Source organism: Carassius auratus, chromosome 24 (assembly GCF_003368295.1).
Source record: "Carassius auratus strain Wakin chromosome 24, ASM336829v1, whole genome shotgun sequence".
Taxonomy (NCBI): domain Eukaryota; kingdom Metazoa; phylum Chordata; class Actinopteri; order Cypriniformes; family Cyprinidae; genus Carassius; species Carassius auratus.
Window position 1 is genome coordinate 18,934,235 of NC_039266.1, and position 144,179 is coordinate 19,078,413.

The window sequence follows — 144,179 nt, forward strand, 5'->3', positions numbered from 1 at the left end:
AAAAAAAGGAATGCATTTGCAGGAAGAAAGTGTTGGACAGAAAAAAGAAAGATCTGGAATGCAGGTTTAGAACAACAAAACGGAGAGTAAATGAAGACAGTATTTTCATTTTTGGGTGAATTATTCCTCTATGTTTCTATTCTTAAAACTGAACAAGTGTGACGTTAGTACACACACATAACAACAACCAGCAAAGGTCACGTCTTTTATCCAGCCATGAGATAATGAAGCGAGTGATTACGGGAGCGTTGTACCTCGTTAAAAAACATCAAGTGCGACTCGGCTTAGTGGAAGCACATCAGAAAGTTTACAGAAGATTTTCTCTCCGATTATAAAAAAAAACAGATGAAAAGCGTGGCTGAATCAACTAAAAGAAGCCCACTGGCTTTGCGGAGGGGGCCGGTGGGTAGAATGTAGTCGTGCGGTGACAATTCTATTTTCTTATTACTACGTTTCCATAAATTGTCTCAGTTCACGTCAATGCACAATCGAGCACTCGGTTCTGATTATGTACGCCTACAGGAGTCTTAAACTTAATATAGCTTATAAACAGCTTTAATGAGTTGAAGATGATGGCGGCCGTATTAGGCGAGCTTCTTCACTGGAGAGTGTAAACAGATGTGAATAATTACTGCACTTTACCGTACTTTATCCTAATGTGGTGGGCGATGTGAAGAACAATGTGTGAATCAGACTTATAGGTGAAGTGTGTCATTTTTTTCTTAGTTAAAACAGTTTCATTTTCACTTTAATACACAACTATAAGTGAGGCCTGAATAGTGCAAACGTTGTGGCTCTGTGTCACTTTGCTCCAGCTCAACCAATGGCGTGAGTCTGTGGGCGGGACTACTTGTCCGGAAAGCTTTTTTCTTTTTAGTTCTTAAATTATCAAAAACTATAGTTGCATACTGGCATTGCATTTAGTACTTTTGTGCACTTACAAAATAATGCTACTAATAAAAAGCAACTTTCTGGGCCAGTACTGACCTAGCTATGTCTCAAAAACATAATGGTGAAAAAAAAAAATAAGTTCCCTCAGTACATCTGACGCACATATTTCAGAGCTTTGTCTAAATGGAGCTGATCATGACACGTTTAGCCGGCTGGCATCATTACCAGAGTGAAAGCGGGTATATAGCTCACCAGAGAGCCCTGTGTGTGAGTAGGACAATTGACAGTAATCTCCCCCTGAAAGCAAGGCAAGTCTGCAATAAATGAGAGTGGAAAGGCTTAGGAGCAGTGTCAGTGGTCTAGAGACAGAGGACACTCTCACAGAGCTCTTCATAAATCTCTGCTTCACTCTTGTCTCACAACCAAATATTAATAAGCTTCACTCTGCTGCTTGATGTTGACTCTCTTTCCCTCACTTCCTGACTCCCCTCGACTTTCTGCCTTCTTGGTCTTCTCTTACTTGTAATCTTTTATCTCTAGTCCTAGAAGAAAAAAAAATGAATTAAAAACAAACTTTAAATTTAAAGGCTCACCTTAGAACTCCACAAAAGACTTTGCTATTAAAAAAAAAAAAAAAAAAAGTTTTATAGTTTCTATGCAAGTTAAACGAAAACTAAATTCTAAGCATTCTTTAAAAAGTGATACTTCAGCCCACTTCACTTCCACATCAATTGAAATGGACTATTGTCTTTAAGTCTAGGGTCCTAGAGACTCGCATGCAAGCAATAATAATTTTGAAATTAACCCTCTTTAACTTTGTAAAATCGAATATGTGATATATAATATTTGTAAACACATAATGCATTTCTAATAATAAAACAGTGGTTCCAAAAATATCTGGATTTTTCAGTTAATATATACATTTTATTGCAAAGATCAGGTTTTCTAATGGTGACAAAAAGTCAGTGAAAAAGTTAAAAGTAGAAACTGATCGGAAACAAAACTAAATGTAAAGAAACAAAACAAAACAAAACAAAACAACAATTTTCAAACTTTGGTTACACAGTCAGTCTGTGGAAAGGTTTAAAGAAAAACTGATCAAAAACAAAAACTAAACAAAACACAAAAACCCAAAACAAAACAAAACAAGAAAGCAGATTTAGTTTTTCAAAACTGTGAGAGAGTTTTAAAAGCCTTTGGGAAAGATAAAAGTAAAAACTGATCAAAAACAACAACTAAAAAAAGAACACGAAACAAAACAAAAACAACTTTCTCACTTTGGTCAGACAGTCAGTCAGTGGAAAAGTTAAAATAAAAATAGGAAAAAAAAAAAATTAACAAAATCCAAACAAAACAAAACAAACAAACAAAACTGTAAAACTTTGGGAAAGTTAAAAGAAAAACTGGTCAAAAACAAACAAAAAAGAACACGAAACAAAACAAAAACAACTTTCTCACTTTGGTCACACAGTCGGTCAGTGGAAAAGTTAAAAGAAAAATAGGAAAAAATAAATAAATTAACAAAATCCAAACAAAACAAAACAAACAAACAAAACTGTAAAGCTTTGGGAAAGTTAAAAGAAAAACTGGTCAAAAACAAACAAAAAAGAACACGAAACAAAACAAAAACAACTTTCTCACTTTGGTCACACAGTAAGTCAGTGGAAAAGTTAAAAGAAAAATAGGAAAAAATAAATAAATTAACAAAATCCAAACAAAACAAAACAAACAAACAAAACTGTAAAGCTTTGGGAAAGTTAAAAGAAAAACTGGTCAAAAACAAAAGTAAACAAAATTAAATAAAAAAGCTCACTTATTTATTATGGAAATACACAGTAAATTAATAAGGATTTATTTAATTATTTTTTATGAAGGGACATCATTATATTTAGAAGTCCATGGAATTAAAACGTTTGATTTCTGGCATTGATGACAAAATATCAAACCAAATGTATCACCAAATGATGCTAAAAGCATATATTTAGATCTTCTTTCTGATACCATCTTACTTTCCTTCTATTTCTGAGTCTTTACCTCCTCAGGAACTGCTCATATGTTGATGAATCCCTTCTTGAAGACTACAAACAAACGATGGGTGCCGCTGCGCAAGGCAGAAGTAGTGCAGTCAAAGGCCGTGTCTCCAGCGCCCAGAACAATCACAGTACCACTGAGCTCTGGCAGCGCTCAGCGACAGCCACACATCCCTGAAACCCAAGAAAGAGGAGGACAAGAAAGAGTGAGAAAGAGAAAAAAACACAGAATTCTGCCTTTAGAAGAATTCTCACTCAACGGCTCAGCAGATGCTTGTTCTAAAGCGCTGTAAAATTGCATCTCGGAGCCTCACAGCACGTCACTATCAAATTATTCTGCTTCCATGAGAGCCTGATTCACCTCGTCTTTCTGTCTTTGTTTTTTATGATTTCATATTTTTCCGGAAATGTCCTTGTATCAGTAATTTCATACTTCACACCTGTCGCGGTACTGCAATAAGGGTGGCTGAACCTATATTAAACGCAATGATTTCAGCATTTCTTGACACTACTTACTTTTTTTTTACATAAAAATAGCAAATATAGTAACAATAATCGTGCAGTCAAAAAAAAAAAAAAAACTTAATATGTATGTATGTATGTATGTACAGTATGTATGTGTATGTATACAGTATAAAATGTGTTATTAAATGCTACTTTGTACATATATAAAATTAATTACAGTACCATATTACAAGTATTACAAAAGCATTTTAATATATGAACAAAATATTATATTTAAATTTTAGATATAAATTCATTTATATTATTTCTCATTTTATTATTATTATTATTATTATTTTCATAATATTTCTTGTGAGTAAATGCAATGCCATTTTTAACCTTTTACCATTTAGACTGTATTTGGCTGCAATGTCAATTTTAACACAAGCTTTCTTTTTGTCTGTAATACTTGCAAAGATTCAGATGTTCCTATTTCATTAAATCCTTGACCAACTGCCTTATTGCAGCAAGTTGCAGTAAGAGGCAGAACGGCACATTGGATTAAGATTTATTCATTACTGAGGTTTTATTCATTCAATCAAGTTCTTTCCCCAAAAATCCATTTTCATTTGATTCTGATGCCAATATTGTGAGTCAAAACCCCCATTAATCAGGGGAGCAGAACCAAAAACGTCTCATCTTTATTTTTGTTCTTTTTGATTATTCAGATACACCTTCAAAAATAGCAATTACATCTGGCATGGCAAACTATAACAATCACCATTTTTGGTCACCACCCCTTCTGCAAAGTACACAACGAATAAGTATATCATGGCTGAAGCCAAAACAAGAACAAACGATAAAGATTATCACCAGAAGATCTCATCATGGAAAAATAAAAAAGCGTGCCAATATCCAGAACAATATATATATATATATATATATATATATATATATATATATATATATATATATATATATATATATATATTAGGGGTGAAACGGTTCACAAAATTCACGGTTCGGTTCGATACGATACACTGGTGTCACGGATCGGTTCGGTACGTTTTAGATACAGCAAAAAGAAAAAAATGGCAGATAAATTTCCTTGATTTTTTAAAAAAAATAATATTTATTAAAACTAACAAAGTATGTTTTTTTTTTTTTTTTTACTTTGAACAATGATGGAGCTATTCTTTACCCATCTTCTATGGTGTTTTCTTAGCAGCATACTGTATAAAACAAAAACAGCTCCTTATAAAAAAAATGAGCAAAATTATGAACAAATACAAAGATGTAACTTTTTATATGGAACTCTATAACTCTTTATATTGAGTGTGTTTTACTCAATTGGTTCTCTATAGGGCTTCTTTTTTTTGGAACAAAGCAGGAATTACGGTCTGGCTGAAATGGGCTCGTGAAGGAATATTGTAACGGGGCTCAATTACATTGAGCATGTTCTTAAAACCTGCGTTTTCCACTACAAAGTAAGGCTCGCTCACTCAGTACCCGTTGGAAATGTATGCCTAAATGCTGCGGGGATAGTTTGTTGCTTGTAAGTTTCTCCTTTTTTTTGTCTTTTCCCAGATACTGACACACTAAGGTGATGTCTGCGTAAATGAGTTGACATGTTTCAAGTATACCCGCTGGTGTTTTTTTAATTGTTTTTTTTTTTTTTATTCCCGCTGCTGTACCCTATTTTCATGTAGCAGATGCAACATACCGTTGTTGTTTTTTTATCCACCACTCTCTTGCCATCAACATCATAGCTTACAGGGAATCCAAAGTGCACCAAAACTCCAGACCTGTTGGCTATTGGATGATCTTCTATTTCTGGTCTGCATTGGCCATTTTGCAACGAGCCTTCAGCGTGTACTGAGTGAGCGAGCGCCTGACTGAGTAGCCTAACATAAACATATAACTTGCCGTTTTTTTTCTTCTTCGGGGTGTCAGGGGCGTTGCCTGTTACGTCGTTTGGGTCATTGGGCTACCTTGTTGAACGCATAATATGATATTATCATTCACAATTTATTTTTATTTTCCAAATATAATTAATTAGTCCAACGAACCGTTCAGTACATAATGTGTACCGCGTACCGAACCGAAAGCCTCGTACCGAACGGTTCAATACGAAAACACGTATCGTTACACCTCTAATATATATATATATATATATATATATATATATATATATATATATATATATATATATATATTTTTTTTTTTTTTTTTTTTTTTTTTTTTTTTTATAATTGTATTTAATTTTGTTATATTAATATAAAGATTTTATTAATTTATAATTTCTTTTATTTATTAATTCATATTATATACTATATATAATTTGTAATTTTAATGTAATACACACGGACACATACACAGACACACACACACACAGAAATCCAATTCTATATATCATATGTATAATAAATCACAATAATAGGTATCTGAAGTAATGAGGTGAAATCTCACATCCACAGATACACATTCCAATTTCTATTTCCTCCCTGTGTTGACTTCTTCCTGCCTCTAATGTCTATTGTGCATCAGCTGCCCTTCCGAATGTTTGCCACTGTTTAGTGTCATTAACATCATTACACATAATCACACATAATGTAATTTTGGTGGTTTCAGTGGGAGCGATGTTTAGACATCAGCGTCAGGCCTCCGATGCCTCAAAACCCACAATTATCATCCATTCTAAAGAAGCCCGGACAAAGTGAGCTCTGAAAATCTTCTGTGCGTAATATCTAAATCGGGCCACGCAAGCGTGATTTTGTTGTTTTGTTGCGGTTTAAATGCATGAACGCTGCACCCCATCCAAGGCACGATGGCGTCTTAATAACATAAAACTCTTTGGCAGAGATCAGAGCATTTGTGAGAACTGTAACGTGAGAAGTTCGTGAGATCCACTGTGACTGAGATGGAAAGCAGAAGACAGTGGTAATGAGGCACTAAGTGATTGAGAAATGGAAGACTGGGGTGTTGCTGTCAGAACCAATCAGCTGCATACAGTCAAAATGATTGCAAGGAAATGCATTATAACATGCATCAACACCTTCGCTTGCTCAATTCAAACAAGCCTTTAGTAAACGCATGGATACTTTTTACACCCTTAGAAAATATCATGTGAAGATCGGAAAAGCAGAAAATAGAGTTGCTGAGATTTTAACAGCATTCTGTGGTGTATCATCCAGGTATCCGACAGGACCTCTCCACCCACCGTTCTCGGATCCATCCGCTGTCTGGCTTAAAAAGGCAAGGGCAGAGAGGTGAAAGCACACAGCATGATTTTAAAAGTTTAACTCGTTATTAATGAAACCGGTCATTAAATCATACAATAATTAGACGCCCACCTCTCATCAGACACATCTCCAGAAGTCGTCAATAATACTGCAATTACCATGTTTTTTAAGTTAACCTTCACCAAACAAGCCAGCATGTGGCCTGCGAATTAACGATAGCTCACCAATAACCAGTGTGTCAGTGTGTCCTTTCGAGCCGTGTTTGCATTGCTGATTCTGTTTGACAGAGCAGTCTTCCGGCTGTCTTCTATATTTCAGTCAGATTTAGTTTTACAAGAAGTTTATATGAAATACTTTATGTAATGGAAACTTGCTGCATGCAGGTCTTCTAAGTACCCTCCAGTGGTTGTATATCACAGAAAAAAACAACAAGATGCTGTGTGTTTCTGATTTTACCAAGTTAAAAGCACAGCGTGCAAACAGTCCCTTAACTCTTTCCCTGCCACTGACTTTTAGAAGACAACGCTTCACGCTAGGGGTGTCCATGGTTAACCGGTTAACCGATTAACCGTTAAAAATTGTGTAACCGAGTGAAACATTTTGCTCGGTTAAGTGACGTCAATGGCGTGCATTGAATTTAGTTGTAATACATTTTTGCACCACCAGAGACTGCCAGAGCGCTCCCAGACATTTGTAATGTCCACAAGAAGAAGTCATTTTTCTAATATGAAGCGGGCTAATACGAGTGACGGGGCAAAATGCAAGTATTGCAATACAGTGCTTAGATATACTTCAAGTACAACCTCGTTGTTGTAATCTCAACAGCCAACACCCGGGCATCATTAGGCCGGTCAGGACACACTGGATGCGTGGCGAAAGCATCTCAGCTGCGTGGCGTGCCTGTTTTTAATTCGGTTCCCATGTTAACAGGTTAGAGCTTGCTGACTGCCTGCGTGAGACGCGCGGCTCAGGCGCAGCTCGACGCGTGCATGCTAGAAATAGAACCGACGCCTTGTTGGAAGCGTTTCCAGGCAAAGTATAATAGGAAATATGTTTATATGTCATTTTGTACACAAATACATATTAATTCATGACATTTTGATATTTGAAAGTCTATAGGTTGACATAAATTCAGATATAAATGTAATTTAAATAAATAAATAAATAATTATCGATTTTCAAATATTGTACGTGTCAAACATAGTCATAGTCATAGCCTTAGCGAGGCGGCCGCGGACTCTGCTTGTTACCTTTTGCCTTCTACATTTTAGGCTTATACTCAAATTCAGATTGTGTTAATGGGCGGCATTATTAGGCAGTTTTAATAGGACAACTTGACCGGAGAGATTAAATTTTGTCGGACATTCCTTTTTTTTTTTTGGCCAATGTCCGGAAATTACTATGGTTATGGTTACTATGGCACACTATGGTTAACCGAGTATTAACCGCTAAAGGCCTCGGTTAACGGTTAATGAAAAACTTGAGAACGTGCAGCCCTACTTCACGCCAAAGATACGTTTCTGAGGATTTTTGTGTTTTCACTGTTATACACTCGGGGGCGCTATTACACATCTTCTGAACGAGTGCGAAACCTCCAAAACAAAGAACCCCCCCCCGCCCACCCACATGAACAGGATGGAGAAACGAGCGATCTCTTATGTAAACAGATATTAAAAACAATGCCAGCATATCAATGAAAATGTCATAATGTTACGGAGTAAAATGTTGATCCAGGAAGTGGTATAGGTGTTGATGGAAGTGATTTACTGGATTTATGCTTTGATAATCGTACTAAATATTATCCAGATAAAAATGTGATTTTCTTTTCTTTTTTTAAAAAACCTATATTCAAGTGTTGATAAAAAAGAATGTTTTAAGCTAAATTAAAACTGTCTTTTTTATTTAAGTAGTGGCTCTGATCTTTATTTTGGTGTATTGCATATTCAAATATTCATACAGCAAAATATACTGGAGGCTATAAAATTTGAGTGAAAATCTTCAAAATTGTTGGTGGTGGCTGACAACTTTTTTTAAAAATACTGGTGGGGAAAGAGTTAACTGTGGCATGATAAATGTATGTTCAATAAAATAAATAAATGTCTTATTAAAAATCTAATAATTAGTTAAGAAATACATACAAATCATTTAAAAATGTGAAAAAAAAAATATATACAATTTTATTTTATAAAAAAAATATAAATTATATTTAAAATAAATGGTAACACTTTAGTTTAGGGACTAATTCTCACTATGAACTAGTTGTTTATTAACATGATATTAATTTACTTGCATAACCATATTTAGATCCCTTATTTCTACCCCATACCTAAACTTAACAACTTCCTTAATAACTACTAAAAAGAAGCAAATTAGGAGTTTATTTAGTGAAAAGTCAATAGTTAATAGTTTGTCAATAGTGAGAATTGGTTCCCAAATGAAAGTGTGACCAAATAAATAGATATATCATACAGTATTTTATCTAACTACCCATGAACCATCCATCCATACATGGTCAAAATATTTCTAATAAATGAAGCCTTGGTGAGTTTTAGCGACTTCTAAATAAATAATTAAATACGTAAATAAATAAATATAGAATTCCAAACTGCCAGTGGATATACAGACATGACATGCAAATTTTGTTTGAATGGATTCACGTACTGGACCATTGGACTGAAAACTTTCTCATAGTTTCTCAATGTAAAATGATGTTATCGACTTTTGCGTTAATTGTGTTAAATTATTTTAACGCTTTAAGGATTTTTGAATTTATTGCATGCATTAGCACATTCATGCTGCCAGCCCTGTACATGTACTGTATATACACATACTTCACATCAAATAAATTGATGTAAAAAAAGTGTAGTATCGCACATTAGACTTGGTGCAAATCACCAGTGATTCTCATTAGGGGATGTCGAACACGTAATGTTGAAAGCAACTAAATGGCTTTAATGATATCCTGATGATATTCTGGCATTTCCACCAACTAAATCTGTCAAGGTGTCATGCTTAATGAATAACATAAAAAACACAGACTTTTAAAATTGCACATAGACTTCCAAAATTGCAGACATTCCTGAGCAAGAACTTGAGTCTCGTTAGTACGAATGTCAGTCAATAATTATAAAAAGCTGCTTTTATGTATTTGAGGGGTTTGAAAATGCTTTCATTAATCTATGCATTTGTGTACTCATGTGTAGCCTAATTAAAACAGGAATTTAGTGAGCCAAAAATGATCAAAACATAAAAATAACCAGTGGCGTAGTTGGTACAAACCAATATTTGCATATTTCTTAATAAACATTACCAGGGCTTTATAATACAGTTTAGGTGCAGTGTTAATTTATGAAAAATAATGTGTTTTGTGTCACATTGTACAAATAACCTTCCCCAAGACTGCTCAGGAAGCATATCCACTTAACAACTGTCACCTCAATCACCTGATCATCACCAAAAAATACAAAAGGAAGTTCAGGAAGAACAGGAAACTTTGCGGTATGGCGTGACAAAGTGGGTTTTAACAAAAGCGCCAGGGTCTGTGACAGCCCTCTTTGTAAGTAATGCATCTCCATTTGTCTCCTGCTGCATCACATTTTCTTCAGCAACGAGCTTCTGTACGGTACGCTCGCAGCTGAGACCCGTCTCACCATGCAAAATCAAAAATAATACATCACCCAGAGAGCAGAACACCTCTCGTTAATCAGGGATTATCTATGGGCATCTTTCGAGAAGTGGGGGGGGGGGGGCGACAGTGGCCGGAGGCCCTTTCTTGGCTGTCCTCGACCTGTCTGACCCTTATGAATTGCATAACGGTGAAGAAAAACAAGGGTGAAGAGTTAAACTAGATTTTTACATTTTATGAAGAAAGAATGCTTGCTGTTACTGTATTGTGGTCTGTAGATAAGGCTCAGGTACCTTCTTCATGAAAGACTTCTTCTGTGGGTTTAATTATTTAATCTGTTTAATCACCCACCACCCAAAAATTTAAGGTAATATACAGTACAGACCAAAAGTTTGGACACACCTTCTCATTCAAAGAGTTTTCTTTATTTTCATGACTATGAAAATTGCAGATTCACACTGAAGGCATCAAAACTATGAATTAACACATGTGGAATTATATATGGAATTATATACATAACAAAAAAGTGTGAAACAATTGAAAATGTGTCATATTCTAGGTTCTTCAAAGTAACCACCTTTTGCTTTGATTACTGCTTTGCACACTCTTGGCGTTCTCTTGATGAGCTTCAAGAGGTAGTCACCTGAAATGGTCTTCCAACAGTCTTGAAGGAGTTCCCCGAGAGATGCTTAGCACTTGTTGACCCTTTTGCCTTCTGTCTGCGGTCCAGCTCACCCCTAAACCATCTCGATTGGGTTCAGGTCTGGTGACTGTGGAGGCCAGGTCATCTGGCGCAGCACCCCATCACTCTCCTTCTTGCTCAAATAGCCCTTGATGCCTTCAGTGTGACCACAATTTTCATAGTCATGAAAATAAAGAAAACTCTTTGAATGAGACGGTGTGTCCAAACTTTTGGTCTGTAATGTATATATATATATATATATATATATATATAGCACAAGAAACTAACTCTTAAGTATGTGCTATAGTAATATTGAGGCTCGTCATACTAAAGTTCAGTACGTAGAGATGTTACATAACCTCACAGATGATAAATTCCCTCTATATTGGTGGTACTGTAGAAGCATAAACAAATGACGGCTCATTTTAACAGTGTAATAATATAACCTCATATTGACTAGCATCCACCGATCTCTGCCGCCAACTCGTAGCAACTATTGATTGCGGAGCTTTTAAAAACTTCAAGTATTCTCCAGAAACGTCTCATCTCAGTGCAGAGCGTACATCTTTTAATCATGTCCTTGCATTTATTGATTGCTACGCCTTTTAATAACATATTTGAGGAATACCAACTTTGAGTAATATTTTGTGGTTGTTACAAATACTCCACTGCTTTTATGGCCTTATGTGTACATTATTCCATTAATGGACCGTGTTATTTACTGTACAGTGTTTCATTCTTGTTATCATAAAAGTGAGAATGAAATCAAAAGGGACATCACAAACTCAAGATAGGGAGATCGCAGTTAAAAAGGCAGTTAAGGTGTTAATTAACTCTTTAAAACCATTGAACCCAAGGCACTGACTCCTGAGCCTATAGCCTAGAAACAATGCTCTTATCTGACTTCCTCAACCTGGCTTCCACTTTGCATATTTTTGCATATTGCCACGGAGAAATTAGCATGTCAATCATGTGCGTGGATGACATTTAAAAAGACCGTAAAGGACTCGTGTGGAATTACAGAAATTAATTGCAAACACTCATTGCTTTCATTTTCTCCCACAGTCGAAATTTCTTTACATCCCTTTGTAGAGAAATCCAAAAATGCTCTACGTAAAAGACTCATAATTAGGATGCCAGTATTAAGAGACTCAGCGTTTCAAAACAATGAATTAATTCCTTTTTCTCATTGTGTCGGTACAATAAGACAGTCACATGGACAGCTTTAGGCAATGTTTGAATTACTAAGATCAATACACGGGCCACGTAACCACAGTTTAATTTATTTCTATATAAAGTTGTATTATTCTAGTAATATGATTATTTTAGTTCAGCAGATATAAGTTTCTTAAGTTAGTAGTTATAATAGAAATGTTTTTTTTTTTTTCAATATAAAGAAGAGCCTCTTTGATTCATTTTAATAAGCAACAACATGCATATCCAGAAGATTTAATCTTCAAGAATACATTATTTGTTCCTTGGCTTTGGGTAAAAAAAAACAAAGAAGGAAAATAATAACAGTGATGAGACTGCACACAGCCACGCAGTTTGAAAATAAAAAGCAAAGCCCCTCACTGCCAGCGCCAATATGATAATCATTATTTGATTCTAATAGCAAAAGGTCACATCTTATATAATCCACTGATACTGTTTACAGTCAGTAAACACAATAAGATAGAGAAAGGAAAAAAAGATAGTAATTCGAAAAAAAGAGAAAAGAAAAGAAAGAGCTGTAACAAATGAAACAAGGGAAATAAAAAAGGAGAAGAGTCCTATTGTTGGAGCAGGATTGAGTCCAGGGAGTCAGATGATACTAAAAGATGCTCAGGAGCATTGGGGGTCAACATCTAGTGGTAGTGAATGGCTCAGCTGAAAGAGAACAGGGCAGAGGGATCCGATGAGAAACCAGGATGTCCTTCATTGAGAAGCAGTGGGCAGCCCGACCATGCACTGTTAGGTTAGCACGGCAAAAACAGTGGCAGCTCAAGGAGTCGGGCGGAAAATGAGATGTGAATGGGGTTACTGTTAGAGGGGGAGAAATCGTCAAGTGGATCATCCACAGCCATTAACACGGACAGGGAGCCAAGGAGTTGCCAGTGATTCAGAGAAAAAGAAGCTTTCTCCATCTTTTCTGTGTACATGCTTGTCTGTCCACATAACAGACAACAAGACAATGTGTGAAAATGCATATAAACTGACCGATTCCAATAAACACAGCTTTGTGTCCCTCCTCCTTCAGCGAGAGAAGCTTCATTCCATCTTGGCCGAGTCCTCGGTCACAGACAATCTGAAATAGAGTTCAAACAAGCCATATCAATAGAAGCAAGACCACAGAAATGCTCCATGAAAGACTAGAAGCTCATCTGAAGGCATGTAAAACGGGGTCTGTTTGAGATTGCAGGAGGGCATCTCTGAATTCATCGTGTGGCAGCGGAAAAGGCGGCTGGAAAAGTCTCTGACTGATGAGAAAAAGAAATAATAAAACAAGAAAGAAAGAAGCAACAAAACAAACAAGAAAGAAAGAATGAAAGAAAGAAGCTTATTTGAAGGTCTGTAAAATCATGTCTGTTAGAGGTCTCAGGAGGGCGTCTCTGAATCCTACTTATGTCAGTGGAAACACAGGAAAAGCCCGGCTAAAAGAAGGCAAGAAAAATAAAGGAAAGGAAGTAAAATAAAGGAGAGGAGAGAAAAGAAAAGAAAAGAAAAGAAAAGAAGAAAAAAAGATTAAAAAAAGAAAAGAGCAGAGGAAGGAAGGAAGTATTTATATGAGGTCTTATGAGGGCACCTCTAAATCCTTTTAGGGGAAAGAAAAACAACAAAAATGAAGAAAAGAAAGTAAAGGAAGAGAAGAGAAGGTCAGTAAAATAAAGGAAAATATTAAGAAAAACAAAAGGAAGGAAGGAATAACAGAAAAGAAGGAAAGAGATGGTGGGAAGTTAGGAAGGAAGAACGAAAGAATGGACAGACTGATGGATAGATGAAAGTAAGGAAGGAAGAAAGGACGGAAAAAAAGGAAGGAAGTAAGGAAAGAATTATGTCTGTTTAAGCCGTTATGTTGGCATCTTCAAACTTTCTTGTGTATACAAGAAAAAAAATCCTCAAAAAGTCAAGAGAAGCCAGTTACAAAGAAAAGACAAAAGAAAGGAAGAAAGGAAAGGACAGGAGAAAGGAAAGGACAAGTTAAGAAGGAAGCAAAGAAGGATGAAAAGAAAACAGAAACAAAGAAGCTCAGTTGAAGGCCTGGGAAACCGTGTCTGTTTCACAGGAGGGTGTATCTGAATACTTCTTGTGTCAGCGGAAAAGACGTCGGAAAAGTGTCTGTCCTCCTCCAGAGCCTTACATCCACTCCCGCTCTCCCGAGTCTGTTTATAGGTACTGAGGGAACATGCAAATCTGTCATCCCCCCCCCCACCCCTACTCCCCAATCATCCTCAGCTCTTCACGAACTGCGGAAAAAAGCATTTCCTGTGTAAAATGAATCCTGAGCAGGTGTGCCGGATGACGACTATTGATTGCCCTTTCCCGTAGCTGAAGTATTCAGGAAACAAACAGACAAGTGCGTGCAGCCCCGAGGTGCTTGGCTGCCGCGATCTGCCACCCCTAATGCAACTTTTAATTGTTCTTTATTAATGTGGCTGACATTTGGACTGCTGATCCTCTCTGAGATCTCTCACCCTTCCCGGCTTCAAAAGGGGCAGGTGGGAGTGCGTGGTGGCACGGAGGAGGGGTAGGATAGAGAGGTGTGATGGCTTTCATTATCTTCACTGCCAGGTCTTTCATCAAATCCACCTCGAACTAAACCACTTCGTACAGCAAGTGGAACTGTGGGATCTCGGAAGAGCTGAAAATCAAGAGAGAAAAATGAAATGAGAAGAAAAGGAAAGGATATGAGGAGCCCCTCAGAGAGTTAGGAAATGGAAACTGAAAAAATTCTGTTGTATGATAAGGACTGTTCCATCTATGGAATTCTTTCTCATGTTATAGGATCTTTAGTCTTCAATTGCGCAAGTCTAAATGCCAACACAACCCCAGAGTCTTGTTTCTACTACTGGAGACTGCTGGGATTTGAGTTGCATTGGATATTCAAGACCCCCCCCCCCCCATATGCAATCGACATGATGATTAAACTAAACAGCGCTGGAGATACAACAGCACGTAATTGATAACCTCATCCCAACTCGGCATTTGAAAGATGAATATTCCCAATTACAGAGACCATTCATTAATTATTCTGACCTTCTACAATGTGCCCCATATTGATTGTGGCTGGCCGGATCAACAATGCCCTTTAGTAGACCATCTTAGATACAGGAAGAGAATTCTGAGTATGAACCATGGGTCAGAGTAATTACAGACCTCAGTCCTCCAATGAACCTCTGCTTCTTGAAAATTGTGATGTCGCTGTACCCCAAGAGGGCAAGGAAAGAGGTGCAGCTGATGCTGGCAGGGCCAGAGCCAATCAGAACTATTTTAGAATGATAGCTCTCAGGAATCTGATGTGGAGGCGGGAGATCAGGACTCCATATCTGAGGAACTCCCATTTGTCAGAACACCTATTCGCACACCAGAAGAAAGGCAATGCATGTTCATAATTGTACCTTCATTGGGTATTGGATACAATTGTATGGTTCTAATTGACTGTAACAACCTTCAGAATAAATTCAAGATGACAAATTTGATTTAATGAATTGTTATGGCTGGTTCATGTTGGTCAGTTCAAGTTTGGTGCCAATATTGTTTGGAGGAAACCATAAAGCCTAACTGATGAAGTTGGACTTTCTGCATATACCTTCTTGTGAACCCTGATCTATCTATCCATCAATGCATCCATGCATCCATCCATCCATCCATCCATCCATCCATCCATCCATCCATCCAGCCTATCTACCTATCGATCCACATACCTATCCATCCATTAACCTATCCATCTACTTTCAATAAATTCAATAAATACTTTCAATCTATCTATCTATCTATCTATCTATCTATCTATCTATCTATCTATCTATCTATCTATCTATCTATCTATCTGTCTGCTGACCAGCTTTACTGGTACAGACACCACTCTCAGAGGACAAAGCCGATATTGTCTCTATCGAGAAATTGTCTTTGAAGCACAACAAGCTTTAATACCCTGCTGGGATGCAGAGTCTAACATGCTCTTAATTTGCCTGATGAGGAAAAAAAATATGACACACATGAATACATAAACCATGCAGAAATTTGATTAATCACTTCACTATTAAAAGCCAAAGCAAAAGCCCACTCAGAGGCGCCAAGACAAAAGCCACACAAAGAACTTAATTCAGCTCCTAAGAACAGGACCCAAATGAGAAGACAAAGAAAAAGAAATTACTGAAACTCATTCATTGCACCAGAGTTCTTAACGCAGATGAAGACATCAACATAAAGATAGTTAGCAGATACATAAAAACCACAGCAAGTTATCCAAACAGGCATTAATGAGGAGCCTGTGGCGGTATATCCATTACAAGTAGTAAAATAGGAGGCCTGATGCTTTGTCTTCCTAATAAGATTAGCCATATCCATATGTAAAAGCCTGCATTGTTAATACAATATTATGCCTGAACAGGCAACACTATAGGTGATATTAATATAGTTATTCATGAGTTTCATGGACTGTGAAGACCAAATTGCTACATGACAATATATTTTTAATAATCCCCGAGAGCAGTTTATAGACTCCTCTATTATTGCAGTTTCAATGAAACAAACAATGCGGCAGTTCAAAGCCCAATCTCATCTCTTGACAGATCAGTATGGCTACATGTGAACGATGGACCTGTAAAGCCATGTGGCAGCCGGCCAAAAATCATGGAGGTGAAAGGTACCTGGGGATACATTAGTCCCACAGACACGCAAACAACCTCTTCTGAACAAGACGTTGGCTGTATTTATTATTAATGACGTAATGCTCATTAGATCAGAAGAAATAACGGGAAACAAGTCATCTTAAAGCAAACTTTACATCCAAACATAATTCTGCTACACACGCTTTGTTTTACATTTTTACCTGATTAATCTTCTTTTGATTAAATAAGTGCTGTCTTGACGAGCATAATAAACTTCTTATAATATATATATTTTTCAAATTATGTAATTATTCCAAATTCTGACCCGTTATTTTGGGATTTGCTAGAGACCACATTTAATAGTAGTATTAAATTATGAGAACGTTTAATTTGAGGTATTTAAACTTTTCTAATACCACTGACAACAAATCTGGTACTAATACTGCGTAACCCAAGAATTAAGTGGTATAAATTGTATAATTGTTGTATAAATTACCTATAAATCACTTCTTAATCAAACCTGATGGCAAATAGATACTCAAACTGGCAGCGTTGGCATGTGAGTGGGAGTTAGTCAAATTCCTCTAAAGATGCTAATGTGCTCGGCCACCTCTGGACACCAACGCTGCATTTCCCCTGTAATTGAAAAGAGACACCAAGTTATCTGTGATTGCAGGCCGACTACAGGAGCAGCCACTGAATGACGGTGGGCCGTGATAGGCTCTTTTTCTCAGGTTATCTAATTATCGGCTCGATAACCAGACTGACCTCTCACATTTAAGGAGAGAGGAGCTGCCACCTAGACAGAGATGTCTAATAAGGCACAGCAGAGGTGGGCGGCACAAGAGAGAGAGGCTGCTTTTGTAATTGCTCTTCTTATCCTTCATGAAGTAATGAAACTTAACATGCCAAAGCTCTTCCTTTTTTTAGCCTGTGGTGACTGTGTGGAACAGGTAGGGTTGGGTTACAAAGGTGGGTGGAAATGAACTGTAGTGCTCGCCGTCTCCCCCTTCTAGCAGTCAGTTAAGAAACATGCCCGCCTGAAAACCCGTTAGAATTGCAAACAAATTGCTTAAGGTAAAAAAAAACAAAGCCTCCGGCAATACTGAAACCCAGCCAGCTAAACTTATTCATGTCGGCGGGCGTGTTTTTAAATTGCATTTGTAGTGTGCGCTTGCTTATATACATTCAGAAGAAACCCTGAAGCTTTAAAGAGGCACAAAGGTAAGAGCAGGAACATTTATGCTGCTTTTCTATCTAAATAATGAACCTTCAACTACTATTCACAATAAATGTGTTTACACTACCGGGATACAAAAACAGTTAAATAACTCAAATGCCTGGTCATACATTGCTATGCTGTTTTATACAATTTAAATTAGAAAAATAAAATCTAAAATTGGTCATTTTAATTGCTACAAGAGAATACTGTACAGTCCAAAAAAAAACTAAATGTTCATTTTGGAATTATTAGTGTTTTAAGTTTAACTTCAGTGAGCGGTAGATTAAAAAAAATAAAATTAAAAAAGGTAAATTAAAAAATAGGCAAATGGTCACCGAAAAAAATCCATATTCAAAATTGACTGAAAAAAAAAAAAAAAAAAAAAAAATTATATATATATATATATATATATATATATATATATATATATACTTACAACAACGTTTTTATAAACTTTATTTATCTTTTATAAACTCATAATTGCAAGTTACTAAAAAAAAGTTCTTAAGTCAGAACTCTCAGAAATTGTGAGATATACAGGTGCAATTGCTATTTACATTTTTTTATCTCATGGCAGAAACATAGATAACTGATTAAGTTGTGCGTCCATATTATAAAGGTATATGAACAAAAGGTGCATGAGCATTTGCAGTGATATGCACAGCATCTATGTGAACAGGTGTTTCATGTCCTGTTTATTTTCTGTAAAGCTGGAACACTGCATTGACCATCAACCTTCACCAGCTACAGGAAACTCCCACTTAGCCGTTCACACAACTCAGGGTCAAGTCGAGCAATCAAACCCACGCACTTTCATTTCTATTTAATTACAAGCTACCACACTGCTGCATACCGCCTGCAAAGAAAAACATAAATACATAAATTAAGTAATGAATAACACACCTGAAGTTTCCATCATTTTGAAACAAAAAAAACATGGTGACCAATCAAATTCTATGTATTTAAGTATACAATAACAGTGATTACATAAACCCTGCCCTGCTTGACTTCCTGTAAATTTCCTCACAGATCCGTTAACTGCAAACCAGTTTGCCAGCACTTGCACCTTTTTAGTCACATCCTCTGATCATGAAATGCAGACCATCATCTTGTGTTTTAGACAATGACTATCTGCTGCTCCCTTTGGTTTCTGCATCCTGTGTGATTGACATGAGGCAAGTTATTCCCTGGCGTCAGCTCACCAATGTCGTGTCTGAGGACCGGGCCGCTGAGACGAATCTCGGCTGTGGCAGCGGAGAGTGTCACACATTATGAGTTCATACTGCTGCCGACTAGAGCTGAGAGACTTCATTAACACTGGCACGCAACACAACCTCTTCATGACAGCATATGGGATCCAACCAAACACGAATACTCTAACAGGTTAACTCCACTAAAACACAAGGGAATAGTTCTTATGCAGCAATTTTTAGATATAGAAAACCTTAAGCATTCAAAATGTTGATAATTTTGTTTGCACATTTCTCTTCACGTGCAGTCTAATCCATCAGCCCTTGGGCATACATGGATTCTCACTCAGGTGAGCTGCTAGAAATGATAATAGAAACTCGGTTTGACTAAAACCTAATATGGAAATCAGAGAATGAAAAGGTAATATTTTGCTCCCTACGAACCTCAAATATACCTTTTCAAAGCAGTGGCCCAATGATCACTGGTTGTTGAATTGTGATGCTCATTTGGAGGATGCAGGTTTGAATCTGACATGCAACATGGTCCAATTAACAATTACTTGTTGTTACTATCTAATGTGCATGTCCAAAAAAAAAAAAAAAAATGAAAAGAAAGAAATAAAGTCTCTCCATATGTGCTCATCACATATTTTGTGCATATTAGGGAAATGCCATTTGCTTAAAGGGGGGGGGGGTGCTTTTTCATGCATACTGAGTTTTTTACACTGTTAAAGAGTTGGATTCCCATGCTAAACATGGACAAAGTTTCAAAAATTAAGTTGTATGTTTGAAGGAGTATTTCTGTTCCAAAAATACCTCTTCCGGTTTGTCACAAGTTTCGGAAAGTTTTTTCGAGTATGGCTCTGTGTGACGTTAGATGGAGCAGAATTTCCTTATATGGGTGCTAAGGGCACTTCTCCCGGAAGAGCACACGCTCCCGTATAGCACAGCACTGAGAGCACAACAGACATTCACTGATCAGAGCGAGAGCGTCGCGAAATGTCACAAAAGACGTGTGTTTTTGGTTGCCGGGGCAAGACAACCCTCCACAGATTACCAAAAAAAAAAAAAAAACAGCATTAAGGGACCAGTGGATAGAGTTTATTTTTACAGAGCATCGACGGAGTTGTGCAAGTGTTTTTGTTTGTTCCCTGCATTTCGAAGATGCTTGTTTTACAAACAACATTTGCGTATCGTTTATTTCTTAAGGATAATGCAGTCCCAGTGAAAAAGGGTCACGATCGTGTGTTGGAAACGCAGGCGGTGAGTAAAACTGCTTAAAATATCTCTGTGTTGTTTACTTAGCTATCGGCGCGTAAGCACATCAAGTAAACAACATGCGATGTTGTCATCAAACTGCACTTTCCACATGTACAGCTTAAAAAAAAAAAAAAGACGACATAAAGTGGAACTTAATCATTTTCCAAAACCGCTAAGCAAATATATACAGTTTCAGTACATACCACATAGAGACGTCGTTGCTGATGCTGCTTTTGTTAAATTTCAGCCTCGGGATCTAGTTCTGGATCATAAATATACGCTGAATCTGACTGTTAGTCATGGTTTGTTTTGGATGTTTTTTTTCCTCACGGTAATGTCACAGCTTCCAAATGTTCTCAACGCAAAAGCCTACAGGCGCTCGTGATTCTTTAGCTCCGCCCACACGTCACGCCTCCAGCCGGTCGTGTTTTTCCGGGGAAAATCGGTACAGACTAATCTTTCTCTTATGAATATAATAAAACTAAAGACTTTTTGGAGTTATGAAGGATGCAGTACTACTCTATAGGTAGTCAAGATTAACAGGATATTAAGTGAAAACGAGCATTTCACCCCCCCTTTAACAATGTGTTATTTTTTTTTTGTTTTTTTACATTTTCTTACGCTCACCCAAGCTGCATTTATTTGATCAAAAATACAGCTAAAAAATAAATATGTAATGTTATTACAATTTAAAATAATTTTTTCTATTTTCCATTTTAATATATTTTAAGAATTCCTCATCGCGGTTGCTGAATAAACAAACGATTTAACTGCTTTTATTGATTCTTCTTGACTAATAAATAGACGACTATGACAATATATGGTTTATCGTAGTTCGTCTTATTTTATTTTTTTATTATAATTAACTCCTTATATCATAAGTGTCACATGATGAAACTGTCTATTTTTTCATAAGATTTTAGCTATTTAGCCATGTTCTGTAGTATTATGTGAGATACACCGATCTGTTTTTTTCTTCCAGTTTTGTTGTAATGTTTTGTGGTAACCATGATATTTTATTTTTTCAGGATGATTTGAAGAATAAAAAGTTCAAAAGAACATAATTTATTTGAAAAAAAAATTATATATATATATATATATATATATATATATATATATATATATATATATATATATATATATATATATATTACATCATATACAGTATGTCTTTGCTGTCACTTAAAAAATGCATTTTGGTATAAAAATTAAATTTAATTAAATCTTACTATATAGCACACATGTACATACAATTTATTTAATTGTTCTATTTATTATTCTATTTTATTGTTTATTTATAATGTATATACATATAATATGTTCATTTTATTCACATCTTATTTTTATAATCTGTGTTGTTGTTGTTGTCGTCTCTGTGTACTGTAACCTTGTGACACCAATACAAATTCTTTGTATACTTGTAAATAAAGCTCTTTCTGACTGCTGAAAAAAGCAACATGCAGCATCTTGCAATAGCAGTTTTCTCTCATCAATGCCATTGTATCCAGCCATGATTCATTTTTTCAGAGAGCAAAAATCAAACAACTGGGAACATACTGTATATTGCATAGTATTTGGTTGGTCATGCAATCACAACAGTATCTTCCTCCTGACCCATTCCATCTGAAATAAAACAGCTTTTATTAGGCTACTGAAATGAGTGAAGTCACACTTTTCAAAAGCACTATTCATTTCTTTTAATGTATGCTATACATATAAAAAATGCACCTTTAACACATCTAGTCATATACAAGCATCCAATACTGATATTGAAAGAAAACTTCGAGCAAACTCTTTTCATTCTCTTCCATCTTTCTCTTGTCTAACAGGCCTATTCTGACAGTAATCACCCCCCTGACTGACACGTGTCTAGATTTTTAAAATCAGTCGACATCTCTCTTCTTCAGACAGCCTTGAATTAAGGCCAGAATGCTTCAATGGCACTCGCCAAACTCACAGAATGCACGGTATGACAGAAACCTTGACAGAACAACGGCGCGGAATAGAAAACAGTGTTCTCAGCGACACGCATTAAAGCTATTCTGCAAGGGCTTTATTCAAATGCTGATTGTACAAGTCAGTTTTCCTGCTTCAAATGAATGACTGATATTTAGATACACAGTTACAATGCATCCATAAACGCAGCTGTACTAAAGCTTTAAAAAGCTTCCTTAAAAGTCAAACAAATGAGCACAAAAACTCATTATTCCTTGCCAATAATTCACAGCATCCAACAGCAGATCTCTTATTAAAAGCATAACTCAAAGTTCACCGCCGTGGTTCAGCCTCATTCTGCATTGGCTATGGATGTCACAATTATGTCTGTTACAAAGGCAATGTTTGTCATCCTGACGAAGAGTGCAGGGCTGACATCTTGTGTGATGTTGGCTTGGGTTTTAGTAGAAGGAGACCAGCTGGGACTGTCAATTCAAACATTTTTGTGTTTCTTAAGCTGATTCAACATGAAACGCAAGCCATTTATTTCCATAAAGTGATGTATTTCTGAGATGTTATGTAATCGTTCAGGAACACAATGTAATCCAGCACAATGTAATCCATCTGAAAAGTAGGCATTTCATAATGTGTGAGTTTGTGGTGGATTGTGGAGAAATGCTGCCCTCTAAAACACTTTTTAGAAAGCCTTTTCTTGACAAATGCCAACTTATTTTTCCAACCAATCTTGTTACTGTAAAACCAATTACTGTTCATTATTGGCCAGCTTTTAGAGATGCTGCATTTACTACAACTCACTCCAATTCAAGACAGTGTTCAGATTTACAGGTTTGTGTGCTAAATCTAGATTCTGAAGCAAAATAATTGAGAAGCGCTGTTTTATGAAGCAAAGTATGAAAATACATCAATGTAAATGCAGAAAAAAATTGGATCAAGATTGAGTTTCTTAATGTAATTAAACTTATGATGAACTTTAGATAAAATGGCATACATATATAAAATGTGACTTATAGCGGCATTTGAAATCCCTGGACTTTGTTTGAAAAAAAAGAGCACACTACAGATGTAAAAAAAAACAAAAAACAGAGAGATCACAGCAAGAAAAATATGACATTTCATATTCATGCAATATGAAATGTAAACATTAATACCAAGATAAAAATGCCTTCCTCTACAGAAATATATTTGATACGAAAGTTACATATCTTATATTAGGAACCTGTTGTACAACGTAAGGGAAATATATGGTATGTGATGAGTTAGATAATAGCTCTTTCTGTTGGTTTTGCAGTTTGTTATTGGGCTGACGTGTCCCTGATCTTGTTGGCTTGCTATATCCGAGATGCTAAAAGAAAAAAAGAGATAGACACCCATGAAATGAAAATCTAAGTTTTGTGAATTTTAGTCCATGTCTGTTAGCTTTGAGGCCATATATATGTGAGTTTATTCTTAAACATTTTAGGTTTTAGTGAATATATGCATTTAAAATACTCTCTCTTCCTGGAAAATGGACCAAAAATATAGGTGACTCATCCTGCATGCGCAGGGGTATAACAGGACTTTCTGTCCAACAAAACGCTCTTGAAAATGGCAATGTCTCATCTTCCTGATCTGACTAGCAATTGGAAGTAGCTAAACATGTTCTTGGTTATGTTTAGTTATTATAGTAAGACATTTTAATTTTCAAACATTTTTCATTAATGTATTATTTAATTTCAGCTATTTGCCAAGTCAACATTTCTCATTTTCATTTAGTTCAACTTGATCTACTAAATACTTTATAACTAAAACTAAAATAACAATGAATAATAAAAAAAAAATATATATAAATATATAAATATATATATATAAAGACAAAAAAACACTTAAATGAATTAAATCTTTACTCTTTCATGAATATTAATTTTTAACATTTTGAATATTAACAGTATCCCAATAATATGCCTAAGTGGCAGCACTGTAAAGGAAAGTTGTTTCAAGACAGAGCAAGATCTCACATTGATGAAACATTACAAAGTCAAACATTTACTTCAATTGAGCACAATAAGGCCAGAAACATTTCTTAAGAAAGTCAATGCGCAAATATGCAACACACCTTGTTATCAATACTGCTAATGAAGGCCTTTATGTTCAGATTGGTTGGGCAGCTTTTCTGACATGGTGCATCTGCACATTTCAATCATCTGTAAGAAAACAGACTGTGCTTGAATTACCCCACATGCAATGCAAAGTAAAGTTATTTACAGTAATAACAGAGAACTTTGTGTCGTTGCCCCACTGGAACGCCATATTCCAGCCAATTACAAACACTCTACGGCACCCAGAGGAAATCAATCCCCAGCTTTTGTGCCGGAGGATTTTTCTCCCAGCAACTACATCTCAAAAGACGCCATATTGATGACACACCGGTTTTGAATGACAAATAGGATAATTTGAAGCCGCCCAATTAAATATTCATGCCCAATCAGGAGGGATGTGGTACGTTTGGCCCCTGGATGTGAATGGCGTGTGACAGGAGGCAGTCGACTGGGGCTGCTGGTAAGGAAGGAAGGGAGGGAGGGCTGCTACTGTAGCTTTGCATTTTACAAACACACAGCTGTTTAAAAATTCACCACGCTAATGACTTCAGATGATGTATCAGTAATACGGAAGAGTGCTTTTTCCTTTACAATGAGCACAGGGGTGCGGGAGGGGGTGGCGTACGACTGGAACAGAGCAAGGAAAAGGAGACAAGGAAACAAGGGAGGGGAAAAAAAGCCTCCCCGTTGCCTTCGATGTGAAATGCACAACTTTTGCCATGAACGCGGACACAAAAAGTACACAAAACACACCGATAAGAGCAGAGCAAACGCTCAAGTAACACCTGCACGTTTAGATTCACACGCAGCTGGGTGCCCATAATAATCCCGTCTCACAATTCTCAAAGCCCGCCGCGGACTAGAGTGCACAAGGCTGCCATTAATACCACTTACTGGGGTGACAGTGGGGTAATTACTGTAGTGCAGTGGCCAGGTACCAGCGCCACAAAGGACCACACAGCACCTACCGTCCTGCTTTTATATACCAGGGTGGCTGATTATAATGTGACATTAGTTTTGACCTGCTTTTCTTTATTTGATCATAAATTATCCTTAGCCTAAAGGATTAGGGATATTGCAGGAGTCTATGCCCGGGAGAGGGTCTGGAGTGGTCTTTGACGCTGAGATGAAGGCTAATCTCGGAGGATGCTGGGCCTATCGCACTTCTGATCTGCACTGAGATGATTAATACAGAGAGGGGACACCGAGCAGCTGCGGGAAGACATAAAGCCACGCTCGCATAAATATCTCTCTTGCTGGCGTTCCTCTCCGCTTATTGTGAAGGAAAAAGCACTCTTCCAAATCAGCGATATATCATCTGTTATGATCATCGGTGTGTGTATCTTACAAAATATGCATGTAGAACATGAAACGGTGCAGTGGTTCAAATTCAGCTTCCTGTATGATGAATACATTAGCAAAAATGTATTAAATAAAAATGCATTTATTAATACACATTTTTGGATTTGCATGACAAATGTTAAGAAAAATGTAAAATGTTTGTCTTAATAATCGTTCAACCAATTTTAATACATTTTTTTATTTTAATACTTTTTAGTATTTCTGAATTTTTAACCACTTTTTTTCTTTTGTTTTTCATAACTATAGCAACTGTTCTAAGTTTATATATGATAATATAATTTATTTTGCAACTGTTACTATTTAAATTCATATTTTAGAATGTTTCCTGTGATGGCACAGCTGAATTTTCAGCATCATTACCCCAGTCTTCAGTGTCACATGATCATTTAGAAATCAATGATGATTTGGTGCTCAAGAAATTTTTGCTATTAATATCAATACTGAAAACATTACATTTTTGTGGAAACCACATTTTTTTTTTTCGCTTCAGGATCATTTATTTATTTATTTTGTTGAATAGAAATAAAGATAATGGCTTTCATTTAAATTTAAATTTCAAATTAATGTATTAATTTCGTTGAAGACTTTGTAAAATGGCTTTTAGTCCATGTATGAGATGATCCACAATGTTTTCCATGAAAATAGACTAAAATCCTTGACGAAATTGCATACTACATAGATTTTTGTCCCATTTAATGCTCTGTAAAATGTTTCTAATGGCGTGTGCACACCAAAGGTGAATTTAATTATTTGCATGAGTAGATTATAAAGTCAATGCAAAGATGCGAATAGATGTGAATGTGCGCAAATTAAAAAAATTCAACTTGTGCAGAAAATTTGCATGACATGTTGTCGCACAAGCAAACGAGCAAATAACTTATTGACATGTCTGATTGTATCAGAAAATGCTTTTTGTTTTTATGTTTTTATTCATAGCGAAAAACATCTCATGAGTAACTTTTTAGCTTTTGGTGCATACACCAAGAGTCCAATTTCAATTTAATTTACATGTCATTGAAGCATATATATATATATATATATATATATATATATATATATATATATATATATATATATATATATATATATATATATATATATACACACACTCACACATATTTACAGGTGCTTCTCAATATATTAGAATGTTGTGAAAAAGTTTATTTCAGTTTATTTATTTAAAAGTTTATTTATTTCATTTATCAAAAACCCATCAATTAATTCTCTCAATAAATTAGAATATGGTGACATGTCAATGAGCTAATCAATTCAAAACTCTTGCAAAGGTTCCCTGAGTCTTCAAAGTGGTCTCTCAGTTTGGTTCACTAGGTTACACAATCACGGGGAAGACTGCTGATCTGACAGTCCACAAGACAATCTTTCACACCCTTCACAAGGAGAGTAAGCCACAAACATTCATTGCCAAAGAAGCTGGCTGTTCACAGAGTGCTGTATCCAAGCATCTTAACAGAAGGCTGAGTGGAAAGAAAAAGTGTGAAAGAAAAATATGCACAACCAACCGAGAGAACCGCAGCCTTATGAGGATTGTCAAGCAAAATCGATTCAAGAATTTGAGTGAACTTCACAAGGAATGGACTGAGGCTGGGGTCAAGGCATCAAGAGACACCACACACAGACGTGTCAAGGAATTTGCTGAACCACAGACAACGTCAGAGGTGTCTTACCTGGGATCAGGAGAAGAAGAACTGGACTGTTGCCAAGTGGTCCCAAGTAATTTTTTCAGATGAGAGCAAGTTTTGTATTTCATTTGGAAACCAATGTCCAAGGTCTGGAGGAAGGGTAGAGAAGCTCATAGCCCAAGTTGCTTAAAGTCCAGTGTTAAGTTTCCACAATCTGTGATGGTTTGGGGTGCAATGTCATCTGCTGGTGTTGGTCCATTGTGTTTTTTTGAAAACCAAAGTCACTGCACCCGTTTACCAAGAAATTTTGGAGCACTTCGTGCTTCCCTCTGCTGACCAGATTTTTTAACATGCTGATTTCATTTTCTAGCAGGATTTGGCACCTGCCCACACTGCCAAAAGCACCAAAACTGCCTGAAGAGCTCAGAGACAGAAGTGTGGCAAGGCACAGATCTCGCCATGGTTACAAAAAAAAATTCTGCTGCACTTAAGGTTCCTAAGAGCACAGTGGCCTCCATAATCCTTAAATGGAAGAGTTTGGGACGACCATAACCCTTCCTAGAGCTGGCATACCAAACTGAGCTATCGGGGGAGAAGAGCCTTGGTGAGAGAGGTAAAGAAGAACCCAAAGATCACTGTGGCTGAGCTCCAGAGATGCAGTTCGGGAGGAGGAGAAAGTTGTAGAAAGTCAACCATCACTGCAGCCCTCCACCAGTCGGGGCTTTATGGCAGAATGGCCCGACGGAAGCCTCTCCTCAGTGCAAGACACATGAAAGCCCCCATGGAGTTTGATAAAAAAACACCTGAAGGACTCTGATCTGATGAGACCAAGATAGAACTTTTTGGCCTTAGTTCTAAGCGGTATGTGTGGAGAAAACCAGGGCACTGCTCATCACCTGTCCAATAGTCCAACAGGGAAGCATGGTGGTGGCAGCATCATGCTGTGGGGTGTTGTTCAGCTGCATGGACAGAACGACTGGTTGCAATCGAGGGAAAGATGAATGCGGCCAAGTACAGGGATATCCTGGACGAAAACCTTCTCCAGAGTACTCAGGACCTCAGACTGGGCCGAAGGTTCACATTCCCAAAAAACAATGACCCTAAGCACACAGCTAAAATAACGAAGGAGTGGCTTCACAAGAACTCAGTTACTGTTCTTGAATGGCCCAGCCAGAGCCCTGACTTAAACCCAATTGAGCATCTCTGGAGAAACCTGAAAATGGCTGTCCACCAACGTTTACCATCCAACCTGACAAAACTGGAGAGGATCTGCAAGGAGGAATGGTAGAGGATCCCCAAATCCTGGTGCGAAAAACTTGTTGCTTCTTTCCAAAAGAGACTCATGGCTGTATTATATCAAAAGGGTGTTTCTACTAAATACTGAGCAAAGGGGCTGAATACTTCAGACCATGTGATATTTCAGTTTTTCTTTTTTTATAAATGTGCAAATATGTCAACAATTCTGTGTTTCCCAATTTCTGTCAATATGGGGGTGCTGTGTGTACATTAATGAGGAAAAATGATTTAACTTAAAAGGATTTTAGCAAATGGCTGCAATATAACAAAGAGTGAACAATTTAAGGGGGTCTGAATACTTTCCATACATATATATAATATTTCACTATTCTGCTCTCACAGAAAAACCCATCACATATCAACAAACGGTATGAACTACGCCTGTATTCACAACAGAGGTCAAATTCATATGGAAGCCTGCAACGTACAGCAACAAAATCCAGCTTGTTTATTAGGGTCAGAGAGAAGGTGAAAAATGTCCATGCAAAACTAAATGATTGTTTTGACTGTTTTAGACCATTCTGCTGCAAAAAACCTTGACTAATGTTCTAAGTGGACTTCTGGGGGAAAACAAAATGCTGCAAAATTCTAAGCTGACACACACGGCCCAAAAAACAGCTGTTCCATGGCAGGTCGAAATGTATAAACACATTCATAAAGATGAGACCCAACAGATCAAAATGAGAATCTGTGAGAGGGGCACCTTCAGTTGATTGCTGAGCGTTTTTTGTCTATCTTTTCAAAAACTGTAGCTCGGGGGAGAAAAAAGAGGGTGAAAACGAGAAAGAGTGAGAATAAAATAACCTATTTCCTCCTCTGACACGCCGGGGCTCCGCACTACGGCTGTGGACAGGAATACCATTGTCTTTTTTCTCCTCCCAAGGTAACATTAAAGACACAGCACATCCAGACACATTTTAGACCCTCATCCGTCTCCCCTGGCCAGCAGCCCAAGTGCTTAGCAAATGTCAACAGAAAATAATGCACATACGAAGGCAATCTTATTTGTTCAAGAATTGCTCTAGGTCACAGCAATTCAGCTGGGTTTTGAGAGCGGCGCTCAGGAAAAGACTGCTTTGCAGTGCAGTGCATTAGATACAGTGCCAGGGCTTTTCTGAGCTGTAATGCAATCAAATGCATACAATTTTCCTTTCTTTCCTTTATATTTTCTTTTATTAAAAAACAAAGAAAGAAATAAAATAATCCAGTGCATTCAAATGAAAGGAGCTGTTGATTAGCGGACCGCTGCAAGCTGATTTATTCTCCCCCTTTTCCCTCTGCTTCCTACCTTATCGTTTTACTTGAGTAATAATCTAGCATTTGAATGTTTTCCATGATGAGTGTATTATGGGGTTCTAGAATGTGCAGGAAGCTAATCTCCCAATTCATTGTTTTCATTATATCTCAGCCAAAATGAACCCGCGATGGGAAAAGTACAATTCAATAAAACCCAGGCCTCCCAGGATTTGCCATTTTAATGATTGCTTACCTTTATGAATTAGTTGTCTCCACAAATTCAGCTCTTCACTTTTTCTTGGAGAAACTAATAATTCTGTTCATAATCTTGGGGTTGCGGCAAATTGTATCTTCTTTTAATCACAGGGTGCTTTAGGAATACAACAAAGGAGTTAAAAAAGCCCAGATGAAAGCTGCGCCAAAAGCACCAAGAGTAGAAAAAAAAAAAAAGATTCACACAAAGAGCCAAAATCTATCTATAGAAATCTAATGATTAAGAAATGTCAAGAAAGATTAACAAAAAGGCCGTAGCTGTTGCATTATGGGTAATGCATGTGTTGATGACATTGGCTCGGCCTGTGTCACAACAACATATTGCAGCATAAAATAAAATAAAATGTAATAAAATTACGTTTCAATTACAATTCAATTAATAAATAAAATTAAATTTGACAGACACTGGGGATTAGCTGAAGTATTCATATTGTGCAACATGGGTTTTAATCCAATTTGCTATTAAATAAAAACAGCATAGATTCAAAATTTTTATTAAAAAAAATGCATTATTCAAAGTATATACTACAGAAAACCAATGTGGAATAAAAAATATATCAGATTTAATTTTGCAATACACTTTCTATTCTATTCTATTCTATTCTATTCTATTCTATTCTATTCTATTCTATTCTATTCATCATATGTTAACAGCCTAACAATCTAAATTGGATTTGAAATAGTTATCCTTCAATGTTGAAATCTCCCCCCAGTGTAAACCCAATCTTAGTTACTATTTGATCATCTGAAATAAAGTTAAAAAAAAAAAAAAACCTTTGTCACAGTAAGTAAAATGAGACAATTTTGAGATCATTGGCAGTCACAAACCTGTTCCGTTTTATTCTGAATTGTGTTTAAGGGCTTTGCTAACTCTCATCCATGGCACAGGTTGTGCTGAACACATGCGTATGATGTGTTGAATCTGTCTTGCCCGATAGACGCAGCTGTGTCAGTCTGCTCTGGCATCTGGATTGCAGGTTTAATGATGTCAGCGGTGCAGCTCGGCTGGGGACAGGTGGGAAGAGAGCGCCAGGTGAGGTGAGATTACTCTGTGCGCTGAGGGTTAGGACAGCGGCCGTCAGAACTGTCAAAACCACCCGGCCTGGGTCTGTCTGGGATCAGGGGGATAACCAACAGCTGCAAACACAGCAGACTGAAAAATGAAGATGCAGAGACCTGCATGGTCTGTGTGTGCGTGTGCGTTTGCAGATCTCCGGCTGAAGGATCATATGCATTTGATTGACACATCCCTTAAAGCTGTCAGGTGTAGATCACGTTCTAGATGTGACATTCCTAATCCAGCTGCAGCTGATCTAACTATAAAAATGTCCATTCACATGACAAGAACACAAACCGTAAACTGTAATTTTAAGGGTGCTAGCATCGGGCAGAAATCCACTTTTGAGGTATTTAAAGTTAAATGGAATCAAACGCGTGGCTACCATGGTAACATATATGGCGGGAGAATGTAGGATCTGTCAAAGTGGACAAGTAAGGTTAAATGTACATGCCTGCTGCACAGTTTCACCTGTCATCTTAATTGCTTCGACACTTGTGGTTTTTTAACCAATTAAAGCAGACTCTCGGATGGTCTGGTGAGAGCAGGCCTTTGTTACTTTGCTACGGCATGTTTGTATTATGAATATCGAGCTGCAAAATGCAAATCATATAAAGAATCAGCATATTGGCATGATTTCTGAAAGATCATGTGACACTCAAGACTGAAGTAATGGCTGATGAAAATTTTGGTTTGGGTCACAAGATTACACACACACACACACACACACACTGCAACACATTTGATTAACATTTCAGCAAATGCATGCTAGCAGTGGTACATAAGTGGTACACAGCTAAGCTTTCAAACACCTACTCTGAGGATATTTTTATTTCTATAGTTAATTAAACATTGATCTAGCTGATTAAAAAAGAAAGTAATACCTCTTCACAAAATTCAATGTTTTTTAATTTTACTACAGTGTTGTGAGCATATTGGGATGAGTTAGTTTTCTATTCAAATCAAATCACTTTCCCTATGTATAGCAATAAGTAATGGTTGATTAGCAAGCGCTGCTAGAAAGTCAATGTTATCGACACAATACTTGCTGAAGACCACAGAGATCAGCCCACAAGCTTTCTGTGAGTAATCCAACAGAATCTCACAATTAATGCAGCTGCTCTGACCTGAGATCAGGTGTGGAGATCAGAGGTTACCCACACACTTTTACACGCACACACACACACGCACGCACGCACACACACACACACACACACTTACTGGACTGAAAAAGAAAAAGGATAAGAATAGATGACAAAATGCTGTACTGAAACTAGCATCACTAGCACAAGCGCTATGGCTCAATATGCCACTAAACACCAAATCATTGTTTTATGAAATGCAATTATTATTTTTTTTAAGTACTGTATACCAGCAGTGCAGGCCCGTCGTCAAGGGGGGGCATCGGGGGGCAGTGCCCCCCCAAATGACTTTTTGTGCCCCCCTAAACGTAACGCACAGAACAATTAACCAAACTTGCATTACTGTGCATTCACACCGCCGGCGTCGAGAGCGTCAAAGTGGCCGGAAGTCATTCATTTTCAATGTAAACCAGCGTCGAGCAGCTGCGAGGAGCGGCGCGGCGCGACTTGGCCTTTGAGAGCGTCGAGCAGAGTTTAAATCAAGGCAACTTTATGGTAATGAGCTATGACGCGGTTGGGCAGCAACCAATTGGAACATATCAACCGCTTGAGAGGATTCCAGAGGACGCAGCTCCGATCACATTAGTTCCCAAGCAAAATAGAAGACAGGTTGATTATTACTGTTTCGCGTTTGCAGTAATCTATGATGTGTCCCTGTTTGCGTACAGGGACATAAAAAAATAATTAAAAAGTGATACGTGGACCAAGGTGTTTGAGATCGTTCATTTTAAGTAAAAGATCATAAAGATCTTAAAATTGGATTATTATAACGTTAACCTCTTTGTGGTTCATCTGTATAAAATCAACGAGTCTGTTTGCTTTACGGCCATTTTCAATACAAATTAAGCAATCGGTCAGCGTCAGAGCGCTCACGCATCTTTCTGCAGTGTCGTGAGCAGAGCAGAGCGGCAAGAGCGATTTTTAACGCTCCCGACGCCGCTGGTGTGAACGCGCAGTTAGTCGTTTGATTGCTTTAGATTGTTGCCTTAATAATGTTGTTTCAGCAGAACTTGGCTCACATGAACAGTAATCACTACAACGGTAACACTAGAAATGCATAACACATTACCTTCAGAAATGATTCAGACGATTCATTATTCAACGCATTATTACACAGAACATAATTTTAAATATAATTATATTCATAAATGACTGTTAAAACATCCCAAAACAGCACCCAAACCTTGCAAAGACCTACCTTATTAATTATTCAAATACAACAACCAATGGCAAGCACCGGCGGCGCCAGGGGGGGTCTTGGGGGGTCTCAAGACCCTGCCAAAAAAATGCCTTGACCCCCCATTTGACCCCCCAGCCTCTTCCTGATTAAAAAATATATATATGCGGGATAAAGATCCAAACATGTTTCTCTTCAAACTACGCAGAACAATAATAAATAATAATTATTTCGACATTTATTCATACACTGAACCGAGAACCGTTTCTGTCGGACGCGTCCGATTCGAGAACCGATGAGCTGATGATAACTGCGCATGCGTGATTCAGCGTGAAGCAGACTGACACAGAGCGCATCTGAACCGAACTGATTCTTTTGGTGATTGATTCTGAACTGATTCTGTACTAATGTTATAAGCGCGGGTAAACCAAAGGCTTGAATGAAGGGCAATCATCGCCAATGACGGCATTACATCGAGCGCAAAAGAACCGGTGAACCATTTTTTTTCAGCTGGTTTATTTGATCGAATTGTCCGAAAGAACCGGTTCACTTGAGCACCTGCTCCTTTGCCCCTTAAGTGCCCTTTTGTCAAAGCAAAATTTCCTCATTTTTTTTTTTGTAATAACATAAACTTTTGTGAATGCCTGCCCACGCCAAATCATAATATTAGTACAATTTATTAATAATAATTTAGCCGTAAATAAAATGACCAACATGATGACCGTTCACCTGACTACGACCTCATCGAACCAGGAAGATTCCTCATGCTGCACGCGCATTTTTTAATTGCTAGAGGATATTTTCAACATCGTGGCAGCTGGTAAGTGGTGTTTCATTCTCAGCGAAGTGATTTTGGTGTTTATTTACTTATTATTATTTTACAAGAACGATGTGATGTGAGAACATGCAGATACGTTGTTTATATTGCAGTGTGTAGCCTGTAGTCAAACAGTATAGAAGTAACTTCTATACTCTTTGCTGTAGTGTAGAAGTAACACTAGCGTGCTGTTTGAGGGAGAAAAGTTTCACATGCATCGAGGGGTCTGGTCTTTTTTATGTTATTTGAATAAACTTTTATTATATTACAGTACTTATTTATTTTTAACATGTAAAAATAATTATCACAACACTAGTAAGGCTTATTCAGATTTTCTCATTCTCTGAATTATCATTATAAAAATAAAAACAATTCAAAAATGAATTAAAATATAATTATATTTTAAATGTGATGCAAATATTTTTTCTACAAAAGCAACAGTGTTTACAACAGCAAGACCACTTTAGCCTGTAAACTCAATAATATCTATCTGGAAATAAATGTAAAAATATCAATGTCAGTAAAAATGCATAATATACCTGACATGAAAGTGCAGTGTGAAGGATATGAATAACAAATATAGCCTGTCATTTGTTTACATTGCAAAGGTGTTTTTGTTGTTTAGTAGCAGAAAAATGCAGTTATTAGCCATGTCCACTGTATTTTTGTTGGTTTTCATGAGACCCCCCTTGAAAAGACTAGGACCCCCCCATTGCCCCCCCAATCAAAATTGTCTGGAGCCGCCACTGATGGCAAGTCTCCAGCAGCAGACCTTTCAATATGTTATTTTTGTGTTAGTAGTTTTATTAATTCAAATTACAATATGCAGTTTGTGCGTAAGTATATGTATATGTATATATAAATCATGCAATTCATTTAGTTAAGCATACAGTATTGTATTGTTTATACGCAATTCCTTTGTGCAGCTGAGCTGCGCTTTGCATGCGATCTCAGAATAAATGTTTGGAGGTTTTGGAAATGTTAAGAGACAATAAACAGATACGTTGAGATCAAACGGTGAAGTGTTTTATTTGAATAATTGAACAAAACAAGACTATTGTGGTCTATTTTAGTTATAGCCTAATATGGGTTTATGTTATGGTCCGTCTCAGATCATTAAAAAAAAGTGTGCCCCCCTATGAAAATTAAATGCCCCCCCATTTGGTTTGTTCTGGCGACGGCCCTGCAGCAGTGTATTTGTTCACTAGCCTTATATGCCATAATTTTAAGTACTGCATGGCACTGAGTAAGAGAATGTTCAAAACTCTGGTATATTTCTAATATCAAATCTGGTAACGTTCCAAAAAGATGCCAATTCTGAAAGGTAATGCAGAAAAGAAAACTATTCTTAAAAGTAACATTTATAAAAATAAAAATGAAAAACACTGGCACAATTTCAAAGTTGCCAAATAACTTGGTGTGTTGCAAGTGGTTTCAAGTGCAGTGTTGTTATTATTAACAAATCTATTAATAACAGTTAACAATTTGTTAATTGAAAAAATAGAAATGCTTTCTAACTTAAGTTAGAGTAAAACAATTATTAAAAGTAAAGCTGACATAAAATAAATCTAAATATTAATATAATCAAAATATATTAAATAATAATAAATAATCATAAATAAAAACATAACACACATTAGAAAATTAAAAAATGTTTTACTAAAACTAATGATAAAATAAAACTAATATTAAAATATTACTAAATACCATGATAGTAAATAAAATAATCATAGAATATAACTTTTTCTTTAGATGTTGCCATAACATAGCAAGGTGGTTTGCTGGGTGTCATATTCTTGAGTCATCCTCAAATTCTTCTGACACTTGTGGCCTTTTCAGACAATTGGATTTTGAGCCTGTTTCATCATTTGCTGAATGAAAACCTTATATCTGATTGGCCAGATATACGAGATATACGACGAGTAACGCTGAAGTTTTGTGCAGAAATATACAGTAATAAGTATGAGCAATAACAACAGTGACAATCATTTTCACATTAAGTGGAAAAAAAAAACTCACTATAAGAAAAAAAGAAAAGAAACCGCAAAGGCCCTGAGGTCATTTTGAAGGAGAATCTTTGGCCTTAATCTCTGCGCTTGAGGGGGTTGAATATATAAGTGCTCTCCCCTACAGTGGTGCACTGACAAAGCTCACCCGAAGTCCTCTCAAGGTCCAGGCCATTTGAAATCCAATTGAAATTCATATATCTATTGGATATGTGTGGGGATGCTTTAAGGGCAATGTTTACCTCAAGCCAAGTTCATCACTCTCTCTGGAGTGACAGAGGGGTTAACGACGCCCAGAGCGCAGCCCGCTGGACAATCAGAGCAAATCAGCGCGCTGACGGATGACGGCTGGTACATCCGTGTGAGTCATAAGCTTGCATTTAGGGAACGGGCGGCCATCCCTCAGCGCTGTGACAGTGCGGATGCGGCTCCGCTGACTGATCAGACACCAGAGAGACAGACAGCGGTCTGAATAATAGTGAGCACTATGGGGAGCGAGGCAGGAGGCATGAGCGGGCATTCATTAGCCCCTTCACTAATGCTGTGAGTGGACACCGTACCCCTGACCTTCACCGTGACCTCTAAGATCACCTCCACAGCTGCAGATGGGCCGCACAAGGTCTGCCGCCCTTTACCACCTGGAGTCGCTCAGCAGGTTTGGAAATCAGCGCCTGGAGCTTGAAAAGGGATCCAAATAAAAGATCTTGCTTGCTTAGTTAACAGGTGATTGCCTACAGCGCCTTTCGCTCGCTCTCACTGAGATCACAGACACGCTCTGCAGGAAGGTGCCATCTTGACAGGAAAAGGAAACAGGCAAACGGCAAACTTCTGGGGAATAGTTAGCTTCATAAAACAGACAAAATGTCTGTTTCTATTTTGACTGAAGCTTTTTTATATTTCCTGCCATCTAAAATGTAACTGGTTTATTTACAAATATCAAAAGTGTGATTTTTATTGATCGCTTTTTTATGATGAATTTGACATGTGGACTATCTATAAGTGTGGAGTCAGTAAGATATATATATATATTTTTTTTTTTTTTTTTTTATTCAGCAATGATGCATTAAATTAATCAAAAATTACAGTAATAACATTTATATAGTCATAAGAGTTATTTTAAACTTTCTATTCATCAGAGATCCTGAAATCACATCACATCCTGAGATCACATTTTCCAAAAAAGAATAAAAAAAATTATAATAATAAACGTAAAATTAAGCAGCACAAATGTTTTATATATATAGCAATATAGCAACTGAATTAAAGATTAAATTCAGCCCTTAATTTTCCCCAGCAAAAGGAAATTGAGTACATCAGGTGTGCCACAGCAGAGGAACAGTTAAGCTACGTTATATTGCTTCCTTTAGCTTGAAGAGTGTAAGAAGAGGGTCTGCAAGTTTCCCATTTCTATCAGGAGATTAATGACATGATTGCCTAAATTTATTCTCCAGCACTTGTTTTTGGGTAAAAGGTTTATAGATATTCATTCTAAAGGTCTGCGGAGTGATTTGTGCAGTGTGAAATTGGTGAAGTGTAGCTAACCTTGTTAACTTCCTCAATTAAAGTCATGTCGCAGGCTTATTTCCGTGTGATTATACGCTGAACGCCCTGGAACAGGCATAATTGAGGGAAGGAACCTTTTCCATTGGCACCAATCTGCGCTCACCTCCGCCACCCCGCCAGCCTACCACAGGGTCAGATATAAGCTGCTTTTTTTTTTTTTTGCATCTCTAATCATACTCTCCTTTATTCTGTTTTTGTCTTGGTAATTATCAGGTAAAATCGCATTTACTTCGGCGGACTGCGGTGGGCAGAAACAGTGAACAGTGTGACATCAGATAAATCCCATGAGATACAAGCACACTTCAATTTGATTTCACCTGCAAAAAATGTCTTATGAACTCTAAGAAGCAAGCAACAGCATAAAAATATGAAATGATTAAAACTGAGGTGAGTTGTCACACAGGAAAGAATATTTCCTAATATAAGGAAAAAATCAGAGGCACATGGACGTGATTGTATTCATATTTACATTTGCATGTACAGTATAAGCACTCTCCTTGTCATAACCTTTGCCATCGATCCAGCCAATTACCACAACCAGGCCATAATTCATAAGCCTGGCAACTAACGGGCAATTTTCCATGAAGGGAATTTAATTAATTGCTATTTTGTTGCTGTTTGTGCATCCCTGATGATGTATTTATCTATGAGCCGCTTAAATATTGCTAGGAATTATGTTCATATACATGCAGTTCACTGTAATCCTCCTCGATCTCTTCTAATGAAGTTAAGCAGATTAGGGGAGATTTTTACAACGCTCGCAGTGAACACCGGATCCTGTCATCTCAACACACTCCTCAATAAATCTATTCTTGCACCGTGGATCGGTGAGATGAAAGTGGATGAGAAATTAATTTAATGCTCTTATTATTTTTTAAATATACTGGACTTTAATATAGTCACTTTAGAAGCTACTTTATATTCAAAGAAGTTGTAGGCTGTCAAGAAACGAACAATGATGAACAACCTGCTTGGCTATTTTAGTGCCGATGAGGTCACTGTGCCGATTTACAGATTCCCGTCACTGCATGACCTACATTCTGTAAGTGCAAATGAATAAACTAGTCATCACTAAATAAACAAGTCAACTAAATGCCGCCATATGATCTGAAATGTTTGTATAAGTGCCTCATTAAGATCAACTAAATGCCACTGTGTTTTCTAAAGTTTTAATGGAAGTTAAATGACTAAACAAGTCATCACAAACTAAACAGATAAACTGAATGTCCCTATATAAACTAAAAGTCTGCATTTAAGTACCATAAATGACTAAACAAGTCAACTAAATGCTGCTGTATGAGAAACCAGACATCTCAAACCAAAGAGGTCAACTAAACATCAATGTATGACCAATGGTCTTAAACAGGTAAATAAATATCATTGTAAAACCAAAAAAAATTTTTATAATCTGCCACAAATGACTGAACTAGTCAAATGTACTTGGTTTAGGTACAAATATCAAATGTGATTTTTATTTTTTTTTTGTCATTTGCACTACCTACAAGTGTGGAGTCAGTAAGAGATTTTTTTTTTTAATTCAGCAATGATGCATTACAATAATCAAACATGACAGTTATACACATTGATATTGGAATAAAAAAATTATATTTCAAATAAACACTGTTATTTTAAACTTTCTATTCACACTTTCCAAAATAATAATAATAATAAAGCAGCACAACTGTTTTCAACATGTTGATAATAATGAGAAAAGTTTCTAACTAACCCCGGTTTTTCTTACATATTGTAGGCTGTTGCTTGCCTTTTAGTGTTAATAAAGGATTTGCAGGTGAAATCTTATTAGTATATTAGTTTCATGTGACACTGAAGACGGGAAAAAAGCTAAACAGTCGTCACAGGAATGAATTAAGTTTTAAAATGGAATACACTTATTTTAAATTGTAACAGTATTTCACAAATGACAGTTTTTTTTTATCAAATAAATTTGGCTTTTGAGTGGTAGTGTAAATGTAGTGTTCAAAAGGGTTGACTTATGACTTAAAGTCTTTATTTGAGTACAACAAATGATGAAACTAGTCATCACAAACCAAACAGGGCAACTAAATGCCACCTTTTTATCCAAAGGTTTTTTTTTTTAAGTGCCAAAAATCAATGAACCAGTCTTTAGAAACTAAACAGGTCAACCAAATGCCACTGTATAACCTAAATATTTTACTTTAAGTGCTTTAAATGATTGAACTAGTTATCGCAAAATAAGGAAACTAGCTAATTGCAACTGTTTTAGCTAATGTTTCAGATTTAGCGCGATAAATGACTGAACTAATCTTAAAGGGTTTGTTCACCCAAAAAGGAAAATTAAGCTGTTTTACTCGTCCCCATGGCATCCTAGTTGTATATGACTTTCTTCTTTCAGATCCAGTCGGAGTTATATAAAAAATTGCCTTCGATCTTTCAAGATGTTTAAAGCCACTCAGCGGGTGTTGCATGCATCGGTCAAAAAGAAGTTGTATAAAAAGTCCCCATCCATACAAAAAAAAAAGTTTCTCACATGGCTCCGGGCGGTGAACAATGGCCTCCTGTGGTGAATTTTTAAGAAAAATTTCCATATTAAAAACGTAATAATCACTTTAATCTAGCTTGCGCTCACTGTTGTAAACAGAAGCAGTTCAGGGCGCATGACGTACCAAGTTTTTTTAACAACAAGGTTGCCAGTTGGCGGAAAACACAGTGTATTTCATTTTATTCATCGCCAAGTGTGCTCGTCCCTGTCGGTGATGTCAATCTGGCAACCTGTGTGGAGGGGCCAGGTAAAAAAAAAAAAAAAAAAAAAAAAACTCTCCAATATTTTGAGTTTGGACTGCAATACCTATTTCAACCAGTCGGAGTCAGTCCTACATACAACACCTTTAAGTAGGCCTACAAAAAATGAGAGAACAAGATATCACAATCTAACAAAATTAACTAAATGCCACCGTTTAAAGCTATAAAAGACTGAAGTAGCCTTAAGAAACTAAAAGGGTCAACTAAATGCCTCCATATGACCATCAAAGTCTTTAAGCACTACAGAACTAAACACAAACCAAAGATGTCAACAAAATATTGTTACATGGCCTACAGTCTTCAAGCCGATTGAACTTGTTATCACAAACTAAACAGGCTAACTACTTTTAAAGTGGCAGAAATGACTAGTAAACACAAACCAAACACCAGAATATGACCTCAACTCTTTATTCAAGAGCCATACAGTAAATGTACGTGTACAGTACGTGTCAAAGTTGAATACTCTGTAATAATGGTTTGCACAGAAGTTTGAGCAATAGTTCTAGTGGTGCTGCCTTAGAACTAAAAAGAAAGAGACAAGCATGAAGACGGCCGATATGGTGCTCCAGAGAGTCAAATTAAACATTGACAGGTTAGCCGAGCGCAGTTTGCTCCGGGTCGCCATATAGCTGATCTGGAGCCCTAAGGGACGCCTTCTCCTCGCACAAATTAATACCTTCGAGAGGCCGACTGAACGCTGGCAATAAACTCATTTGTTCCCCAAATAATGAAGAATGACTGCCCCCCCCCCACCACCACCACTAGTGCTTTGGTCCTCGCCACATCTGTGACTGTTGCCATGGTGACCTGGTCTTACCTCACCGCTTCCCGAAGTGCTCCACGCTCACTCAGAGATGTCATCAAAATTGTTCTCTAGCTTCATGCAGCTCTGTGAGAAAGAGAGAGAGCAAGAGAAATGAGATGACGGAGGAGGTGCTGTTATTTGTTTGGATGTTTGCGTGTGTGCGGTGCATCTAATTGATCGGGGCTGTTACACAGGCTTTGAAAATAATCCACTCAAACATCATCAGTGAGACTGTTCCTCCGCGCTCTCATGCAGATTGTACAGCACTGCCAGGGTTGTGCTGCGTGATTCATCATATGTTACACGGCCAACTCCTGGGTTGGTACGAAATGTTGAAGTGTTCTGGGGCTCGGACTGCAGTTGTCATGGCAATCGCCCCTTTTCTAGCCCCTGACCCCTGAAGGGAGGTGAGGAGTTTGAATGAAACCTGCTGGTACGGGCAAGCAGGTAGTTACAAGGAGACACAATTTTCGCTCCTCAGTACTTTGGATTTAGACCACATTATAAATTCAAGCACAAGTCGCACTGACAAACAAGCATACAAAAAGCAATAGAAAAAACAACCTCCACTCCCAACAGCTGCCTGGATTCCTCCCCCATCAGACTTGAGGGATTTATTGTATATTTTTTTTAATTATCAGCTTTTTTTTTTTCATTTATTATTATTATTATTATTTTTTAAGCTTTTTTTCTGACCTGTGAAACATTTTGAGCTTCAACTAAAATAATGAATTACTATTATTATTATTATTCATAAATTAAAATAATACATATACATAGACACTACTTTTATTTATAAATATATTATTATTATAATTATGATTTATTCATTTAAATAGCACCCTTCATACTTCTTGCTTGCACGAATATTATTATTATTATTTTGTTTTGATATTTTTTTTAAATAGCACCCTTTATACATATCGTTTGCACATTTATTATTATTATTATTATTATTATTATTATTATTATTATTTAGCAGCCTTTATACATATTGCTTTCTTTATTATTAGTAGTAAAATTTTACATATGGTACTTTTATTTATAAATGTATTATTATTATTATTATTTATTTAAATAATATATAAAAACATACATCAGGATCAATCAATCAGTTGAATTTATGATTGTGAAGTAAGCTGTCTACTGGAGGAGCACATGTCTTCCCATCTTATCTACTGCTAGTAGAGTTGGAAACTGACTTCAATCTCAAGCCAAGCGTGATGGTTGGAAAAACATGTAATGCAATTTCACATGCAAACTTGACCGTGAATAATTATTTTATTCATCCAGCTCTCAGGTGACAGTTGGTCCCCATTCAGAACTTGACAGCTCACATCAATCACAACCCTTGAAGAAGTGCTTCTACTCAGTGGAACGAATCCAGGGATTCCTCTGCATTTAAACCTCTACGCAAGGAAAGTCATGTGACTGACAACAGGACTAGCAACGACAAATGTTAGTAATATTGGTCACACTTTATTTTAAGTTCCGATTCTCACCATTAACAAACCATTAACCATGACTTCTGCCACAACAAACTCCTAATTGGCTTCTTATTAATAGTTAGTAAGGTAATGGTTAAGTTTAGGTATTGGGTAGGATTATAGATGTAGAATAAACAACCAAAATGTAAAAAAATATGCATGGTAATAAGCATCTAGTTAATAGTGAGAATGGTCCCTATACTAAATGTTTTTTTTAGTTTGTTTGTTTGGTTTTTTTGACTGTAGATGGTTATGTGAACGTGGTATGAAATCTGTAGTTGAACAAAAACTATGCTTCAAAGAGCGTTCTACTAATAAATCACTTGACTGATGTAAACAGTGCTCATATTTCTACCACGACAGCAGTGAGCTTGTCAGCACTGCTGCTTGAGTCTCCTACAGTAGCGACGGTGGCAGAGCCAGCGTTTGGTGAGGCACGCGGCGGGCACGAGGAGTTTGGAATCTAATAACAGAGCGCATTCGCCCATTCTGACTGACATTCAATTTACATGATTACAGACAAAGTGCAAGTCAGAGATTTTTTTTTTTAATTACATTTCCCTCCCTCATCTTTCCATGCTGCTCTCGTCTAACTGAGTGGCATTAACAAATGTTTTATTTTATGTTGCTCAAACAATAAAAACACAATGATATGGAAATTGATAATTATTGCACTGTCTGAGCTTGTGGGTGACAAGGAAATATTGCATCGGGAAGCAGAGATATTTGGGAAATAATGTGCGTGGGCTCCGCATTCTCAAAGCGCTCTCTCTGCGAGCCAAAGTCTGTAATTTGAATAACTCAATAATGGTGCTCGCACACACATATATATACGATTTACACTGCAAAAATCAAACTTCAGCTCCCTTGACAATCATGAGGGACAAAGAATAGCAAATATTCAAATATGACAATCAATTTAAAGTGGTGGAATATGTTCAGCCGGAGACTGAAATAGCTGGGACCAGAAGCCCATAAGTGCCATACCATAATGCAACTATAAATCTAGAAAAATCCAAATATCCCAATTTGTATCCTAATTAATGCTGCTCCAATGTAAAATAAGCTGAATTGTTCAAATCTACAAAAGGTATATAAAAAATAATAATAATTGTATATATAAAACTAAGTGGTATAGTGTTTTAAAAAGTTTGGGGTCTCTAATTTTTTTTAAGAATTTTCTTTTATTACAGATATTAGGAAGGACATTTAAATGATCTAAAGTGACTTTTATTATGCTACAAAAGACTTCTGTTTCAAATAAATGCTTTTTTCAGTCTTAAAATCTGACAATATTACTGTTTTACAGTAATATTACTGGTTTTTTTTTCTTCTAAAAAGAAATGTAGCCTTAATGAGCATGATACTTTTTTTTAAAAAAAAAAAAGTGAATTTACAAAATAACTACTTATTACATATTAAAAAGCTTTACTAAAAAAAGTGTGTTTTTTTTTTGTTTGTTTGTTTTTTCCCATTCCCATTCACACAGATTCACTTGTTATATCCACACTGGAGGACAAGCAGATTAACAGTCCTCAAGAGATTTAGAAATATTTCTTTAACATAAAGGTGATTAATAAGACTCATTACATGTGGTGGTATGACACGCTCATCAAATCTGTGATATGGTTTTTAAGGGATCCCTATCAATAATAGTTCTCAGCCAAAAAGCTTCAGTAATGACTCCGTCTTCCCTCTCCTCAGATAAAAAAGAAAAAAAAGAAAAGACCCTAAAGACACTGACAAGACGACCAGCTGTATAAGGAAATCTCATTAAAGAAAAAGCATGACAGAAAGCAGCCCGTCCATAGTCTCAACCCATTCAGATGATTCCAGTGCTGTTGGTAGCGCACACACAGCCAGCTGAGCAGGCATAAAAAGCCCTTTGTGTTTTCCTTTATACATTAAGAAGCATGTAAAGCGCAAAAAAAGACTTATTAAGGGTTTCTATTAACATCAAACCCCAACATTGTAATCTCCTCCCCTTCGCCTGAATGGATTAGGTGGTGGATGCGGTGCTCTAATCCATGTAGTGAAGGCTAAATCCTGTGAGGAAAGGAGGAAAGTGTGGCATTATGGGATGGGTGGCATTGGGGGAGGGAGGTTGAGGTATGCATGTTCCAACAGATAAAACGCATTGATCACTGCACCATTTTCTCACCCGAAACTTACGATATCGGCTCAGACGCTGGCGATCGATAGCCATGCTGATCTGTGGCTTGTAGTGCCAGGTAACTAGAGATGAGCTCTCGCACACACTTTAATTCACTGCTTAAGACTAAAGCATGTGCTAAAGTAGCACATTGACTAGGCCATTGCATATTTTGGATGTTGGCCAGCTGGTGTTGGAGTAAAGGTAACTCAATGTCCAAACTAAGTAATGAACATCTAACATACAAAATAGAGAGATAGATAGTAATGAAAGAAGAGATGTATTTCTCATATTAGACTTAAATGACATCAGAATAATAAGACATGGATGGATGGTTGAATGGAATAACAGAACGACAGATAGACAGATTAACAGATCGATATAACAATAGAGGGATGGATGAGAGTATATAACAATTTCTCTCAATGACAGAATGGCCGCATGATAGATAGACGGATGGATGAACACATGGAATATATATATATATATATATATATATATATATATATATATATATATATATATATATATATATATATATATATATATAATCTTAAAGACAGACAGCCAATACAGATAGAACGATAGACAGACAGACAGACTTATATATCTATAAAGACAGACAGACAGTATGGTAGATAAAATGATAGATAGAATGATATAACAAAGGATGGATAGAACTATATAACGATAGACAGACAGACAGACAGACAGACAGACAGACAGACAGACAGACAGACAGACAGATAGATAGATAGATAGATAGATAGATAGATAGATAGATAGATAGATAGAATGACCACATGATCGATAGACGAATGGATGGATGGATGAACAGATGGAACTATATAACAAAATATAGACTCTATAACTAAATATCTATAAAGACAGACAGTATGGATAGAACGATAGACAGAACAATATTTAGAATGACAGACAGACATTAAATAGATAGATAGATAGATAGATAGATAGATAGATAGATAGATAGATAGATAGATAGATAGATAGATAGATGGATATATAGATAGATAGATAGTCTCCATTAGACATCAGAATTCCTAAAAAAGGATGTTTTTTTTTTTTAGTAAAAACATAATTACTTTAAGAGCTTCAAAGAACCCTAATATCACTTAGAAAAAAACTGTTAGCGCTCAAATTGTGGTAATTTGTCCGTAATTTATTCATCTAATGAGTGTGAGGTCGAGACTAGATTCAAGGAAGACGCAGAATGATTGGGTTATAAAGGAAAATCTATTTAAGATATTCAGTTTACACTCCATCTTTGGACCTCAGCGGTGACCTGGCGCGGAACAAGCCAATTTGAATTATTTAACAAATTCCAGAAAGGATTCAAATTAAGTTTTTTCCTCTCCCTTCCATCACTTTCATCATGTCTCATTAAAGCAATTAGCTCTGATGCCTAATAAACTAGAAGCAGTCCCAACTAGAAAGCCCCAGCCAATGACAGGGAACAGAGCTGAGTAATAGAAAGAAGGTCACAAGCTGCATACACAGAGTCATACAGCAATCTGCGTGGTTACAGGGCCTTCCTATCATCCTTTGCCCAGGGTAGATGTTTAAAGGTAAAGGTAGTGCAAATGTGTAGTGAATCAGCATTTCACCAACGAGTCAGGCACACATGACCTCTAAAGAAATGCTAGTACATTTACACTGAATAACATTTGAATTCACCTTGAAAAGCCACACTTTTTTTGTGCGCATTGCTTTCTCCTTTCCACCACCTTTTTTGTCTTGCCTAAAACCAGAATCAAAAAAACACATGAGCTTTCGCATCTGGCAGATTTACCTGCCCTTCACAGAACCTGGGGATCATAATGCAATCTGGAGACTCATTAAATTGGATTAGACTGTACAGACAGATTATTAAAAGAAAACCATCAGTAAACAGTGGCGTTATCTGCAAAAAACAAGGCCACTTCAAGTGTGTTTCCGCTTGTATCTCCGCAGCTGCTGCAAAACTTGGACTTGTCTTTTGTGTGGTAGATTATCTCCAGCCTCAACCTGTGCTATTGAAGCAGAAAGACAAATATTGGTAAGGCTCTGGTCAGCTAATAGCGTCGACTCGAACCGCGTTCCCATACGAGACGTCTCCTGCAGGGAAGTGTAGCCAAATCTCCTCACCGACAGTGTGCTACAGATGCCCTGAGGAAATGTGCAGGCACCTGAGCCCTGACAGACCAAGATAACGGCTGACTACATGCCACCATATTTTCTGGAGAACTCGGAAACTATAGACACACTGCACATTGATGGATTCCTTGTAAAAAACTATGTTTACAGCCCCTCTGGCATCCAGCACAATTCTGCAGGACAATTATGATGCCGCGTCCGAATCGCTACAAAAGTTATTTTAAGGATCACTAAAACGTTCATTGCTTTTTCTTTATGAAGAAGATAACTCTGTGGCAGACGATCCATATGGAAAATCACGAGCGCCTTCACAGACTCTGTGTTCTCTGAACCTCTGATATTTATTGGTGAATTGACTGTGAAAAATGCATTGCATGGAAGCATGTGGAGGCATTAACATTGACTTTGCTGCAAATTCTGATATATAGTGTATGAAAAAAAACACAATTTCCATTTCGTCTCTTGACGCATACGTCAATATGAAAAACAAGTCTTTAAAAAGTAATGCATAAACACTACAGGTGAAAAGATATAATTGAAATAATTAAGATGTAAAATATTTTATGAAAACCATGATACACTACCATTCGAAAGAAAGAAAGAAAGAAAGAACTTTTAATTCAAAGAATCCAGAAAAAAATACCATGGTTTCTACAAAATAATATTAAAGGTTTCGTTCTTCACGATCCCATGTTTCAAACTTCAGTTAGTGTGTAATGTTGTTGTTAGAGTAGAAATAATATCTGTAAAATTCTAAAGCTCAAAGTTCATTGCCAAGCGAGATATTTTATTTAACAGAATTCGCCTACATCGAACGACCAGTTTGGACTACATCCCTCTAGTTCCTGCAGTAATGACGTCACTAAAACAGTTTTTTGACTAACCTCCGCCCACATGAATACACAAAAAAGGGGGCGTGCGTGGTCTTGTTGCGCTCCGATGGAGAAGAGGAAGAGTTGTGTTTGTGTTTGTTGCCATGTCGTCGAAACGCTGTCATTTTCATCTCGGAGTCCAATCATCTTTGTTTGGGCTTCCCAGGGACGCTGTACTTAAGAGATCAATGATTACAATTTACGTTTAACTCAGTTCCCGGAAATTATAATCCACATGTAAAACTATGTGCAGCACATTTTGCTGAAGATGGAGCAGTTCCCTCTTTGTCTGGAGAAGGCGTTGTTTATGGACCATAACCGGTAAGTGTATTTAATTATTTAAGTTGGTGCGTTTAACAATTTCTGTAACTTATTACACAAAGGTCAACGCTGTTTAGCTATGTTAACTAGATTGTAGGGCTGTGCAAAAAATTGAATGTGATTTTCATGCGCATCTCATCAGTGAAAACGCTCCTGTGATTAGAAGTACATCTCCAGCACGTGCGTTCTTTTACTGTCTATGGTTTAGATCAGGATTGCCAGGTTTTCAAAACTAATCCTGCCCACTTGCTTCTCAAAACTAGTCCAAAACTAGGAGGGTAGCGCGCGCTCAGCTGGTGTCGAATCACAACAGAGGAACCGCTGGCACAATCAGAACTCGTTACGTATATCTGAAGGAGGGACTTTATAGAACAAGGAAGTCATCAGCACGTTTTTATGACAGAACAAAACAGCGGTATACAGACAAGTGAATTGTGTGAAAAATACTGTGTTTTTTTACACGCGAAACATGAACACATGTTTTATTTCACACTGTAAACACAATCAAAGCTTTAAAAAAACACAAAAAAACGTGATCTTTAAGCAGCAAAAACTGTTTTTAAAATTGATAATAACAAGAACCATTATTAAGAATTAATCCCAAAAAAATCTGTTTTGCATCACAGGAATAAATTACATAAAAAATACATATTGCAACAAAACAGTTATTTTAAATTGTAACTGTATTTTACAGTATTACTGTGTTTGTTGTATTTATTTGATAAATGCAGTCTTGGTGACCATAAGAGACTTCTTTTCAAAAGCTCCTAATTATCCCAAACTTTTGACCAGTAGTGTATTTGCACAAGCGTAGCGAGGCAAAAGCTACACATGTATACTCCTGATACAGTAAACTCACATGCCATATGTTCAATCTATAGCACAGAGCCTTTATGAATTAAATCAGGCCTGCAATCCATCCCCATTGATTAGAATGATGAATTAGGCAAGTGTACTTAGCAACAGTGCTGTCAGCGGGGAGTTGATAATCTCCCCTACAAAACACCTCCATCTTGTCGTGTCTCCACATCAAACAAGCAGGAGGCTCAGTTGCCTTTAAAAGGACAGATGAGGCATAGCCGCCACCTGCCAAAAAACACAAACCCTTCCGTCGAACGCTGGTCTGGGGAGATATTCGTGAGACTTTGATGGCATGTGCCTGGAATCGTAAGATAATTACGTTTGAGCGACTGTCTGAGCTCGTGTGTTAGTGAGTGCAGCTCACACGTTCTTGTCTTATGATGAAATACCTGCTCGCAGGAAGTCAATAGAGCTGCATGTGTGAGCCTGTATTTAACTGGTATGTTCATTTTAGTATTTTTAGTTTTTAATACACATGCATGCAAGACCTGAATGCAGGCGTTCGATATACTTAATGTGCATACTTGCGTCGCTGTTGTGGTAACAAGGGGACAATAGCGTTACATTTAAAGTTTTCGTAGCTACAAGTGTTTTAGACCTCATACCTAAGCAAACAATGCTTAATATCTTATCTTATTTTAATATGTGCATTTAATGTATTCCATGTTAATCTAATTAGTTCAGCTGCAATCGCAACAAGCAACAGGCAAGTATCTATTTGCTGTATACATAATGAATTAATTTGGGAGCTTGTTTCCACCTCAGAGTAAATAAAAAAAAAAAAAAATATATATATATATATATATATATATATATATATATATATATATATATATATATATATATATATATATATATATATATATATATATATATATATATATATATATAAATGTTTTACTAGTATAAAAATGAAACCATTCATCACTCTGCTTGTCTGGGCGTATTTCACATTAAAAACAAATCTAATTTTGACATTTTACATAATGGATTTATGTGACATTTGCAGCAAGTTTTATTATTTAAATTGATTTAAATTAAAAGTTAAAAGGTTGGTGTTAATTGATAAACAAAAACAGCAGTCTGACAATTTGCAGCTTAGGTCTATTGTAAATATTGTAAATTAGGTCTATTGTATTTATAATTGTAAATGTCATAAATAATGGCTTTCAAATATAAAATTATAATAAAATGCTAAAATGACTATAATAAATCATTTAATTCATTTTAATTTTACAACAATGTTGCAACTACAGCCACTGGTATTGATAATGACAATATAAGTACTGGCAGCCATTGGTATTTTCACTCAAAGTATTGCTAATATTATAATATGCAAAGATTATAATATAATATAATATAATATAATATAATATAATATAATATAATATAATATAATATAATATAATATAATATAATATAATATAATATAATATAATATATGTAATTAAAATATTAAAGACTATCTGAAGGTTTAAGAGAATTTAAGGATGAGAGTTTAAGATGATGTATGTGGACAAATTCAGCTCGAGTTTTTACGGCTGTGGTGCCAAACACAGCTGCCGATTTTTCAACAAGGCCAAACGAAAGGTTAAAAAAGCATCTACCGAAGAAAGCTAAACAGATGGGTCCAGAGCCAGGAAACAGCCCATCTAAATCTGGAAACAACACTAAGTTCCTCTTTCCCCGGCTGATTGGTCAGTGAGAGCCCTATTGAGGGGCAGCTGGAAAGATGAGGGTTGAGGGTGATGGAGGAGACACACTTTTCCAGTGTTTTTTCTCCATTTTCTTGGTCGCGGTAGAGAGGAGCGCAGTGTGAGTCTTGACCCCGAGGATTCAAGGCCAGGATACTCTGAATAGATGGAGAAAGAGAGAGAGAGAGAAAGACAGATAGTCAAGGTGTGCTAAAGTAGTTTCTGATTATGTATAACTTGTCACACACAATGGCTTATGTTTGTGTGTGTGTGTGTGAGTCTGAACACTCCCACTCACATTCTTGTACTTGAACAAATGTGAATCTCGGCAAGGACATTTCCAGCGCTCTGGGAAAATAGCAGGCTTTAAGTTTCACAGCTGAACAATTAAGAGAGTTGTGAGGACGAATCAAAAGCATGCCAACAGGCTGTCTTTAAAGAATCAAGAGTGAGTTTAGCAGATGCTTGTCATTCCTAAACCAACATGCCGCAGCATCGTTTCACACTGGAGAGATGCAGACAGCTGACCTTCAAACTCATACACTTTCAAAATATGCAATTCTTCTGCAAAAACACACACAAGCATTCACACAATATCAGCTTCCCACGCAGCATGTGTATGCAACATCACAAAAGGATTTTAAAGAATTTCAAGAGGGTTATTTAGCTTTGATTGCAAGACAGATTCACAATGACTATTGCTAATAATTAGTATTAGTGATCTGAACAACCCTTAACCCTGAGAATTAAACTTCTGTGTATATGACATATATTTATGTATTATGTGTTAAAATTTGTGTTATTCCTACTGCACAGTGTGTTATTTATTTATTTATTTATTTATTTATTTAGCGATTTCAGAATCCGAATGCAAATAATTTTTTATAGAATATTGTCATTAAAGACATCATTAGATGCTAAACGCAGACATTTAAATGTTCAGACTATGGATGAAAACTGCTATGATTACCTTACTTTCAATGCATACATTTAATTTAAACAATATGTGTACATAATATTCACATATGTAGTTCACATAGGGGACGTATTGTATTAGCCCTACAGTTACAGCATGAAATACTATTCAAATCTTATTATTATCATCATTTTGCATAACATTTATTTTCTCACAATTCTGACCATTTTTCTTGCAAATGCAAGTTTATATCTCCTAGTTCGGACTTTTTAACTTTTTTTACGCAACAATAACAACTTTGTCAATTCTGAAAAAAAAAAAACAGAAGTGTGGAATATAAACTCGATTCTAAGCAGAGGGGGAAAGAAAGAATGACGAGCTGTATTAGGTCAGAATTGTAAAATATAAACTCAACTTTTTTTACTTTAACTTTTTTATTATTTTATTCCACGGCTTCCATAGACTGCTACTTGAAAACTGTAATTTTCTGCCACCAGATAGGCTCCACCCACACACAAAAAAACTGTTTGCAAACACCGAATTTATCTATTAGCAACTGCACAGCAACTCTACTTCAACATCCACACTATCCTAACAACCTCAGAAACTAAATGAAAACTATTCAGAACCAAAGTCCTTTTAAGACAAGTCATGTCACTCGGCGGCCGTCTTTGAACAGTCTCTTGGGCATGCAAGTAACTCCTGTCTCTTTGAATGCCGAAACATCAAATTCTCCAAAACTGTTCACTAAGCTTACAATTAAATTTCATTTATTTCAATATCAATAAATTTCAATATGTTCGGGATATTTACAATACAGCACCTTATTGCTTTATATATATATATATATATATATATATATATATTAGGGGTGTCACGATTTCAATTTTAAATCGAAATCGATCGAAATTAAGTCACAGTCTCAAACTTCGAATTAAAAAATGGAATCATCGATGCTGCCACGTCCCGATGTTGTGTCTGGTTACTTGCCAAGCGGAAAAAAACACGTGTGTTGAAGTGCTGCGAGTCAACCTCCTCTAACAGCCACTCAAAAGATAGCATGGCAACTGCAGATGCAGAAGACCCATCGACAGAACTCGAATCCCCCCCTCTTTCAAAAAAACAACAGTTTGCAAGCTGTGCTATGTGCGTGTACCATATTCTCTCACTGGCAGCACGACTAACATGGCAGGGCATCTCCGCAGGCACCACAAAAACATAGATTTATCTGTTAAACCAACAACTAGCTACACAAACTACTCTTCCGTCTTCATTTGGAATTAAACTTCCAAGCAACTCAACTCGTGCAAATGCAATTACGTGTGCGGTAGGAGTATTCATAGCCGCGGACATGCGACCTTATTCGGTGGTGGAAAACTCCGGTTTTAGGCATTTAATTAGCGTGCTGGAGCCACGTGCTATGAAATCCCAAGTAGATTAGCGTGCTATGAAATCCAAAGTAGAACGCATCTCACAGCTACGGTGATTCACTCCATGTACAATAATGTAAAAGAGAAAGTTATTGAAGGTCTGAGCAGCGCACATTTAGTTGCCTTGACTACAGATTGCGAATCGAGAATCGAATCGAACCGTGACCTTAGAATCGAAAATGCAATCGAATCGAGGATTTGAAGAATCGTGACACCCCTAATATATATATATATATATATATATATATTAATGGTGGGCCGTTATCGGCGTTAAAGTGCTGCATTAACGTGAGACTCTTATCGGGTGATAAGCTTTCTCAAGCAATTTGTGATGCATTTAGGAAACAGGAGATGAGTTCCCTGTCTAATGCACCACCTGTCTTGAGAAACCGTTCTCAAAGACTTAACGTTACTTTTAGTCATTATTTTATTTGGGTAGCACACATATTCTGAACGCCTTCATCAGAATTTAAATGAGCCAATTTAATCTAGATTAATCTCGATTAATTCCGAGATTACAGAGAGATTTATCTAGATTAAAAAAAACTGATCTATGCCCACCACTAATATACATATATATATATATATATATATATATATATATATATATACAGCATTACTGTATAATGCTGTATATGTTTGTAAAATGGCACAACTTTACACTCTACATCAGACATCAGTCAGTAAAGACTTATAATATGATATTAAGATAATCAAGTATTATTTAATGATAGAACTTTAGTAATTACAATTAAAAAGTGTACAAATATATCTGTGCTAAACTTATACTTAGCCTCTAAAACCAGAGAATTTATTAGCCATTGTCTAATATTAGACATCATTTAGTCGCCCAGAGTGAAGATTTAGTCGCATATGCAAGTGATTTTTTTGCAATGTAGAAGGTTGACAACATTACTGCAACTACCCACAGCACCTAGCAACCACATAGTAACAATATAGCAGAAACTGGTTAATGTGCACGCTGTGGGTTATTGCAGTAATGTTTTTATATTGTGAATAAAGTGTTCTAATCCACATTTCCTACTATGTACAGGAATCTCCACTCAACAGCAAATGCTGCTACAAAACCTGTCATGACACGTGAGGAGAAAGACAGACAATACTGTAAATATGACATTTTTTCTCTCTTTCTTTCCTGTAGATGACAGGTGTAGTTGAGGCTCTCAGAGTGGCCGGGGTCTACCTGAGGCCACTTCCCTTTAATCAAAGCTGAGTGTCTCTCTGCGCCCCCTCTCCAGTGTCTCCCCTCTCGTCCTGACAACAAACACACAGGCTCACACCTCTCCATTACAATCAGGACTGACCCACTCAGCGCCAGAGACCAAGTGCTCCTGCAGGCTAGCGGCCAAACCAATCCGTAATCACATCCCGTCTCAGTTCAACACATTCATTCAGATGCCTGTATGAAAACACACAATTGTGGCTTTGTGATTTTTGATTGGAAGTTTGAAGCTTTTGTACAAGAGATGAAACATGATCGTACAATGGTTGATTTTTATAAATGGTTAATGCAACAAGTTGCTAGGCAATCATAAACATCCTCCATGACAAAAATGTAATGTCAATATATAGCGCACATTTTCAGTTTAAAAAAAATATAATTAACTGTTTGCTATTTTAATTTATTTTAAAATGCAATTTATTAAATTATCAGCAGGCATTACTCCAGTCTTCAGAGCCACACGATTCTTCAGAAATTATTCTATTATGATAATTTGCTTAACATTTCTTAATATTATCAATGCTTAAAAAAGCTTGTGCTGCTTTATAATTTTGTTATATTTATTATATTATATTACATTTTTATGGAAACCATGATACACTACCTTTTTCAGGATTCTTTGAGGAAAGAAGGTTAAATAGAACTGAATTCATTTAAAACAGAAATAGAAAACATATGTAAATGTCCATATATGAACAAAATTATTTTAAACGGTGGTGGTACAGCACATAATGTGTATTTATTACTCTGTGCTTTTATTCATTTTATAGTTTTAAGGCCCCATTGATGATGTGATTTCCCTTAAATGTTTCCCATTTAATTGTTTTGAAGGCACCACAAAGCAACATTCTCTTTTTCAAGTTCCTCAGTCACTTTGAGATATTTTTCTTTCTCTTTTCAACCTTTCCCAACAACATCGGCGACCAACCGTAATTAGTGTCCCGCAGGCAATGTGACAGCACATGAAGCTCCGTCTTTTAATATTTTCACAGTAGGCAAGATGAAAGTCTATTTCATACAGAGGTATGAGATGTTAAAAGGGCCTGCAGACGTTGGGTAACCCGCCTCTCTCCCGCGGCGCTTGACTCTAGCGCCTCTACAAACGTCCCGCTCTTCCTAAAGCCAGACATCAGCCTATTAATATTTTAATTTCACACCTAATAAAATGTAGTTAAAGCACTGTGTGAGATACAGGCCGAAACAATAAAAATCCACCTCTTCGGGTTTTATAGTGTGATACAGACAACATTACTTATCCGTTTTCATATAGAGTGCGGAAGGAAAGCTAATATGTTCTTTGGGGCCAAGCCTGTAGGTAAACCTGGAGCTAATAACAAGATTGATCTACGAAGGAGAAATCCTAACAGGATTCGGGATCTGTAATCAGCCCGGGGCAGCAGTGACACAAAAACAACTAACCTCCACGTATCTAACTACTCCAGTTTGTCCTTCATGTTCGTCCTGTGGCACATTCCTCAGGTTCAAAAGCAGGCTTGCGATAGATATACAGTGTTTGTTTCAGGTGGTCTCAAAGATTTTAAATGTTCAAATACAATTAGCAGCTGCTGGCCAATGGGAGGACAGGACACAGGGAAGTCTATGCTTTATTAATTGGGTTGGAGTTTGGTGAATAAAGGCCTCATGTAATTAATCCATGCATTTTTGTAAGAAAAATATCCATATTTCAAACGTAATAAACACTTTTCTCTCACTTACGCTTTCTGTCATACGCGGAAGCCATTCTGGTGGATGACGCAACAGGTATGCGCAGCACGCGTGCCTCTGGGATATACTAGTCTCCCCAGTTTATTTAAAGGAGCAAAGGAAGAAAAGTTTCCTTACTTTAGCAAAGAAAAGCCAGTCTCTTCTTGGTTTATATCGAAAATCCATTTTCTTTTACGAATCCTCGGTTTGTACTTCTAATTCGTGAGCAGTGATACTAATAATGCAATGCCAATGTGCTACACACTTTTGCATATGACAGATTGTGGAAGTGAGAGAAGTGTTTATTATGTTTCGAATATTGATATTTTTCTTACAAAACAACATGTATTCATTACAGGAGGCCTTTATTCACCCCCTGGAGCCATGAGGGGCACATTTTATTATAGATGTGCAAACGTTACTTGATGACGCACTTTATTTATTTGTGGACTGTTCAACTGCAACACCCCATTGACTGCAAAGATAGAGCTTGGAATAGCCAGGATTTTTTTTTTTTTATATAACTCTGACTGGATTCGTCTGAGGGAGGAAGTTATATCCACCTATGATACCTCGAGGTTGAATAAAACACAAGCTAATTTTCATTTTTGGGTGAACTAACCCTTTAAGGCAATGCTATTCCCTGCAATAATTAACAAAAGCTTTAAAAAAAACGTTATCTATAACCAAAATTTACTTTTTAGAAAGTCATTATTTCTATTTCTTTTATAAAGCCAAATTAAATAATAAATAAAAATTCTCAATAAAACACTAAATAATCAAAAAATATTTTTATCACTATTATAGTGTTCATTAAAATATTTTTATATTTAATAAAATAAAGATTCCTTGAAAATGAATAACTTAATTTATTTAAAATAGAAATAGAAAATTATGTAAAAGTCCATATGTGACCTTACTTTAAATGGTGGTTGAATTTTACTAATAAAAAATAAAATAATGAAATAAAATAAAATATGGGTAAATGGTGGTGGTTTAGCATATAATGTGTAGTTACTAATAAAAATGAAATTAAATTACATTACAATAAATTGAAGTGTTGCTATGCCATGGTTAATATATCTGTATTCACATCTTCAAAAATTTGATCAGGAACATTAAACTAATGTAAGTAAAATGCAATTTTGCAACTAGATTCTTGTTTCCAGCTTGATATTGACCCTCTCTCCTCAAGTGGAAAATGTACAAGAGAAACAGATGTATGCTGGAACTGGGCTAAAGCAAACGCTAATGATGCCTGACAGATGTTTACTCTGCCCCAACTACAGAATGTTTGGATGAAGAAAGAGAGGAAGCTACCTGTTCTGCTAAATCTTCTGTACTTGATACTAGAGTCCAAGCAAGCACCATTCATATCAAAAGAGTTCACTGATCTTAGAACAGACAGAGGACTACATAGCAGGATGCGGTCTGAAAAGATTCCTATAAGATCAGTTCCTCAAAACAGCAGCTTTATCATTCTGCTAAACTCTTCCTTTTATGTTCCACCCAGGAAATAAATCATACCAATTTGGAACTCCATAAAATTGACTCTAAGAGAACAATCCCTTTAAAGGTTTTCCATCTTTTACCAAACGTCGCAAGGACTCTGCTCTGTGATGTCGTTCGACACAACACATGAGATGAAATATGCATTCATACCTCACCAATCAATACTACTGTACACACTGCAGGGCAGCATTCAAATCTTAAAACATCGCTCCACAAGAGAGCAGACGCATCTTTAGGGCTCAGAAGGAAAACAACATTCAGATTTAGAGTATAAACACAAATACTGTACAAGCTAAGCACTGGGCGTTCGTTCGTTCGCTCGCACAAACATCCAGGAGGCTTCTCGCTCCCCAGATAAAAAGCTCGCCGCAGCACAGCTGATAAATGCCAGAGTCGCAGACAGTCTGAGTCAGGCATGGATTTTTGCAGTTATTCAGCAGCCCTTGAGGAGCCGTAGCCAAACAGAGGCTAAGTGTGTTATCAAACAATATTTAAAACAAAAAAAATGGCATATTCCCCGTCGTATGCATGACCTTTGCCGTAGGAGAGGGCCACAGCAGCGCGGAGATGTGAGCATGGTAGCTCTGACAGGACTTTCCGCACCGGACCCATCTGCATGTCTTAGACGGTTCCACGGGGGAGACTTTGCGTCTGTTTTTATCACTCTCCACTGATCACGCAGCCCAAACAGATGGAAGATCAATAACCAGTGCTGCCCAGCCACATCAGGCAAACTCCAGCCCCTCAGAGAAAATCAGATAGGGAGTCTTTATGATGGACAACGGGAAATGGCAAATCAAACTCAGCTGCAAGTGCTAATTAATGTGGGGCTCAAGCCCGGACTGAATTCTGCAACAAAGTGCACTTGGAGCGAACCACTTTGTATAATTCAAATTAACTCGGGAAGCTTACAAAAAAGCAAAGATGTAATACAATGGCAAAATCTTATTTCTGTTGCATGTGTGGATAATCATAAGTGAATATAAAGGCATTGCTTTAAAACAATCTGCATGCGTAAATAAATAATTAGCATAAAGCAAAGTTTAAATCATTAACTTGGAATTTGTTGCTCTGTATGGCATAAAACAAAATATATAGAATATTAGTGAAATACATTAATAAACATTTCTTTGTACTATATCTTTGCGCCACAAATATAATTTAATTAATAAATTAATAAATATTTTTTTATATTTTTTATATGACAAAACAAAATAAAATAGCAAGTCAAAAATAAAATAATACAAAATAATAAATAAAAAACTATTTTTATATATATAAAATAAAATGAAAACTAAAATAAATTAAAATAAAAAGGATTCCTTGATTTAAAAAAGGGGTCCAAAATAGCCAAACCTATTTAACATAGAAATTTATGTTGGTATTCACTGATAATATTTCTTTAAAAAATCTGAACCAATAACGTTTTGCATCCATGATCTCATACCTGGTGAACATACAGCACAATTCACTAAAAAAAAAACTTTACTGACCCAAACTTTGAACATTATTTTTGAAATAAGTCCACTGTAATCACCTAAGCTGCATTTATTTGATTACAATTCAAAATATCTGTTTTCAAATTTAATATATTTAAAAATGTACTTTATTCCTGTTATGCGAAGCTGAATTTTCAGCATTTACTACTCCAGTCATCAGTGTCACATGATCCTTTTAGAAATCATTCTTTAGAAAATAGGCTGATTTGGGGATCAAGAATATTTTTAGTATTTATTTAGTATTTTTAGTTGCGCAGCTTCATATTTTTTTGGAAACCATGACACTTTTTTTTCAGGTTAAAGGGGTCATATGACATTGCTGTAAAGAAAATTATTTTGTATATTTATTGGAATGCAAAGTGTTTATGCGGTTTAAGATTAAAAATAAATAAAATTCCACATAATGTACATTATTGTTGCTCCTCTATGCCCCGCCTTTCTGAAACGTGTAGATTTTTACAAAGCTCATCGTTCTAAAAAGCAAGGTGTACCATGATTGGCCAACTATCCAGTGTGTTGTGATTGGCTGAATTCCTCAAACATGTGATGGAAATGTTACGCCCCTTACTGTGATGCCGTGTGTCCCGGTGTGACAAGACCCATTATAATTTAGGCATTTGTTGCATCCAGTGGGGAATTAATTACTGATTATAATGACTTATACTGTCTTTTTAAGCATTGCGTATTGAGCTGTGTAAACATAATACCATGTCTAGAGAAACGACAAACAACAGGCGCTACTCTACACTGCTCAATACTCAGTGGCAAATTCTTTAAATAAGAAAACGTACTTACAGACTGTGAGTCAGAAGCGCCAGACTGTCTTTGCAAAGTTGGAACTGCCCCACTTTATAGAACCAGACAGCGGCATTTTAGGCTATTCTCACAGGAAACAATCCCCGTCCTCCACAAAATTCGCTACACACGTCTGAATATTTGGGTTGTAAATACAATTTATCCATTGACTGCTAATTTGTGTCCTTTTTAGGAAGGCCAAATAAAGTAGTTTTGCTTTTACAACGAAAAACAAACAACAGCGACAATAGACAGTGAAAATAAAAGCTACACCTTCTTTCTTTTCATGAACATTTGGCCGACATTATGCAAAACTTTCCACATTGTGATGTAGACATGGGGGTGCGTTAGAATGAGCCGTTTTAGAGAGGTTGACTCTTAACTTTTATAAAGAATATCTGTTTGGATTTGGGACTTTGCAACTTTACAGATCTTCTTGACGCACCAAGAGTTTTCAACACTCCACAGAGAAAGGAAAGATTTAAATCGCATCATATAACCCCTTAAAAAAAATAAAACGTCATATGGCTTGGAATATAGTGCATAAGTCGGTAACACTTTAGAATAAGGTTCCATTAGTTAATGTTAGTTAATGTATTAATTAACATGAACAAACAATGAATAATACATTTATTACTGTATTTATTCATCTTTGTTAATGTTAGTTAATGAAAATACAGTTATTCATTGTTAGTTCATGGTAATTCACAGTGCATTAACTAATGTTAACAAGCACAACTTTTGATTTAAATAATGCATTAGTAAATGTTGAAATTAACATGAACTAAGACTTATTAATGCTGTAGAAGGATTGTTTTTGCTTAGTTCATGTTAACGAAAGTAGTTAACTAACATTAACTAATGGAAACCTTATTCTAAAGTGTTACCCATAAGTCATATGAACTACAGTATGTTTATGGAGCTTATGTCATTTTTGGAGCTGGACAGTCCCCGGTAACCATTCACTTTCATGATATACACAGAAGCAGCATAAACATTCTAATAAACTTCTCATTTTGTGTTCCACGGAAGAAAGGTTTAAAATGACATGAAGGTAAATTACAGATTATATCATTTTCATTATTGTGTGAACTATTCCTTAAAAACACTGATAGAAGAGTAACAGACCCATCTACAATTTGATCTGGGTTCATGTCCTAAGAGCAGCACCCTGCAATTTTATTTTATTTTTCTCCCAGGGCTGATTAAAGGTGGTGACACATGCTTGAAACATTTATACGGCTATTAGCAGAGCAGCTGGTACTGCCCTTTTGCTGTCTAATCAATAACAGCACCATATTGTGCAATAGATTACATTCACCTTCCTCTTGGTTCACACCAGAGAACCTCCAGTGCCTTAGTATGCATGAGGCACTTCTGTTCTTAGGGTACACGGTGTGAACATGCAGCTAAAATTTAACTCTTTAACACCTTAATCCCTTGAACAGGAAATAATTTAAAGCTAAAAAAGTGGAAAATAACTAAACATCAGCTGGCAAGCCGCCACCCTGTTCTGTCTTTGGCTCAGATCAATAGGGGAATTTCCACATATTGATCTACCGTTAGCGGAATAAAGATCCGCAGTATCAAACACAGGCTTTGAATATAATTTGCTTTCCTATTAGCTTCGGAACAGTATATGAGACACAGATACACATAACGCATTAAATCTTCATCTGGGCTGGCTGATGTACCTCAACGGCACCAAATATTTAGTCCACTTGAAAACCTGAAAATAACAAAATACCTCTGACAGAGAGAGAGAGACTATATGTCAGTCAGGAAGTGGAGCCATTTGTGTCTCCTTAAGGTACTACTGATATAATTAACAGGCTACTGACTGTCACATTATTTGATTCAACTTTATTTACTATAGTATACAATAGTATTTTACTACATGCAAGAAATCCTGTTTACAGAAATTCAAAATAAAAACAAATACATTAATACATTATTCAGATGTTTTGGCACCAATGACACTGTTTCCCAAAAATGACTTTTTAATCATATATTTTTCATTATCTAATTAATTTATTGTCATTACATTCAGATTGATTTATTAAGAGACAATATTGATATAATCACTGAAACTCAAAAACAGCTGTCATCTTTCATGCATGTTATTACTTCTGTCAATAAAACAACTAAACAACACTGGGTACATTTAGCTGAATAAAGGAGCTTGTGAGGCATTTAGCTCATTTTTGAAATGGTCAAGCCTCCATATTATGCATGTCTACACCAGAGGAACTTTCCTAACCTTGAATCTTTCAAAACAAGACATTTCAATTCATAAAAAAAAATGTCTTATGGATTATAAGTCAGAGAAATGATTTTGGAGTCAGGGAGTGAAAGCAAAGGCTTGTCTGACTTTCTCCACTGAGAATAAAACAAAAAATACATACAGATCACTCAGCCCTTCCCTATTGCTGAGGCACTGACAGCTGTAAACTTTGCTTGCTGAGAAATGTGGGTGGACAGCAAGGGAAATATAAGACGGACAAAATACGGATAGTTAAATTTGACCAAATGGAGGATACAAACATAATCCAATGTTCTCTTTCCTCGCTTTACCTCACCTACAAGGCAATTAAGTGGTTACAGAGGTAGTTCACTCTAAAGTTAACATATTTAATCATGTACACACCCTCATGGCTTTTCAGATCTGGATGATTTTGTTTCTTCTGTGGAATACAAAAGCAGATATTTAGCATAATGTCTGAGCCGCTTTCTTCCACAGTCAGCAAAAAAAATATTTTTCAAAGTTGTAATTAAAACAAAAATATAACTTCAGTCTTTACTTCAAAATTTCATGTTTCATTGTATTACTAGCTGATTATTTGTAATAATTAAAAAAAAAGTTATTTTTCAAAGTTGCAAGTAAATCTTATTGTGTGTTTTCTAAGACAATACTATATCAGATTTCTACTTAAGCCGCGTTTCCACCGCAGGAACTTTACCCAGGAACTAGGGACTTTGGCCTGGTACTCGGTGTGTTTCCACCGCAGGAACCAGGAACTAAATAAAGTTCCGGGTAAAAAAATGCCCCTCAGAAAGTCCCTGCTGGCGAGGTGGTACTTTATCAAAGTTCCGGAACTTTCGGGGGCGGGACTTTGGCGCTAAACATTCTGATTGGTTGAGTTCACGCAGCATTGGTTGAGTTCAACCACCATTTATTCGAATCAACATTTTCAAAATATTACTGTTATTGTGTCATGAAATGTAATTTTAAAAGTATTTCAGGCGAGAATGTAGTTGTTTAAAACTCAAATCTGTGGTTTATTTATAAAGACAGTGCCTATTTAAAAATGCGTTTCGCCGATCTCAGACACCGTAAGCTCCACTCGATCAGCGGAAGCTCAGTCCTCATGTATCCGCAGAGAGCAGCCTCATCTCGGATAGATCTTCTGATATGTGCCGCTGGCTCTGATGTCTCTTCAGTGGTTAAACATAACATAATTCAGCTGCGGGGTAAATCTAACAGGTTTTCTTTGGTCTGTATTCAATTTATCTATATGTTAAAATGAAAATAAAATATTATAATATTATAAATATAATATTTTGTTTCATTGTAATGGCTGCATATACACATATCCCTGAACTAAGTACATTTCTGCAGCTGTTATTATGCTTAAATGAAACCAAAGGAGGCAGTGGTATTTTATATCCTATTTTGTTTTATTGTAAATATACAGAGAGGAAAATTACAGGATTCGCGTAGTCGCTGACATCACACTCCCCAGTCGAATGCACTACCAATGATGCACGTCCAAAATCAGCGTACCTTTTTTTTTCTTTTTTAAATCAGCGGTACTTTGTATTGAGAAACGCGCAGACCTACGTCACCAGTCTATTTGCCTAATCTACCCGGTACTTTACACCGTGGTGGAAACGCAGAAAGCAAGGGGTATGGGGGGAAAAAAGTTCCTGGGAAAAAAAGTTCCTGGTACAAATGTTCCGGGTAATTTCGGTGGAAACGCGGCATTACTATATCTTTGTAACTGTTTGTTAAATTAACTAGCGATTTCTTAGAGAAAATGTTTAAATCCATTTTTTTTTCAGTATACAATGAAGACCAGGGGCTGTCAATCTCGAGAAATGGAAAAAAAGCATCATATCATATTCATAAACTTCTGAGATCATTTGATATTTTTGTGTCAGGAACAAACTATAATCTAAGTCGCTATTCATGAAAACTCTTGTCTGATAGTAAGGGTCACCATCCACTTTATTATATTATTTTATGGAAAAGCGCTCTGAATTGCATCCCACAAAAGTCAAGTGAGTAAGAACTTTCTTTTTTAGGTGAACTATTCCTTTAAGGCAATATGTGCTTTTTGTTTGTCTCTTATCCGTCCTGCAGAGGGCGTCTGAAGGTGCCCGTCAGCTACATATGAATCGTTTGCTCTCCCTCTCTCTGTGCCAGCTAGACCAGCCTAAAACCCTCCCCTCAGCCTGTCAATCAACATTCCCAGCCACTCACAGAGCAGAATGAAGCACATCTGGCCACGCCCCCAGCGAGGCGGTTTAATTCTGTAATGGCCAATATGTGCCAGAGCCTCATTATGCAGCATTTGAAATGGTCCCTGGCCATGTTGAAGCTTGAAAAACAATTAGCAGAGAAACAGAAGGGAAATGAACTGTAAAGAATCAGGGCTTGATGACCGAGGCTTTATCTGAAACCTAGAGGGGGGGGGGGGGGGACTGGGAAAAGGAAAAAAAGGTTCAATATGCCACATGCTTCTTGGGTGTGTAAACGAGCTGACTGGCCTGAGGGAGCCTGGGCGATGAACTCCACTGAGGGGGATTGAGTTTGCAGACAGAGATTGCAGCAGACAGAGGGGTCACATGTGATCAGATGAATGTGTACGCCCCCCCAGGGGGATCAAAGGAAGAGGGGGATGTGGGATGAATCGTGCGGCCAGGTATGTACTGGCTTTGCAGAAGGTTCTCCGCTTGCATGCAAGGGACGGTGGCTCTGTGACAAACCCCTCCATACCATCTCTGCTGTACTGATTGATCACAAGAGCAGTCTGACCTAACTCTGGCAGAGGAGCAATTACTGATCCACCACTGCACCAAACAAGATGCCACGCGCAGGCCTGCATCTGAATCAGAGACAGCAATCAAAATATGACACACAGCAGGGTGGAATCAAAGGCGCTTTAAGGCAAGTCAGTTTGCTTGGTGGCATACAAACACAGCTGAAAATCTCCAAAACGCTGTCAAGATTATGTTTCAGGAACAAGCATCATATCATTGACCCATATATACTGGTTTATTTGACTAGACACAATAAAGCCTATTTTATTCCAAATTTGAAATACAGGTCAGTGGTTTATAAGACTGTCCAAAATGTTTAAAAGACAAGAAAAAAAGTACTTGAATGCGTCAGTTTCTTAGAAATATAATCTTTGTATTTATGTTAGATTCATTGGTTTTGAATAACTTTTATGCCAATTATACATACACACATAATATTACACACACACACACACACACACATGTACATATATATATATATATATATATATATATATATATATATATATATATATATATATATATATATATATATATATATCGCATTTAGTTCAGTTTGTAAAATGTCATGTGGTTTGTCTCCCTAAAATTATTTATTACGAATTATTAACGTTTTTATTATTTTTTTAATATATATATTTATAGAAATTACTTCATACCTTTAAAATATATTAAATACTTGGAAATTACTTTTTTATACATTTAATACTTAGTAATAATTTCAGATACATTTTTCTTAACATGTTATTAAAATACGTTAATTAATGGTTACACAAAACACAAAAAGTACATTTCTAAGAACTTGACACATTTGAACTACAGTATTTTAATTTATTTATTTATTTTTTTTAAGATCTGCGCACACGTATAAACACTGAAACATAGATATTTCACATTTAAATTAAAATCAGCTAATGAGAGCTAATGAGAGCAAAAAAAAAAAAAAAGGTTCTTTACCAGTATCATCTCCAAAAGTTGCTAAAACCAAACAACTTTAGGTATTTTTAAGGTTAATGCTGGTAATGCACGTAAACATTCTACAGCAAGCAAATGCTATCAAAAAGATGATTGGCTCTTTTTACTGGAAGCCTGGACTTCTGTATTTTTCCCATTTATATATCTTTGTGAATGGTCTGTCTCCACCTCTTAGACTGTCTCTGGTTGAATGCAGCAATTTTTCGGCAACCTTTGCAGCAAATATTTATTTGTTAATACCACGAACTTGTAACAGGATTTCAGTTTGTCATACGCTTTGATAGATGGTGCAAATACCAGTTGCACACGTGCTAAGCAATAAAATATCAGGAAACACGATTTTAGGACTAATGTCTGCCTGTAGGCGACCTCACCTCGAACAGCAAGGAAGCAGCTGAAGCATCTGCGTGGTAAACCGGTGCAAATTGTACTCACAACATTCATTCATGATGCAAAATTTCCATCTACATCATGCAGGGAGGTAAACAGAGTGAGGGAGATGCGAGATGTTTTGCAGCTACAGTCTTAAGGGTTAAAAAGCTGAGCGCTTGCAGCCTCAGTGATTTGCAATAACATGCAAGCTTTTCGAGTGGCCAACTATTTCCATAAAATTTCATTTGCATTTTATTTTGGAGCAATCCCCTGTCAGCGTTCCAGACGTCTGATGAGAGCGCGGGCCGGGAAGGCGCAGAGGTCTGCCAGCGGAGTCATACCTCTTTGTTTAAATGCTGTATTGCTGTGGGTTTTTTTAATGAACTCTAATAGCAGTCCAGGAGGATTTTAATTAATCTACATGTGTGCACAAAAGGGCCCCACATTTAGCGCTTTCAGAAGTGCGGATGGATATTAAAATAAGACATCTGACAGAACTGCAGAAAAATTAAAGATTTAATTGCTCCAGAGAAGGCAATTATTATGAGATTTAGAAAGCCATTTTCAATGGCAGACAGGAGTCCTTTAGTCCCAGTCTTAAGTGCAGCGAAGAGCCGAAGGTCATGTCAGTGTTGTCATTATGGCCTGAATAAAGATGCTAATGAAGGGCTTGACTTACTCTCCTCAGCTCTCCATAAAGATTGCATAAGTGTTGCCCAGCATGGAGATGCAGCCATCTTTACTCATATTAACATGCAATGAGTTTCACAACAAGAGTAAATGCTAAACATTTTCCACCATGCGTAGCGTAACCAACACCATTATGTTTCCAATCAACCTGACTGCAGACGCAAGATATAATGGGCAAATCACCTTTAAATAGTGGTGTTAAATAAGGATGTAACCATTATTGGGTGCTATTAAAATGGACCGTAAATGAACTCACCCACCCTCATGTTGTTCATAACCTCAGAGTTTCTTTCTTCTGTTGAACCCTGAAGAATGTTCGTACTTGAACAGTTGCTTATAGCCATTGACTTCAATTGTATTTTCCTCATGTATTTTGTGTTCAACAGAGGAAGGAAATACATACAGGTTTGGAACAACTTGAGGATGAGTAAATGATGACTTGATTGAGAATTTTCAGTTTTGGTGAACTGTGCCTTTAAATTCTCTAAAAGCCCATTTTGAATCTACTTCTGTCACTTTCTGCTACAACAACTCAGTAAAACATAAAACTTTAAAACAAAATGTAAGATCATCACTCAATGCTGTAATATAACACATCAATGAAAAGAAAATTCAGAATCATCAACTGGAGATATATCCTCTATATTAGATACATCCTTGCCAAAGGCTATTTCAGAAAATGATGGGGAGCAAATCGGCCATGGAAAAAGTAAATGACGCCTATGCTTTTTTTAATTGTCTTAACAAGTATAGAATTAAAAATGTCTGCAATGACATCGACTACACTATACTGTGAAATCACATAAAAAAGACAGATACAAAAAAGACAACAGCATGCAGTTATGAAAAAGATGCGAGTATGCACTAGGGTAGAGATTTGGTGGACAGAAGTTTACAGCATTTCAGCAATATTCCACAAACCTAAACAAAAGCTTGAAGATGTGATGTGCTGAAAGTGAAGAATTGAAGACATAGATATTTGTATTATAACTTGTAGTGTTAGTTGGCTGATTCTTGTGAAGAGTAAACCCAGATGTGAACCACCTTAAATTTAACCATTTCTATTAGCAGCAGAGACGTGCAGCCCTACATACTTACTGAAATGTATATTTTATCTGTTTACTTGCATGTCATATGACTATTAACCAATATTAAAGAATTGTGAACATGTGTTGTTAAATTATTGAAATTGAACGTTAAAGTCTCAGGGGGTACTTTGATAAAATATTTTACAGCTAAAAAGAAAAAAAAGAAAAAGAAACAAAAAAGTTCAGGAACACCAGCACTATGCTAAACCAGACGCATCCTTAAACACAGCAAGCATATTCTAAAAACTCTGTTTTTTACCTGTGGAGCGAGAACAACATGCTGCCTAATATCTGATTGGTTTGCCTAAACACATGCACATGTTGAACAACCTAGATCGCTGGAACAGAAAATAAGCATAAACTCAACTGGTTTACTCCCAGTTACACAGCTTTAGTGAAAGTAGCACAAAGAATTTTAAAACATATTACTGCTGCATGGTTGAATCTGGAAAAACAAAACAAATGTTCGTCTTTTTGTATAATGGAAATGTCAAAGGATATTACTAAAATAAATATATTAAGAAATTCAATTCAGTTCACAATGATTTTTGATGTATTTCACAATATTTCTTTTGAATGCACGATTCAATGAAACAATGTTATTTAGGGCCAACTGCCCTGAATTTCCTTTAATCTTCAAAGCTGTGGTTTGCTTAAAAAAATTTAATTATGTTAACAGTCAATCAAAATTTCTTTAGAAATGGTGTGTATTCAAAGAAATGTAAATTAAAACATTACAAATTATCCGTGAAGGCACTAAATCTACATCTCTGGTGCTCACCACGTTGAAATTAATTTGTAGTTACAAAACAAATTAGACAATTAGAGAGTGCTATAAAGAGCTATAACATTTCAGTTCAAGCACTTGTGTGTTATCATTTCTGATATATGCTGTAAAAGTTTCCAAAATGTTTAATCAAGTCGCGTTCAAGCACAACCTTCGGCTCAGATCTTAAATGTAATAACCAGCGTTTGGCTGCTGATAAATTTGATCACTTGGCACTCTGAATATATCTTTTTTTGTGAAGCTTTTTGGTGACTTTTTTATAAAATCAAATTAGCTATTTTAACTCTTTCACCATTCATTGTCAGACACGTTATTGCAACTCAATGAAAGCAAGACAACGGATAAAGTTAAAATCGGCCAGTCACATTGACTAAATGTCAGTAGAAAGCTGATTAAACTGTTAGTACAGACCACAGAGCCAAAACAGGTAACAGTGAAATACAGGGACAGCTAAACTTCCTTATACTCCGGATTTAGTTAATGGTATAAAATGACATGTGATTCTCACATGGTTAGCAGTACAGCTTATTAACCACATAGTTGTGAGATGCATTACAGCATTGCAGTCTGCAACTCCGACCTAACTAACCATATAATAACTGGGAAATTGGATTATCTGGACATGCCATTATTTCCAGTGTGTTCAGTGCTTGTTTGGATCGCAATGCTCTCTACAAGAATGAGAGCTGAATGCTAAATGAATGCAGAAACTGTCCATAGTACAACCCTTAAGGCATTCATATATCATTAAAACACTTCAAAATGGTTTAAAAGAAATCCTTTGTATACCACTGAAATGATTGCCAACATTTCCATTGTGCATCAACACTTTCCTGCAACACACATCATTTGTATTCAACTAGTGGAACAGAATTTGTTATGGCAGCATTCCAGGAACACTTTCCAGATCTTAACAACCAGTATCCTCACACCTACAGAGGATATGTTCAAAACAGCACACTAGCATACTACTCTCATTATTTTTTGCAGTATGTATACTGTGCACAGTAAGTAAACCTTCTGTGTGCACAGAATGCCACTCCTCTGCAGTGAATGGGTGCTCTGAGAATGAGAGTTGAAACGGCTGAGAAAAACATCACAATAATCAACAAATAATTCAATACCAGTCCATATTCCATAAGCAAAAAATGCAGCCCCTGTTGTCTTCTCACATTTTTTCACTTGTAATATCATGCAAAAATTATGTATCGAGAACTCCAACATTGCTTCTGACTATTTAGCTGAACGCAGCGGTTTTAAAGTTAAAAATGTCTTAATGATGAATTTGTTTATAGAAAAAAAAGCTTTTCACTTCACAAGATATTGATTTATTAACTTAAGTCATGTGGATTACTTGTGGATTATTGTGACGTTTCTGTCAACTGTTTGAACTCTCATTCTGACGGCACCCATTCGCAGTATAGGATCCACTGATGAGAGAGATGTATTGCTAAATTGCTCCAAATTTTTTCTGATGAAACACATTTACATCTTGGGATGACCTGAATGTGAGTACATTTTCAGAAAATGTTTAACTTTTGGTGGACTTCAAGTTCAAATGTGGCCTAACAGGCCTGATTAATATTAAACAAACAAATATATTAACAACAAAGAAGAGAGGGGAAAAAAATCACTGTTCTTATGTCTATTCTTTGTTCCTGGGTATTTTCTTCAATATTTACATGAAAACCATTCAGCAAAGTTTACTTCATTGAGAAATGCCTGAAGGCTACACTGGCTGGCCATTGTCTGATTCTGTAATTTATTTTATGAACATTCGTTATTTTAATGAGTGTGTCCAATAGCATATTAGATTTTGCTTTGGTATTGTGAAATTTCATCAATAGGGAATAGGAAATGTAGCTTGTTGCCACAATCCAACATACGTTTTATCAACCATTAAAAAACAACAACATCACAACAGTTACTGTAAACAAACCACTAAAACAATGTACTAAAACACCTAGTTAATACTATACACTGGCTGGCTCACATAAAAATAAAAATAAAGTATGCAGAATATAGTGTATACTGCATTATGCATTAATACTCTGGTACTTCAACACACCCACACACAAATACACATACTGTACACAGCAGGAATGTAGCATAAAGGGTTAACTGACCACTGCAAAAGAGTCAGTTATGTATTAAAACTATACAAAATGTATTGTCATGAAGGACTGGTATCAGGGAATTAAGAAACTTTGACCTGAAACACTAACTACTGCCCAACTTTCTCACTTCCAAAAAAAACAACTATGTAAACACAGGGGTTACTTTTAAATGGAACTTATGGACATTGATAAGTTGGATAAAAAGTTGAAGATTTTCTCATGAAAATGCGATGATTTAACGCTAAGAAAAAAAAGTCTTCTTTCACCATTACTGAGTTATGTGTAGTATCACAGATTCATTTTAACGCACATCAGACTGGCAACATGACAATACGGGTCCATGTTATGATACACAATGTTTATACCTCGATATCCGGAGTCTCCTTGCTCAGCATTCGTGCCATATTTCCTCCAAAGCAAAACGAATGAAGATGAAATGAAGTCAGAGCAATACAAGTGTTTGTATTCCGACGATAGTCCCGCTTTCGAGCCGTACAGGTTTACTTCCAGAGTTCACTCGTCGTCTTTCTTGAGAAACTACAGGATCCTTTCGCATATATAGTCAGAATGGCTGAAAATCGTCCACTGCGACATCGAATTGACAGTTAAAGCAACCGCATAGATGTCTAGAGAGCTCCTTGAGGGGCTGGTGGGCACCTGTTGAGGGTCTTTCAGACAGCAGATAAAGTTTGTTAGACGCTAACTTTCTGCACACTGGACAGCGCGTGAGGACGACGAGATTCAATGTAAACACAATGGTACCGTAACTTATCCCTGTCTTGAAAATGTTATTGGCATATATACATTACAGACCAAAAGTTTGGACACACCTTCTCATTCAAAGAGTTTTCTTTATTTTCATTACAATGTAAAATTGTAGATTCACACTGAAGGCATCACAACTATGAATTAACACATGTGGAATTATATATGGAATTATAAATAAAATTCAGTTTTTTCCACACTTTTTTGTTATGTATATAATTTCACATGTGTTAATTCATAGTTTTGATGCCTTCAGTGTGAATCTACAATTTTCATAGTCATGAAAATAAAGAAAACTCTTTGAATGAGAAGGTGTGCCAAGGCGTTGATTTTTAATTGCAAGCTGTTTTGAAAGCTTGTTGGCCTGTTGTTAGGGGTTTCTAGGGTGTTAGGTATGTGCTGCATTACCTTTTATTTGTTACATGTAAAGTTCAGTTTATTTCCAGAATGAAGCCCCTGCGAAACTGTTTCCCATAAAACAACCTTTAATGTTATCATAACTTGAGAATTCTGAATTCAAGCTCCCATGATGACAGTAATTATGCATGTATATAAAAAATACACTGACACAAATGTATTTTCCCTTCATCCCTCAGACAAGCCGGTAAAATGCAGATGATCCCTAACAGCAGGGTTTGTTAGATCTAGTACAACACACACATCTTGTATTGATCACCTTGTGACAGAAGCGTCTTCCAGTCGAATAGTGTTTCAGTGGTGATCCAGTTCTTTGTAATGCAAGCAGCAGAGGATGTTAACTTCCATTTGTACAGTGACTCAATGTTTGCAGAGAGAGGACTCGTTGAATATTGTGTCATTTTTTATATGTGTGCCCTTCAAAGCATTTGATCATCTTGATCTTTGGTTCATTACAGTGATCTTTTAAAGGCTGTGTATATTTACGCTAATCACTAACCTATAATTCTCTATTGGCTGCTTTAAGGTAAGATAGCATCACTGATTTGAGATGCTGCTTGAAATCATGTTAAAATTGAATGTCTTTGCAAAGATTGTTTATATTGATCATTTCAGTCATCTTTTATTCTGCTGGCTTTTATCTTGAAAATAGGTGTGTTTATTGGCAAATAATTAGAATTCGTGACTGTGGCTCTGAAAAGCAGCAGTTATTGCAGTCGATACTGCAGCAGTGAGACAGTTAACAGCAATTCCAGAGTGACTTGGCATTTTAAACAGGACTGCCATGTTTGTTGTTGTTATTCATTTTGTATTTCTTGCCTTGGTCATAAATCAGGTCAGGACTTGTTGCCTCAACCATAAACAGCTGGCCACCAGTACATAAAAGTGTATTGTAGGCTACTCGAGAAATGGTGCTTAAAGGGATAGGTCACCAAAAAATTAATTCTGCCATAAATCCACTTTTCCAAACATGTATGGGTTTCTTTTTTCTGTTGAACACAAAAGAAGATAGTTAAAAGATTGTTGGTAGCCAAACAGTTGACAGTAGCCACTTTATTTTATTTATTTGTTTTTGCATACAGTGGAAGTCAGTGGCTAACGTCAACATCTTCTTTTGTGCTCAACACAAGAAAGACACTCATACCAGTTTGTATCGATGTAAGGGTGAGTAAATGATCAAATAGATGACATTTTTGGGTGAAATATCCATTTAAACCTAGAAGAATTCTTCAGAATAAATAAATCCTACACTGAAATATAAAATCATTTAATTTATTAATAAAATAGTATTAATAGTAATGTAAGTGGTTGGAATCAATTTATTTTATCTAAATTTAAATAAACAAATTTAGTTGACTTATAACATTTTGCAACTGCTTACCTTAACAAAAATTATTATTATTATTTTTTTTTTTCAGTGAATCTGCCCTGATTTCTAATAATACTTAGCCTTAGTTACATTTCCAAGGCAAAAAAAAAAAAACTATTTTAATTGCATTAAACCTTTCAAAGTACATATTTTCCCTTTTTGAAAACCTTGTTATAGCTAGCAAGCCAATCTAATTACATTCCCGCCAATTTCGTTAAAACTTTTACAGCCAATGAAATCCATTTTTGTGTAAAATGTAATTGACCACAGCAATGGTCATCTGTCTTTTGTGAAGGGCTATCTCATCACTCACCGCAACACAGTTTTTGACCTAAATCTATTAGTGGGCAGTATGACTAAAATATCAAATTTATGAAGAATCATACTCACAAAATCAAACATGAAATATGGGTTATTTTTGCTGAATAAACTTGTCTAAACCCCTAATGCCTGTCATTCTGGAGATAGAAGCCACTCTTTCCTCACAAGCATCAGCACTAGAGAGTATTACGCTGATGATTATTCACTGCTTGGGCCATTTCTGGTCATGAGGTGAAAGACTACTTGGTAATATAATGTTATGATAATGTAGAGCAACATTTACTGCGAGTGTGCATATAGATATGTCTCTGTCCATATACAGACAGACAGGGAATTGCTGTGGTGCTGGATAAGTGGCGTCATTTATTCTGTAAATGAAAGAGCATTCACAATCAGCTGAGTAATGCATGATCCTTTATTGTCTCAACAGCATTATTCTGAACAGTGTGTGGGAGACTGTATTGTCAGGTTTTTGGCATGGAAGTGTGTTTAAAACGATTAGCTTCAAACAGGATTTGCTTCATGTATGACCATGTCAAATCCAATTCCCCAATGACTGTTTCACATGTCAAGAATAATCCGTGATTTAATGTGCTTGTTCTCATTTTAAATTTTGGGGGGCGGGGGTTGGGGATAAAAGAGAGAGAGAGAGAGAAAAAAAAAATCTTCATTTTCTCTATTTTTAATTGCATTGATTATTAACAAGATCTTATTTGTGAATTTTGTATATTCATTATGGCATACATTTTTATCTAGAAGATGCTTTCTCTATACATGGCATTAAACATCACATCTTTAATTTGCCCAGCATAATGTCAGCTTTAAAACTAACAAGAATCAAAATTTTATCCCATCAATAATGCATGATATTTACAGGCTGGTGTTGGAGCAGAGAAGAGCCCTGGGACTCGGTTTTCCCCTCGACTTCATTTGGCTGTGTGACAGGATCCATAACCCTCTCTGAATCCCATCAAATGATGTGGTATGAAGTGTCATCTTCTCTCTGAGCGCTTCTGAGGAGTTTCATCTCTGCAGGGAACTGTCATCAGGTTCCTCTTCCTTTCTCTCTCTCCCATTCCCATCAATTGGATGGGCTATCAGACACGTCCAATCAGAGGCCAGTCCCACCGGTCAGACTGAAGGTGATCAGCAGGTGAAGTTGCTCCCCTCTGCGTCTCTACTTCCTGTCCCACCAGGGCAGCGTCCCCCTCTGTGTTCTTTATCCATCCTGAGTGCAGTGAAACAACAAAAGTAGTCTCTGAGATGCACAAAAGGTTTGTGTGTGTGTGTGTGTGCGCATTCTTTCTACTTCCTCTATTTTTGTGTTATTTCAAAGGACAGGAATGCAACCTTGGAAAATAAAGTCGTTCATAATAGTTGTAAAAGACTTACATAAATTCATAAATTCAACTTCTGTTAGGGCTTATGTGGGTGTTAAATATTTTTCATGTACAGTATTCATCACAATCAGTTCTCAAGCATTCGATTTGACTAAAACATTCTTGTTTTTCTTACATATATCATGTTTATTCATTTCCAACATTCATATTCAAGTACGTTCAAAAATACGAGACCATTTTTCTGTTTGTTGTGAAAGATTAGTCCCCGGTTGCTGGTGTATTTTGCATGAATTTGTCGTGCCCTGAGGACAAATCCAACCCATACAAATTTACATCCTCGCAGGGTAATAAATCTCTCCGCACATAGCAACAATCTCACAAAATCATTAATGTTTTTTGTCCTGTCTTATCAATTAAATTTTCTGGAGTAATTGAGTAGTAATCGAATTGGTCCGGTGACCCTGTGCATAATTAAACATTATCAAAGTGATCTGAATGCAACTGGCATATAACAGATGTTGCTCTTCAGTGGAGTAATCAGTCATTTACCCCTGGCTTGAGCCAGTCACAATTACCTTGATTTGTGCAGTCCACAGTGTGAGACCCCTTGTCCTAAGTCACTCAGAAACCCCCGAATGTATCTCCCCCGAATAAACTCCTCAGTAGCTCCACCCACCTTGTTCTTACTCGTCAGTGACTTTGATGGGTTTAACCTGTTACACAACGCAGTTTCAGTTAACAACAGTTCATTTTAAACTTTTTTTATCACTAGTGCCACTTAAAGTAATTGCAGTTCTTTTTGATGCAGCAAGTGGAGCAGAAATGATGCACTTTACCACATCCAAAAATGAAAATTAGACCATAAATCACTCACCCTCGAGTCTGATTATGACTTTCTTCTTTCAGACGAATCCAGTCGGAGTCTTTGATCTCTCAAGCTGTTTCATGGCACTCAGCAGGTGTAGCAGTGCTTCAGTCCAAAAGAAGTGAAATAAAAATCACCCATCTATAAAAAAAAGTGTCTCCAATGGCTCCGGGGGATAAAAAAAAAAAGTCCTCCTATGGTGAAATGATGCGTTTTTGTAAGTAAAATAGCCATATTTAACCCTTTAAGTGCCAGTCACATTTACCATTGCTACAATTACCATTTACATTTCATAACATTCTTACAAATTTGCCATATTGTTTGATGGCTGCTATACTATTGCTATACTATTCACAACAGACAGTAGACACTTTTTGCCCACAAAATTTCAGTAATAAGACTGCACCTTTACAGTGGGAACAAACACAAACATGCTGATAAGTTTTAAGGGCAATAGCTATGGTCCATCCAAAACTACACTGATAAAAAATAATTTTGTGGTGTAAATAATACACCTGTTTTCGAGATGTTTTTACACTGCTTTATTGTTGCTTTTGTTGTTAGGTTACATCTAGAGTTCATGTGTATTATGTGCCAAGTATTGAGGTCTCCTCTATATTGAGTCAATATATTACCTTAAATAGAATAAAGAGCTGTCTTCTTTCTTATGTACATGTTTGTAGGTGAACCACATGCTTTAATGGCATTTTTTTTTTCAGTGATACAGTATGTTGTTTGAGTAAAGTTTACAAACTGTGGCCAAGTGAAAAGTACTTCATTATTGCAAGGTAAAATTTAAATAATTAAGTAGAAATTACTCATCAAACTCTAACTGGACATGGTCAATTTACTTATTTAATTTGCTAATTTAACTTCACTTAGTTAACTGGATTTTACTTAATTCCATATTCAAATTTTCCTTAAAAAATATGCATGCAGAAATGTGCTAAATTTTATTTCAATGGTATTCATGTGGACCTCTGGACTTGCCACAACACAATTAAGGCATGGTCACCATTGCTTCCTGTAATTTCTGTAGGAATCTGCAAAATCAGGAGTTTCCCATGAGGCTTCAAATTAGTCATGTAAATGTGTACAATTGTTTCTTTTGCTGCTTTGTTTGAAAGCGTTTTTTTCGGCTGCTTAATTTCAACGAAATTCTGCGAATTTTGCCACTTTACTATATAAACTGAATGCTCAACAGCGCCCTCTTTGCGCCACTGCACCGTTGATTTTTCACTTGACTTTACAGCAGACTACTACCCAATATTTGTCATTATGCTGCCAAAATATAGCTAAATGGGTGCCATTTGGGACAAAGGCAATATTTATTTTTACAGATAGTTAAAAAATTTAAATACTTCCTTTACTTCGAATTTGTAACAGCAACAGATGAGAGTTCAATAAACTGTCATGTAATTTCTCACTAGTTTGTCAAATTTTTGTTCTCAGTTTAGGAGTGCTGGCTTATCTTGCATGCAAAGAGGAATTAAACATAACTGGAGTGTTGTGTACCTGTTACAAAGCCACATGAAAGTTGTGATCACCCAATGAATGAAAGCTGAATCGTCAAATCATTTCTGTGTGCCTATAAAATCCTGATGTGATCCCGTAAATACAATGACTTTCTTTTGTACACTTTCAACAGCTGCACTCACCATTCAAAGAATCAATAAAAGACCTTGAAGAAATTATGCCAGCTGATATGATGTAATCTTTTATTGTTGGCTAGATAATGCCTGGGCTGTACGTGACTGAATCACTCAGTTCACTCTCTTTCTGTCTCTTGCTCTTTATCTCTCTCTTTCTATCTCTTTCTGTGCTATGGATGTCCTAGCATGTCTCAAACAACCAAACACACTCTGCCTCCTCTTGAGCTTCGGTTTCATCAGCAGTGCCTGGATAAAAGGGCTTTAGAGGCAGAATAATTAGATCAAACAATAGATTTAGGATTCAATACACAATAAGAATATCCTCTGTGTTTTTGGAAAGGTTTACCCTCGTTTGATGGCTACTCAGAGCTTCCACTGTCCAAAAATACTGGTTAGGGCTGGCTTGGCTCGCAATAGTCCATTGCTTGGTTTTAGAGAAAGTAAAGACAGCTGGAAGCCTTAAAGTCTTTAGGACGGAGGCACAAGCTCTTACTGGGCTGTTTGAGGATCCAAGGATAGCCAAATAACGGTTTGAAATCAACAGCATGAACAATTCTGAAAAACAAGGCAGAGTTGAGGTTAGCTCAAGGGTACGAGATACTCTAGTCTACACTCCTGTTGAAGTTCAAACACTTCTAGCTGTCTAATCAAAAGATTTTTTTTTTTAAATGAAAGATTACATAATAAGTGTGTCTGTGCAAATAAAAAAACAACAACATATTTTTTTTTTAAAGTGTAATGGAAGCATCAATATAATATAATTAAAAAACTGACCCCACATGGGGAAAATGTTTACATTTTTATTTTAATTTTGACCCACCTACATTAGTTAAAGCATACTTTGTGTTTCAACAGCTTGTCCTTTTATAATTTTTTTTCACAGTTTAGTGTAATGTATAGACTAAATATGAGCCTAAATATATCTATATTTGAATTTTTAAGCTAAACTAGAGACTAAAGACTATGACTAAAATTGTAAACTTTTAAACAAAATTGTTAAAATTTTAATTTCTAAAAACGCGTTCTAAAATGCGTTCATGCATGAGACGCAAAAAGTCAACAACACAGCAGCAGTAGAATGCAAAAAGGTTTTCTATAAATCTGAATAACCTTGTTTTGATTTGGAGCAATTAGGAAAATCTTAAACAAGAGACTCACTCCGAACAGATTTGAATCTGTAAATTGACCCGTGAACAGCTGCAAACGAATCAGTTCATGTCGTGATTGAATCATTCAGTCAGTAATAAGAACCAGTAAAAGTTTTTCTAAATGAATTTGCTCACAAGAATGATTCATTAGTGAATCAGATCAGTGTTGCCAATTCCACGGTTTTCCCACAGAATTGGGCTACTTTAACACAGGTACCGCTGGTTGTTTTTTCATGTCCGCAGCTTGAAGCTACCACAATAGCGTGATATTTATAACCACTAAACTGTGAATTTTACCAGGGGAACCTAGACAAAAAAACTTGCATTTTATCCCCCGGAATGCAATTTTTATAAGGGGACCCCCTTCGAAGCGCAATTGGGCTAGTTTTGAGCAAGTGGAAAGTGACTCACTGCCAAAAGGACTTCGCCCGGCTCAGCCCACTTTGAGCTTCAAAAACACTATTCAGAAATCTACGGGTGACATCACGGACATTACATCAATGTTTTTATACAATCAATGGTTTTGAATAGCAATTGGCAGGGTTTTGTTGTGAAAACCTGGCAACCCTGGATCTTACATCGCTATTGCTTCTCTCCGCAGGTATGTCTTCGCCTTGAACTAACGAGGCCCGTTTTTTTTTTTTTTTAATGAAATGTATTAAGTAAAACCAAGATATTAGGATTTACAATGTATTTACGTAGGCATACAAAAATGTTGTAACTCTGTTAGAGTTAAATGCTCTGTTTGTCAAACATTCCCGTGTTCTTTTGCATACTGGTTTACCGCTTATTTCTGGTTAACAGATTCTTACATATAACCACAAAATATTTTATATTTAATATTTACCATGGAGGTCAATCAAAATGTAATTGTGAGTGTAGATGTGTTATTTTAGGAATCAGGTGTCATTGTGGAATTTCCCCAGGGATCCGAAGTGTGCTGTAAATGAATGTGGCATCTCATTAACAATCAACATGGTGAGTACAACCTGGCTTGGGCCTGTTTTACATTCCTAACACTTTCATACTTCACACATTAACTTCACGCTTGTTATTTCCTCACTAACCGTGAACGATTTTACATTAACAGAGTATTTATGGACCTCTGTAGCTCACACATTATGCCGAAACAAAAACATTATGCAAACAAGTGAGCATAAAACAGTATTTTCTGTTTGAAAATCACCTTGTCTGTTTAGGCTCAAATGTAACAGATCTACATGGAAATGGTATGATGTCGAATCCATCAGCACAAACATCAAATTACCATACAATTAACATCTACAAACCGATACAGGACAATTGTAACACATTCAAATAAATATTAATTCATGTGCACTCGCAGAGACATACGCATGCTGAAGTGTTCCCTTGCCAAAGCAAACACTCCGGAGAGAAGCGCAGATTACCAGATTTCAGTGTCCCAGCATCATGATGAAACTTCACGGAAATAACCTGCAACATCTGCACTGTGGCCACTTCTGCGGAGCAAATGTATCTTTGCTTCGCACTTATCACCTCACTCCCTTGCCCCAATGCATTCTGGGTGTTTAGGTGACAAAAGGCACAAAGAAGCATTTCAGTCAAGCTTAGTAAATTATGAAGCTGTCATGTTAGCCTGTGCTTCAAAATCTAGGGCACTGGCTACCTAGATAGCATTTTGAGATGCTTTAAGATACCTTATTTTGGTATGATGTTGCCTGATGCTTTTAAAAAAAAACTTGATCACAATGCTAACGTTAAGTTTGCAGATGCTTTTCAGCAAAATTTCCCCAAATTGAGGACAAAAATGCTATGCAGTCAGGTTTTAGCTTCATTTATAGATGCATTTATATTAGAAGTAATTTATGTGTGAATGTGCCATTCTCTTGAACTTGAAAATTCAAGCTTTTGAACAGAATGTAAAATTGCACGAGCAGAAAAAACAATCCTAGAATGGACCTCAAGAAGATTGGCGTAAACATTTTTTTTATTATAGGGTATAGAAATGCTGATTAAAGCCTAAATATACTTATATTCTATTAAATAAAATTTAATATTTTATTATATTTACTTATATTCTAATAATTTTTAATTAATAAAAAAAGTGTTGATACAAATAGTATGGAAGCCCATTTTCAACAAAGAATTAAGAATTATTTATTCCATTCCTACTTTTCTATTGTTTTTCTGTGTAAAAACATGCTATAAAGACATGTTTGTCTTTTGCAGCGGCTCGCACACGATGCGCCACTCAAGTTAAGATCAAATTTAAAACAAATGCTTTTCAAGACCTTTTGTTTTCCCCATTTTCCCATTTAATCAGTTAGGATGTCCCCTTTGAAGGCAGCTGGCTGTGTAGACAGCAACTCACTCGATTTCAGAACAAAGCTATTATGTGGAATAAAGGTATCAGTTATGAAAATTTGCCTGGGAGCTTCGCGGGTTCCCGAGGTGTACACTTTAGTCCCATAATGCCTCAGAGACCAAAGAAACTTTAATTACAAATCAAGCAGCATGGGCTGTTGCCAATGGAACGGCCGTTCTATGCACACACTCCAAAAAGAAGTGTTATTCTTAATTGCAGGTCAGTGTAAAACTGATGTGTCAGCTGCTGTGACTGCTAATTAATTCTGCTCACAAACGAAGCCAGAGACAATCTCCATCTGCTGCTGTTTAACCTGGGAGAGAGTGGCATGTCGGATTGTCATGCTCTTATTATGATCGAGTGCTTGTCTGCGATTATGACTTTTAATGGAACACGGAACACTGACGCACATGCTTGTTATCACAGTCTAAAAGGTTCACAATCCAATTACACAAATGTGTGTTTTCTCTTGCAGTGATTTTGTAGCATTTATTTCAAGCATCTAATTTAAAACTTTCATAACTGATAAATAAGTAATAAAAATAATATTTAAAATAAAATGATTGTAAACCAGAATAATTGAAATGCATGTTGTATATCTTGTAATTGCATACCTTTTGTAAGCTGATATGAATGTCGGCTAAAACAATACTTAAATATATTTTCTGTTACCCTTTTCTGTTAACTTTTCTGTTATACTATATATTGGAAAAATGTATATGCCAAAAAAGGTCACAAAAGGTCAGCGTATGCTCAGTGAACTGAATATTTTCCCCAGGGCAATAATGGAAGAAAAGTGTGTATATACAGTACATTGTACACACACACACACACACACACACACACACACACACACACACACACACACACACACACATATATATATATATATATATATATATATATATATATATATATATATATATATATATATATATATATATATATATATATATATATATATATATATATATATGTTATATGTTTGTGTAGAAATATATTTGACTTCTGCAATACAACTAATATTCAACTTAAAATTGAAAATGAAGCTGTATATAATATAAGACATATTGGTTTTTACTGTTTTTCCTGCCCATGCGGCCTTGGTTACATTACCAGAAAATACTAAATTCTTAAAGAGATAAAGATGTTTAATGTTGAGAAAAGCACACATTTGTTCTTTACAATAAAAAGTACTGTGTGCATTTTTTTTTTTCAAATAACAATAGTTGAGTCATTAAAAATCACTCTTTAGATTAATATGCACAATGATGAATCATGAACACACAGTTGGACATTGTCATGGAACATAAAGGAACATTTATAGGTTAAATTTTTGATTTCATGTTTGATTATAAATGGAGGCTGATCTTTTATTTGAATCAGATGTGGGGTTGGCTGTGTGGACACGTGGTCTTTCAGAAGAGGGAAAATCAACCCCCATAATGCCTCTGTCAGAGAAAACAGGCTTCATCAATAATGAATTTCTAAACAAGGCCGTCATTAAGTGCTTCCCACTGTCTCTGTCCAGCGCAGGGATGGGGTGGGCAGACAGCATGACTCACGCATGGACTTGCAGAGATTAGGCTGAGAAATAGAGATAGATTTAGATCGAGAGAGAGAGAGAAAGGAAGGATGAGGGAAGGGGTCAGGGTGGAAGCAGTGAGGGAGAGAGAGAGAGGCTGCCATTAGTGTTCATTCTGAAGTTAAGAGTCACAGTGACAGTCTCTTGTCAGCAGAGTAGACCAAAACACACAACAAACTGTAAACCATCCTGAGTCTGAGAGACCAAAGAGAGTTCCAAGTGATTGTTACATTATATTTCATAAAATAAGACCAGGATGAAGAGGGTTCAACAAAAAAAAGTATCCAAGTTTTTTTTTTTGTCTTTCCCTTATTTACTTGTTCCCTTATTTAATTGTCTGTCCATCTTCCATATGTCTATCTATCTATCTATCTATCTATCTATCTATCTATCTATCTATCTATCTATCTATCTATCTATCTATCTATCTATCTATCTATCTATCTATCTAGCTTCATCCATCCATCCATATTCCGTTATCCATCCATCTATATACAGTACATTTTCTATCCATCCATCCATCCATCCATCCATCCATCCATCCATCCATCCATCTATCTATCTATCTTGCATCATCCATCCATCTGTTCTTCTTGCATTATCTATACATCCATCCATCTATATACAGTACATTTTCTATCTATCTATCTATCTATCTATCTATCTATCTATCTATCTATCTATCTATCTATCTATCTATCTATCTATCTATCTATCTTGCATCATCCATCCATCCATCCATATTCCGTTATCCATCCATCTATATACAGTAAATTTTCTATCTATCTATCTATCTATCTATCTATCTATCTATCTATCTATCTATCTATCTATCTATCTATCTATCTATCTATCTAGTGTCCATCCATCCATTTATCTCTGAATATCTCTTATCTCTCCATTTATATCTCTATCTTTCCGCACATTTCTGTCCATTCATCCATGCATAAATTAAATATAATAGCGAAGGACTAAAATCTAGGGCAAAGAGGTGTTAAAAAATGAAATGCAAATATGTGCTTTCACATTGGCAAACTGTTTGATCATTCATGATGTTCTATTTATTCAAATCTCCTTTAATTATTTGAGAACTGTGGGAACATAAAAGGCGACAGAATAACGATTAAAGTACCGATAGAAGGGACGAGCGCAGACAGAGCGAGATCTCGCAGGGTCAGATGGAGGACAGACGTTCAGAATAACACCTCGGAGTCCAGTGAAGATCATTCCGACAGACAGCCGGATATCACAGTCAGTCGCTTATCGCAGAACCTTGAGAATACCAGGGGGGAAAAATCCCAGCCCCTCTCTCTTTCTCTTTCACCTTCAAAGCGGGTCTAATACAGCCTCAAAGAATACTTGATATTCTCCTGTTGGTATTTGCAGATGGTGCTGCTGCTCACACATTTATTCGCCGTGGAGGAAAGGTTGTGTCTTGGGACTCAATAGATTAGTAAGTCTGGGGACAAGTGCCTGGATGCCCCTGTTTAGCATGTGAATGACACACCAGTGTGCATTGTTGCCTTTGGTCGGAGCAGCAAGAGGGACAGTGGAGAGACCATTCAAGAGCAATTGTATTTGCATTAAATATGTATCAATGAAACGTCACGTTACATGAGGTAGCTGTAAGCTCTGTTCTGAAGGGTGATGTTCTGCTGCTCCTGCACAACAACAAAACAATCCTACGCAAAATAAAATAGTTTTGGTAATAAGAAACATTGTGATGTATGAGAAATATTTCAGATTCTTATTTACGATATTTATAGGATGTGTGGGTACATTGTGATTTTGATCTCCTCTAAATAGCAAATCTTAAAATCCCATGATCAGTCTTTTTATTTGAGCGTTTTCTGTGCTGTTTTCTAAAGCCAGGGCTTAAAAGATTAAAATAGATTCATATTTTACCAGAGTTTGCAGTCTTAATTGAATGTAATAATACGACAAGGATTGGTATCGTGAATTAATAGCAAGAAAATGTTCTTGATTTCTGCTCACAGGCTGCATGCAATAACATACAACCGATTCACCACAAAATGATTCTTTTTTTTTTGTGAATCAAATTCATACACTACTTCACAAGCACAAGTTCATTTCATAAACGAATGACTATTTTAAACCAAAAAATAAAAATAAACGCAAAAGCACAAACAGTGTAGTCTGATTCACAAACAACTCTTTTAAACAGATTATTTTTTAATCAGATCTATCTATCTATCTATCTATCTATCTATCTATCTATCTATCTATATATCTATGCTTCATACAATTGTAACAGCGAGTATAAAAAAGCATGATCTTTTTTCACAAAAAAAATGTTTTTTTGTTGTTGTTTTTTCAATATGTTTTTTTTTTTTTTTTTTTTTTTTTCATCTTTTTTTAATGGCATGAATAAGAGTGGCAATGCTTTTGGCTTCTTAAAAAAGAAAAGAAAAATAATTTAATGGAGGACAAATCTTCAGATTATTTTTAAAGAAACTCTTTCCAGACTGGACAGAATGCAACAAACAGACAAACAAACCAAAAAACAATGAAATGAAACATGAGACAAAACAGGAGGACTAGCACTGCTAACGCTGGCAGACAGCGAGCGCAGGAGCCTGGTTATTGAACACGGAGTGCTCTCTGAATTTGTACTGAGGCGAGCAGACAGTACATGCTTTCCTGCGCTCTGCTTGAACCTAAAATGAAAGTGTGATATTTTTTTTCTCTCTTTGCTTTTGACAATGAAGCTCTACGTGAAGATTGAACGCCCTGCGTTTATGGGAGGTGGGGACCTAAGAGCTTCACTCTGAAGGGGCCTCTCTGGGGGGTAGCCAGCATTTAGAAGATCTGATTAATCATAGTCTCTCTCTCTCTCTCTCTCTCTGAGGTGATAGCTCAGAGGTAGCAGGAGGCCTGGCCCTCGTTACGTGTGCGTCCGGGGAGAGACAGGAGTTTACAGAGCTGTGTGTGAGCAGGGAGATGAATGTACGGCACGGTGAAATAATCAATTATCGCTCTCTTCACCGCTGGAACAGGCCCACACACACTGCGAAAAATATTCTTAATCAGTATTTTTTTTGTCTTTGTCTTTTATGTAATATAACTACTATTTCCCTTGTTATTTTAGTAAAGCAATATCCTCAAAACGAGTTGACTCAAATAAATACTTTGCATTCCGTAGGGATGCAGTAAACTGATCAAAACTCTCAGTCAGGACATTTATAATGTAACAAATGAATGCTTTTCGTTTAAACTTTTGAACTCCGAATTCTAAAAAAGTATCAGTTTCCAAAACAATATTTAATAACAACTGTTAAGAAGAAAATATGCATATCAGAGTGATTTCTGAAGGATCGTTGGACACTGAATACTGGAGTAATGATGCTGAAAATGTAGCTTTGCCATCACATAAATAAAATACATTTTAAAATATATTCAAATAGAAAACATATATTTTAATTAATAATATTTCATAACAGTTCTGTTTTTTGCTGTATATTGTATATTGTATAAAAATGCAGCCTTGGTGAGCATAAAACCTTTCAAATAGATATAAAAAAATCTTATCAATCTCAGACTTTTGAAGTGTGTGTGTATGTATGTATATATATATATATATATATATATATATATATATATATATATATATATATATATATATATATATAGTAGGCAATATTAGGATTTTTTTGTTTGTTTGTTTTTCTTACCCAGTTTTTGTGATAATCATTGGTTTGTTAGAATTATTCCTTAAAACAATCTGAAAAGACACGAAATATCATATGCAATATTGCTTCAAGTTAATATGTCTGGTCTTAAGGATGATAAGATTGTCTAATTAGAAAACAACAAAATAAGAAGAAAATAAAATTATTTTTGCATTGAACACCCTTAAAACCGAAACAAATAAAAAAAATTAACCTGATTACAAAAAAAAATAAAAAAAATAAAAATTGTTTTGCAGAGCAATCACTTCCAAAACCCAGTCAAACCAACGCCTTCTGTGTCTAATATTTAATTTCCTACTGTCAGTGAAAACCCTTAACTGTGTTTTCTAGTATAGTCAGTGATTTTGACACCGTTGGGGATTTTTCAGGCCAAAAGGGTTTTTATTGAACACTCTTGGAGGAATATAAGTCACCAGAGTTTGTGAAGAGAGGAGCGATAAAGGGGAGGAGATGAAGAGAGAGAGAGAGAGCGATTGCGCCAGAATGGGATGAGAGGTGTCCACTGAGAATTTGGAAGTGGAGGATCTCACTCTGGCGTTCAATCTGCGCCAGCTCCAATACTGTGGAAATAAATTGGTTTTTAAATAGATTGCTAAGCCTGTATCAGCGAGCCAATGATGTGGGTACATTTCATAGGCGGCTATTTAAACCAACCTAAAGCCCATCCATAGTGTAACCTTATTAAAGATATCTGCCAGTTAGACTTCACTAGCTCAGCGTGCTTCACCTCCCGCCTGAAATTAATCTCTGAAACGATACACATGATAACCGGCTTCATGCATATGGTGGAATACAGAGCAGGTCTGTAATTAATGTAACAAGGCTTAGTGGCCTGTATCAGCTCTCTTTAAGAAATGGACAAGCTGTAAGACTCAACAGGCCTGAGATTGGGAGGTTTAGAGGTAGGAATGGTGTCCGTTTGAGAGCTTTCGAGATTGAAAGATCAAAATGTTTAGAAATTGTAGAAACATCGCCACTCAAAAATTTGAGCACACCTACAAATTCAAAACATTATTTTGAACAACTGTAATCATATCACTAAATGATCACATGCACTAATAAAAACAAAAGGTCCAAAGGGGGGTTTGTAGTGATGCATATAATAACCTTTTTCTAGAAAGAACCATTTTTTTCTTTGTATGAAGAGTATTTAAATAATCTACAGAGCCTTTTTCCATTGTAAAGAACCTTTTGTGCAGTTTAAAGGTGCCAAGGTTTTTAAAGGTTCTTCATGAAACCGTCAATGCTAATAAACAAGCTTTATTTTTAAGAGTGTACACTGAAATTTTTTTTCTCTCAGCTAATAAATGGCATTATTACAAAATCCTGACAGCAGAATTTTATAGATTTTTTTTAAATAAAAAAATCCACTCTTCATTTGTGGTTAACCAACTTTAATCTGCTTTTCAAACAACACTGTGGAAATTCATTGAATACTTTTCTTCCTCACTATATTCCTCAGTTTAATAATTAAAAGACAAAAAGTTTAATTAATGGAGGAAAAAAGTCGAAATGCAGGTCAAATAAATAAATAAAAATAAATAAATAAAATCAATCTAGTGTGACCGAACTTTTGGCTGCTGATGTAGCTTTTATTTCCTGTACTGAGGGAACCGTATGCTAACACAGCACATTTCCAGTTGATTAATGCCACTGATCTTATTTGTGGTTAAAAGCATTATGGTCTTGAGAGAAGTCAGGGGATGATTGAACATCATGACATCATGCATGAGGAAAAATCCTGTAAAGGAGGTGAAAAATGCTGAGCCTATAAACCATAACCCAGCGGATCAGGCCTTTGTGCTGGGTGTAAATACCAACCCATACAACCATGAAGGGTAAACTAATAAGTCGAATGAATAACCATTAGTCAAAATATTATCAACTGAAAGAATTTTTTTTTTTTTTTTTTTGTAATAGGCTACTCCAAAAACGAAATTAATCTATTTTATAGAATGCAGTCATGTCATGTGAATAAATTAATAATTCATACTTTAAATGTTTATAAAGCTTACATAATTTGGCCTCCATTAGATGGGACAAAATGGCCTTTTTTATTAATATAATTGTAGCCAAACATGCTCCACTTTTTGTCAGTATCTCAAATCCTTTAAAATTAATTAAAGTCACTGCAGAGACAATGTTTCTGTAATTAAAGGCTTTTGCAACTGAGTGAATTCAAATGTCTGAGAGCAGAACAGAGACATAAACAGAAGCATCGATCCTATGAATGATCAGAATATAGGGTAATGGACGCTGAGTCCTGTCACTAAAACATCTCACTCTTATTCTAAAGATGTGATGATGACCAGAAAGGCGTCTATTATGTCTGTTTTCTGTTACATTTTGTCTTGCGAAATAAACTGCAAGCCGTCGAATGCCACAAGCTCAGACAACAAGAAGATAAGAGCGCTAAATGGTGTCAAACGACCAAGCAAAAAACATTTAAAACCGATTCTTAATATATAAAAGGACAAAATATACAAATGCATCATCATTTTACTTAAATAAAGCTTTATTTATGATATGGAGAGGGAGGAACAAAGACGATGTGCACATAAAAATAATTTCAATAAAGAACAAATGAAGACGAGCTGCAGAGGCCTGAATAATTTCATCACGTCATAAACTGCAGACAGATGGAAGTTAAGCTGTGTGAGGAGTTTACAGCGAGGTATTTACTAAACAGCATCAATAAAAATGACATCAGAACTATGAATGTAAAATATTTTAGTTTAAAAAAATCATTTTAATCTCACATTCAGGAAAATATTCTAATATAACAGATAATTGTTAGGGTTGCATGTGACCTAACTGTCACTCCTAAGGCACTGTTCGGCACAAATTAATAAAGGAATAAATGAACCGCCATTCATTTTGAATGTACATGCTAAGAATAAAAGACAATCACATTATTTTTTACAGATCTAGTTCTAAGCTATATTCATCTAGCCAAATATTTCTATTAGTTTTGAACCTCAAACACCTTAAAATTATATAAAAATTACTTAAAAGTTAACCAGCTGCTGTGATTTTCAGTTGTGTGGGTCCCCTAGTGGTAAAACATTACATTATTCCTCCTCCACACCTCTTTTCTCTCTACTCATTTAAACACACAGCCGAAAGAATGATAATTACAGAGTGATCAAGGACAGAGCGGGCTGATTGTTGCCTTTAGTCTATCTCAAATGCTAATGCATGACTTAAATGTGCCGAAAGATAATGGAGAACAAATTCAAATGTTTGCAGATTTGCAAATCGTCCATGTCAATACATCAACAGCCAGTCCGAATGCAGTCTCTTCGTTTTTATGCAAACTACATCTATATAAAAAAGCAAAAGAATCCTTTTTTTTTCACATAAAACTATCTCATGTATATTTATAAGATTTGATCATAAGCTTTCATAAGTCAAGTAGATCCTATTAGGTTCCCTAAATGGATTTCATGGATGTTAGAATGCAGCATCATATGCTCGCGTAATACATATTCATGATATACGCGTGCCTACACGGGAAGCCACGCCGCGGTCAATCTAAAGCCGTGGTAACTGTTTATCTGCAGTGTGTTCCTTTACAATCTGCATAAATTTAGCTGTCAGTGGCATCGTGGACATTCCATTCATTTTTTTTTTTTTTCATCCAACCCCCCCCGGTGTACCATATGGAACCCCTGCACGATAAATGTCATTTCAAAATCAATTTGCATTAAAAAGGTAGAGTGTGTGTGCGGTCCTGAGAAAAAAGAATATATGACACAAATGGAACACATTTGCATCTACAACCCAGCCCGGGACGGTACAATATACAGCCTTTGGAGTGAGGACGGCGAATCATAAAAAACACAGTTTTTCCTTTGCGCTGGCTGAAAAGCAGGAGTAGCCGGATAAATCAACAGCACAAGCATCACACACAAACAGGAAATGCAGCTTCACTGACTCAATAAATGGATGTGGGCGTGAACCTCGGCGTTAGCAAACGCATGTGTGCGTGCAGGCAGGTGGGCCTTCTGGATTCAACGCTCTCTCTAGTCCATTGCAGTTGCCGCCGACATGACTCTCCTCGACTACGCGTATTCTTAAGCAATAACAACGAGAGCCGTATTATCCACCCAAGAATACCCGTCACCGAAGAGAGTCCTTTACAGAGAGAAACAACAGAACCGCCGGCATCGTCAGAAAACGGAAAGGCCTTTTCAAAACAATTGATTGAAGATGCTTTGTAGCGCAAGGCAAGGGCTTCTCAACGGCTCGTCTGCAAACAGAAATTAACAATGCATTTTTGTTCAGTAAACGCCTCAGGAAATATGTGGTATGTGTTTTTTTGCTGTTGTTGTTTTTGGTGCTATTTCCTCCCAGCAATATGTGCTCTCACAAGGCCATTTGGGGGAAAGGTGCATTTAATGAAGGAGTGGGGGATGGGGCGGAGGTGGTGGATGGGGGTTATGAGTGATCCACCCGCGCCCCGCCCCCCAACAGCGTAAACTCACCTGGGATGCAAGGACCCTGCGGAGATCCTCCGGCTAGCATCCATGTCCTGACTCCCATTGCCACTGCGATGATCCCGATGATGGTGATGATGATAGTCCAAAGTAGCAGGTTCGCCTAAAAACACAGACCACCGGGGTTAAGATAGAGCGGGATGCTTGAGATCTAAATGCTATTATGGTCCACTTCATAACACGCTGAATATCTAATCTGTCTAAATGATATAGAAATTGAAAAAAAATTGCCAAACAGTCCATTAGCATTGTGAGGAGAATTCTATATGGAGACATGGACTCTAATGAAGCATGGCAGCCCCCCTCTATACCCCACTTGAGGATGACATGGGGAGGGGAAAAAAAGGGGTGGGGGCTAAACTGTGTGATTAGTCAAGGAGAGAAACCTTCCTCTTTTCGGAAAAAAAGCCACTTGTAATGCGTAGTCAATGCACGGTGTTATATAGAGAATTGTGAATTTCTGTATTTAATAGGTCTGATTTCGATAACCATTAAATCCATTAGTAGTAAACGTTTGGTTACTAATATTAGGAATAATTCAGTGATTTTAGCAATGTGTGTTGATGTGGACTCACAATTTTAATATATAAAGATGATATTCAGCTGATAAATGTAATTGTTTTAAAATTATATTTTATTTGAAAGGTTTGCTTACAAATACCAAATTTTAAAATACTTGCTTAGATTTTAATTTTTTTATCAACAGGCCTTATTTATGGTAATTTCATTTTCCTGCAAAATTGTATTGTGTTATAATTCCCCTATAAATAATTTGTGCTTAATTTACAGAATTACAGAATTTTAATCAATTGAACACGAGGTCAAAATTTTTTTTATAAAAAAGTCATTTTTTTTTGAGAATAGAAATATTATCCTATCAGATTTTTTTTCCATTTAATGCAAAACTATTTATTTAAAAAATGACACCTCTAAAAAAATCACCTACTGAATTATAGTCTACATACCTACCCAGACAGATTTCTCTTATTTACACCAATCATTCACAAAATGAGAAAAACACAATCAGCTATCATTCTCTCGAAATCCAACAGAGAGAAAGAGAAGGCAGCACAAGAAACTGGAGGAGAACCTAACAGAGGCAGATGGAGAGGGAGAAGCTGGACTCTAGCACAAACGCAACAAAAGCCACCGCACGGGCGCACACCGGCAGTGTAGCAGCCGGCTGCTCACTCGCTCTCCAGACCCCCAGTCTGCAAAACCATCAGACGCACCTCACACACACACACACACACACACAGCCACCCTGACGCAGGGCACACTCCCCCAGTGCTATAGCCCCAGGGCTCTCACTCTCTCTGTCCATTTCTGAAGACACACACACACAAACACACACACACAACCCCTCTTCTAAACCCCCAGAACTCCAGGAGTTAATCAATGGCCTCTATGCATGGATTTTATGCTTTTTTGGTTTGTTTGTCTTTACCAAAAGTTCCCATGGGTCCATATCCTTTTAAATTATACATATTTTTTATTTTACATTTTTTTATTCTACTCTCTTCATGCAAGAACCCATTCACTTACTTTTTATATTTACAATTTGTAAGGAATTCTAAGAATGGAACAGTTTAGAGACAAAAAAAACATATCTGTATTCCCAACCTCTCTCCACTCCTCCCTTTCTCCACAAGCGATCTGTGCTATTCCACCCCACACTAAAAAAAAAAAAAAAAAACACACACACACACACACTTCGAGCCGGACCCTTTACTGATTGCGAATTAATTGAATGGAGCCCATGAATATGGTAATTCCACAAGACACTTGACACAAGCATCAGGAGGTGTGGTGGACCACACCGGCAAAAAACTAAAATACACACACACTATTGAAACAACGATCAATATTTTATGAAAAAAAGATGTAAAAGAACTGGACCGACATTCACATGTAGATGTGACTTACCCCGTCAAACCTTTAGCATCTCATTGTGCCGTCCATCTCAGCAAGGTGGGATGCCGGATCGTGATAAACCCAGGATGGTACGGCGATGTTAGAGAGAGCCAGGCGGCCAGTCCCGCGGTGTGCAGGTGGACGCGGTACACACTTGCAGGGGGGATGCTTGACAAAAGGATCAAAACCCACTGCCCACTCCCGAGCCAGTTGTTGCTTGACACAGCGAATGAACTTACAGCACAAGAGCGAGTGAAGCTGAGGGAGGGAGAGACAGACTGAGAGAGAGAGGCAGAGGAGGAGAGAGAGAGTGTTTGGCGCGCGTGTGTGTGAGCGAGAGATGGAGAATGAGTGAGAGAGAGGAGGAGGTGGGGGTAGAAGGGGGTTCGGAGTGAGCGGGCGAGCAAGGGAGAGAGAGAGAGAAATCACAGCATAACAAAATCTACAGCTACGTGGATGGCCACTCTCTCTCTCTGTCTCTCTCTCTATCTCTCTCCACCCTCTCCGGCTCAAAGAAAGGGAGAGAATAATTAGATTTGAGCCACACATGCTTTCCAAAAGCACTGACTCGTGGATCCCAGGCACCTAATGTTGGATTAATTGAGGGAGATCTGATGTGCTACATGCACCGTGAGCCCTCGGCTCTGACTCCCCCCTCTTCCTCCTCCTCCTCCTCCTCCTCACGACGCCAAAAAACTACCACCGTGATACGATTCCCTGCTCCTCTCTCCCGGCATATGGTGACTGACACGGCACTGTAGGCACAGAGAAAAGAAATAATAGATTGTTTATTTAATTGCGAATACATACAGACGTTTATTAGGCTGGATTTGTGCTTCTGTCAGAGTGGAAAACAGTCAGTATCCATCTTAGAAAGTGTTGTGAATGCCAGCAGGAAAGGAAAAATCTAAGTTATCGGGTTTAAAGAAGAACAAATGCATCCGATTTCACTTTTAGAGCATGGTGTTTGCGATTCAAATTGTTTAGAAATAGGCCTTCTTCACATCTGAGATTATTTCCTTTGTATAGATGGGAATAATGAAAGCATATAATTCAATTTTCATTAATATATAATATACATAGATCTATATATAAATATTACTTAAAAATATTAATGTAGATATTCCTTACAGTTAGGATATGTAAGAATTTCTACACATTTTGGACTGAGAAGAAAAAAAATCATGTAGAAATGGAGAAAAATTGTTGCTGTGTATGTGATTTACAAATACACACACACTCACACACACACACACTCAAACACACACACGTGTCTATATATACACACTATATATATATATATATATATATATATATATATATATATATATATATATATATATATATATATATATTCAATTTAGGTTTATTTGTATAGCACTTTTAACGGTGCAAATCGTTGCAAAGCAGCTTTATAGAAAATCAAGTTTCTCCATATTATATTAGTAATAGTTTATCAGTGGTGAGTTGATGTCCATATAGCAGAAATGTATCGTAAAAATCAAGCAGTTAGTTAATGTAATGTAATCAAAGGGACGTTAAACACTATTAACAGTATATGATTAAATGTTGCAGTCAAACTTATAGCAGAATTTGGTAGTTTCGTATGTTGTGTAGCGTTTGCATCATCTGAGGTCTTCATCACCTTATATAAAAATCACATCAATAATATCAATATGATATTCAATATTCAAGGTAAATGGCAAAAGAAAGCAGCTTTGGTAACTGGCTTAACAGACCAGCAGACAAAGGAATCAGACATGTTGAATTTCACGCCATGGAAAGCGGTCTACTGCCCCCTGTTGACCGTTCCGTCACGGTCCAAACAGGAAGGCCCAGACAGCTGGACCATATTGCGACGACACACGGCGTAATAACTGCAGGAAAAACACAATTCTTTATCAAGCTGTAGTCGTCTAATCAACATTACGCATGGAACAAAGCAAATCGGTGAAAATGGAGGAGAAATGGAGGGATGAGAGCCGGAGGAAGTGGGGGAGGAGAGGCACTCTAGTTCTCTCTCTCTCTCTCTCTCTCTCAAGGAGAAGTGAGAATTCCTTACAAAAGCCTGGATGATTCTGTTTTCACCCTTTCAAGGCCATATGAGCTCGGCACAAAGACGTACGCCACATGAAAAAAATCACCTGCTTTTACTTTTTTAGCTTCTACTCCTTTGGTCTTTTTGACACAAAGTAGCAATTAAGGTGAGAGTGTTATGGAGGGAAGGAAGAGGCCTTGTTTGCTCACGCCGGGAAAAACTGAAATCGACTTTCAGAATAGAATGAAAAACGTTAATTGACATCTAAAATAAAGCGCCTCTGTATGGTATTTTGATCAACTCACCCCCGTTTCAGGTCACAATCTAATAAATGGAAGGTAAAGACACATAGTCATCTGATGTTCCCTGTGGATTGTTTTAGAACATGTATTTAATGACCGGCTATTAGCGTGCTATTTTTTCCCGCACCGCCCAGAGTGGACACATTAGTTCATTAGCAGCTGTAAATATCTCCGCCATTGCGAAAAAAAAACGTGATTTATTTAAATTTGATGCGCTGAGTTTATTTGCCTGGTGGCTCGTGTGAGCTGAAGAGAGAGATATCCACCTATCCTTGCAATAAACACCCCCCCCCCAACCTCGCCTGCCTGGCTGTATTTCAATTCAACTAGCTTATAAACACACATACGCTAGCGCACACGAGCACGCGGGCATCCGGCAAACAGAATTCCTTCAAACGTATGTGGGTTGAAACACACTCCAGGGATAGAGAGAGGAGAGGTGCAGGGAGCAAAGGCCAGGCGCGGAGCTCCCTGTATCCAAATGGCATTACTCACTCTGAGATGTATTATTAAAGAAAGAAGTACCGCAGGCCATTGCTGACAGACCGTGCAACAGTAAACAAGAAAAAAACAGCAGCGTTTGACAGCTAAAACACGTGCTTTCATTCTCACACTGATACCGACAACACAGAGATGTGTTCGAATGAGACGGCGTATGTACGCACCTGTGTGTGCATGTTTGGGGTAAACAGTATCTTTGACGCTATTTGAAATGTTTTACGTTTTATGACTTTTGCTATTCAATTTGTGCTTTTTTTTCTTTTGCGCAAGCAAAAAGTGATCCCCGGGGGGTGGGAGCTGGGGAACAAAGATCTCTTTAATATCTCAACTGTTTCTCTTAGCTTTGGGGTTAAATGGAGACATTTGCAGACATTTGTCCTGGGAAGAAGGCCACAGGAATCACATGAGACTTTTCTGGAGGTTCGCAAGAAATTGGAACTATGTCTCAAATTGTGCTTGGATGGAGTCACAATAGTTTCAATATGAGCTCAAACACATTACATTGGAATTTAAAGAAGAAGCATTACTCACACTTTATTTTAAGGTCAAATTCTCTCCATTAAGAAATCATTAACTGCAACATTTGACCCAATAAGCTCATATTTTGCTGCAGACTATGTGCTTTATAAGCACTAATAAACAGTGAGTATGGTAATAGTAGTCATGCTAATAGCAACTAGTTAATAGTGAGAATTATAAGAACCTATACTAAAGTGTTACCGAAACATCTACCGAGACAACTTTATATTAGAAATGGGATCTCAGTAGGAATTCATGATTCATTTTTATTATGAGATCTTTAGTCTCATTGTATCTCTTATTTTAGGAGACCCTCTGGAGTTTCAGAATAGATCTTGAAAATCGCAAACGGTGCTTCGATTTACCAAAAAATTCAGAGACCTTAAATATCAACACCAAATGTTTTTTCCATAACAGCTCAGATGATTTGGTCTGGGGAGATTTTGACGAGAAATGTTTGCTGAGGTCTGAGGTGTGAGATCTCCATACGAAAATGTTTCTTGACAAATTTTCAAGAAAGTTATATGAACTATTTTTTTTCATATTAATTTCATAGCTCTTACTGTATGTCAACACAACAGTATGACCTGTTTCTGTTTAATAAAAAAAAAAAAAAAAAAAAAAAAAACATGATTTAACTGACAGCTCTTAAATACAATTTTCTTCAATGCAATACAATATCAAGGTAAGTCACAAACCTCCTTAACATCTCACATCTCTGTTTTAGAAGAGACCTCAACCATGCCTTAAACTGTGCTCAGATTCACCAAGACACCAAAGCCTGCATTCAATAAAAAAAACATTACATATACAGTATATATATAAATATATATATATATATGAATTTGACATTTTTTCATCAAATTCTTACAAGACTTAATTATCTGAGCTGCTATTCATGTTAATTTTACATCTCTTCACTCTTACTGTATGTCAGCACACACACACACACACACACACACACAAAGTAACTATACCTAGAATATTTCCTGCCAGGAATAACAGCAAGGAGGAAAGTGTATGTGCGAGCATTATGATGATAAGAGTATACCTAAATCTGTCTATTATAACCACTGCACGATCATGTGACTCGATTCGCATGCCAGTTACAATTATATAGAGGGTGGAACATAAAATATGAGATATGATGTGAAGGACGGAAAGTGGCTAACCTTCTGCAGCTTTTGTAGCACTATTATTTGTCATTCCAATAAAACCTAGTGAAACCTGAAACTCGAGTGAGAGAAAATGAAGTCTACAATCCGAGCTCCTCCAACTAAATCTGTTTTTCAACACCCTCTCCCACACACACATGCAAATACACACAAAGGCAACTAGGTATGTAAATTGGATGCTCTCTCATGCAAATTATTTTCTGGTTATTAAAAACCAGCAAAGGTTGTTTGAAAAATCTGCCACTCTAGTGGGTTTCACTGTTTCAGAGCGTGGTAGAGAACATTTAAAGGAATAGTTCACCTAAAAATGAAAAGTCTCTCATTATTTACTCACCGTTTCAAAGCCTGTTGATTTTCTTTCTTCTATGCAACACGAAAGGAGAGGTTCGGCAGGATGTTCCCACTGCTCTTTTACCTTACAAGTGAATGGTGACCGAGATGACCTAAAATCTACAGCAACAGTCCAAATGGATTATTTGCTATATTCCAATTCATCTATATTCATATTACAACAAATAGTCATTTCTCAAAGCTTGATTGCTCCAGTCCCCATTTATTTTCATTGTATGTAAAAGAGCGGCGGGAGCATTCTGCTAAATTTCTCTTTTTGGGATTCACAGAAAAAGGTCACACAGGTTAGTCAATAACTGATGACAGAATTTGCATTTTAAACCCGAGGACGTCAACAACTCAAAATCTGATTGAAACATGGGTTTTCTTGCACTCAGGATTACACAAAGCATGAAATACAGCGGAGTATAAAATTGAAACCTTCCTCTCTCTCTGGTGCTGTCACATATCAATTGTGAACAGCTCGCTGTCAAGGGGCTCCACCAATCTCATCATGGTCTCGGTCTGTCAATGCTGACAAAGCAAAATTATTGCTTGTCGCTGGATATTTATGTCCAGAAGGCTTAAACCAGACAGAGCACTTCCTTTTTATTTGTGCCTTCTGTCCATAGATTGACCATTGACCTCTGTGTGCCACTATAAGAGGAAACATTCAGACACATGACAGCTCTGGAAGGATAATGTCTATAAAGCCGACACCTGGACAAACTATGGAGAAACAGACCAATGACTTACAGCCATCACTGTGTTTGTAATTAAAAAATCACATTCTGATGAATATTAAATTACTACTATCGATAGTAAAAACACACAATCACATTTACATGCATATATAGGACAAATGCATTTTTTTTCTGAAAGAAGTATAATTTAAATACGAATATGTACTAATATTTAAGTTATATATTTAAAGAATAAATAACAAATATTTTACACACACAGACAAAGTATTATATTTAATACAAGTAGTTTGTGTATATAATATGAAATATGTTATTTTATATTTAAATATCTTTAAATATATAAAAACAAATACTTCAAATAAACAAATCAAATATTTAACAATTAAATATTGGTAATTAAATACTGAATGAAATATACATATGTAGAAATATTTTTTATTAAATATATACTTAAACATAAATATGTACTTAAATATGTATTTGCTATAAATATTGCAGTATTATTGCAGTAGTATTTTTTATATTGAAAGCTGTTCAATTTTTGACACATGTTGAGCTCAAGATTTAGGTATATATATATATATATTACTAAATGGTTAAATTTCAATTAAACTTCGATTTTGAGTGGTTTATTGCTTAAGAAAATCTTAAATGTTAAGACCTAAATCTTGAGCTCAACATGTGTCAAAAATTGAACAGCTTTTATGAATCAATTATATATATCTTTTTTTTTTTTTTTTTTTTGTCAAGAACATGTATGAGGATGTGTGGCTAGGGATCAGAAGTCAGTGTCATTTTTGCATTAATACAGTTTTATGCATCTGTGCTTACATGGATATCAACTTTAAACAAAATCTCCAAAATGTCTTAAGAGCCCCAGATCCTTTGAAACTACATTAACAGAATATCATGCACTACGGCAAATATTTCAGACATTTTTTTTTCCTAATGTGGAAAGGCTTGTAGATGAGTGGGACATTTCTATGCAGCCTTCGCTCCATTACAGGATCATATCATTGGACATGTCACCCATCTTAGTGTGTGAAACCACAGCAGCACTGTGAGATTTTCACAAGATGAACAGAATGTGAGCTCCTCCTCAAAGGCTCTGACTGAAAACCTCTTCTTCATTTTAGCATGTGTTTACCTCAGGAAGCTGCCCGAGGAAACCAAAGCCAATGTAGTACATTCACTGGCTTTGATTCATCCCAAAAAGAAGTTAATTAACTGCCAACATCCTCGTCGCTCTTTATTTTTCTGTTTTCTTTTAATTTGCCTGATTCTTTCTGCTTGGTTTGCTGGTGTGTCATTATATCTGGCACTCGTTTCATGTTTACCCCTGAGTGATCCGATATTTACGTGGTTGTGGAGAGTGAACTGAAGATGCTGTGTTGCCAAATCGATGACACATTTTCAAAATGTTCTGGCAGTTTCTGCAGCACATGACACTGAGGGAGTGGGCTGAGCGTGAGTGGAATCACACACACACACACACACACACACGCACGGCCCCTTTGAATACTGCCATCTGCTTTCAGCACTACAGTGTCATCAAACTCATACACAGCGATCAGTTTTGCAATGTTTGTACGATGGAAACATGTCAACAATGCACCACATATTCATAAACAGAAATAGTACTGAGGATGATTCGCTTAAATCACTTCACAGCAAAAAATATTCTCAAATTCAAGGACCCCTACAGTCTATAAATGTATGTAGCCAGCCAATCAGCAAGCAGATAATGGAGTCCAGGCAGCAAAGTTGTATGACATGTTAAATGTCTACATGATATTTATGTTTGTATAAATGTGTAGTTCTGGGAAGCTGCTTGGTTATCAACTAACAGCATAAATGCACATCTGGAATAAGGGAATTTAACTGAAACACTTTTGAAAAGAATGAATATGAATATGTTCTGCGGCTGATGTGGTATAGTCCATCTAAAACTATTTTAAACAACATTTTAATAATACTTGTTTAAATATTATTATTATTATTATTATTATTATTATTATACAGTCAGACTTTATTTTATGTATTTTATTTAAATTATTTAGATAAAATGGTGTGTGTGTGTGTATATATATATATATAATATATATATATATATATATATATATATTTAACACAAACAATAAAGAAATTTTAAAACATACACTAATGTATTTTTGGAAACATAATACAATACATATTTATAAAGATTTTATAAATATTGAAACACTAATAAGTGTAAACAAATGTAAACATTTTAAACACATTATACAAAACAGGTAGTTTTGACTAAATATATATATATATATATATAATATATATATATATATATATATATATATATATATATATATATATACACACACACAATACATTGACTTCTAAAACTCATAACATAAATGTAAACTTTATTAAACTTAAATATTAAATGACATGTTAATTCTTTATTTAATAATATTATTACCTTGTGTAAATTTTTTGGTATTTAAATGCAAGTCTGATTACTTGCATTTTAGAAATACATATTATGAAAAATAATGTATTATTTATTATTATTATTATTATTATTACATTTATTGTTATATGCATAATAAATAGTTATTTAAAAAAATATAAAAATATATATATATATATATATATATAAGTGCAAACAAATGTAAATATTTTAAACATTATATAAAACAGATGACTCTAAAATTTAATTAAATCTGGAATTAAATTTAACTAAAATTAACTGATTGCCCTTCAAGGCAATGTAAAAAAATAATAATAATTATATAAGAGAAAAGGCCATACATAATATGTGTTAACTGCCTATACTCTGATATCATTTATCTATTCTGCTTGTGAACTGAAAATCCAAGGCCTCCCAGAAGAAAATGTTCTTTTATTGACTTTTTGACACCACTGTAAAATAGCATTGCCTTTTTTAAATGCACTTACTTTTGTTTTCTTTCCAGTCAGGGAGATTCTATCATCGTGATATTGGATTTTGAGCTGAATTGGGTTGGTTTTTGGGGCGAGATGTGAGCTAGTTCTTAATGGAAGCTGGGAGGAAGTGCAGTAACGGCTGTATGACGGTCCTTACCAGAACCCAGTCGTGACTCACTCAGACAAGGGGTGACAGAAACATGGCACCCAGGAGACTAACACACACATCACCCTCCCTTACCGGAGCGCCGCTGACGCATCGCCATCGCTGCCTGCCCAGACCTGCTCTCTTTGAGCTTCTCTCCATCTTCCTCTGCCGTCTTGGAGTCGGGAGTATTCCGTCATCTCCATATGTCGGCTGCATCTCTGCTGCTTTACTCTTTTCAAGCAGGATCTGGCCTAGAAATGACCAGCAATTAAGTTTACTCTGAAGTCAGTTTCAGAGTATGTTTGTGCTTGGCAGCAAACCGTACTGAAGACACTCTCAAAGCAAAGTTTTATTGCTCAGAGACCTAAAGCTCAGGAGAGCTTAGTAATGTTTTGTTAGAGTATCAAGTACTGGATGTTTAAGAGGTTTCTCATGTGTTAAATTGAAGCAAATGGGAGTATACAGCTAAAAATAATAATTTAATGTGAAATTATTTCATACGAATATTGAAATTTGACTATTGATTTCAGATTTCTGCATCTTGGCATAAAAGAAAGTGGTCTCATTTTGAAAAATTGTCCATCTATAAAATATGTCTTATTTAATATGGAAAATATGAGCACATTTTGAGACAGTGTTGTGGCCTCAGTCTAAAAAAGAAAAGTATCTTGTTTTTCCCCCTCTGAATCAAAAATTGAAAAGCAGAAGAATTTAGCAAAAATCTTAGCTCCTAATTAAATATTGTCTATCAGAAACGATTGAGATGTTAAATATATTTATCAATATATTTGTCTTTCCTTTATGGATTGGCAAATCTGGGCACATTTTGGGACACTGTTATGTTTATTTTTTTTTAAATCATGCTTTTTCTTTCTCAATCAACATCTGATCTGGAAAGCAGCTTAATTATGCAAAAATCTCGATTTGCTTTCAATTTAATCTCATTGTCTAAATGAAACAACCTTACATTAAAAATATCCTTTAATCAATGTGTTCTTTAGTGTATGCTGGCAATTTTAACACATTTTGAGACACTGTTGAGATCTCCATTTGCTTATAATTTAACCTCATTTTTGTCAAAAAAAATAAAATAATAAAATAAAATAAAACCTTGAGATGCATATAACATTTTATGAAGTCCGAGATCTCAATGGTCTTTGCACTAGTTAGGGACGACAATTTTGAGCACATTTTGAGACATTTTTGAGATCTCTTCTGAAAATCTAAAAGAGACAGGATTGAAAACTGAGAAGCAGAATAATTATTCTCCTTTTGAGAGACTCATGTAATATAAGGTCTGAGGTTTCATATTAAAAATATCCACCAATGGATTTTTCTTTAGTGAGGGTTGGCAATTTTAAACACATTTTGAGACATTGTTGAGATGCTTAATTCTACGAGAAGCGGTAGAATTAAGCAAAGATCTCCATTTGCTTTCAATTTAACTTCAGTTTTTAATAAGAGAAACAACTGAGATGTTCAAGAGATCTCAATTCTCTCAATATCTCTCTTCTCTTGAGTTTTGGATGGACATTTTGAGCACATTGACACATTTTTGAGATGTCTTCTGAAAGTGAAACATGTCAATTGATTGAAGTACAATTAAGCAACAAATCTTTATTTCCTCCTAATATTATCTCATTGCTCTCTAAGAGAAACATCTGAGATTTTGAAAAATCTAAATGGTTTTAGATAAAATATTATTAGGGCCTTTTCCCTTCACATTGCTGTCTAGGAGAAACAGCTCAGACATTAAGGAGACCGCACTTGCGATTTCTCATTTTTACGGATGTTGTAGAATAACATCTGTTAATCTCGACCTCATCTTTGATGCCATATCTTCTGCTTCATTCCTGTGGACTGCTGGTACATGAGACAGCAGACGCCTCACAGGGCTCTCATTGCTGTCAGTGATTGATCCCCTTGTTTTTATCTGGCGTAATTAAACATTTAGAGCCATGCGCTCCCTGTTGCTCAATGTAATTTCCTCTGAATTCAGAAGTCTCGCAGCCCAAGAAATCTTTATTATTGGCAATGAACCCAGCGCGATAATGAGCCAATGGGATGAAACACCCAGTTTAGCACACTCTAGTTACCATTTCTTGGGAGAGGAGGGGACCGCTCGATTTGTTCGCAGCACTTCGGGCTTGTTCCCGAAAGAAACAAACGTGTTTACATTAACGCAAACACTGCATGGGGAAAATAAGTGCTTTTCTGTGCATGTTTTGGTTTAAATGGACAGCTGGTTTCGTAGGAGCAACCTGCACGATAATGACCTAAGTGAAATAAAATAGCGCAGAAAAAAAAAATTAAGTTAACGAATAACAACTTGAGAACCAGCTGTGTCTCCAATTGTGTAGTGTTTAGAACAGCACACGTATTGGCTCAAAATGCATGTTAAGATACCCTTCAACTTGCATGAAACCAAGACCACACGAAGCACACAAATTATTTCCCAGTTTCCCCCGCTGTGCCTTTTGAGAAAGCAGGTCAAGGTTTTTAGACTTTTTCAAACGCAGTCAAAACAAGACCCTAGTTTATATTACCATTTACATGTTTGTTTAGTCTATCGATTTTTGTTTTCAATTCCGTCATCATTTACTCACACACTATTGTCCTCTGTAAAAAGATATTTTGAAGAATGCTGGCAGCCTGACAATTTCAGTTCCCACTGACTTTTATTATAAACAGAGGACATCAGTGGGAACTGAAACTGTTTGGTTACCAACATTCAAAATAACTTATTTTGTGTTCAGCAGAAGAAAGAAAGTCACACAGGTTTGGAACGACACGAGGGTGAGTACATGATGACAGATTTTTCAATTTTGGGTGGACTGTCCCTTTAAGTACACCTTCCTATTGTTAAGGAAACTAGCCACAAAAACTGATCGACCAGTAACAGATTTACAAGTCAAAAGGATCAAAACGTACTCTATGTTGTGAACACTTCCAGCTATGCAAAAATGATTTACCATTGTAACTGTGTTTCTGAAATATGTTTATTCTAGAATTGTTTCCTAACCTTGCAATAAGTTATATCCAATGTTTTAACTTTGTTGATGACGTAACATTATAAAAAATGTATATGATGTCCATGCTAAAATTTAAAGGGAAGTGATGTAACGTTGTTCTTTACATGGAGCTAAGCATGTAGTTAGCCATCTTGAAACGACAAAAGAATACAAGAAGACACAGTAAGTCTTTACCTGACAGTAGATGAATGGCAGCCGTCTGTTAATAAATGCTTTTGCATTAATGTCTAATAAAGAATTTCATGCACCCAGACAGTAGTCCCACTGCTAAAATAAATGTACATACATTTGTAGCTCAAATAATACTTTTTTATAGAATAAATAATGTAAACACTTTATATATTCTGTGAAATGCAACATTCTTCTCAAAAAAGATTGTTTGTTGTTTTTAATGCAACACCGGCCTCTTTTTATCGCAAAAACATACCTAAAGTATTACATTTTAAAAGTAATAATAATAATAAATTAAACAAAGCTAATAAAAATAGAAAAAAAAAAAAAAAATTGACCAAATGCATATGTATATATTTACATTTATATTTAAGGCCTTTAAACTCTCTGAATGCTTGTTTTTTAAAAAAGATTTTAAAACATTTAAATGAAAAACAATACATTTGCTTTTAGAATTAAACAAACGTAATAGCTGAAATAAATTTTCCTGTGATCAATATTACGTCAGTCAAAAGTTGGCTTCTGCATTTGCATAGAGCCAAACATATTCTGTTCAAGACACTGTCCAGTCAGACAGAACGTCTCTCATAAATGATTCACTCAATGAACATTTGAGTTGTCCATTGTGATGGAGCTGAGTGGATCATTACATCCACTCTACAGCTGCTAGTCATCGATGGTTTATAAAACACATGCCTGCTGTAATTCCACATGTCTACAGTTCTGTGTCCAACCAAACACTGCACTCCCCCCCATTGCTTATGCATTAATAATATTAGGGCAAATTTGATGCTTCAGTTCAGGGGAAGCATTACTCATTTAAGGAGTGCATGGCACTATCTGTCTCTATCTTTCTCAGTGTGGGGCCTAATGGCTCTGATTGAACTCCAAATTCAATTTAGACAGGATATTACTGTTACATGAGCTCTCCTCAACAATGCCATTTCCCTTGCTTACACAGTACATTACCCAGGAAAGCTAGGCCTTTTCTGCTAAAACCAAACCGGAAAAAATGAGAGAACGAAAAGAAAGAGACTTTTCCATCTCGCAATGGCAATGATTGTCGATTTCAAACTGTGTTTAACACTACCGTCTTGAAATCTCGTGGCAGAGTGAGCTGAATCTATTTTCATTACCCTGCTTTCAACACGGAGCCAGTGTCCGTCTCTCAGTAAAACTGCACCTGTCACTGACGCGAATCATGAGATTGCTCCGCATATTTTTGTTCTGGCAGCCAAAATAACTTTCAGCATCTTACACAAACTTCTGCTTCCTTGCATCAGGGTTTGACCGTCATTCTTGCAGTCTGATTTAAAGCGCATAGTGCTGCAGGTTTCTAAGACAGTTACCAGCCTACTGGTGAGTTGAGCTGGACCATATTGCCAGTTCATGAGTTCACATGTCCATCTCTGATCCTTGAAAGTGGTAAAGGTAAACAGATTAACATGGGTAAAAAGATTTGGCTTGCTGTCTATAAAAAAAGGAGGGAGCTTTATGATGCCTTGTCTGGATTAATAAATTAAAGGTATGCAATCTTAAGTATAGTTGTAAAAATTAAATATCCAGTAAAAAAAAAAAAAAAAAAAAAGTTAGATTAACTACATGAACAAGCTCTTCCCAATCAGTTTTTTTTTTTTTTTTTTTTTTAATGGCGGTGAATTTCTCAAAATTAAAAAAAAAAATTACACACAAAAATATTTTTTTATTTAATTAATTAAAAATATTATTTATTTAATTAAAAATACATTTACTTCATATTTATTGTATGCATTTTTATTATAATTATATATGTAAATATTGTATTATTTTCATGCACTGATATAAGTAATCAGTATTTATTTTTTATTTATTTTTATGCAAAAAAAAAAAAAAATCTGTAAAATAACAGAAAAAGTACTGGCAGCTCATTACTGTTAACTCTAAAACACAATGCAATGAAGAGTAAAATTCAAAATACTTGTAAAAACACCTGTCTACATTTATAGATTTTTTTGAATGATGCAAATGAATCAAACTTTTGGATCAGTTCATTGAAATAAACAGTTTGAATGGATGTCTTTTAGAAAATAATCAAGCTTAAGCAACTGCATTGATGTTATTCCACAAAAACATAAAGCAGCACAACTGTTTGCAACATTAATAACAAGAAATGTTTCTTGAGCAGCAAACTAGCATATTAGAATGATTTCTGAAGACTGGAGTAATGATGCTGAAAATTCAGCTTTGTCATGCCAGGAATAAATTACATTTGAAAATATTTTTTTTTAAAAAGAAAACAGTTATTTTTCAATTGTTATAATATTTAATTTACCTACTGATAATATTGGCAATAGAACATCAAAATATATGTTGAGTAAATTTAAGATAAATAAAGTTAAAAGGTGTTTAAAATTATTACAACCAGATGAACAAACACTTTACAAACTTTTATAAGCCTAATTTTTCTTTAATTGTATGGCCAAATAAATAAAAATAATAAAACAAAATTTAAAAAGATAGCTGCTGACAAACTCACTTAAAATAAATAAATAAAAGGTATAATTATTAAATATTAAATATTTCATTATTGCATGGACTAATATAACAATACACAGTAATAAACAGCAACAATTATCTACATAACTGTACTTTTTAAAAAAGTAAAAAGTGCCTTGTGGGACATTTCTAAGGGATAATGCAAATGAATCAAATTTTTAATTAATTCAAAAGATTTGAAGCAATGAATCATCAAATCAAAATATGAAATAAATTAATTCAAATGTAAGGTTTGAATGGATTCATTGAATGGATTCACTGTTTTATCAGTGAAATCAGTGAAATCAGAGTCAAGTCTTAATTCTCTCTGGGATCGTTAAATAAATATTATCACAGTAAGATTACCATTATAAAATCATCTAGACACTCACAGTGTTACTTCATTTCAAAATCATGATAAATATATTGTGAATATTCACTTGAAAACCAGTAGACAAAATCTGACCTGAATAAAAAAAAAACTTTCAGAAAGATCTGTAAACTGTATTTAACAGCATCATAGTTCATATCGTGTGCCAGTATGTGCCGAATCTCTTTTCGTTATCCTGCTCTCATCACAGAGGTGAAAACATGATTAGGTGAGGACAGGAATTCTGGAAAATCCATGATCATCACCTTCCCGCAGAGAGCAGACACCTCTGATCACACCGCCACGTTCTCTCTGGACATCAGAGATGTGAATCTATAGGTAAATGTGTCTTGCATCCCTCCCCACACACACCAGACTAACTGGTAATGAGGGTAGGTGATATTTTTAAGCACCGCGGGTCCCTGCGGTGCTGTGTGAATCAGGCTCTCTAAGATCGTCACAGCCCATTGTGCTGGCCAGTCCGCCACTGATTATTTTAACAAATAGCATTCCTATTCAAGTCAACAGAAAGGTTTCCAATGACAGCTCGCATGACAAAAGGTCAGAGTCAGGCTGCTTGCCGTTAATTAAGTAAAATTGGTGAATGTCAGAACTACAAAGGTCAACGTTAATCCACGGCATTGTCTCGTCTTCAGGTTTCTTCCAATGGGCCGGGGGGGGGGGGGGGGGGCTTCCTTGGCAGATATTAAACAAGCTAAATTCATTCAGGACTATTTAAAGATTAATGCAGCTATGGATGTCGAACCACACAGTCAGCACATGCTCACTGAAACAATCACATCTCACACGACGTGCCCGTTGCTGGCCAGAGATGTTTAGGTGAAGCTGCCAACCTGATCTTTTAATTATCTGCTTTGTTTGCATTGGTTTTAGTGTGTGTGTGCAATTCTAGCGCAGCATACTCGGTGTAGGAATGCATCAACTTAGTGATGATGCATGAGAATTATGGCAGATAATAACTAATATATAAAAATCGTTTAAATGTAGTGTACTATTTTATATGCATTAATTGAAATCAGGCATCAAAACAATTCCCATGTAAATCAGAATCCTAGGTGCTGATTGGTCAAAAATCATTCTAGCTATGTTAAAATGCACAATAAAAAAACGCATACATCATGGGTTCAGGAAGCCAACCAGTATATATATATATATATATATATATGTATATATATGAATTGTCCAGCCCCACTTATTATATAAATTAAGATATTTATTTAAATTTTTATTCTATTTTTATTTAACTTTCTATTTATCAAAGCCACTTTAAAAAGTATGACATTTCATTAATGAGAATAAACAATGATAAAATCCACAATACAGAAAGAAAAAATAATATAATCTAATAAATACGTAGTTAAACCGTAAAATATAACTATACGATGTTACACTTAGCTATATTTATTATACACAAGTTAATCTAGGTAGCATAAAGTAATTCATTTTTCTACTGTCTATCTAAAATATGAATAAAAAGTAAGTAAGTTATCATCTAAATTTAACAAAGATACAAAGTTATTTGAATTTATGGAAAATCTAAATAAAAATAAGTGCAGGCTTGGGGAGCATGAGAGACTTTCATGAATGAATGAATGAACGAGCGAACGATTGACATCTACAAACAGAAAGCTGTTGTCGCTCTGCACTGATACAACCCTCCGGCTGTGATATTACAGAACAGTGATGTAATCAAAACAATACCTGCGGCTTCCTCAGCTGTAGATGTGACACTATATGCTATGCTGTCAACCAGGAGCGCCAGAGTAAAGTGTGGGTTTAGTGCGGGTCAGTTCACAAGCAGCAGTCACTGATAGCTGCTCTAAACACACTGTTGTGCTGCTACAGCTGCAAGCAGCCGCTGCCTCCGAGGAGACCGTGGATTAACTTGTCAGGAGATCTGACAATTGTACAATGGCATCGTACCAGCTGCCAGCATGCAAATCTAATTTCCATTACAATTAAAACCTCGCCGATGGATTGAGGATGATGTTTGCGCTGCAGGGGTCTAATACGGCCTGTCTCGCAGTTTGATAATGTGGAGATCCAGGTGGCTTCATCCGGCCCCCACCTCTCCACCAAGCCAAACACAAGCACACCGCAGGGCTTAGGTGGTTCTAGCCAAATGCTTTCACTTTCCCAGAAGGCGTGTCTGTGTTTGTGTTCTCCCAGAGGTTGTGTGTTCATTGCATTCATTAAAACGCTTTTTACAGTGCCAGAGCTTAAATGAACCGACATGGTTTAGTTATCTCACCACTGTGCATCACAAAGTTCCTGCTTTGAATATTACTCCTGTCCGTCATATTCAGTTCAAATATACCGCCTCAGACGGGGATTCTGTGAAAGGTACACTTTCGGACTCGGAATGATTTTACCAAGTCGGATGCTTTTTAATACTTTGGTGGTCCTAGAAACCTATTTCTTTAAAACCAATGATACTTTAGCTGTATAGGTTTATGGGCCTGAACAACTTCTATCAACCAATCAGATTTTACCATTAGGTTTGCAGTAGGAATGCGCAGATATAACAGTTTAGTACAAGTGAATTTAGACACCACAACATTATAAAGTATAAATGATAATTTTTTTCATGCTATGGGCGATGGCTGATAACCTAGTAATGGTTGATACTAAAAATCTATAGGCTATAGTTTTGTCTAATAAATAAATAAATATATATAAATTGGCCTAAACTCATTTTGCATGCTACAAGTGAATTTTGGAATCAAGGACAAGAATTACAATTTATTTTTAGATTTGTAAGAGATTACATTTAACAGTGACATTTACATTTAACTTTGAGTGAATATAAAATATGGGAAAACTAGATGCACTATATACATATATATATATATATATATATATATATATATATATATATATATATATATATATATATATATATATATATATATATATACATATATATATACATATATATATATACATATATATATATATATATATATATATATATATATATATATATATATATATATATATATATATATACATATATATATAGATATATAGATATATAGTAACATTTCAAGTGTATAGTAATTATAATAATAATGAAAAAAAAAAACATTTAATAGCAACCCATATGTTACAGTACAGGGCAGAGTCATAACTAACTTTCCATACCAACTTATCAGATTTTTCTTTTAGATTTTAGCTTTTCATTTATGGACCATAACCAATAAATTACATATTGAAATTGTATACAATTTTGTTTAAACTAATTCAAACTGAAACATTAAAAGCTAAAACAACAACAACAACAATGATTGCAAATGCTAATAACAAATTCAGGAACCACAAAATTATAATGTATACAAAATTCATATTTATTTTGAGATTTGTACATTTGGTTACATGGAAAGGCATAATTCACCCATAAATAAAAAAATTGTCATCATTATTTTTATTTTTTCATTATTTGTCATTTATTTGTGTTTCAAAGATTAACCAAAGTTTAAGAAGTTTAAGGATGAGTAAATAACAGATCTTTTTTTTATTTTTGGGTGATATATCCATTTAACAGTCTCACTGCATTGTTTTTAAAGATGAACTTTAAGTGACTTACAGATGGCAAAGTTAATCTAAATGTTAAAGGCAATAATATATATATATATAAACTATCAGCTAATGGTACCAATTGGTACCAATACAAATCAAGCATTACAATTTTACAGTTAAGGTCTTTAAAGGGCTTTAAGAACATCTCTGTCAAACTAATCAGATCTCAGCAGCAAGTTTAAGGTTATGCTTTTCAAAAGCATTTCTATCAGCCAATCATTTGACTCTGCATCAATGATTGGCTGAAACTATAATGTAGTTGCGCCTCTACAGGAAAGCATTCAAAACCATGCCATGTCCTTCAGTGACCTCTCTGAACCTTCAAGTGAGCTTTCCAAACAGACTTGCCAAGCTGATGGCTCACAGAGACAGACTGACACCACAATGTTATTTACAATTACAACTGGGACTCTCATGAGAGCTGCGAAATCACTCCGCACGCCACCCTTTATGACGGAGGTTGTCGCAGTAATCCCGAAAAGCATTTCTGCGCTCGCGTACTCGGCATTAAGCATGAATTATTTATGCAGGTGCCTCGATGTATTTTTAATCATTAGACAAATTGAACACAGAACAGGGTTGCTTTCATTAATATCTGTCTGCGATGTGAGTGTTTCCTGTGCTCCTGTGCGCATTTTTACCCAAACTGTAATTGCTCATTTTCAGGAAATGATTAGAGTAAAAGGGGGCCGCATTACAGCGGGAATGTGAAAAGAAAATAATTAGCAGCGCTGCACAAATCTCATTTGGAGGCATACAGGAGCCTTTTAGAGGGAGGTCACTGCATGCATTACATTGTTGATTAGCCTAGCCCTGATGCTCTGCCAGGGTGACGCTGGCCTTCCCTGCCAATGATCAGAAGGTTGAGGGCTTTTTTTTTTTTGATGGCCGCTCGCATCCCAACCGTGGCAGGAAGATTAAGTGCGAGCCTCTCTTGGATGTGAGGAATCATCACTGTGCCCTGAATGCTCCAGCACCCGGACCGGCTCACCGAACACACTGGCCCGGAACAGAGAACCTGGAGGAGAGCTGATAAAACTAACAGAGCAGGAGTGGAAGCGAGCGTATCGAAAAGTCCAACTTCCAGGGTCAGCTTCAATTTGTATTCATGCATCCATTTTTTTATTTTTTATGATTCATTTCACCCAAGGCTGAGGAATCAGACTTGGTGGTAGTGGACCAAGTCCAGTATTCACTGATAGAGGGACAGGAAAAGAAGGAGAGAGGAAAAAAAAGAGAGAGGGGAGGATCACTGGGGCGGAATGAAATGAGTGATAGCACCTGTGATGCGTCTCAAAATATATACAGCTAAATAAGACAGACTGTAAATCTTTAAGTGAGAGAGCCGAAGTCAAGATTAAGGGGTCTCGTCTATACTTAGCACTGACTGACAGACTCGTAGTAATGTCGGATAATTAGCAGTGTTATATTAGTATCATTGATATACCTTTATAATATATATATATATATATATATATATATATATATGGAATATTTACTTATTTTTACTTACTTAATAACTTTATACTATATTACAGGGCCACAAAAATCATATTTGATTGAGGGCCATGGTCCAAAGTAAATGTTGTATTAAATCCAACTATATTGTGTATTTTTAATCTTAAATATTTAATAAATAAAGAAATAAATAAATAAATGAATGAATGAATGAATGAATGAATAAAAAAATAAATTAATTAATAAATTAAAAAATAAAATAAAAAATATATATATATAACTTTTTCATTGTTTAAATGTTTGTTTAAATAGTTTTTAACTTTCAATGCAAAAATAAACCAAAAAATGTTAACTAAAAACTATATATTAAAAATAAATAAGACACAAATCATATGCTTGAAAGGCATGTTTTCCCTATTTTTCTCTCCTCTTGGCATGTCATGGTGGGCGAGATCAAAGATCATCATGGGCCAACTTTAACCCACAGGCCATGGTTTGGGCATCTCTGGTCTATATAGTATTTATTATAATTTTTATTTATTTATTGGTTTTTGTTTATTTAGGTTTAGTTATATTAGTTTTCAACTTAAACTACATAAAAGTTTGCATTTGCAAATACAATAAGTTATGTTTTTTTATTTATAATTTTTTTTTTTTTTACGTTTTTGAACATGAAATGACCATTCACAAGTCATGTGCCACAGTTTACCATGTGAGACAGAGTGCAGTATGGAACTGTCTTTTCTTCTCATATAGGTAGATTTCAGCTAAACTGACATTATTGTTTATGATGGAAACCATGTAACAAGATACTGGTACACCCATAGGAAAAAAAAATCCATAGCTGAGATATCTTCAGTGTCACAGTATAGTTTTACCAGACACCAATGAAATTAAATGGAGAGCAATTGATGTCTCCCGCTCCTCAGATTTTTTCCCTGAGTAAAAAGATTCCCGGTAATATCACATCTCCTCAAGACTTTCCGAAAATGTCATAAATTAACAAATCAAAAGTCAGAGATTTCAAAATGAATATCAGATTTACGACCCAAATCATTTGGATTAAGTTATCCACATTCATGTTAGCTCTCATCTACTGTTTCAACACTATCATATTCTTGGCCTCTAATGCATGTTTTGCCTTAAAATAAACACTAATCAGTTTTTAGTTGCGTGAAATGACATTTCAAACACGCATCCTCTTGTTTGGAGCTGCTACTAGCTTTATCATGTTAGCTATCCAGGGTCCAGGTTAGATATGAGTATCCAAAAATGTATTTTTACATGTCTAATTTTAAATATCATTTATGCTCTTTTAGACACTGTTGTCTCCTTGGTAAACAAGTACAATAATAATAATAATAATAATAATAATAATAAAATAATAATAAAAACCTTTTTACACAATAAATATTACTATGGTTTCAATCTTTTTTTACACTTACCATTTTAAATATATAATTCATATTTTTAAAACAGATTTTCTTAGTTTATAGATTTAAACTCTGGGTCTCCGACAAGAAAGAAATGAAAATCTATAGGCCATTTGAAAAGCAATCCGTTCCCCAATCCGTTCTAAGGGCATCAAGAGGCTTAAATGTAAATATCACAGCCCCCGTTAGTGAAAAGCAAATGACACTATGAACAGGACTCATCATGTGGAGATTTCAGATGCCCCACTGACCTGTGGGTAATTCACTTCGTAGAGAGGAACATTGAGTATTACTTCAGACTAGACCCAGCAGACGTGTGCACATCTCATGGGGGCAGTTACTCTGGATAGAGACATGGGATACACATAACCCCATGCACAGGTGTGATTGCACGATCTCATGTTCCATTGTACATGCAGTTAGCAGCCATTGCCTGTGTCGATTGTGAACTGAGGTCTGTTTCCAGGCAGATGCTTTCAGTGCACACTTTATTAAAAAAAATAATAAAAAAAAACTTCATTCATAATGTTTCTTCAGACCTGTATGACTCACTTTCTTCTGCGAAACACAAAAGAAGAATATTAGTGTCCAAGCAACATTGGACATCATGGACGTTTATTGTTTGAATCCAGGCTCATTAGAAAAATATGTCTATGTTGACATTTTTGCAAAATGGTATTACAATGTTTCTTGCACAGCTGATTGAAATGAATGTTAATCTGGAAACACTTATTGTTGTATGTTGTATGTATAAAAAAATTAATAAATAAACACACTTTTACCTTCCTTCAACAAGTCTTTAAGCCTTTTTTTTTTATCACAACTCGTGTTTCGTGGGACTAGTCCCACACATATCACAACCTTTTATTAATAAGTTGTCCATTGAGTGGCACTAAAAGTGTCTTCAGTTTTTCAGGTGGTTGTTGTACGTATTACAGCAGCTCAGAACTGAAATGTCCGGTAAGCGGCGCTAAAAGGTTGCATTGTGTTGAAAATAACATATTAAACCCTAACTTAAACTTAACTGATAGTGCTGACAAAAACAAATGTCAGATAAAAACACATTTTCTAAATTAAGCCTGCAATTTTAGCTTGCTTTTACAAGTCTTTGTGTATTTTTCACAGGATTTATACACAAGTGTATTGCATTGCAAGTGCACTACTGCACCAGGTGCACTACTGAGCAAGTTTACCATATCAGAAAAGCCATACATATGGCATATGGCTTCATAATCTGCTCCTGTACTAATCACAGTTTTGTGAAAATGAATAAAAATGGCTAGTGTTTCATTACCACCAGTGTTTATTGTAGTTGGAAACTTCAGTACATATAGGCACGGTTGGAGTTTTGCAAAAATGAAGGTTGATGCATTTTTCCAAAGAGCCTGGCTTGCATTTTCCAGAATATCTTCTTTTGTGTTCTGCAGACGAAATAAAGTAATACAAGTTTGGAATGACATGAGAGTGAATAAACAATGACAGAGTTCAAATTTTTGCAACAGCTGTCATGTTCACTTCAGAATGCAACTGATATTCTTAAAGGGGCGGCGTGTGTTATACACACTCTACCACTCTCGTTTCCATCTGAGAAAGCTCTGGCATTATCAAGTTAATGACTGAACTAATTGCATTAAAAAGCAGTGGTGTTTACAGAGCGTGAGGAAAACGGGTCTAATTAGAGAGCTTCGCTGGCAAAGTTCTTGGATAGTCGGTCCGGGGGAAAGGAAAGGGTCGTGCGAGACCTCTGATCATCGGTACACTCTCAAAGAGAACGGTTCCTCCATTGATCTAGTGCACTCTCTGCTACCAGCTGATATATGGAGCCTGTTCCTGTTCGCTGCAAACAGCTAGTCACCACAACACACACATCAATACCTAAGCACACACACGCATGCTCTTCTGTGCCTTGATCCACTCATACGCTCGCTCACGTCAACACGGACACACTCGCTCAGACAGGACACCCTCATGCACAAACAAATGCTCAATAATGATGTTGAATCCACTCTCATTGCTTTTTGATGAGAGTGCGTTGAAAGAGCAGGCTGCTATGATGTGGTCTAACAATCCCGTTCCCTTATTTGCATTAAGAGCAAGCAGGTAGCCCCAGTAATGGCTTTGTGGCTCTCCAGAAGATGTCTTTGAAGCCGGAGAATCGATGCGCCTCTTCAAAACTCCATATCCTTCTGGATACGACTCCTCGACCCACTCAGGCGCTACCGTGAGACCAAAGCAAAGCAGTCTTTTTCTAAAAAAAAGACGAGTCAGAGAAAGGAGGCCAGTGGCATTTTTTTGTAAGAGAAAACGCGGCCATTTGCACTTTCGGGTTCCCTCCGTGCGACTCTGGCGAACATTACAGCACAGGGCTATTTGTGTATATCTTGCTAAAGGGAAATAAAGAGAGGAATCATGCTGCCAATTTGCATCATTCAGGCGTAAAAGCCCGCTTGGCATAACGAAGATAATAAAAAAGTAGCACAACTCAATTTTCAACATCCGAAATGAGCCTCATTTCCACGAAACCCCCAGATTTTCAAGGCGATGACAATAACGTGTCATTTTCAGAGACGTGTACTGGGTTTTCCACAGTCCACTGAGGCTGAAAGGCCATTTTGATGGGACAGGCTGAACCTTCTGCTATTGAATGTGACTGCAATGATAATTTGAAGAATGGGAGGTGATGGTTAGTCATTACGGCCGTCACTGAAGGTTCTTGAAAATGACTCCTGGCAGGCCCGGCTCCTTCCCAGATGCAGGCTGTCAAGGCGCACCAAAGCAGAGGCTAAGCTGATTAAATAGGACCTTTTCCAGGGTGTTTGTTTATTTAGCGCTTCATACGAAAAACAACTCGTGTCGTGATGAAACCAGACACTTAATTGGGATTCAGGTTGCATCTTTTAGTGGACGGTGACCTGCGGAGAACGTCCCGACAGACGCGTAGGGGTCACGCGATCGGACCGGATTAACATAACGGAAGCTACATGCCAACTTTGGGCAGTTTCAATGCTGCTAATTACGGAGCCAAAGTTGAAATCAATACCTCAGAGAGAAAATGGCGACACATGTCTAAAAACACACAGGAAAAAGCAGCCAAATTACAGTTGGCCTTTTTCCCCCTTCCACTAAGGCCTCATTAGGGAGCAGGCAGCATTATCGCCGGCTAGCCTCCGTTTCTGCGGTTAATGCCACCCAATTCCTTCTGTTTACTGAAAAGCCTCTGCTGTGGCCTCATACCTAATGTGCCGCTTTAAATTTTAATGCTCCGAGTTCACATCGGAGCCTTCTAGGGCCCCATCAAGGCTCGAGCGCAGAGCCAGATGCCCATCTCACCCCCAGAAGGATGTGGAAGTATTACATTAGACACTAAATCCACACCGGTCTTGTTAATTATTTAGGAAAACAAAGTGCTGCAGTCATAGACACTCCACTGTACAGCTGAGCAATGTTTAATCTACATAATGTATCTGGAGGTGGATGAAGCCGGGAGAGCAGGGGATAAAGCGGTAGGGAAAGAAAAAGATGCAGCTGAAAGAGAAGTGGAGAGCGTGCTAGGCTACAGTAGTGGCAAAGAAGGGAGAAATGAAGATGAGAAGTGCTAATGAGACAGCGCAGACCGAGATTGTGAAACCGCACGCAGAAAGGTACAAGAAAGCAATGGAAGATAAACATGGCAAGGACAGAACAAGGAAGCAATCTGAAATCTTTGATACAGGGGAGACCGGGGCTAGTTGTCATATGGGGAAGAGCTACTGTACATTTCAGGAGCTATAAGTCAAAATTCGAATTACACAAATGTACGTACGTTTTCTTTGTTGATGTCAAAACAGCTAGTTCAAAACCGTTGTAAATTAGGTACTTTTCTGTCCTTCAATATATATATATTTTAAGAGCTGTAATGTAAATACAATAAAATGTAATTATATAAGTAATACAAATATATAAATATTACATAAAATACATAAATACACGCAACCATAACTTTTTTTTTTTTAAAGAAATTTACACTTTAAATTGGATTGATCATTTATTTGATTAAAAGGGACAGCACAGAAATTTCTATTATAAAAAAAAAAAAAAAAAAAAAAAATTATATATATATATATATATATATATATATATATATATATATATATATATATATATATATATATTGCAATAAATGAGTATTGGACTAGTGTTTAGTAAATAAGTAGACTATGGTGATATGGTTTATATAATAATTTATATATATATATATATATATATATATATATATATATATATATATATATATATATATATATATATATATATATATATATATATATAAACTTGATATCATTTATCATGCTGTTATTAGTTGTACAAGTGTCCAAACACATCACTGCAATTTCCATGATTTATTTTTTTTAACAATAAAGCATTTTCATTTTTCAAAACCAATTACTAAAAACAATTTAAAAGCATTTAAATACAGTTTTTGTGAGAGCCCTTGTTATTCTTAATTTTACACCAGACATATCTGTTATCTGTCTACTTGATCTGTAATAATCGGTATCCACTTACCCCTAATTACTATATTATACTACATACATATTCAAATAAAAGTCTAGAAGGTGTGAGTCTATGAAGAAAATACCACCATAGACATATCCTAAGAATGTTTCTAGAAAATGTGACAATTGGCCTTGGTCTCCCCTGTTTGATTTCAGGAACAGAGAAACACAGAGAAATGGGAAAACAAAGTTGACAATACTCAATTTCCACCATAAAATGACGTTCTATCCTCAAATCCTCTACATTTTTAATCCCATTATTGTTCAAAAGCCTTGACTCCTCGCTACACTGAACAAAGACGCGTAATTTCCCAAGTATTTAACGTTAACTTTCATACAAGTGCAACAAAAGGACATAATAACAAAGCCATAATTCTCACTGTTGTACACTTTTAAACTTTTAAGCATTTAAGGTAATGAGTGAAAGTCTTAAGGAACATTCCCTGCATAAATTTGTGTTTATTAGTGTGATCTATTATGCATTCAGAGGAAGCGAAGAGGAACAGGGCGGGTGCATTTTACCATTCATCATTATAGCTATATTGGAACCACAATGCTTATACTGGCAGTGCGTTTGAGGACATGATGAAGCATCTCAAAGAGATTGTGATCGTCATTATGGTAGAGACTCTGGAGTAATGTGGTGGTTATTGATGAAACATATTGAGCTGGGCTGAAATAGAGTGAGAGGGATAGTATGTGGAGGTGTTGGCAGTGGGATGATGATGTTGCAGCTATAACCCTAATCAATGAAATCAGATGAATGCTGTTTCTGGCTATATCTATATGCAGACCATCCCCCATCCGTTTAGAGCCATCTTATTTGTATCTCCTGACCCCAGAGTTATGTAAGATGCTAAAATAATTAAAAGACTTACCCACAATCTGTCACTCTGGATGAGCACTACATATGTCTAGGAAATATTCTTGTATATTTCAAAATACACTTTGCTCAAAGAACCCAATAAATATTAAGGCTTGGGGATTTTTTGTCCATGTTCATGAGCATTGAGGTCATCTATTTTATGCTAATGTTTACATGTTTCAATTCTCTTCCAAAAAAGAAAATACTTTTAGAACTTGTACTATTTATTTACAAATTTTGATAAAAATAATATGAATAATAATTGTTGTTGTAGTTGTTAAAATTATCCATAACGATGAAACAAATAAATAATACAAAGCCTAATAAATCTAATATTAAAAGTTGTATAATGTATACAAATGTATAAATTATCTTCCAAAAAAATGTACAAAGCTAATGATGATTTAAAGCTTGTGCTATGAATGCATGCATGCATGTATGCATGCGTGTGTATACAGTATTTTCCGGACTATAAGTGACACTTTTTTCATAGTTTGGCTGGTCCTGCGACTTATAGTCAGGTGCGACTTATTTATCAAAATTAATTTGACATGAACCAAGAGAAATGAACTGAGAGACATGAACCAAGAGAAAACATTACTGTCTACAGCCGCGAGAGGGCGCTCTATGCTGCTCAGTTCTCCTGTAGGCTACACTGAAGACATAGAGCGCCCTCTCGCGGCTGGAGACGGTAATGTTTTCTCTTGGTTCTTGAGTCTAAATAAATGCGACTTATAGTCCAATGCGACTTATATATGTTTTTTTCCTCATCATGACGTATTTTTGGACTGATGCGACTTATACTTAGTTGCGACTTATAGTCCGAAAAATACGGTATGTATGTATGTATGTATGTATGCATGCATGTATGTACAATATGTATTTAATAATAATAATAATTATTATTATTATTGTTGTTATTATTATTATTATTATTATTATTATTATTGCTATTTGTATCATCATCATTATTATTGTTATTAAATGGTTCATAAAATTAAACATTCCATGAAATTGATAACGCAAGCTAAACAATTGTATCATTAAAAGTATTAACTTAAGATAATAATAATAATAATAATAATAAAAGTCCATAAAAATAAAATACAGAGCTTAATAATAATAATAAATAATATTTATACATTATACTTTTAAAATATTGAGAACATGATTGGAATATATTTGAACTTGCTTCACCACATGAGCAGTGCAGCTTAAAACTAGGCCACAGCTTTAACAACACAGCAATTAACGAATGAACTCATAATTACATTTAATTATGAAACCAGAAAACACTCAAATGAGGCTCTTTTACCATTTAGAGGATTAAAAGAAAACTTTTTTTATTATTGTTTGAATAGTCTCTTTTGAGAAGTTTGGAAGCCCACTAGACTTCACATGAGTTCAAAATGGACATGAACAATGAATGCATTGAAAAGCGGCCACACCTTTTGCTAAGCGTGCGTTTGCCACTGTGATTTGGAATTGTGCAGAATGTACTTGCGCTTGTTTTCACCTCTGCTTATCTCCCCCTCTCAGCCCTGTATCTCATGTGCCCCTCCTTTAATTTATCTTCTTTCTGGTTGATTGATTAGTAATGCCTTTTTTTGTTTGTTTGTGACTGAGACTTAATTAGATTTCACAGGTTAGAGGTCTACATACTGAAAGTTCAAGATTATTATTATTATTTTAATTAGATTGTGCCATTAAAGCGGGTTATTGTGGGACATTTCGGAGAAGGGAAGGGCAGCGCTGTGACTCCACCGGCAGTCATTAAGTCTGTGATGGAGTTACAGCCTAACAATGTCAGAAATGAGAGGTGCCTCAGAGAGCCCAAAAAGTGCTGTGTAAATGGACATTTTTAGTGCTATGGATCCACCTGTTGACTCAAAGAGAAGTCTGGTCAATAAAGTAATACTAAAAATCTCAGAAGGCTCCAAACACATCCGCAGATTACATGCTCTTAAGCGCAGTAAGTCTCCAGAGCTTTTGGTTGAGTGCAATTAGAAATGGCCTTCCGTCAAATACCACATCCAGGAGGCCTATAATACACTGAGAAAGTGATTTTTCAGAGTTGTAAATAAAATGCCATACATGAAAATGCTATTTCAGTCAATTCACTGTGTTACTTGGCATTTCTTTGTGTTTTTGGTGAAATTTACTAGCAATTTCTGAGCAAAAATTGTTTCACCACCAATTTTTGCTTGAGTGGACCTGGTGAAATGGCATGGCTGTTCATCTCAATCGCAAATTTATGGCTGGCACAGGATGTCTGCAGTCATCTTTGCTCGGTTGTGAGCATTTCTTGGTCAAAAATTACATTTCAAGAGCCCTTACAGTACGACCCTTCACTAGCTAAAATCTGGAGTGGTGATGTCAACGTCAGCTGATAGGGATAAATAAAAATCCATTTAACTCCATCCTATTCATTCGCATTCCTCAAAGACCCATTAAAACCTTTCTGAAATCATGCAGATCTCCAGAGCAAGGCTTTTTAAATTGATGAATTAAAAGACAAAGTAGTGTCCAGCTGCTTGCCCACAAACAAAAGAAGTGCCTTATAATAAATAGCCTTTATTTTGACACGTACTAGTTGCTAATGAGAGCGATCATGACGGAGCAGTTGTTGGATTGGACACCTGGCAGGTATTGAACAGCAGTCACATTTAAAATGCATTTAGAAGCCTGATTACAACCATATGAAATAAGATATAATGGTCCTCGTCAGAATTCAGTGTCTCAAACCGAGATTCGAAAAAAAGAGTGAATATCGCAAAAGCGATAATAACTATTGCACCCGTCTGGGGGGTAATAAATAAATAAATGTGTGCTTTGCAACTGTGCATCAGCCAGCAATGAGAGGGACTCGGCTGTGTGCAGATTTAATTAGAAAGCAAAGCTTTTTTTGACAGTAAATTGATTTTTAATTGTCTTCTTCTGCATTCACTCCAGGTGGCTCAAGTCTTCTCTATTTGATGTTTTGTGTGCTTTATGTGAAGGTTTTTCCTCCTGCCAAAACACAGTTTATTATGGCGCGCAGCAGATTAGCAAGTGGTTCTCCCAAATCAAGCCTATTCTACATCTGAGGGACATCCAGTGGGGTTTAAACAGAACTGTCGAAATTCTCTGTGGCAAAGGCACTCAGATACAACGGCAACAGTGGATATAAAAAAAAAAAAAACATGGTCTGGTCGACATCGCTAATGGGCCCAACAGGAAGGAAATGTAATTTGAAAGGAGCTGATCTATGTACGCCATTGTTGTGGGGTAATGCTGATGTAATTATTATCTGGCGTTGATGGAGGTCAGTAGAGGAACGATTTGGGACCGTGCCACAAATTTGTGCAGGATGCCAGGATGTCGTTCATTCACACACAGTCGCACAAAACACTATATGTATGGTGCTTTTCTGAAGTAAACCGCTCTGTGTGATTTAGCCATGACTAGCAAGTCAGAATGGGTGTGGTCTGCACTGGATTTGATCTAATGAGGTTATAGCAGTAGCATATTACATAACACATTCCCTATATCCTGCCTTACAAATGACTTTGCAACAGGCTATTTATCATTTACATTAAAAACAGTTTTAATTAATAGCGTGCATTGAATATTCTCAGTGCAACGGCTAAATAAAGATCGTTCCACAGCAACTCAGACATCATATGGTGTGATATTGCGACACGGTTATGAAAGTCTTTGATCGGCACACATCAAAATGAGAAAAAAAGGGTCCCATAGATTCAGCTTTAAATCAGTTATGAAAGCAAATGATATAAAATGAGAGTACACTAATGTGATCGGGGTTGGGCTGACCTTTTCTGTGCTTGGAGCTACAGCTGCCTGGTTCAGGCATGCGTGAGGCCTGCCCTTTCTACAGATATTCTTATACTTCATATGCTTTATAATGCGATCTATGCAAGATTTCAGAGAGTTCTTATGCAGAAGGGATTCAGCTTTGAAACGGTATTACTATATCCTGACGCATGCTATAGAATAACTCTTGATTTAGTTTCATACCAAACTAATTTAATAATATATAAAAAGCTATATCTAGTATGATATCTAGTTTTCACTCAATTAAAGAATATTAAGCTTTATAATTTTTGATAATATAATGGTTGAAGTCCAAATTCAAAGAAATATGATCAAGTCAAACATTTATTATATCCAAGGGGATGGTCTTTATTTGATTAAATAAATGAAATAACTGACAACTAATGAGGAATTCTGTGGCCGAATACTTTATATTAATGACTAGAGCGGTCTCATGATAAGTACTTAAATTTAATATAGTCTGACTGACATGTCCCCAATTAGACGTTTCCTAATAAGTCTCTTATTAGATATGCCCGATTTCGTCCCATAATACGGACTCACACAGCAAAATAGTTGAGTGTTTGCACAGCTATATAGAATTGTAATTGCCACTGTCATATGAAGTCTTAATTATGAGATGTGCCACATTGCAAAGGCATTTAAATTGAGCAACAGTATCATCTGCTGGTTGGAAAAGGACATAGCAGGAATTCAGTGCTAGTTCTACAAACTCCAAACTGAAATACAGCTGGTGCATTAAATACTGATATGAAAGAAGGGGAAATTAAATTAAACTTGATATTTCAAGACATTTACACAGTTCTTGAATATATAGACTTGAGTCAATACAGTGAGTAGCAATGTATAAAGTATTTATTATGATATATATATATATATATATATATATATATATATATATATATATATATATATATATATATATTATAATTATTATATACGCTTTACTGTTTGTTTTTTTTTTCTTTTTTTTCTTACTGCAGTTTTTATAGAATATACGGTATATTTTGTAGCAAGACAATTAAATGAAAATAGGTATTTACTGTTAAGTATCTACAGGGACACATCTCAAGTCCACATAAATGTTAGTTTACAGACATTTTAGTAATCTTAGGTTACAAACTGGACTCCAGAACCCATAATCACAGAGTTCCATAGCCAAAGAATTATGCAATACACACAAACTTTTACACTTTTAAAACACTAATTTGATGTTAATCACTATTATTTCACAGTTCAAAACTGAATAATCTTTAAAGGCAAGAGCTGTTGGCCATTAACAAACCATAACATCAAACCAAATAGCTACCGTAAACACGCTCCTTCACGTGGGCGTCCCCCAGAGCTCAGCTCTCGGCCCATTCCTTGTCTCGCGGTTTCCGATTCTGCGCAGTTGAGCCTGATCCGCCTCGGCTGAGCTTTTGAGAGTTGTGCGGAAAACCCGATGAAGTCCAGAAAACTTGTAACAAAGTAGCGATCTGAGCAAAGATGAGTGGATCTGTTGTCGACAACACCGTGTCACCGGGCAATTCTTCGGTTGCGATTCCGACAGACATCAGCGGGCAAATATTAGATCTAGACGAAGACGATGACTTGGAAGTTTTCAGTAAGGTAATTTATTATCAACTAGTTTCAACTCGGATCCACCGCAGGCTGATCGATCTGTTGTGTGAAACAGAGACATCAGTGTTGATGTCTTTTGATTATATTTAATCAATGGCGTAGAAATCTCAACTTCTCTTGGTGTTTTGCTGTGTTCTGAAGTTCCAAAGGTCAGCGATCAGGCGCTGTCATGCCATGCATTTCTTTTTTCATTTCTGGGTTTTTACTGATGTACCTTCTGTATACTTCGTCATTTGATGGAAGCTTATTAGTTTTTAAAATAGTCAGAAACTCAGGAAAAAGCTCAGTAGCCTACAAATGCAACCGGTGCGAACACCTGTTATTTGAGTTTGTCTGTCTCACTGTCGCCAACATAATGTTATTTATCTGTCTGACTGTTTGTCTGGTTGTCTGTCTGCCAGTCAGTCCCTCTCGGTCGACGGTCAGTTATAAGAACACCATAACAACAGGACACCATGACACCTAGCAACAGTTCAAACACCCTATAATCTAGGCAGAACACCCTTTCTAAACAGAATGCCCTAACAAATCTCAGCAAGCAGTTAGAACACCCTAGCAACACTTATTAACCATTAGAACAAAAGTCAGAACACCCTAGCAATGCCTAGCAACAGATAGAACACCCGTAATAACTAGGCAGAACACCCTAGCAATGCCTAGCAACAGATAGAACACCCTAACAACTAGGAAGAACATCCTAGCAATGCCTAGCAACAGTTAAAACACCCTAACAACTCGGAAGAACATCCTGGCAATGCCTAGCAACAATTAGAACACCCTTAGCAACTAGGCAGAACACCCTAGCAATGTCTAACAAAAGTTAGAACACCCTAGCAATGTCTAGCAACAGTTAAAACACCCTAACAACTAGGAAGAACACTCTAGCAATGCCTAGCAACAATTAGAACACCCTTAGCAACTAGACAGAACACCCTAGCAATGTCTAACAAAAGTTAGATCACCTTACCAATGCCTAGCAACACCTAGCAACAGTTAAAACACCCGTAATAACTAGACAGAACACCCTAGCAATGCCTAGCAACAGATAGAACACTCTAACAACTAGGAAGAACATCGTAGCAATGCCTAGCAACAGTTAGAACACCCTAACAACTAGGCAGAACACCCTAACAATTCCTAGCAACAGTTAGAACACCATAGCAACTGGGCAGAACATCCTGAGAGTTCTCAGCAAGTCATTCTTAATGAACGTTCCGTTGTAGTTGAAGTGTTTATACCTCTCTCTAACTGCTGGTGTTGTTGTCAGTATCAGCAGCAGTGAATGGTTTTGAATGGAAGTGCTGTGTTTGTTGGGTAAAGCAGCAGTGTAGTTTGTGCTGACTACAGGCCAGTTTGTTATGACAGGAAACAGACGCTCAGGCTTCTTTCCCAGCAGCTGGGGCTAAACGAAAGGGATTTGCATGCGTAAGTGTTTGGACCAGGAAAGCATAGCGAGAAAATAGGAAAATCAGATGTTTGTCTCTCACTGTGATCGGAACACAAACACAACTCTAAAATCAAGTTCATGGCAATATTACATCCAGTTCTAAATAATGATACACTGTTATGGCATGATACTGTGGTTATGTGGCGTAGTAACAATATCAGAATCATTGATTGATACATTTCTTTAGGTTCAGTAAATATACTATGGAGTTGTTTAGTGTTGCTAGTCCCTCACGTGTCCTGAAGCACGTTTTTTTTTTTTTTGTGTAGGATACGACTCCAACAGACGGCAGCTCTTTCAACGCCTCCATGCAGACCTCCCCGGCTTCAATGATCAACCAGTACAAGTTTGAGGAAGACGCTGAAGACACTAAAGATATTTTTGTCACGGTCGATAACCCAGAGAGTCATGTAACGGCTATTGAGACATACATAACCTACCGGGTTGTGACCAAGGTACTTATCTGAGCACGAACTCGCTAAGTCAGGCTCTGTGAATAATTCTCACATCTTTTCCATCATTCTCCCTCACGTCAGACCACACGGAGCGAGTTTGACTCGAGTGAGTTCGAGGTGCGAAGACGATACCAGGACTTCCTGTGGTTAAAGGGACGTCTGGAAGAAGCTCATCCCACGCTTATTGTTCATGTAGGTGAAGTGTGTGAGTCTCCTGCTTGTCAGACATTCTGGAGAATAAACACATTATGGAAGTTTATGAGATATGGAGAGTCTAAATATTCATTTTTCCAATGGAATATGCTTGTAAAGTTGTTTTTACATTTTAAACTGATTTGACATCATCATTCATCAATAATTAAAGGTGTGGTCCATTTCAAAATGGCTTTGGTTGTGGTGTGCTAAAACTCTCATGAATTATTGATTTGGTTGTGTCCCATCAGCCACTGCCTGAGAAGTTTGTGGTGAAAGGAATGGTGGAGAGGTTTAATGAAGATTTCATCGAGACGAGGAGGAGGGCGCTGCATAGGTTTTTGAACAAAATAGCAGAACATCCCATTTTCTCCAGCAGTGAGGATTTTAAGATCTTTCTCACTGCACCGTCTGGGGTAAGATTGATCGACTGATTTAAGAAATTTGATTAAGTTTATTTCATTCATTCATTCGGTTATCTATTTTTAGACATTTAATGCAGTTTATTTATACATTTTATTTATTCATTTTTATTTAGGTATCTATAAATCAGTCCTATACATTTTATACAACTGATTTATACATATTTATTCATTCATACATTTTTAATGATCTATTTATTTTTATTTATTTATTTTTATACATTATATATATATATTTTTTCCATTCATTTAGTTATCTGCTATTTATTAATGCATTTATCAAAAGTATATATTTTTAATCATTACTATTATTATATGTAGTTAATGTATAAGCTAGTTAATGTAGTTGTAATACTTAAAAGGTAGAGTAGAGGTATAAAACTTATAACTGTTGTGCATAACTCTTCCCAAACCATGTCTTGAAATCAAAAAATCATCCATACTCGGGGCTTTTTTTGACCCGGACTGGAAAGTGATCACCCAGCAACCACCCAGAACATCTTAGCAACCATGTAGCAGTGCTATATTATAGCTACCATATTTTTGTCTTGTGTTGATGTTCCACTGTTAGGTTTTGCGTGTCTATCAGATACATTGTTTTCTTCCTAATAAGAAAAAAACCAGCCTGTTCACACACACACACACACACACACACATAAACACACACAGTCCCACATTACCATGATAATCACCAGACCTTCTGTGTGTTCATTATATGTGATCTACGTTTGTTTAATAAGAGGAATATGTTAAATTCATGCAGATAATGTGACAGTTTCTGTGTTTAGCCCCGGCTGAGTGATCTCTAAGTTAAGTACTTTATAAAGAGCTCCTCACTTCCCTTCAGTCATAAAAAAGGAAGTTTAGCTGTTATGGATATTTGACGCTTCGTAGGCTGCTATGATACACACTTACAGTTTTATCAGCTTTATTTGCACTGGTGTTGCCATTACTGCCCGACCATGAACACATGCACACATTTTCCGCCTCAGGCTTTTGCTGAGTAAAAATGAGAGGAGTTGAGAATTATTTAGCTGTAGTCTCTGTAGTTCAGTAACCTCATGCTCCGTTCCTATGATCCTCTGCAGGAGTTGTCCTCTCATAAGAAACAAGGTCCGGGGTTTCTGAGCCGGATGGGGGAGACGGTCAAAGCCGTCGCTGCTGCGGTCAGAGGGGTCAGAAACCGGCCTCTGGAGTTCACAGAAATGCAGGAGTACGTGGAGGCCTTCAGTCAGAAGATCAGCTCGCTTGATAAAGTCACTCAAAGGATCGTCAGAGAGCAGAAGGGTTCGGTTTTGTTCCATTCGCTCACTTTTCAGTGAATTCTCATCTCTGATTGGTTGACACTTAGTGGACAGTATCTGCTGTGGTTATGGATGTTCTACATAAACCAGCTGCTGTTGTTGTCACAGAGTATCTGGAGGAGGTGAAGGAGTCTGGGCCGGCATACGCGCTGTGGTCACAATCAGAGGAGGAGCTGGCCGAGCCCCTGAAGAACGTGGCCGGCTGTGTGGACAGATGCTGCAAGGAGACAGAGGAGCAGGTCAAGAATCTCAATGATCACCTGATTCCAGTCCTTCACGAGTACGTCCTCTGCACAGACACACTCAAGGTAGAGTGACTAGATCTGTTTTTGTCTTTTAAAGGATAGTTCACCCTAAAATTCAAATTCAGTCATCATTTGTTCACATTTATATCATTCCGAACCCGTATAACTCGCAGAACACAATTTGCTGAAAAAAATAAAAATAATACCGTTATTCAGCAATGATTCATTCAATTCATCAAGAGTGATGGTAGAGAGATTTATAATGTTAAAAAAAAATGATTCAAATACATGCAGTTATTTTGAACTTTCTGTTCTTCAAAGAATCATTTAAAAATTATCACAGTTTTAACAAAAAATATTAAAGCAGCACAACTTTTTTAAAATGTTTTTAAATATTTCTTTTGTAGCATTTCAGCGTATTAATATGATTTCTGAAGGATCCTGTAATACTGAAGACTGAAGTAATGATCACAGTTGCATCATAGGAATAATTTATGTTTTAAAATGTATATTTAAATAGAATACTGTTATTTTAAACTGTAATACTTTTTCACAAAATTTGTGTTTTACTGTATTTAAAAAAAAAAAACAAATAAATGCAGCATTTGTGAGTATAAGAGTCTTAATAAAAATCATTCCAACCCCAAACTTTTCAACACTACTGAAGTAATTTATTTGGACATCCTTCAAAAATCATATTTCACTTAAAAAATTAAAATAATAATAATAATTAATACAAAATAAAAACGCATATGGTTCAGAACACATGAGGTTGAGTTCCTTTTTTAAGTCAACTATCCCTTCACGTGTAGAATGTTATTCATTTGTTTTGGTTAAGGCAAATGACCTGCTAGCATAAAAATCATGTTTGAATTGATACAATGTTTGATGCATGTCATCCCGTCTAATATTAACCTTGATGCAAAGCTAAGATCAATACAGCCAGCGTTATGCTTTTTCCAAGGCTTATTACATATTTCATTCAGCCTTACATTTCATTAAAATATATCGATCGCAATTTTCATACTTCATGAGTATCGATCACGGGTTTTCAGGCGGTCCTCAGGAGGCGAGACAACATCCAGGCGGATTTCGAAGCCAAGACTGAGGCTCTTGCCACAAAGAAGGCCGACAGAGACACGGTAGGTCTATTATTGACTCATTCAGTCCCCCATGAAATCCATCCAGTGCTCCTTTGGAAAATTCATGGAGATTATTTTTAATAAAAGCGAGCTCTAGCTGTCTTCCTGGCTTTCATTAGACAGCGCTGCTTTTTAAGCTGTAAGAGGAATTTAGAGAGATTATACGACTATCTCCAGATCGCTGTAGATGTCCCTTGAAGCCAGAACCACTCTTGAAGTGGGAAGCTTTCAAATATTACTCATATTGCCCAAGCTAATATTGCCATATTTAAGTCTCTTTGGCTGTTTGAGTTTATTTTTGTCAATTCCATCAAATATCAGGGGCAGGACGCTTGAACGCTTTGAAAGGGTATTGATGGACAAAGTACCGATGGTGTCCAGAGAAGCTTAGCAGCGTCTCAGCTCTCGTCAATTTAATTACGTGCTTTGATTGAGCTGGTCCCTGCTGACTTATGCTGCTAACTACAAAAGGCCATTTCCAAAATGAGAAGGTATCCCCAATGGCCTGAGTTTTCTTTTTTAACCAATAACTATATGCTCCAGATTAATTTACTCCCAGTGGGTAGAAGAAACGATGTGCCATATAATGAATTTGAATATGTGTCCACTTTTTGCTTTTTATCATTGTGTAAAATTTGCATAAAATAACTACTAAACAATACGTAAAAGCTTACTTTAAAATTGTACTTTGGTCAAGGTACAAGTTACTTTTAAACTAGTTAAATGGCAGTCAGACCACACTTTTTATAAAAGTTTTCAGTTTTTTATATACATGTCCAAAATAAGTTGCAAGGGCACTCTTCCTAAAATATTGCTTCCTAAAAATATTATACTGTATAAATATTTGATTTTCCTTTTATTTCAATATTTAACTTTTTTTTCTGCCCATCATTTGTGTGTAAACCTGAAGAGTAGATTTTAAAATTAACTTTACTTTAATTATTATTATCATCATTATTATTAATATTCAAATTTGTACACTATTTTAAGTAATTAAAAAATATGTATATTTTAAATCTCTAACTGTCAGATATTTATTATTTCAGTCAAATGTTAAATGCTGCTACAAAAGACCTAAAGTGCCAATAAAAATACTTTGTGAATTGTTTTTTGAACCAGATTGATTACACTAAAGAAGTGCTTCACTAAAATCAATTCTAGTCAAAAACCCATTCTAAAGTGAGGGCATTTGATCATTGCTTCTGTTTGCTGGAGTGTAAAGCTACTTGTGCCGGGGATTTAACCAATATCCCAATATAAACCCAATATAGCATTTCTGAAATTACATCGTGTGATATGTTATTCCCACAGTAAATGGGTTTTGTGACTTCCAGTCCAGACATGTTCATATTCATGTGTTAACTGCTCATGTGTCCACTGAAGGAGTCTAAGGTGCTGAGTTTAGCATGGGACAGCTTGGTGGGACGATCCCCTGAGGAGGTCAAACAGCAGAAACAGCAGAAACTTAAGGGCGAGATTAATGAGGTAACAGTCCCCCTTAGCGCTTGAGCTTGGCCTGACTAGCTTCTTCTGGCTTTATTTACTCAAGAGTTGATTTGACAATGGTACGTGGCTTTTCTGAGGCGACCACACCTTGATATGAGGGTGTGTTGTCGCCTCGTCTTTGTTTCACATATTTTTGCTCCGTTTAGGCCAGCATGTGGCTTTATGTTTGAAAGCTGTGACGTTTGATTTCAACATCTACGCTTTCAAAACGCTGCCTAATATTTCACTCTGCCGAGCATGTTAGTATAGTAGCCTTTTACTTATGGAGTAAAGGTGTGGTGCATGTGACCTTTCTCAGACTTGTCCCTCCACTTTGTGCTACAGACATGAATAAATCCTTAAATCATGTGGCTTGTTGAGGAGAGGTGTGTTATTACTTTCTTGGAGATCAGGGCCAGGTGTGTATATATATATATATATAACTGACGGTTTGCTCAGCCTGATTGGCATGTTGCAATCAGTTTTTAGTTGAGTAACTAATCTTTTTATTCTATTTTCAGTTTATTTTTAATTTAGTTTACATTGTCATTGTTACCTTTTTCTACATTTTTGCTTTATTAAAAATTTTCGTAGTTTGTAGTACTTCCAAGGTAAATGTGGAGCCTTAATTTTTTTTTTTTAGTTAATTTTTTTAGTTTAACTAAGTTTTACAGCATTTTTCATTTACTGCATGGACAAGCAATGTAAAAATCGAATTGTTTTCTGCTTCTGTCTGCTATGTGTTCCTGTGGCTTAGTCGTAGAGCATTGCATTAGCAGCGCAAAAGGTTGTGGGTTCAATTCCCAGGGTACACACATACAGATAAAAACAAATGTAGAGCCTGAATGCACTGTAAGTCGCTTTGGATAAAAGCATCTGCCAAATGCATAAATGTAAATGCTATGTTTGCTAGCAGACTATGCGAGTTTTTAAGCAGTTAGCACAAATACTCCAGACGAATTGAGCTAGGATTCTCATACATGAGTTATGGGGTTTGGACCTAGTCAGCATCACTTCCTCATCCTGCTGCTCTCTTTCTCTTTTCCACAGTATTTCCTGTCATGTTTACTTTCACTCTAAATTAATGAGAAAAAGACTGTAGGATGCAGCCATGTGCTTTCTGTCCAATAGAGGGCAGTAAAGGTCACTATAAACAAGTGGAAGATCATCATCCCATTTATGGAAAACTCTCTCCGATAGACCTAAATAAAAGAAACACTTACTTCAGTAGTGTCAACAAACTTGAACATGTGACTCAAGTTTGCGCAAGATTATTAATTCATTTCTTTGAGTGGATTTTAGTCACTTAGTTTGGCTTTGTGTATAAATGTGTGTGTTTGGGTGACAGCAGCATCAGATCAGCGGAACTAATGATCTGGCCTGCTTGTCAGAAGCGAGACGCAGCTGTAGACAACGTCTCGTCCCTAGAGCAATGCGTCCACTCACCAAACACAACCGCTGTTCCACAAGACATCCCCACATCCGATTCACACGAACACACGCTACATTGGAAATGAGATAGAGCTCTAACAGACAGCTACCTCTGACCTTCATTAGCTTACCTGTCAATAAACAGCTCGCTCTGTGTTTCTTAAATGATCCTCTCATTCTTGGCCCACTGATCTGACATGCCACCGTCCCCACAGGCATGTCATTCCCAACATCACTGGGCATGTTTACTGTTCATCTCTCTCTATGTTTAGACACTTATACTGCTGAGTGTCATCTGGATGTTCTTTCACCCTTAGAGAGCTTGTGCAGTAAATAGAGTACGATAGAGTTGTTAACAGCCACCTCGCTGTGCAGTGACAGGAAAGATGTTGTGCATTGTGCAAAGATACACAATGTACAGGAAATGGCTGAAAGTTTGTCAACACCCCTGGAATAATTAGAGGAATTTACTACTATTCAGCTACAAAATCTATTTTTATTTTAATTGCATTTATTGGATCACAACTGTAAAAACAGTAATATTGTGAAATAATATAGCTATTTAAAATAACTGTTTTAATATATTTTAAAATGTAGTTTATTCCTGTGAATGAGTTTTCAGTTTATATTTTTGATCAATTTAATGCATATTTGCTGAATGAAAGTTATAATTTCCTTGAAAAAAAAAAAAAATCTTAGAGACCTCAAGGTTTTGAAATGTAGCATAGGCGGGAGAGAGTAAATATGAATAACTGACAATTATGATAGCAGATTCAATGTCATCATTGTTTACTCGGTTAGACTTTCGAGACAACTTGCAGGGAGCCAACACAATTTTTTATTTAATTACAGGGACCGATCTAGTTGATATCAGCATATTAAATTCATTCCTGCATGCTCAGCAGGATTTTACAGGAGTTATACTCCTCCGTAATAAGTTTTTACAACACTCCAAAAAGTGTTCGTCAGCAGTCTGATGGCAGAATAGCTACTCTGATAATTTTGGTGGTGGCATTGTGGTTTTAACTTTTGACCATTCAGAGCTACATGACTTGTCATGTCATGTCTCTGAGTCACAGTTCAGGATTAGGGATCCGCAAAACTACATCTGAAGGATTAGTCGATGAGTCTGTCTTAAGGAAATCCTATAGAATTAGGCAGGTTTAGGGTTGAGACCACAGACCCGATTAGATTGGTACTTAGCAATATATTTTAAATGCAGCCCTTTCAATAGAATAAATAACAGATTTTCAACTAAATAATACATAGACAAAATTAAAACAACTTTTTATTTCTCATTAATATGAATGTTGAAAACAGTTTTGCTACTTATAGGCAGGGTAGGTAAAAAATTTATAAACAACTTTCTTCCAAATTCGTTTAAACTTTCTATATATATCAATGCATAATTAAAATGTAAGTACTCTGATAAAAAGAGTATAAAAATCGAGTGACTCTAGACCGTTTAATCTGTATTAAACACAGCTCATTATTTCTGTTCGGGACGAAACATAGGATTGGCTTAGGCGACTGTCACTCTCTCGCAACCATGGCAACCACACTTTTGCCACACATGACCTGCCCACTTGCGCGCGTACGTTTGATTTGAGGAATTCAAGAGGCACGGATCCTAGGAATACCAAAACAATTGTAGAGAAACAGCAAGCAAAATTCACAGTACCGGCCTATGCAGTTAGTGAAGGCAAACCAGGCAAATAAAGGAAGACCGTAACAGTACAAGAAAAGGCAATGAACAAAAAGTCTTTGGATAAACAAAGAAATAAAACGTGAGTTAATATCGGCATGGCTTTCCAGCGATGCGAGAACTGAGGGAACTCAAGGGGCTGAAAAGTGACTCCTTGATGGCTTTATTTCTGCTGGACAGGTAAATCTTTATTTTTGTATTTTGATCATACATATTTTTTTGTTTATTTTTTCATGAAGCATGTGTAATTAGCACACGTAGCTGCATAATATAGCTAACATAACATTACTTAGCGAGCCGTAGTAGAGACGATAAATAAGGAAGGAGCCCTGAAGGGAGGGGGTGGAGTGAATGGAAATAATGAGCTGTCTTTAAAACAGTCGTGAGAGGTCTACAGACACTCGATTTTTATACTTTCTTTTTCAGAGTACTTAGATTTTAATTATGTATTGATATATACAAATTTGGAAAAAAAGTTTTTTATATATTTTTTCCTACCCTGCCTTTAATATTTTTGTGGAAACCATTACATGTTTTCCTGATTCTTTGAATAAAAAGTTAAAAATAAAAGCATAAAGCAGTTCACAGTAAGGCAGCTCACTTATATCATCCGATTGTGGTTGCATCTCTGGAGCTTTATGTTGAATTTTGTTGGCATTAGGTGAATTGCATTGGCATGTTTCAAATCATACTTATCTGACCATTATCACCAAAGAGGTGTCATTGATCACAATTTCAGTATGTAGTACTGCAAGGCTCAGTACTAGGACCATTCCCTTTCATCCTGTACATGCTACCTTAAGGAGATTTCATTAAGAAACCTGAAACTAATTACGCTGACAATAGTCTTTAGATTTTGCTTTGAGAACAGGTGAAACATACCAATTAACAAAACTAATGGAATGCATAGTTGATATAAAAATTTAGATGACTCACTTTCTACTACTAAATTCAGAAATACTGTCTAACTCTTGACCACGATTTTCCATCTTAAAAATATTTCTAAATAACAACCTTTATCTGAATACTTGTCTACTTGTGAATGGCCTTCGATAGAAAAAGAAACTGTTCAGTTTCCTGATGGTCTAGTTATGACATCTACCAGCAGAGGCTAACAGGACCATGCTAACCAACCAATCCTTGTGTGTTCAGATGAGAGATGATCTGGATAAGGCAGAGGACCGGCTGGAGTGGGCAAATAATGCACTCAAAAGTGACTGGACCCGCTGGCAAAAGGTCATGAGGACTGACCTACGATCAGCCTTCGTCGACACAGCAGAGAGGAACGTCAGCTACTATGAAAAGGTAAGATGTTTGCTTAGTCCAAAATATTATTCACTTTTTTTGGTGTCCTTTTGTTGATTTGTTGTTGCCATTTTATAAAAGCTGTAAGCCGCTTGAGGTCATCTGTTACTGCTCTAAATTTGATCAAGCTTTAAAATAGCGATGTATTTGAGAGATAAACATTCGCACAGTATGAGGTGGTAAAAAATGATCCCCGTTGAAGACTTGGACAAACCGCCAACAGATTTTAGACGGATACATGTGGCCATCTGCCTGCATTCATTTGCACAGCCGCCCTGGACATGTGCCAGCAGAGGGTGGTAGTATCTCATTTTTATCCCTGCTGACAAGTAATTGCACTCCAAGTCTATAAATGTTGACATTGCTCACTAGATTGGATGCGTATAAGCCTTAATTTATCTTTTTTTAAAGCTCTCTTCCTTTGCTTTTCGGTCTTAAACTGTAAATCACGACCTCACAGTTGAAGGTGTTTTACAATAGCACAAAATAAAATGAGAAGCAAAGGAGGAAATGCTTAACTTTCAGAGTTTTAGAGATGTTGAATTATGGTTAATCCATAAACAAGTTGTTCCAGTCAATCTAGTCTATCCTGCTGAATTATAATTACATTTGAGATATCAGAATAATGGTAAGGAAAATGTACTGTTAAATTCAGCAGGAGAGCCACATTTATTATTTTACTGTGCACAAGTACTGTAGTATGGTGTTGCGTGTTTCACAAATAAAACTTTAAATTTAAACTTTAATGTTCTTATTTTGAGCATGGTGCAGTTTCTGAGAACATATGTGCCATTGTGTGCTCAAATTTGTGAAATAAAGTTATTGAGGTATCATTAAAACAGACTAAAAAAGCAATAAATTAAATGAATACTGCATGTTCACAGGGCCCTGCAGACACACGTGTGTTTTTATGTAACCTCCAGGCAAAGAGGCATTTTTATTTAATGTGGAAGGAAGAGCCTGATAGCATCAAACACTGACCTAAAAGAGAATAAGGTGTGAGGAAAAAAAAAAACAGAGTAGGTGGAAGAATAAGAAAATGTGTTTGTGTAAGAGTATTTCACCAGCATTGGTCTTTGGGGATATCTGTTAATATGAGAAGATCCAGGCTAGAAAATGTGGTCAGACCTACCGTTCTACCATTCTCCCAGTTTAAGTAGTTTTCTCTCGACAAATGGGAAAATTGCCGACAAGTCATTCCCGCCGAGATGAGAAAAATGCATTTTCCACCTCAGATTGTGACCTCTCATTGTTCATTTTCGAAGCTGGAAGGGTCAACCAGTGGACTTTTAAAGGGATAGCTCACCCAAAACTTTCAAATAATTATCAGAATTTGCTGGTAATTATTATTTGTGCCAAACCTGTATTACTTTTTCTTCTGTGGAACACGAAATTATTATTTAATTGTATTAAATTACAACATTGAATTACGATTTCTAGTTATGTTTTTATTAATATTATATTTTATTTTTATATTAAAATATATATTTATATTTCTATTTATATATTTAATATAACTCTTATATTTAAATCATACTAAATTATGATCAGCTTCCATGTCTAAACAACACATTACTGTATAATATTAATTATTCAGAATTATATTATATTAATTATATTAATTATAATAATTCAGTTTCACATCTTGCTTTTTTTTTTTTACCTATCATAAAGACATTTGCATACGACCTGCATTTCACCTCCCTGTACACATCATTAAGCTGTAACAATGCAAACTCTAATATGAGGAACAGTGTGACCCTGCACATTGGTGTGGGTGGATGTTCAACATTTGCATGCCGCTTAGTACAAAAAAAAAACATGGCAACTTCAGAGAATTGCCATGGAGATGCCATAGCAACAAGGCTGTAGCCGAAACGATAGCAAAGATGAGGAAGCTGTCATTAAATGTTAGATACAATTCAGCCAGCACAGAGCCTTCATTCCTCGTTACCTACAGCTGATGCAACTGATGTTGAAAAATTCACATCTCAAGCCCTTCGACCGCGTCTCTGTCCTCCTGCAGCTCAAACAGAATGTTTTTTTGCCGTCTGATCTGCACAGTTACGTCTCAGGTGTGTCTGTGTTGATTATTGTTATTATTCATGCCTCGCTGCCTGATTAGCGGCAGGTTTGGCTGCGAGCGGTTGGACTGGCGTCAGAGCTAATGATCCTCCTGGTAACACAAGAGTCATTAAAGAGACCCAGTCCATCAGGAAGTGTGTGTCAGAGGGACGTGTTGCAAACCAAGCCCTTAGACTCTCTAGACTACTGAAATAGGTACTGACGGTGTTCAAGCCTTGTGTTTCTCACCCAGTCAGTGATCTGGAATGGTTACATGGGTTTATGTTGTGCCTTTCTGCTTTATTATACTTTTATTGTGTCCTCATGTGCACTGCATTGCAAATACAGCTTCTGTTGTTGATTCTGAGGCTTGAAGAACATGTTCATAAGTTAGTTGTGTTCAACTTTTCTTTGTTCTGTTCTTTTTTTTTTCCTTGCATTTCCACATTTACCGTATTCTCAGCTTGAAGTTTTTCAATTTTCTCACAACAAATGGGAAAATTGCCGACAAGTCATTCTCCGCTGAGATGAGAATAATGCATTTTCCACCTTTGACTAAGACCGTTTCATTTTCATTATTCTTGTCCTCATTTGACCTTGTTTTGCTTGGAGGGTCAATCGATGCACTTTAAAAGGGCGACTTCACCCAAAACATTTAATTTTGTTGTTTACAAAAAACGTTATTCCAAACCTTTGACTTTTCTGTTTTTGTTTGTTTATCTATTGAACATTGGTGTCTGTTTTAATTCTACTTTAAATATCATATTTGTACATTAATATAATAGTAAATACATTTTAATTGTTCCAATTATAATATATTAATATATTACTATATTTTAATTATTGAATGTTGATGTCTTGTTAAATATAATGTAATCATAATATTTGTATAATAATCACTGTATATTTCTTTATTAGAAATTTGTTTTGTTTTTTTCTGTTTTTGTTTATTTATTTATTGAACATTGATGTCTGATTTTAATTCTTATTTAATTATAATATTTGTGCATTAATATAATACATTTCTTAATTATACTAATCATAATATATTTGTAATTTAAATTATTTATATATAATGGTTATATATTAATTTATTTTAGTTATTGGATGTCTTATTATAATCAATTATAATATTGATATAATAATCACTTAATTTCTTAATTATATTTAATATCTACTATATTTACTATATAAGATATATAAATATAAGTTATATTTTCATTTTATTCTAATTACGCTAATAATAATATAAATCAACATCAATGTTTGTTATTAATTACAATTCTAATAATATAATTATATATTAGAATTAGGATATTATATATTTTATAATTTCATAATTACTCTTTATGTTTAGTATTATTTTATTTATTTATATATATTTTAATTGTTTCTTTGTTACTCATTGAATGTTCTTTTATTAATTATAATTGAATTACTATATTTATACATTAATATAAGTATAATAATTTTTTCTCCTTTCACAATTACGCTAGTTATATAATCAATATTATTTCAATATATTGAATGTTGATTGTGGTTTTTGAAGCAGTTCAGCGTTGCGACATGCTTTCTACCCCTAAACCATTGTAAAATCACTATTATTTGCATTCTACAATTCACAGTCTGGATTTCTTCTAACTTTAGCAAAATATGCTCATTCTTTGCATATGCTTTCATTCCGATCCTGCATTTATGTGAATGAAAGTGAATAGCACACTAAAGTCCTGAGCAGCTGCTGCAGCTTAATCAATATCTTGAACTTGAGTGACCCAGATGTCTACTGTTTCCCTTAACTCCACTGTTTGGAACTGAGACAAATATAGCCGTGTCCTAGTGTGATTTGGAGGGCGACTGTGGTCCAGCGGCCTCACACACGGCCTGTCCAAAGTGGTTTACCGAGGTCACGTCACGTCTGAATCCTGTGGTGATGGAGTGTATTGACTAACTGCTCTTGACAGTCGGTCAGTCGCAGCCAACAGTCCTCCAGAGGTTCTGCTTTAAGAAACACGCTCTCGAGCAGCATCTGAGCAGTTTGGGCCGAGGGTGTTGCGGTGTTTAGGGCCCTGGGCGGCGACTGACAAGTCCCGGTGAGGACGTTTATCAAGGGCTTCGAATCTTGACACCTAAATGGCACTCAGGACGAGGAGCGACCGAAGCTTGTGAATGAAATTGGAAACCAAATGGCAGCCACTTGTCAGGCCTCACACTTAAAGCTGTTTAAATGTCTACAATATTTCACTGCAGTAAGAGTTTTTACTCATGTGAGAATGTAAAAAAAAAAAGGGGGGGGGTAAATAGGTGTATATGGATAGTGTTGCATGCGCATTTGCTTGGGAAATAAATTGAATACAAAAAAAACATATATATTATTTTTATTTTATTATAATTAATATTGTATATTTTATATATGAATAATTATACTTTTTATATTGAATATTATTTATTATATAATTATAATATTTTTGAAATTGATATTTCTAATATATTTACTCTTATTTAAATGATTTATAATGCTTGCATATTTATTGAACGTTGGTCTGTTATTGAATATTGCCATCTGTTATGAATAATCTGTAATATATATTATTATAATGCATATTTTCATAATTTTAGTAGTTATTAGTTTATTTACTATAATGAAGTACATTAGTATATATACAATTATATATATATATATATATATATATATTACAATTAAGATTATGTATTTTAAAATTAGTGTGTGTGTGTATATATATATATATATATATATATATATATATATATGTATATATGTATTGTATAATTTGTATATTTAGAATTCTATAATCTAAATGTATTATTTTATTTAAATTATTTATTACATGTATTTTTTTATTTATTCCATTGCTTGTGTATATGTTGTCTTACAGTGTTTGGCAGTATGGGAGTCGTTCTTGCATTCTCAAAGGACAGACGCTGAAGGAAATGGAAATGTTGACTTTTCCTAATCTCTCGTGGTGCTTTTATCTGAACGGGACCACCAAAGATGCTTTTATTCCTGCAGAAGCCAACAAGATTCATATTTAGAGACCGAGGCACCAAAGAGAGGGATAGTCACCCTGTACAAACATATTCAAACATTCACCCACTCAACCAGAGAGATCGAGATGAGAATTTCTTTCTGTCATCTGTACGGCTCACATTTGAATTCTTTTGATAATGGGAAAAAATAATATTGCCAAATGTTTTATACTGAGATCTATTTTTCATTTTTGATTATATAAATACAACACATGAGATGGAAAAAAAAATAATGCAATTCCTGGAAGATGAAGATGCACGCATTATGGCTTTATTGCATCATCTGACCTTTCTAGTGAGGATTTTATCCATATGATGTTTGCTATTTCATATGTCCTGCCCTTTTGCAGATCAATGCAAATGCTTTTTACCTCTTATCAGAGCTGCCTCTATGCAAAAACCAGTCAATTAGAGTATAAATAAATATAAATGCACTCTGAATGGATGCATTTCTTACATTGGACTGAATTCATCATTGTGCAATTCCATTCAGGTTACTGAAGCTGCATCTTTATGCAAAAAAAAAAATCATATATTAAAGATGCTGACATTCCAGAATTGTTTACATGTAATTGTAGTGCATAAATCAAAATAATTTACCTGCTGCCTTTTAATGTGAATTGAGTGTATTGTTTTAGATTCTTCCATATGATTTAATGCGGTGCACTAATTTCATAAAGTAATAAATTGCAACCTGATTTAAAACCGCTTTTTCAGATCAGTAGTGAAGTTAATGTCTTGGATGTATTCTTGGAATAGCTGTAAAGAAAGTTATTGAAAAAATGATTGAAAGAAGTCTTGTGGTGTGTGTTTTTATTCTCTCTCGAGGGAAATTAAGCAAACAGTTTGGTATGTTAGATGCTAAACTGGGTTACCATCACAGCTTGATCACATGAAACATTAAAAAGCTCTTTAAATGACTCTGTGCCATAAAATTATTACTTTGTTTATTAGAGGAGTTCATTAAATGCAAAATATAAGGAGTACATTAGGTTTAATTCTGGTGTCTTCAAACAGGTACTTTTAATCAAAAGCATACAGCGCAACCATTAAAGTCCAATTAATACACAAATGATTTATGAACGGGTTCTTTTTAGTGAATCAAAGCACACAGTCCAAACAATGTAGCCTGATTCACAAATTATTGACTATTATGAACAGATTCTTTTTGGTGAATTAAAAACATACAGTGCAAACAATGTAACCTGATTCACGGACAAATGACTCTTATGAACAGATTCTTTTTGGTGAATTAAAAACATACAGTGCAAACAATGTAACCTGATTCACGGACAAATGACTCTTATGAACAGATTCTTTTTGGTGAATCAAACTGATTCACAAACAAAAGACTCTTATGAACCGATTATTTTTGGTGAATTAAAAGCTTACAGTGCAAACAATGTAGCCTGATTAACAAATTAATGACTATTATGGGCAGATTATTTTTATGGAATCAAAAGCATACATTGCAACACAACGTAACTTAATTAAAAACAAAAGACTCTTATGAACAGATTATTTATGGTGAATCAAAAGCTTACAGTGCAAACAAAGTAACCTGATTCACGAACAAAAGGCTCTTATGAACAGATTATTTTTGGTGAATCAAATTCTTACAGAGTAAACAATGTAACCTGATTCATGAACAAATTACTCTTATGAACAGATTATTTTTGCTGAATCAAAAGCATACAGTGCAAACAATGTAGCTTAATTCACAAATTAATTAATATTATGAACAGATTCTTTTTGGTGAATCAAAAGCATACAATGCAACCAAAGTAGCCTGATTCACAAATAAGTGACTCTTCTGAACAGGCTCATTTTAGTGAATCAAAAGCATACAATGCAACCAATGTAACCTGATTCACGTACAAAAGACTCTTATGAACAGATTCTATTTGGTGAATAAAAAGCATACAATGCAACCAATGTAACCTGATTCACAGACAGATGACTCTTATGAACAGGTTCTTTTTGGTGAAACAAAAAACATTAGCTGTACCTTGAAGTTGATTAATTTGTGAATTTGGCCAACTCAACACTACTTCTGCTTGGCTTAGGAAAAACTCACCCTTTAAGCACCTGTGAAAGATCATTTTGACCTAATTGATATCTCACAGTTTTTCAAATCCATTCAGTTTCTCCATCAGATCTCTTCCTGAACCACTTCCATGTGGACATGAATACTCCAGAATCCTGGAATGGAAAAAGGATAACCAAGCCCAGACTTGTCCCAATCCAAGACCCAACACTTTTACTAAAGTACTCTGCACTGGCAGACTTAATCACTATTGTCTCTGACAGAAGCACATATGTCAGTGTCTCCACAGCAATATTAATTTACTATTTGGTAAGGAAGTAAGTGTGCTAAGCAAATTAATTTTATTCCACGGCGCTTTCATTTTTCCCTGCCAGCAGCAGCTGCTCCCTGACTCGAGCAGAAAGCGGCTCTGCTCTGGGCTTTCCTCGTGGAGACTTGGAGAAGGGAAGTACATGCATGCCTGAGTGACCAGATGGATCAAACAGCCTCAGGGACGCCCACAGTTTCCTTCCACTCGTCATGCTTCTATCTGTTCCTTTCAGAATCTTCAAGCACTTGACTTCGGCGTGACTAAAGAGAAACTG

At 36.1% G+C, this 144,179-nt stretch overlaps 1 protein-coding gene and 3 long non-coding RNA genes across 5 annotated transcripts; 1 reads left to right on the forward strand and 3 right to left on the reverse strand.

Moving 5' to 3' along the window:
- Positions 1 to 12,755: 12,755 nt before the first annotated feature.
- On the reverse strand, positions 12,756 to 71,788 carry LOC113042523 (uncharacterized). The gene is made up of 3 exons (XR_003275589.1): positions 71,663 to 71,788; positions 41,598 to 41,669; positions 12,756 to 13,201 (listed from the first exon to the last, which is right to left on the reverse strand). It is a non-coding gene; the product is annotated as an uncharacterized LOC113042523 (long non-coding RNA).
- Positions 71,789 to 74,470: 2,682 nt separating this feature from the next.
- Positions 74,471 to 76,427, reverse strand: LOC113042522 (uncharacterized). The gene is made up of 3 exons (XR_003275588.1): positions 76,384 to 76,427; positions 76,085 to 76,222; positions 74,471 to 75,397 (listed from the first exon to the last, which is right to left on the reverse strand). It is a non-coding gene; the product is annotated as an uncharacterized LOC113042522 (long non-coding RNA).
- A 12,393-nt stretch (positions 76,428 to 88,820) lies between these two features.
- LOC113042524 (uncharacterized) lies at positions 88,821 to 93,911 on the reverse strand. Its single transcript, XR_003275590.1, has 3 exons — positions 93,242 to 93,911; positions 91,304 to 91,418; positions 88,821 to 91,068 (listed from the first exon to the last, which is right to left on the reverse strand). It is a non-coding gene; the product is annotated as an uncharacterized LOC113042524 (long non-coding RNA).
- Positions 93,912 to 125,050: 31,139 nt separating this feature from the next.
- LOC113042525 (sorting nexin-7-like) lies at positions 125,051 to 142,256 on the forward strand. Of its 2 annotated transcripts, XM_026201440.1 has the most exons (10): positions 125,051 to 125,294; positions 127,023 to 127,208; positions 127,290 to 127,400; positions 127,652 to 127,816; positions 128,911 to 129,109; positions 129,235 to 129,434; positions 130,427 to 130,513; positions 131,897 to 131,998; positions 136,287 to 136,439; positions 141,398 to 142,256. In XM_026201440.1, exons 1-10 carry the CDS (start codon positions 125,172 to 125,174, stop codon positions 141,473 to 141,475), a joined length of 1,404 nt encoding a protein of 467 aa, XP_026057225.1. In that variant the 5' UTR covers positions 125,051 to 125,171; the 3' UTR covers positions 141,476 to 142,256. The 2 variants fall into 2 exon arrangements, with proteins under 2 accessions (XP_026057225.1, XP_026057226.1); XM_026201441.1 differs by lacking the exon at positions 131,897 to 131,998.
- Positions 142,257 to 144,179: the final 1,923 nt, after the last annotated feature.

Coding starts and splice junctions, on each gene's coding strand:
- LOC113042525 (XM_026201440.1), top strand. CDS start 125,172: ATGAGTGGATCTGTTGTCGACAACACCGTGTCACCGGGCAATTCTTCG. Junction 125,295..127,022: donor ACTTGGAAGTTTTCAGTAAG/GTAATTTATTAT, acceptor TTTTTTGTGTAG/GATACGACTCCAACAGACGG. Junction 127,209..127,289: donor CCTACCGGGTTGTGACCAAG/GTACTTATCTGA, acceptor CCCTCACGTCAG/ACCACACGGAGCGAGTTTGA.